Source organism: Fringilla coelebs, assembly GCF_963513975.1.
Source record: "Fringilla coelebs genome assembly, chromosome: 4".
Taxonomy (NCBI): Eukaryota; Metazoa; Chordata; class Aves; order Passeriformes; family Fringillidae; genus Fringilla; species Fringilla coelebs.
The window spans coordinates 72,679,862-72,821,719 of NC_140032.1; the positions used below are offsets into that span (position 1 = coordinate 72,679,862).

The 141,858-nt window shown below is 46.5% G+C and overlaps 2 protein-coding genes across 3 annotated transcripts; one reads left to right on the forward strand and one right to left on the reverse strand.

The window, feature by feature from the left end:
* The first annotated feature begins 28,498 nt into the window (after positions 1–28,498).
* BMP2K (BMP2 inducible kinase) lies at positions 28,499–78,254 on the forward strand. Of its 2 annotated transcripts, XM_084204851.1 has the most exons (16): positions 28,499–28,952; positions 47,403–47,521; positions 47,861–47,966; positions 49,616–49,758; positions 50,041–50,162; positions 51,152–51,233; positions 51,870–52,002; positions 54,157–54,260; positions 55,676–55,755; positions 56,536–56,696; positions 57,980–58,140; positions 58,760–58,855; positions 59,552–59,733; positions 60,519–60,676; positions 63,677–63,790; positions 73,150–78,254. In XM_084204851.1, exons 1-16 carry the CDS (start codon positions 28,805–28,807, stop codon positions 74,580–74,582), a joined length of 3,342 nt encoding a protein of 1,113 aa, XP_084060977.1. In that variant the 5' UTR covers positions 28,499–28,804; the 3' UTR covers positions 74,583–78,254. The 2 variants fall into 2 exon arrangements, with proteins under 2 accessions (XP_084060977.1, XP_084060978.1); XM_084204852.1 differs by lacking the exons at positions 63,677–63,790; positions 73,150–78,254 and having other exon boundaries at positions 28,517–28,952; positions 60,519–61,213.
* Positions 78,255–78,859: 605 nt separating this feature from the next.
* PAQR3 (progestin and adipoQ receptor family member 3) lies at positions 78,860–85,447 on the reverse strand. The gene is made up of 7 exons (XM_084204719.1): positions 85,190–85,447; positions 84,945–85,107; positions 83,894–84,049; positions 83,000–83,197; positions 81,514–81,604; positions 81,060–81,208; positions 78,860–80,648 (listed from the first exon to the last, which is right to left on the reverse strand). Exons 1-6 carry the CDS (start codon positions 85,372–85,374, stop codon positions 81,066–81,068), a joined length of 936 nt encoding a protein of 311 aa, XP_084060845.1. The 5' UTR covers positions 85,375–85,447; the 3' UTR covers positions 78,860–80,648; positions 81,060–81,065.
* Between the last annotated feature and the right edge of the window lie 56,411 nt (positions 85,448–141,858).

Below are 141,858 nucleotides of genomic sequence, written 5' to 3' on the forward strand. Positions count from 1 at the left end.
TCATGAAGTCTTCCAAACTTGCCCACTTTCTCCCCACCCCTTGGCATGATTTTATATCTCTGGGATTAGGAGTCAGTTGTTGGTGACCTTATGACCTTCTACAAAATACCAGACCAGGCGCAGACCAGAGGAGTACTTGCTTTCTCATCTCCCAGTTGCCAAATCTGGTCAGGATTTCCTGAAGGCACTCAGCACACCTACATAAATTCATACCCCGTGTGCTTCCTTGCCACCCAGCCATGGGCCCACTGCTAAGAGAAACTCGAGTCCTTGATGCCTGATTTTCCCTGTCTCAGCTTTAGTGCACTACCAGCACAGGCTCTCAGCAGGCGCCTGTATCCAGGGAGAGAAGGAGGCAGCTTTGCAGGCTGGCACCAGGTGGTGTCACCTCCCCAGCAGAAACATGCTGGGAATGGAAAAAGGCACTGCATCGAACTGGGACAAACAGCTGTCTGCCAAGCTCCACAATACTCCTAGATCCAGGCTCCAGTTTCTCTCCCGGGAGAGCTGCTGCCATGAACATGTGCCCACCCTTGACCATAGAAGCCAGTTACAGAGCTCATGCCTATCGCACCAGATAAGGAAAGGGATCAGCACTGCTCTAACTCCTAAATCAATGCCAAACCAAAGCACTTACCTAGAAACACAGGCAGGAGAAGCTTGTCTAGCCATTTTCTCAGCCAAAGACTGCTTATGGGAACTTCCATCATCTTGCCAGCTCCACCTAGGCAGCACAGTTTTCCTGGTTCCGGTGGTTTTCCAGCAGAGCTGGGGTACTTAGGGTTACACAGATGTTACTCGGGTTACTCTGATGTGTCCCCAGAGTGCTGCTGGCAGGTTCTGTAAGCTCCTCTTGAACATAAAGAGCAGCAAGGTGCCAGCCATGACATTTTGGACACGTGGAGCCCTTACAAGGGCAGGCCTGCCAGCAGGCACACAGCTGGGAAGCCCCTCACAGCATTTCAGGAACTATTCCCAGCAGGAGCCGGGAAAGACTTGCTGGGACAGGTACCCATTTGGGCTAGAAAACTGCTGTCACAGGATGACACATTCATGGCCATGCTGGCCAGTGCAGGGCTCAATCCACACCCTCCTGTTTCAGCATGTGCCTTGCTCCATGGGGCGGCCTTTCAATTAAATCATGGCATCCTTCCAGATGCTTTTTATTAAAAGCCATCTCCACTAAGTTCCCTACAGACCAGGTCTGTAAAACTATTACCTTCCCTGGTACCAAGGGCTCCTGTATTTAACTCTGCACAAGATTTAATGAAACAAAATAAGCCTCTTCAAAAATCAGTGCATGGTCTAGCTTCCACCTTGACAAAAATCCTTCCATACAGGGAATAGATTAACAGTAACCACTGGGTAGAAATTGGCTGAAATCTATAGACAACAGGTGGGAAGACAGATTAACACACTGCCTGAATTTTCCTGAGGCAACTTGTTGGTTGTAGTGCAACAGAGATATCCTTTCCATGACTTGAGTTTTATTTGGATTTCTCCCTACGTGCATTCCCTATTGGGGCAATAGCTTTGGCTACCGGTATTGTCAATTAACCTCATCTTGCAGAACTCAAGATAACAATGCTCATAAAAGAGCCATGAAAGGCAGTATGCACTGAGCTGCACAGAAACCAAGAGGCCTACAGCAAGTCTCAGACTATTTAAAAAACCTTCCTCTCCTGCTGCTTCATTGCCTATCCCCATAAATGTTCACCAACAGCTGTCTTTTTAGCAGTGTTCTTCCAGCAACACAGGTCTAGATACTTCCATATTTTCTATAGCAAGCCCCACTTACCACCAGTTGCAATGCAACATCAAAGAAGCAGTTACCTGGATTATCAAGGCACCAGGATGTAGCTCCCAGTTTCACTCCTGAACAGACTTAGTGTTACAACTTTTACAACTGCGTAAACATCAGCAGAATGTGCTCATGGAATGAGCCAGAGCAAAAGCCAAGTGCTGTAGAAAGCTTACAGATGCAGACTCATGCTAGCTAGCCCACTCTGGGGTAAAAAGGAGTTTCCTTAACAATTAGATATTCTCCAAGCAAATAAATTCTCCAATATTCTCCAAGCAAATAAATCCCAAATCTTCCCCCCATCCCTTAAGCACTTGACTGCTGACAGTCTCTTACAGCAAATCACTCCAGCTTTTGTGTCCTGCTTAGTGAATACAACAGATCCCAAGAAACTTTGGCCTATGAGGTAAAATGATTCCAAATTCCCGCTTTCCCACACCACGAATACTTGGCAAAAACAAAGCCTGATGCCATTACTGGGTGCCTGTCAGCAACTTGTATAAGTAAGCCCTTTAATAAGATGCAGAGTTTCCTGCTACTGTTCAGCATAGCGTGTTCCATTCTCACAAGGTGAGGGGAATCTAGTGAATTTATCACAGAAAAAAAGGGGAATTATTCTGCTTCGTAAATACTTTTGCTCCCTGTAGTCCAACATCTGGATTGTATTATCACTGAAGCCAAACCACTTCACAGATTCGGCCTAGAAAAACATAAGGGAGCTACCAGATGAATGTGTTTTGCAATCCTCTGCTATGGTGTCAGCTTCAGAATTTGTGCAAATCATGTTTTCTGAATGTCACAGACAACCTTTCTGTAGATAATATCCATCATTTCCCACAAATTTTCTTTCCATAAGTCAGCTGCTGTTTATAGCTCATGCTAAGGGAAATACAGCCTATCAATAAACAGAACAACTCACCAGCTATTGCTCTGATTCTCAGCACGTTTCTCAATCATGACTCATCAAGTTCATGTGTACAGCTTTTAATGAAAAAAGGGACTAAGTGAAAAAAAATTATTGTACCAGATAGAATTGTGAACTAAAAAGCTTTCAATATGTAAGCAGCAATAGGATAGCTAGGTCCTCTGCAGCGATTACAGACTCACCTGGGATATACCAGTCACCAAAGTGTGATGACAATTTACAGAGCAATCCAAACCTCAGCCGGAGCTGCACCTAAGCATGCAGCACACTGGTACATCCAGCGGTACCGGGCACTTGGTGCCCAGGACACGCTGGTTCTCGGGGTTTTACTGAAGCCCTCTGCTGGCAGCCCTTGCAGGGAGGGTGGCAGGTCAGCACTCAGCACACCTGCCCAAAGGAGCAGCGGCAGCAGCCGAGCTGGGATGTCCAGCGCCCCATCCGCAGGCACGGCCGTGCCCAGGCACGGGGCACAGCCCACACGCTGCCAGAGAGCAGGCCCAGGGCACAGCAGGCTCACGAAGGCAGCTGCGGCAGCCAAACTGCGCCAGGCCATTCTGCAGCAGCGAGACAAACCCTGAGGTACAGTGTAACAGCAGGGCACAGACCAGTAACACTGAACCAACTACACAGCACCTACAGAGGAAGCCAACGCCTGGGCCAAAGTAGCACTGCTGGGCCAATGGGCAAAGGGTGGTTAGGGCAACCACGGGCACCTGGTGCCCTCAGTGCTCTGACAGCTTTCATGTCAGTGTTCCAATGCCGATTCTTATTTTACTCATGAATAGGAATGGAAGTACAGAGATGTGAACTTGAATCAAACCACCTGACCCAGATGAACACTTCCTGTACCCTAACAGTGTGCTGCAGAGCTCTGATGCGCCATTCTCCATGTTTCCCGTAGAAAGGCAGCCCCAAAGTACAGCAGATATACTGCCCTAGCCCTACAATTTAGCCATGCTTCAGGAAAGAAACAACAGGGCTACTAACTGAGCTGCAGTCCAGAAGAATGGAGTAATATTTGCCTCTGTGGAATTTGTGATGTTCTTTAATGCCTCTCAAGTTTTCACTGTGTGGAAGTAGCCCTTGATTTTTCAGTAAAAAGAGATGAAAATGTCTTGATGTATCTTTATATCATCATTATGCTACTACATTTAGCAAGAGATTTTCCCAAAGCACCTCAGAGAATTGGGAGATGCAGTTTAATTGAGTAGTCAAATCCCCAGCCACCTTTGAAAATTATGTCTTTAAAGCTCCGATCATGCATAGGTGACTCAGCTAAGGAAATGGTAACACTTTCTGAACTTGGGAAAAGGAATTACTCTATTCAAACCTCACTGGCAATCCCCTGGGATGAGAAAGGAAGCACAACCTTGTCTAAGTATGAAAAAATAAAAGGTCTATGTAAAGAATACCAAAAAGCTACAAGTGGCAGAGCACAGCAATCATAGATTTCTCTTTAAAATCCACAATTGTAATCCATTTCCATACAGCTCAGACTTCATTCATGAAACTCCTCTTCAGATTCTGTCTCTAAAACAGCAAAACCATTTATGGAGCTTCTCTTTTATATTCTTAGACACACAGTGGGTGTTCTCACTTTTTCACCAGGGAAAGGAAGGTTTGCCTAATATCCCAAATAAGAAAGTGATAATAACATCAACAATTAAATAAAACAGACACACTATATTCTGTTCCAAGATTTACAGAATGAAAAAGAATGAAAAGAAGGTGTCCTTTCCTGTTCTGTCTTAAAAGCAAAATGAAAGTAACAGGGATGAGATTTCCCTGTGAATGAGACCAGGCACCAGAAAGACAAATAAGTGAAGTCTGGAATCATCTGACTTTTCAGGCCCCGAGATCTCTCCCCTCAGAAGTAGCCAGCATAGCACGGATAGGTGTCCATTTAGCTCCTGCATTTATCTGACTAGAACATGCCATGACCTCAAGCTAATCACATTCTCAGTAGGAAGGAACACAAATATCTCCTTGAGCATGGGAACACCTTCCAGGTGGCTCCAGAACTGCCTAGGGGGCCACCCAAGGGTGAGTGGGGTTCTGTGCACCACACTGGCTGGGGACACCTCCCTTTTGGGCTCAGGCAGCAGCCATAACCAAGCTCTACCTTTTGCTGGGGAAAGTAATCTCTCTTACACACAAGCTGGGCACACTCAGGTAGTTCTGTTCCTTGGTGAAAGTTAGTGTGCACAGACTTCCTCTAGGCCTTGCTGACATGCAGGCCCTGGACAGAAGCTAAGAGCTATCTGAAGTTTAAGTGCCCAGCATGCCAGCGCTGCGTTCTCAGGTCTCACTGGCTCCCCAGAGGCTCCTTCAGATCTGTTCTTACACTGGGGAAGTTTTCTGTGACTCACATCATGTTCTTTTGTTTCCTTTTTTCAAAAGGAAATCCTTACTGTCAGTATTTAAGCAGTTTGATAGCACCCTACTTCACTCAGGAGGGCTGACAACTTTACAACAAAGCATTTCTTAACTGGAAGTCACAGATTAATGGAAGGAAAATTTTGTGCAGGAGGGTTTCTGTGATGAGAAGGATTTGTTCATCACCAGAAGAACACGTTTCCATCTTGTATTTGGGAACCTGCACTTTCTTTGATCACAAATGAGAGGGTATTAAAAAAGCAGAGCATGATCAGGATATTTCAGTGTTGATAAAACATGGAGGTTTAGTAGTCTTCAAAGTGCTTTCTGCCCCCTGTCCTAATCCAGCTGCTAAAGGAGCCAGCTGTGCACTGCCTGCTCTGCTCCCTTGGCTGTCTACCCTTGCACAGTGTGAATGCCCTTTCCTCACTGTCTCCCAGACAGCTTGGTTCTGTTTGGCCTGGGTGTCTTACTGGGTGCCTTTAGTGCCATTCTGTAGCTAACTTTGGCAGGGGTTCTCTTCTCCAATACCAACTTGCTGCCTCATAGCTCTGGGAAATAAATAACTGGGTTTAGGGGATGTGAGTTTTCCAGCACTGGCAGATAGTTCAGCCTTCCTAAAGACTCAGAAGTCACCAGCAGTGTAGCACATGGGAAGAACTCTTTTGCAGTGGATCCTGTTCTGCCAGTGCAGAGTCACTTGTCAAGGACAATAGCTCTTGGCTGAGCATTAGTATGACAGAGTTGGGCGTGCTGCCAAGGAAAACACTGCTTTGTGGTCTACGCAATGTTTCGCTGGCCTGTCATTTTGAGATCACCACTGACAGCGAACTGAAAACTGTCTTTCACCATTATTAGAAAGAAAAAGAAGACTACGCAGCAAAATGGATAACAGGCTTTGCTGAAGCCCCAGAGCAACAAAAGCAGTTTGGGTAAATGACGTGTGTGTGTGTGTACGTGTGTGTCTGGGCATGTGTGAGCCTTGCAGCAGCTGCCCTCTGTGCTGGAGGAGCCCTGCACAGGAGGCAAGAAAGCTTTACCCTCTAGAGAACGGAGGCTGGAGGGAGCCTCTTTACACTGGCTTCTGAGAAAACTCAGAGATGATGCTGGGTGCACAGCACAAAGAGTCTTTCAGCTTCAGAGATGTTGACTACAGGGCTATCTTTGTACTCGGAAATTCTGCCTGTTTGTTGTGCCATGGATCATGGGATTATCTAAATTGGCTTTAAGAGGCTGACTTGCTTTTGCACAAGAGGCGTCCTGGCATTTAACAAACTAAGTGGGAAGTTACAACTGAGATCCATGAGGTTTCAATTATTTCTTGAGATATCAGAATTAGGAGCAACAGTGCTCATTGATTCTCATCCTGTCATTCATTCATGGGGAGTACCCTCAAATGCTCAGAGAAAGGCTGTCTGAAGGCATAAACATTATAACTCACAGAAGGAAGGAGCTGTGTGGCTGCCACCACGCAGGGCATTAGCGATATCTATGACTTACCTGACATCACAACCTGATACACAAGCATTGTTTTGTCTCTAGACACTCGCCACTTCTGGCCTTTTCTTACTGCCCTCTTTTCATCTCCTAGCCCTTAAAAAGCAGTCTGGTTCCTCTCTAGTTACACAGGTGCTAAAATGAAGTAAAGCAGATGAGCAGTAAATTACTTCTAATTGGGACTGTTCAGAGAGGTTCATGTGATCCCATTGATCTCTTTAAACCTATACATTAGAAGACTTTCTGAGAGTTCTGGGGAAAGTAACCTGCTGACGAAGCAAAGTGTTGCTGAGGCTTTTGAAGCTGTTGCTGAACCACATTCCCCTGTGTGGGATCCTGACAGCCAAAAACAGACTGGGAATGCTGCTGCATGATATAGCTGTCTGGTCACTGGACAAGCTGCTTCTAAAGCAGAAGAGCATGCGCTACAGAAGGATTACGAGTGTGCCTCATCTACTTCACGAAACCACCTGAAAAGACACAAGCAGGCTGCACACACGAAACGGAAGTGTCTGTGTTCAGGCTGCTTCCTCTCTCCAGCTGCTCGTCCAGGGGCAGCACAAGCAGCAGTCCTCCCTCTTCAGGGACAGGGACAACAGCCCATGCGTGGCAGCGCGTGAGCTTCAGACTGCTGAATCTGCAGAAAGCTGCTTTTCTTTCACCTCTCTACAGCTGCATGGAGGTTCATAGCAAAATGTTTTTAAGATAGCATTGAAGCATTTCCTCTTCAGCAGGAACATCCTGTTTTGCCTACGTGGTCTGTCTCCGTGCTTCTCACTGCCCCCTCCTTTCCCTTCCCTGTCTGGAATGGATCTTGCTTTTTGCACCTCTGGTGCCCATGTGCTCAGCTCATGAAGGGAAATGCAACTTCCCCTCTGTCATTCCCAAAAAAACCCCTCTCTCAAACTGAATTCTCTGCATGGTTAAATATCAAGGTGGTTTCAAAGGATGAAAATAAAAATTTTCTGTTGCTTCCAGCAGGTTTTAAGATTATGCTGTCAAGCCATTTTTTTCCAGATATTTCATTAGATATGGGAAATGTATCATTATGAAGAGGACTTACTGAGACAAGCAGGTGTTTGTGTCTCTCGGTGCACGTGTACAGGGAGACTTTGAGTTCAGAAAGCATGAAACATCCTTCACCCATGCTTAACTGGGAGACTTTGCTTTCAGAGTAAGTTAAAACCCCACTGGATGAGACCTAACATGCTAACCTGTGTGACAGGAGACTGCCAGTGTGCTAGACACTTTAGCCATGTTCTGTCCAGAAAACCTATCACGACCTTAAAAGGGAAGATTGTATCACAGTCACAAAGAAAGCTTTGCTGCTCCAATCCCCTCTATGGCTCCAGAAAGGTGGCTCCCTATGGGATGGAACTCCAGTTCTAGGCAGGAATCCCTTAACTTTGGCTACAGCTGCCTGTTCTTTAGCCCTAGCACCCTGCACCCAGTTACCTGTACACAACAGCTCTTGGGACATGCAACAAACTGTTATGAAGGGATGAAAGATAACGACTTTATACTGAGAGCCGAGAGCTCCAGGAATGAGAGCAGCTGGAATGACCAGTTATACAGGTGTGCTGCACTAGGGGGCTCAGTGATGTGATTAAGTTCAGATCTGTTCTAAATAATTTAGAAGAATGCTATTCTGCAGAGAAGAACTCAGTTGGGGGAGCACTGCACCTTGAGACTAGTGAGGTGACAACCCCAGCCATGGGCTGGACGACCTGTACTTCCCAGCAGGGTGGCTGTTCATGCTTAGAAGAGATTATGACACCCTGTTCCCTCCACGCTCCAGGCGGGGCTTTGCTGCAACTTTTCTCTGGCAGAGGGACAGCCAGACTGCACCTAACACACGAGGCAGAGATTTCCCTGAAGGACTTGTGTAAGTGGGGAGCAAATGACTCGCACTTCAAAGTAACAATGCTTCAGGGACAAAGCTAAAGGAGCTCAGAGAGGCAATTGGAGAGTTAATCACACCTTTGATGTATCCTTATCTTATCAGGATATCCAGATATAAGGCCTCTGAGAGGCTGGCCAAGAGGTAAATTTTTGGTTGTGTAAACACTGAGTCGATGGGCCTTGGTTCCTTAAGGTGAGCAAGTCCCGGAGGACTTTAATCCTAGAGCAATAAAAAATTAAAATGGCGTTGCAAACTATGAACTGTAACTCGCCCATAAAGCAGCAGACACAAGCAGAGGGGATCAAGGCTTGGGATACACACATGTTGCATCCTTGAGGATATTTCAAGTCCTCCCAGCTTCTGAGGTTCAATATCACTATTTCCAAACTCAGATGGCTGCTCTTTGTAAACAAGATCCTGATCCACTTGCTCCTGTTCCCATGGGAGAGCCAGCTCTGGGGCTGCCTGCCTGCTTCATACTATGCTGGAGTTCAGCAAAGCACTTTTTCAGGACAGGGAGGCTTGTCTTGGGGTTTCAGGAGGCATGAGCCCTTGCATCTGTTTGCTTGTTTCAGCCCTCCCCAGAAGAAGTGTTTAATGGGGAGATAACCATTGAAGGCTTGACTCTTTTTTTTCATTCCCTCTAAATTATCTGCTTAGCAGCTGAAATGAGGAGGTACTGTCTACCTTTGTAGTTTGGAGATGTTGCCACTTAGTGAGCCTAGAGATGGGCAATGTGAGCTTTACTGCCACAGAAACCATCTGTCAAAAGTATAATTTTAACAATTATTGAGGGTTTGGCAGCCTGATGTGGAAGGTGCTATCACTTCCTCTCAGACTTCCTCCTTGAGCAAAAGAAAGGATGACTGAGCAGAGCACATGTGAAAAGAGAATGTCCTGGTTGTCTGCGTTCTTTCAGATCAGCTTAATCTTCCAACTGCCCTCCAAAGATAGCCCGAGTGACTCTTAGGAGCGATCAAGTCCTGAGCATACAGTGCTTTCTCCAGCTGCCTTGATCCTTGGCAGCTGAACTGGACCAGCAGCTATCAGTTCTCCTGGACACTCTGTTCTTGGCAAATCACTAAGCCCAACCAGTTATGGTTATATGGGGAGCTGAGAGCAGAGGGAAAGGCTTGAATCCTGTTTCAGTGCAAGGTACAGAGTCCCTGCCTCACAGCCTCTAATTTCAAGATTTCTATTTCTGTCAGCTCAGGCTACCAATGAGCTTCACTAATTAAATTTCCCCCCTTTAAATGATAAGGGAAAAGGCCTCTCCTTCCAGTTTGCTGGAACGGTACAGGCTGAATGGCTGGAATGGCACACGGGTGGTTAACTGTCCATTCCTCTAAAGCTACTGCTGTGTGCAACAGGCTGCTGTCCTTCCTGACTCTGCATCCAGCAGCAACTTCCTCCCTTCAGATAAAGTGAAGTTTATCTACAGAATTCTTAGCAACTGAAGGAACAAGCGAGAGGGGCAATCATGAGATCTGCTGATAGGAAGCTGAGCATGCCTTCCCTCACGCGGCCCACAAGAGCAATTTCCTCTTCTGAATGGCAAATCAGTGTTCTCAAACACATGGCCGGCATGCAAAGGAGCTTAAAGCAGCCCATTAAATGCAATACAGCAGAAATGTTAACAGGGCACTCAGCCTTGCTTGGTGTACTGATGGTGGGATAATCAAATAAAGAACTTTGGGGCTTATGTTCTGTTTATTACATTTGAATTTTGTGCCACACTGTTTAGTACTTGAACTGCATTACTTTAACTACATATACAAACTGCATACACATGAACCGCGCACTCAGTATCCAGGCCTACTCTTCGGTCAGGAGTCAAAGATCAGGTTCTGGATGATGGGACAAATTTAGCTTTAAATTATGCTCTCAAAGACTTTCCTCTGTGTGTGTGTCTATTCAGAGGCATTTCAGCACTAGGTAAAGAACACTGGCCTTTTTCCCTTCCCTCAGAAAGGAAAAAACTGAAATGGAAACCAGTTTTGAAATGCTACATAAGTAGGATAAATTGGAAAATGGAACAGAGATTTTCTGAATGCACCCTTCTGACTGAACGGTGAAGCTAGCAAGCACCTGTTCATGTGGAGTTCACAGGACACTGATGTCTTCAGGAGTAAGACTTTAGGCCTCACTAAGCCAGGAATTTCAGTTTGGCTTTGTAATTCTAGAACCACTGTGTTCTCTTTGCAGATCTTTAACACATCTTGTGTCGTTAAGCACCAAACTGATTCTGCCAACCCTTCTCTGTGAAGACTTGAGATGAGAGTCCCTGAGACAGCTGTTTCTTTAGCTGTGCTAGAGACTCTATGTCCTTCTAAAGTAGTAGTCTAAGTTGTCTTGAAAAAGGTAACATAATTTACTTGATGGAAAGATGTAAATCCAGCAATTAGTGGTACTCTGGCCTTACTTTGTTTGTCTAACAGAAAATAAGTGGCTTTGTTCTGACAACAGAGTGCTCTGATTTTCTGAGACTGGGATCAAGACTTGTACATGACATTTGATGTTGTGCAGTGGACAATCAGTCTCTGCTGCATCAGGTGCTATACAAGGCAAAAAAGTAATTAATAGTAAATAGCTCTGAGATTCCTGTGGCTGTGCTCCAACACTATCAAGTGTCCACTGTTCTCTCAGCGCCTGAGAGCACTTGGTGGGGACTATGAAAGGGTCACACTTCAGGGCTCCTAATGGTAACACAAGCGCAGGACCCTAAGGTCTTTGGGCCACCTGCAGGGGCGAGTTCACCTTTTGAGCCATGTTTCATAAGGACCTTACCTCCCCTGGCAGTCAGAGGAGGGACCCTGAGGAGGTCAGTGTCAATTCAAAGTGGGAAGGAATCTAACAAGTAGCTTAGCACTTGTTCTTTCTGTCCCTAGGTAAGATGGATTTGTGAGTTATAGGAAAGGGAGGGGGAGGAGGTAAGACATGCAAGCAGCTCTAACCAGCTGGAACTAGATCTCTCCTAGCTGGACAGTTACAATTTGTCAAACAGAAACAATGTCCAACTGTTCGCCCTGCGAGTAAACAGGACTGGAACAAAGCCTCAGCTGTATGTGCGTGCGCTTGTGAACCTCCTTGCACTTACTTTGCTGGCTGTCCACGTGCTGATCAGCGTGTGGCTTGTACCTTTAATCAAGGACAAAAGGAGAGGGATGGGCAGGCAGTGACAGGCAAACATAACCCTTCCACACACCGGGGGACCTGCAGTTTGTCTGTGCCAGGCCTATGGTCTGCCTCTGGTGTATGTGAAAGATTTCAGTATGTAGTTCCACATGTTCAAAAAAGCAGAGTTGGAAACAAAGTTCACATGAACCAGGACAAGTTACAACTACCTCATGGAGCTCTACAAACAAAACAGCTATAAGTGAGGCTTACAAGCACAGCTAATTTGGTTTACTAACATGGTCATTAGGACTGCATGGTGAGAGAGGGGGAAATGAGCAGCCTGGTGCTCCCTACACAGCTTAAGTGCAACACTGGTTAGCTGCACTGTATCACCTGGCACCCTGGAGAGTCACCCTGCTGCCCCAGTAGTCTGAAATTCCCCTCCCGTTTTGTACAAGGGAACATCTCAACTATTTATCTTCAGCTAGTAAGGCATGGAGCTGGGATCACTGATAAGCAATCCACTCCTGTGCTCTCGGATCACAAGACAGCTCCTCTGTACAGATTGTGAAAGCTGTAAAGAGTGAGGTTGATGCTTTATTTTCCACTGTCCTTTTCAACTCTGGAGTCTCAGAAGAGCAACAAGATGTAACTCATTTGTCACTGCTCCTAGCGATGGGAAGGAAGAATGAGGGGAATGTGTCCCATGGTGCCAGAGTGAATTGGAAACGAACAGTGAAATTCTAGTGAAATTAAATACATTAGTCTAATTAGCCTGACCACTTAATTTTTTTTTTTTGTGTCAGTTTGTCTTTGTTAAATGATATGGAGGGGGAGAGCTGATGTGTGTCTGTTTAAAAGTATCTGGAAATCTCTGACATTAGGGAGGGAAAAGAGGTGGGATGGTGAAGTATCAGACAGAGAAAAGAAATGCTGAAAACAAAAAAAGCATTGATAGAGATTGGACGTTCAGTTTCATTTACTTGCAGACAGCAAAGGATTTCTCATCCAGGTAGAGACAGGATGATGCTTCAGTCTGGACGCAGCACTGAGAATAACAGGCAAAGGAATTGCCCTCCCCACAGGCGTGGGGACAGGCTGTGTCATTAAGTCCCTCTAAAGAGCACATTAAAATCCCTGCTCATTTTCTGCCTGCTTTCCAAGGTCCTCGAGGAAGCTGAAGTACTGTGTTCTCTAGTTATGCCCTGGCCACACTGTTGTGCTGGAGCCTTTCAGCGCCGAGGTCTCTGTCACAACAGCAGTCTCCTCCTCAGCTGACACCTTTCAGTTTGTTCTGACCATGGAAGATGATGCCAAATAGCAGCATAAAGTGATCCTTGGCTCACAGTATTTGGCAAACCAGCCCTGGAACTGATTAACCTTTAACTTCACTTATCTGCTTAGCAGCCCAGCTCCCTGGAGCAAGAGATTGGCACTGGCAGCAGCAGACTTGGGAAGGCGACGCTGTACTGGCCCATACCGAGACTATATCAAAAGATTTCCTTAGGGATGTAAGGGAAGTGCCTCAGGAAGGCTGAAGAATGAATGGCTTCTTTTCTGATGTGCATGGAACTAAGCTTGCCAATACCCAAAGGCAAGAGAGGTTTCTGAGGCCCTATATGATCAAAAACAGTCTGGGAACATTTAGATAGCCAAGGGCATGCTTTAATGGACTACAGAAAGTTCCCAGCACAAGCGAGACTAAATGGAACTTGTGTACCCTAACCAGGTGGCCGAACTTAATACCTTGGACTTCAGGAGACGCAACCAAGGTGCTCATGCAGCAAACGAGTGGTCTTCACCATCTAAATCCCCTTTAGATCAGCCCTACCCTCTAAGGCACTCGTGTCCCTTTTCCAGCCTGTGTATCGCAAGCCTGGAGCTGTGCAGACTGGGGATTTTGCTCAGTTAATCACTGCAGAGAAACCAAAAAGCTTTTGAAAACTTTCAAATTAAAATAAGTTATTGTGTCAGAACTGAGAAACAGAGCACTGCCAGGCTTCTGTTATTGGAGAGAGCAAGAGCAGGACAGGGGAGGAGGGGGACATGGAGAGACAGCACAATGGCAGCCAGTGGCGAGTCCTCCTGTGGAGCAAGACCGTCTCCTGGCAACGCGTGGCAATTGGTGGACGGAGCAAAAGGAGCCTGAATGAGGCGCCAGGGTCCATTTCAAGTGTTTTGGAGAAATCTGCTATTCACTTATTGCAGACCTGCCTAGCTTATTAATAATGCCTTCTTCTGCTGTAACCCTGGCTGCTACAGAAGTACTGACAAGATGGGTATGCAGGGCACAGATCTGCCTGTGGAAGAGCTGGGCAGTGCTTTTTGCTTGCCCCTCTTCTGGACCCATTCCTTGGCCTTTTGTTGCCAAGCATTTGGTTGCCATGCCAACTTTTTAGCATTAAATCATAATCTAAGCACAGCAGGAGGCCAAAAACCTTCTCAGGTCTAGCTCCTGTCTGCTCCCCTGTGACTGTACAACTGGTTGTGTGACCAGGATTGGCTAAATGCTTTGATGGCTTGTCAGCAACAGCCCGGATGAAAACTTACCGACAGGGAAATGACAGTTCCCTTTGGAAATGGGTACAGAGGTTACTGGGAGCTATGCCGGGAAGATTTCTGCCTTCCCAGCTCTGCCACCTGTCTGAAACCAAGCCCTGTGTGTCACTCAGCTTGCAGTGCTCCGCTGGCACAAGGTGCTGGCGAGCTGGAACAGGCTTTCGTGTTTCAGGCTTGCTTTGCGCTGCCTCATTCCCCTCACAGCAGGACTGTTTCTGGGCTATTAAAGACATACTTCAGACTGTCGAGATCGAGGTATTAAAACAAGAAATATGCTGTTGATAACAATGTGTATTAGCTCATTAAAGTGGTAAAATATGTTGAGTGCACAGATCATGTGTATTATCCTCCCTTAATAGGTCAAAACCAAAGCATATACGAATGCTGAAATGGCTCAAAATAAAAATATGAGAAGTAAGGCTGTGTTCTGCAGAGAAGAGATGAAGCCTGAGTTCTCCCTCCCAACTGCTTAAAGTGTTTTTCAGGAGAAAGAGAAAGCTTTTTGCTTGTCCCTTCAGTGAAGCTGAATATCTACAGCTTGCAAATTATAATTACATGAGAACACAGGTCAGAAAAATGGAAACAGAGTTTTGGACCAGTTTTGTCAGGGGAAGCAATTTGACTGATCCTGCCCAAGCCTTAGGATTCCCATCTGGGGTGTCAAACATCACTGGGGAGCAGCACTGCAAAGCCTGCTCCCCAAAGTCTATATTCTTTAAACACTTCAAATCTCACCCTTAATGTTGGTGGAGGTTTTTCATAATTTCAAAAATAAACGGAAAACTGCTCTTCGCCTCCCTCTGGCACTGCAACACTGGTGTGAAGAGCATCCCAACAATACAATTACATTAATTTTGCTGGAGAGGTTCCTGGTAGTCAAATACCGCTTGGGCTGCTTCACCTGCAGCGTGGGGTGCTTGCTGCTTTCCTGTTTGCTGCAATGCAGTTCAGCCACAATCAACATGATCCCCATGTCACTCTGCTGTAGAATTTACCTGATTTATCACTTCAATTACTTTGCTAAAAGTGTACTTGGATCCAAAGACACTACTAGGCACTGCCTGGGCAAGAAAAAGCAAGAGTTAGTTTTTCTGGCATTCAAGGAATTTTCTTGTTGGTTGCAAGGGAGATGAGCTCTTAGGTAATGAGATGAGCTCTTGTGTAGTGAGGGAGCCTGCTAATGCTGCTGAACAACTTAAGGCTGTGTCCCTTTCTGTGAATGGCTGAGGGAAAACTGTCTCCTACAGCTCAGGTGCCCTGAGAAAGTTTCTGTGTACTTACTGAGTTTTTGGCATTCAGAGGGCGCACGTACGTGATGCAGCCCAGCTGATGGCATTTGTTTAGGTTACAGATTATGAGCCATACACCTGACCTCCCACCTCATCTCCTGCTGTACTTTTAGCTTGCTCAAAGAGGGGTCACAAAGCACTTGGGCTGCTCTGTGCTCCTCTTGAGCCGCAGTGAAGACAACTGTCTTTCCCTGGCCCAGTGGAAAGCAATGGAAAATCTGGCCCTTGTGCTGCAGAGAATAATGATCTTTTCTTCTGCTCTCTTGTTAGAAATGTCACCTTAGCTGTAAATTGAGAACAAGAGAAGGAAAAGGACTGATGAATATGTAGGACAGAAGGGTTAAGTGAGTGCATGTTACCACTCTGATCTGGATAAATCTTCTCGTCTCTGTGCGCTGGTATAAATGACTGTACAAAGAATAAGATACACTTGTAGGGGACAAACCTGTTAAACAGACATACTTGTGGAAGCCCAATATTTAAGGTCAAACGTAAACTGATAACTTTTGGATCTGGTCTGCTGCTCTTGGTCACTGAATACATGCCACGCTTACAATTAACACTGGACTAGCTCCCACATTCCAATTCTGTTCAAGAATACTCCAGCAACTGCTTCATAGAAACATGGAGCTGTGTTGCAGATCCCAAAGGGAAGGCACCCAGCAAAGGGTCTTTTCTAAATGGCACCTTTTATGAAAAGTACTGATAATGCAAGGGTTCCATCTGCCCCTAAAAAGGACATAAACCAGAGCTGTGTAAAATGCAGGATCCTCTGCATAATAATTCCCACAGCATGACAGTGCAGGAGTTGGTTTTCTTTAAAAGACAAACACCATGTCAGTTTACAGGAGCTCTGGTTATCAACCAAGACCTGCTCTACTGGCCGCTACACTAACACAGAATACAGACAATGCTTTGAGTGTCCAAATTCTGTTTGGTTTTGATTCTAAAAATACCTAATCCAAGGTTCCAAAGATGCTCCCACTTTAAAACACATGTCCTCAAAGAAAGTACTAATTTTGTGGTGGATGTTAACTGTAAAGGCACATGTCAGGAAGCTCTGATTTCATGCTTTATGGATAAGTTCACTTCAGCAGCTTGGACACAGCTTGCTCTTTTCAGAAACAGAAGCAGTCCAGTGAAGCATAAACAGCAAAAGGATTTGGTAGTTTGATCATAATTGGAAGCAAAAGCTTGCACGCTAGTTGTACCTATATTTTTATCTCCCTCAGCTTTTATCAGATGTACAGAGGGTCTCAAGTAGAACAGTAATTTCTGTTTCTGCATTCCACCTGTACTTTTATACTGTTAATTCTGACATATGGGCAACATTCCTGAATTTTTATTAATGTTGTCTGACCAATGTCTTCAATGATAGTCTTCTGAAAAGTACATTAATGTACTGGCAGTACATGAATACCAGTGCCTGGAAGAGACCGCCTGGAGTTTTGCCACAGCTTCTGGCATCGCCAAGTCAGCTCTCGGCAATGGGTGACTCCTCAGGACCAGGTTTCGTACCTGACTTCATTAATTACTTTTCAGTTGTTTTGCAGTACAATATGGTACTGGAAATGTAGTGAGAAATCAAGGAAATATCTGTAACACGGGTAATTGTTGCAATACAAAGGTAGAGACTGTAGAGAAGGAGGTGTGGGGCTTTTCTTACTGTACAGAAATAGAAGTCACCAAGCAAAAATTCCATCAGAGGAAAAAAGCAAGTGAGAGAGATCACCTTTACGCAACATCTCTGTTCCTCTGTTTTGCAGAGATGTTGGCATGATTGCACAAGTGTAAGGAGGATCAAAGAGGCAGTCTCGCAGATGACAGCAGCTCTTGCCAAATACTACTTCTTTATAGCCTCTGCTTCAGGGAATTCTGACAGCCATGCTAAAGCTCTCTACTTATCAGGTGGTAGGTTAAAGGAAAACTTGTCTTGCAGGCTTCACATGGTAAATGCAGGTGCTTTCGTTGCACAGGGAGTATGCTGTCTGCCTTGAAGATTATACACTATTGTACACCTGATTACAGGGACAACTTAAATAGATTTTCCTAGAGGATTAAGAGCTCCTGGTACATGGGACCTTCAGGAAAAACAAATGCCAAGTGAGAGTCTAGAGGGAGCAGAACAACCCTGTGGGACTGGGATATTTGAATGGTCAGTCACTGATAATCCATCACCAACATTAGCTTCAAGAAAAACTTCCAAATCTTCTGGGGCAGAGCCAGGCAGACCTGGCATGAGCTTTAGCTATAAATTATCATAATCCTCTGTGTGTGAATGGAAGCATGAACACAAATGCCACGTCAGTAAGGAATCATGGCTAACCTGGCTCTCCCTACCTTAGTGAGTGGACATGACTGCAACTGGTCAGCTTCTCTCCCCTCCTGGAATGGGTCAGAAGGCTTTGGTCAGAGGCCCCAGGAGCTGAGCAGCAGTGCTACACCTTGCATTACTAAGGGGGCTCTGTTACCAGTTGGAGGGATGGGAGTCTGGCTGCAACATCAGCTGTTATGAAACAGTTGGACTACGTGGAGAGGGGATGATTTTTGTTTTTCAATGTGGCTGAAAAAAGACTGTGTCTAGCTGGGTGCAAAGTGCTTTCTGTGCATTAAGCTCCAGAAGGCTTTTTGGATAGCAGCTGTTGGAACATGCAACCATTTTTTTCTTTCGTGCTTCCCACTGCGTTTGGTAGCAGCTGTCAGTAAAGCCGTCATCAGGCACTGGACACAGCCGGACCACAGAACACTAAAAAGGGGCAGCTTCCAGGGCAGGAAACAGACACAGTGAAAACCACCATCAGACTGTCAGCAATACTCACTTAGCAAAGAGGAAGCTGTCTTTGGGCAAGGCTGTGTACTCAGGCTCTGGCTGCCGAGCCAGGATTCTAGTTGGGTTTTCAGCCCTTGAAAAATGCCGTGTGCACTTGTCCTGATCAATTCAGGCAGGAGCGGGAGGACAGCGCCAATGTTGCTGGTCCGGGTTCTAGGCGAGCCACGTGATGTAGAGCAGGCTGCACCTTTATGAGGTGAACTACTATCAGTGGACAGGTAATATTTCAATGGTAAGGCACACAAGGTTGTGTTCCAGTCCTACACAGAAGCAGTATATTCCAAACCCAAGCAAGTTGCCCAGAATTGCACGGGATATGTCACCTGTCAGGCCCTCTGAAGGTAGCTAGCATAGGTGGGGTGCTGACAAAGTAGTTAAATCCACAGGGAATCATTGGAAGAGTCCTGGGAAAAGAGACTGCCTGGAGAATAACTAAAAACTAATATGCTTGCTCTTGAGCACCTTTTGTCTAGGCTGTTCCTCATTGTGCTGGAAACACCACCATCTCCCCTGGCCACTCATTCAGTGCTTAATTGTCCTTGCAGCTACACAACTTGTCCATGATGTTTAACCTAAATTTCATTTGGTATGATTCAGGTACCCTTATCTCTGCCCTGGTTAAAGGGAAGGTAACTGTGCAGACTGATCACTTCCTATTTGCTATTTTTTGTCAATAACAGGCTGAATCTTTTCTGGGACAAACAACTCCTCCCACTTCATGCTCACTCACAGGCTGTGCAGTTTCCGAACAACTGATGGTTCTCACTAACACCACCTCATTTTGAAGGGCAGTGTGCCCCTCAAACACAGCACTCCTTTGGATATGGAATGGAAGGGTTACCTCACATCTCTTAGATCCTCTATTTGTGTTCTCAAGCCACACTTAAACCCAGTTCTGTTATTCTGCAGTACAAGCAGGCCTTCTGGCCAGCGTCAGGTGTCAGAAGCATGACCTCTAATTTTCTTTTTCCCCAGGAAGCTGTGACTTTAGCCACACAGTTGTTAAATCAAGCGCATTATAATGTGGTAGACATTTTCTGGTAGACAGAGGTGCCTTCTGTAGCAAGCCTACATTAAAATAATCTAGGCTCTGTATTCTTCCATGTCTTAAAGCATTTTAGGTGCAAAGCAGAGTTCACAAATGCAAGCAGAATCTTTTCAGAAGCAGTTAAGGCTGGCAGAAGCCCAGCAAGAGATTTTGGTACCTTATCTGTGGAATTATGTATTCCCAGCTGAATACACATTACAAAAACAGATATTTAATCACAGATGCTAATGTCAGAAGGACCTCTTGCTGATGGAAACAACCAGGAGGAAATGTAGGAAGGTCCCGCTGTCTTAGATCACGGCCAGTGTTTTTCATTTCCAGATAACTCCAGAGTTACTAACTGCAAAGTGTCTGGCTTCATTATCTCAGTGAGGCTTGAAAACGCTTTTGGAAATGACACTTACTGAATCAACAAATTCAAACTAAATGAAGCACAACTGAGACATTTTTTCTGGTTTCCCAAACTGTATCAAACATGAGAAAGCTAAGAAAAAAACATTATTTCCCTCAACAGAAGACAACAGGTTTTGTTTTTAAATAAATGGATGGGTTTTTTTGAAAAAATGTTTACATCTTAGTACTGCTTAAAAATTCTAGCACACACAGATATGTGTTCTGCAGACAGATGAGCTCTTAGGTAAACCACGGGATTTACATAACAATATCAGAATATACTGCCATGTGAAGTATCATTTGGTAACTGACACTGACTCATCCTTTGAACGTGCATCACACCAGATGCCAAAAAATAAAAAGTACACAGCAGATATCAAAATAATAAGTACACCTTTTCCATCACCTGGAATGAAGCACTAAAGTTAATACTGCACTTTAATGACTGAATAATTAATCAACCTGCTTGAGGTAATTGTGAGTCTTCTTATTATCAAAGCAGATGTTTCCTTTGCATCTACCTGAGCTATTAAGCTCCATGACCTTAGCGGCAAAGGGTTCTACAGGTTAGTCCAGTATTACATACATAGATAAAACTGTTCCTATGTATATTTATGTCTATCTGCTGTTGTATAATTATATCTTTGTCCTAGAGGCAGTTCAAATTGTCTTCTGGGTTTAATTAGCCATCTTTTTTTGGAATACAAATATAGAGCAGACTAAATAAATAATTTTATCTTATTCGTGTTTTACATGTCAATATCAGGGTCATGGCCTTATCAAAATTGTCCAGTCCAATCTTTATCAGATCTCCTCCTCTAGCCTTTTACTGGGATTTTATATAGCAATGGGAACAGACAGTAGCTAACAGATAAGGCTGCCTTAGATCTGTAAGTGGGACTTGGCTGATTTATTTTCTAAACGGTCGAGTCTGATACAGGGCAGGATAGCAACAAATAAACATGAATGCCCTGCTACACTCCAGGGATACCCAGGGCACACAGGCAGCAGGGAGAAATGATCTCTTTGATCACAGATGAAGCACTTGAGCAATAGTTTGAATAAAGACTCTGCCCTGATGGATTTAATTACATCAGTTTAGAAACTGCCTGAGCGGTGTGCGCACGGCAGTGATTTAATTAAGCCACGTCTGAACCGGTCCTGCTACGCTGGAGTGAACGTGAGCCCCCAGAGTTTAATCACTACAGGCAGTGGCGCATGTCTGAGGTATCAGCTGATGCGTACCGCGTTCTCACCTCTGCCGGATCTCGCTGCCAAACCTGGACTTGGCACGGTGCACAGCTGGGCTGTCCCTCACACCGTGCCCTTGCTTCCACAGGATAATCAGCTCTACCAAACCTCCACTGACTCTCTCCTTACCTTCTGTCTGTGCTGAGGTCCCTCTGGTGGTGCACATGGATTGGGAGGTCTGTAGGAATCGCTCATGAATGATGAATCCCTCACCCTGGACAGCCAGGCCTACTGGGTGCAGCATCAAGTGCTCCTTCCTCCCAGCAGCAACCACGTTTACAGGGGCAGTGCCCAGGTTTTGTTCAAGGCTCACTGGATTGCTTTTACTCATCTCCTCCCAAGGACACTGCAAGTCTGAATTTGTAAAGATTATAAGCATTACTATTATTTGTGACAGCTCTGTTTAACCAGTAGTGACTAGGTGTAGGCATTGCGTACAGACTAATCAAAGGCTAGAAGGAAGTGATAAGCCAGAGTCCTGCAGGGAAATTGCTATTGCAATTGCACACTGAGAAAAAAAACAGGAAAAAATGCAGAAAGGATAATTTTTAAATGATTACATAATTTTATAGGCAAAATCAATACAATTGGAAAACCAATGCATACTCTGAAAAAAAATGTATGTCTTGAAGGCTTGTCAGATTGCTTCAAACATCTTTCAACTTCCTAGTCAACTTAAAATGTGAACCTGGAAAACATTTTACAGTCTTGCTGGGTTTAGCTCACAGTCCCTTTTCCCAAATATATCCTGTCACACATGCAGAATAACGGCCCTACGCAGGTCCTTCTGCCACACAAGTAGTTTTTTCTTTTACTGTTAAATCTAGTTTTCATACGCTTTGTAAGCTAACCTATACCACTTTATTGACTTTGCAACAAAACTGGAAATAATGTCCACAGTAAATTCCACATTGTAGCAGCCTGAAGGCCAATTCCAATCAAGCACGGACAAACAGGAGAGTAAAAGAAAGCAGCCAGCACATTGTGGGCTCGAACCCTTAAGTCTAAAGCTCCTAACATCTCTGTTACAGGTCACATCAGGTTCCACTGAGTGACAGCATTCCCTGGTTATGAATGCATATGTATAAACAGAGCTCAGATAAACCTACTCAGCTCCACTGTGTGTACCTACAATTCAACTTCCACCTTCTCTGAACAAATACTTATCTATTAAGCCTTTAAAGAGAATCAATAGAACACTGAAAAATTTAAAGCTTTCACCACCTTTTTGATGGGGATACTGCATTTAATGAGTTTTTTCTATTGACTCCTTACACTCTAATTACAGGAAAGGTTTTCTCATCACCTAGTTTAAATTTTCTCTCCTCTAGATTAATTATTCCTGTCTTCCTAACAGTAAACATTGACCAACACAATTTCTCCTATGTAACAGCCCTTACATCAAAGGAAATGAACAGACATCCAACATAGTTCTTCCCCTAAGAACCATCTTTCCTATCCAGAACAGAAAGTTACTTCCATCTTGTGCCCAAGACTCACTTAGTCACCTGTGCCATTTAACATGCATTTGGGCCAAGTATTTAAAACTGTGTTTATAACTGGGTTTTTAAAGGTAGGAGTCAGCCAGCAGTGACATCTGTAGTCAGTGTGGTTTCACATGCAGCAGCACACAGGGTTCTCTTGTGACCCAAAAGCCATTCTTTCTTCCCAGGCTCTCTGTTCCAGGGAGCTTTTTCCCCTCTCTGAAAGTTTGTACAACTATATCAAGAACTAAGAATATTTAGCACAAAGACTAATGACCAGAGATATACTGCAGTTCTCCAAGACTCAAAAAACACATGGGAAGGAGGGGAAAAGGCCATTGCTCATTTTATAGAACAATTCTCAACAGTGAAATCTACCTCTGCAAACAGTAAAAGAAAAGGATTTGAAATAAAATTATTTCTTGAACCTCAATGCCTGCGGCTCTTCCAAGACTTTTCACTGCTACAAGTAATTCCGGGATGTATCAATGCCTCTGGGGGTTTTCAGTGACACTTGTATACTTTTTATGAAGTAATGCATTTAGTTCTCAAAAGTACTTCAACAAAGGATGCTACAGTGAAATTTGTACGCTGCTGGAAGTAGGATACCATTCAGGCTAATCACTTGTGCTTGACCTTCACCTTTTGTCCTTTTAATCTCAAAAGCAGTTGTAGAAGCAACAAAGCAGTATTAGTGTTGGAATTTGGGCATTTTAGTTTTCTTGTAACAAAGTTTAGCTTTCAGGAAGGGAACACTCTGCCCCCCCCACCCAGATCTCTGAGTACTGTCAGCAGGCCTGTTGTGAAGCCTGTACCACGATTAGGAACTGCTGAGAACGGCCACGTGTTTTAGTCACGTGAGTAACTTTTTCAAGGAAGAGAACAACTTTGTAAGACTCATTAAATAAGCTGGGGTGGCAGCCTTCCTTAAAAAGGCTGCACAGGGCACACTGCATTTCTATAAAATAAATTCCTTAGACAATTTTAGGACTGCAAAAGTAAGTAGTTACAGCAAGGGAAAATCAGGCCTTGCTTCTAAGAAAGAATGAAAGTAACTAGACTGATGGTGAGCTGGGAATGACCAGGAACCTGGACAACGGAAGGCAAAGAGCTCAACTGCAAGAGGCCAAATACAGGGATCTCAGACGGCTCTTACACAGCTAGCAGGAACATGTTACCCTAGCAAATGAAGCCAGGGGCCCGGCCATCAGCACAAACACAGGAGACTGCTCTGTTCCAGAAAGGGAACGGACTATTATTAATGTAAAGCCATTTACCAGGTCAGATGCAAACAATTCTGAGCCCCCCACAAGCTCTTTGCAACTCCTTCCCCTCAGATTTCTACCAAGGACTCTTACCAGCACATTTGCCTTTGTTTTCCCCACTTTGCCTCGGTGAACAGGCCAGGGGTTGTCATCTCAACAAGAAACTTATATTTTGTTTGGTACCAATGCTGGCTGCAGTACAGATGACTGAATCTCGTGCTGCAGTAAAAGACTCTTGACCTCAGTGTCAATGAGAGCTGTGCTGGGTGTCACCACAGCTGATGTCAGCTCTTTGCACCTTAAATATTTTCACCAGCTGGCTCCTCAGTTTGTTTCCATTTTAAAGCTGGAAATCAGCAGCTTAGTTTTTTCCACAGCTCCGTTTGTTTCTGTCCTGATTAGAAGAGATGATAGAAACTGAAAGGAATGAAAATTTGTCTCTCTTCACAAGGTCACCACAAAGCCTCCAGGGCTGCTCAGACCTTCTGAACCAAAGCAGCCTTCAGAGGATGCACTTGCTTTCTGACTGATTTGTGCCACCCCTCTGCTCCAAGTGATTCCACTCCTTTTCTTTGCTCTTTATTCCCCCCCACACCCATATTTTCCATGCCAAGATATTTCACAACATGCCAAATTCTTTCTGCAATTTTGTATATATAATTTTATATTTATAATAAAGCAAAGCAAAAGAGCCTTTCATTACTACTCCTGCCTTTAAGATGTGGAGCTGGGATATGACTTCATCCTAGAAAAAATGCAAACCCAAACCCAAACCAGTTGTCTCCTGGGGTTTTCTTAGCTTTTAGCTCATCATAAACATTTCGTGTGGTTTCGGTAACCGTGCCTAAACCAGACTGCATAAGGGTCAGCAGTACAAAACTAAGACACAGGATTTACTGAGATGGAAAGTTTGCACAGCTACTTAAATGTGTAAAATGATGTTTCTCACGGCTGTCAGGGGACCAGAAGCAAAACAGCAAAACAATGAAGCAGTAAGAGGGGAAAATGAATTAGAAGCGCTTATTGGGCAAACCCACTCTCTGACAGTGTTTTGTTCGCACTGACTACATTATTACAAAATAAAAAATCACCCTCACACCCTCACATATCCACATAAGACAAAAAACAAATTTGCTGCAGTAATTGCTGAGCACTTGAGATCCTCTATTAGCAATTTCTTCCAAAGTTTAAATATATAAAGGACATATTCCTATAAAATCAGAACTTTTTTCCTTCTGCTTCTGACACTCAGTTTGGGTAATTAGAATGAAAAGAGTTTATCCAGAAGCAGCAAGAGACATTTCCAAAACAACACCCACACAAAGGAAGTTTTCTACTTCTCTTTTGCCTTAATAAATACTTTCCGTAATGGATTTTCAATATTTTTGCAGGAAGTTGTTTTATCCTCCTGGGATTGATTTAAAACAAATTTATGTATTGTACAGAGGAAAGAGTTCTGAGTAGGGAGAGATGTGAGGAAAGAGACGCTCGATAAACAGTAATCAAGGTGCCGGCATTTGAACTATTCAGTTTAAAGAGGATTAAACCATCACGTTTCACACTCCAAGCGCACGTGAAATATCTGGCCTTTCATGTTCACCCAGCGTCCTCAGCTAGAGCTTGGCTCCACAAATCCTTCAAGGTTTTACAGCGGTCTAGCCAAACGCTGCACTGTTTTATAGACAGCAAAGTTCTTCCCACATGGAGGTGAGTCACTCTGCTCCGAGCCGCCTCTCTGCGCTCCCAGGGACAGGACAGCTGTCCGAGCTCTGAGGCGAGGCAGGTGCCCAAGGCTGCAGAACCGACATTTCCAGGGCTGGGAAATTAAGTTATGGACACGCTCTCTGACACAAGCAGTGCCTCTCGCAGTCTGCACATGGAGAGCACAGTTACTGCTGTACTAAAAACCCCTCTAGACCTGCTCCTCTGACACTAAGTGGGACAGAACCTTCAGGATGTGTGCTATGTGCCAAACAGGGCCAGGAAGTGGATCATTTATATGCCATATAGATCTGTCACTACACAACTATTTAAAGTGGAGGAATGCATCTACATTTGAGACCCCAAGCAGTAAAAGGAATAAAGAAGCAAAATGTTCCACTATTGTGATGGAGACATACACAGCAGGTGAGCAGGACTTTGTTTTCCTGCAAAGTTCAGTATTGGCTCCACTGTCACATTATTCTTTTTTTAAAAATGAAATTTGAGTACCTGCTATGATTTCATGATTCATCCAGTTGACAGTTTAAGAAAAAAATATTACATAGGCCATCATCCCCCTCCCCCAGTGATATCTCCTAAATTCACTATTTGTATTTCTGATTTTGTTCTTTATCACCAGATTTTTCTTCAGACCATCTACCATTTTACACCAACCAGAAAATATTTGCTTGTGAGTACTTTCAAGGTATTAAAACTTGTTTTGTTTTTTTAAGGAGTGCAAACACCTTTCTGATCTGTTTGTAACATTGCCAAACACGTGTTGCATTAAATAGGTGGGGTTTGCTGCACACTTGGCATATGCAGGAGACCAAAGCATCCCTGCTGTGACTGAACCAAAGGAGAGGTTTCACCTCAGTAAAGGGGCAGTAAAGTTTACTTCGGGTTTCATACCTTCAGTGAAAGACAACTCACAAATGCTCCTTTCTGGACATTAATACAGCTTCTAGAAATGTCACAATGTTGTTCTGCTCAGGTAAGGACTTAAATAAAAGAGAGGGGGCCTATTCACATATGTAAAATTATTACTCAATTACCTGCTTGGAGGGTCAGGCCTGTGTCTTTAAGTGAGTTGTCAAAATCCTCCCTATTATTGAACTTCCTTGATCTATACTTAAATAAAAGGTACTCTTTAACATGAAGACATGCTGGCATCACAGGAAAAACCCATTTGGTGCTAAACCTGAGGCGAAAGGTGCTGTGGAACACTGCGAGGCAGTGGAGATTCCTGCCAGGAGACCAGCCAGCCCTGCAGCCACTACAGGCTCAGCAGTGCAGCTCAGTGTGCACTGCTGACACACTCATTTGCCAGCTATGCCCAGGAGGGGACCTCTGTGCTCTCCAGGATGCCAAGACAGAGATTAGCAGCCTTAATCCCAGTGTAACAAGAGGGCTCATTTTTCTCCAGCCCATAAATAACTCCAGCCTCTTACTTTTAAAAGAACAAGAACACACAGGTGGGGATGGCGACACCAAAGCCAAATAAAACCTGACCAGGTAACCTAAAAGCAAGCCGTACTCTCAAAGTCACAGTGGCTTTTAGCAAATACATTATTTTTACTGAGCACCACCAAAATCATAGCGGTCAGTGGCACCAAACGTGCATGCTCATAACCTAGCTGCATTTTTTCTCAAAGAGATCGTTAAATGTCTAAGAGGCATAGGCATATCCCACTGTAGGAATGCCCTCATGAACACAACACTCCTGCTTATGTCACCCCACTTACAGAACTCTGCTCCTTTCATCTGCACTGAAAATTCCTTTCTCTCCCAAGGAAAGCTGCAAATCAATCTCTGCATGCTGTTGAAAAACTGATCTGCTGTTACTGAGAGGACAGCAGCGACCTCAGGAAGGGGACTGCCCATGCAAACAGCTTATCAGTGCTTTCCCTACGTGACAGGTTGTCCCTTCAGTACAGACACATCATCATTTTCTAACCCACTAAGTGTGTGGCAACACGGTTAAGTTGAAACTAATTTGGTTACCCAAACATCATCCTGAAAATCTGCATTTTGGACCTCTCTGAAGTTTTTACTGAACCAGTAGCTATAAGTGATATCCATCCAAAACTTACCTGTTCAGTGGGAAAGGTTGTTTTGTTAAATTACCACCATCCATGCCAAAAATACAGCTCCATTCATTTCTATGAGAGACTGACAGAGTGTCCTTTACCAGTTTTGGTCTTACTGTATGTTTTCATTTGGTAAGGAGGAAAAAAACCACACAAGCACCACATTTTTATTTGCGGGGGGAGGCGGGGGGGACGGGACAACAGGAATGACGGGACACTCCCATGTGAAATCAGCCTGTGACTCAATGGTGGTAAATTCCCTGGTTTGTTTTGTCAATGTCAGTACACTTCAACAGATGGGAAACAATTTAAATTTCATTGCTGATGGCTACCTGTCCAGACTCATCATTTCACCCCATTTTTTAAACACCTTCAAACCTCTGCACAGAGCATATGTGGAAACACACAACTAGAATTCACACCTGTCATCAACGCTTTTCACACGTATTTCCCAGATAAACAGATTTTTAGGTTAGGTTTGTGAGGAACCTCTGGAGATCAACCAGCCAAACTCCCCTGCCAGGGCCGGCTTACCTCGAGCAGGTGACACAGGAAGCAGCCAGGTAAGACTGGAATGTCTGGAGAGAAGGGGACTCCACCACCCACTGAGGTTTCCCTTCGAAGCACTCCACAGACCCAAGAAGGTCCACAGGCCTGGGCGTGCGCAGCCATTTTTACCACAGCGCTCATTACCACACCGTCTCCACACCGCTTTGCTCACCGCAGGCTCCTTCCCGAGGGCATGTCCCGGTGCGAGCTGGGTCGGTGGAGCACGACGGACGCCGTGAGGGCGGCGAGGGGCCAGCCTGAGGGTGGGTTTTGCGCCGAGCGCGTCCCCTCCGTGCGCGTCCCCCTCAGCGCCTGCCGCCATTTCCCCTGAGGGGGCGCGAGGCGGGGGAGGCCGCGAGGGAGGGGCGGGCTCGCGCCTCGCTCCCGCAGCACGTGCAGCGCCGGCCGCACTTCCGGCCGGGCGGGTCCTTTCGTGAGGGGCAGGGCCGCGCCTGCGCCGTCAGGCCGCGCGCCGGCGGGGCGGCCGCTCCCGGCACAGCGCGCGGCGTCCCCTCAGCCGCCCCGGCCGCCCGGAGCTGTGGCTGCTCCTTCCTCCTTCCCCCCCCCCCCTCCTCCTCCTCCTTCTTCCTCCTCCTCCTCTTCCCCTTCAGGAGCCGGCGGCCGGCGAGGAGAAGCGAGTGCTGCGGCCGGCATGTGAAGCGGGGCACCCCCTGGCCGCCGCTTGCCTCCGGTTCCTGCCCGGTTCTTCCTGGGGCTCCGCTCGCCATGAAGAAGTTTTCTCGCATGCCCAAGTCTGAGGGGAGCGGCGGCGGCGGCGGGACGGCGTGCGGTGGCTCCGGGAGCGGCGTGGCCCTGGGCAGGGCGCTGGCGGTGGGGCGGTACCAGGTGACCCCCGAGGAGCCGCTCGCCGAAGGTAAGAACGGGCTGGGGGCGGCGAGGACGGGCCGGAGCTGGGCCCTCCCGGCCCCGCGGAGTCGCTCCCCCGCGGGGAGTGGCTTGCGGGGCTTTGGGCTCAGCTGCTTCGGCCGCTCCCTGGGCCGGGGGCTCGCTCGGAGTTCCCCGGCTCGGCGCTTTGGGTGAGTGAGGCGGGGCGAGGTGTCACCGGCGCCTCCGTTAGCCTGCGTGTTTTGCTTTTGCTCCCTACGGTGAGGGGAAAACACCCAAACAAGCCCGATAAAATTCAATTCCTGGTCTTCCTTGGTGTAAGGCAGCAGATTGGTGTCACGGTCACGGGTGGAAGTGCAGTGCTGGCAGGTTGTGCTGCAGAGTCTCTCCCGTCGCTGCAGGGTGCTCGGCTTGTGCTTCGTGTGGTGAACTTGCACTTGGTGTCGTCGGACTTCCACCGGGACCGAAGGAAGAGTTGTGTGGATTTTTGTAGCCATGGGGTTGGCCGGGCTTTCTCAGCTGTACTGCTTCATTAGGTGCTGGCATGAGGAGCTGGCATGGGACACCCATCAAAAGAGCCATTTTTCAGTTTTGCGCTGTGTGTGGGAAACAGAGCTGGTAATTGATGTGATGTGTAAAGTGTAATTCGCTTCCCAGGTCACTGAGCTTAGTGCTAGTTCTGTGTATTTCACGGTTACTGCATGTTTACAGCACACTACTTGGGATGTTGTGGGTGAAATAATACATTTATTGTCGATTTCGTCGGTGTGTCGCTTAAACTATGCATAAGTATATTTATGTGTTAGTGTACTAGCTAACTTTCACTGATTACGTGCATTTCTTGGTGGAGATGTAAAATGCGGTTTTAACAAGTGCATGCAGATAATATCGCTAATTGGAATGGGAGCACAGAAGTGGTACTTAGCTTTTCATTGCTGTCTAGGAATGATTCTCATAGAAAAGTACACAATAATTAAAATGCAGTATTTTGTCTTTGGGGTATGAAGATGGTGTCAGGAATTAGCCAACTGTCTACCGGGTTGCCTATGGTGTGAGTGGTCCTTGCTGGGAACTGCTTCCAAGTCATTGGAAGAAAGTCTGACAGAAGGTCGTGTCTTGGCTGGGCTGATGGCAAGATAGAGACTTTTAAAAAAAAAAGACAGTAGGTTCTTGAACAAGTTGAGGTGGTGTCACAGAAAACATATACAGTGGAGAGGAGAGAAATTTTATAGTGCTTTGTTTAGTGTAGCACAGCATTAAAAGTTTTTTCATAATGTTCTGTATTTAGAGTCACTACAGATTATGGTGTTTTTTTCCTTTCTGGAGCTAGCAGAAACAAATTGACAGCCCTTGGGGCCAGGGGAAGTCCGAATTTTAACATGTGAGTTAACTTCCTACTTTCATGTCTGAAAGATGTTTTCTACCACTTTTTTTTTTTTTTTTTTTTTTTTTTTCCCCTTCAGGTTTTATGTGGCCTCTTGAGTGAGGATGCTTAGGATGAGAATTGATAAGGGTCGGGGCAGTGCAAATTTGCTGCATCCTGGGAAAAGTCTCCAAGCTATCCCTGGAGCGGGTCAGTAGGGAGGAGCCGAAGGGGCCCCGAGGATAAGGAAGGAACAGGTGGCACAAGTGCAGGCTTGGGAAATAGGAGGGGCCGTGCTCTCCCAGCTCCTCTGCCTGCCGGGGAGCAGCTGGGCTGTGGCAGGGTGTGTGTGCGCCGCAGGTGTGCCGGGGAAGGGCTCTGTGATTGAGTGTCCAGGTGGCACTGCGTGCTCCTAACTGACACCAGGCTTTATGGGTCGGGAGATAGCTTTTTATCCGGGAATGACTCGTTGACAATCAATGCCTTGCCTCAGTAGCAATTAATAGTAAGAAATATGTGTTACTGCTGTTAGATTAGTCATACTGCTACCTGTAACTAATGCTGAACACTTTACAAAGCCCCTGGTTAATAATGTTTCTCTTGGGAGGGCAGAGGAGAATATTTTTTTCCTGTCCTCTTTACACAAGGCATTTTTTTCTTTCAGTTTCTGAAACTGAGTTTAACTGAAGCTCGTGAACTTGTCAGGTAGTTCCTATTAATCATGCTGATGAAATAGCATTTAGGATGCTAATAGCCATCCTAGTTAGAGCTTGTGTTATGAGACATTAATGATAGATCCAGTTAATGAATCTAAAGATCTTAACAAATCTATTTAAGAGGAGATACGCTGTTCTGTTAGCAGAGGTGTGGTGTATTGTGTTTTTATTAGCTATTAGAATTAATAGCATGATATATCTGTTTTATGCAGACATATCCCCACCCTCTTTCCAGCTTTTGCTCTGAGTAGTCTTAGGAAGGCAGCTCCTGGTGTTGCGGAGGATTGAGGCTCTGGGGAACTGGAGGACTGGCAGTAGTGATGCTGAAGAGCTGGGCTTGTAATGACCTTCCTGGGCTGCAGGGCTGGACCTTTGGGTAAATTTCCCATGTTGATGCAGGTGTTGTCCTCCAGATGCTTTTCTGCAGTCTTTGACAAAATGGTTTTATTGCAGTGTTCTCAAGGCAGAAGTGTGGAGCATTATAATCCCGTTGTTCTGAATAAAGTATAATGCTATCTAAAGGAAGTGCATCTTTTTCACTAAAGAGGGTGTGAAGTTGAAGAGCTGTAGTTGTTAGGCTGTTAGATGGTTTCTTTTGTTCTAAACACACCTATTCTGTGATGATTTCTTGGCTTCTATGACCTAGTGGTTAGTATGCTGTTTGATGGAGGTATGTGTTTTACTTTTTATTTCTCAGAGGTGGCAGAAAAAAGCAGGTGATTTGGCTTAAGATTTGATGTAGAAAATTAATTCCTGTCCCTTTTGACAGCAAGGGAGAAATATGTGGAATAAATTATACAGAGTGAAGGCCTTGTCTGTCTTTTTGTTTAAGCGGAGTATTTGCAGTGCAGCTCAAGTTAGGAAAGTGAAATCTAATAAAAACATGGGGAGTTCTCTGTTGAAAGTTCCAGGTGGTGTTTGGGGAACTGCAGTTTTGGGAACTCCAGTATTGAAAGAGACTTTATACCTCAGAAATTGCAGCAAACTGAAAGTGGCCAGGTATGAAACATGCTTTAAAATTCATCACAAATGTCAATGCAGAACAGCTCATGTTGTGAAGAGTGAAAATGAAACTTAAAATTTGCAAGTTGTCAAAATATTTTTGTCTTACATGGGGAGGAGATGGAAAGTTGTGGCTTGACGTAGTGTTACTACTTAGTTGTTTGTCTTGACTTGGACTTCACTAAGTCTTTTGTTGCTTAATAACTGCAGTAAAAATGATTTTTCTGCCTGCTATAAAGGTAGGCATTGCAAGATGCTCATTTGTCTTACTGCCTTGATTGCTTGGCAGGGCTTGAGATGCTGAAACGGATTAAATATCAAGGCTTTGCCAGGCTCTGAGTTGTCTTTGTACCGGGAGCAGACCAAAGACGTTATGGGGAGGCTTGTCATTGAGTATATGGGTATGTTTTTAACAAGTGCAGATGAAGCAAGAAAGAGGCACTTTGAACTTTAAAAAAAAAGCCAGCAGACTCTCCAGCTTCCCTCACAAACTTGACTGGCTTGGTTTGGAAGCTGATTTGTGGGTGGGGAAAGATGGTCATCATCTGCTTTTTGTTTTCATTCATTGTCGGTTAATGGCGTCGTGGAGCATGTGCTGTTGCACCGTACCGAAATAAAGCAGTGCTGTGTAGTGTTCGCCCCAGCAGTTCACGCTCTTGCCAGCCAGTGGAGCGCTGAGGAGCGAGGAGGTGAGATGCCAGGCTCCTTGAAGGAGACCGGGGTAGTTGTGTGCGCCCCTTGCTCTGAGGTACCCAGAGGGGGATGCAAAGCAGCTCTTCGGCTCTGGACAGCAAAGAGTGAACATGACACTTGACTGGGCTTGTGCCGTCACTTTGCTTTGCCCTGGTGTGTGTGGAAAGAAGTTGTGTGGTAGTGGGCACAGTGGTTTATTTTTATTGTCCAGGCCAATAAAGCGTTGAGTCCGGAGCTGTGTGCTGCTGACCCTCGCTGCTATGGCTTAGGAGGCCTTTGCTTTTTGAAGTGACCTTGTGTCTAGGACTAGAGAGGCAGGGGAAAGGCCACTCAAGTGGTGTAAAGTTCATCTGTTAGGTACTTCATTAAGTGCTTACAAGTTCATTAGTTCATGTTTGTATAATAGAATGTTTGCTTTGTTCAGTAAATATGGTGGTTAAAGCACAGTTTTCTGTGAAAAGGGGCCTCTCAATAGGGAAGGTAACTTGATTCTTTCTAGGTGGTTTGCAGAGAAACAACCCAATTCCCAGAAGGTTCAGTAACAAACTGGTCATCAACCCACAGAGGGCCAGTGGCTGTCTCCTCAACTACCCACTCTGGGGGTCAGCTTGGCTTTCTCCCAGACAAAACTTTTCAACAGGACTGGGTTACTGCTGGCTGTGGCACCGCCATTTTGGGTAAGGCCGTGGGTCAGTTGCCGCCATTTTGGGTAAGGCCAAGGGTGAGGACCTTATTGCTCTCTACAACTTCCTGAAGGGAGGTTGTAGACAGGTGGGGGTTGGTCTCTTCCACGGGACAGCAACTGACAGACCAAAAGGACACAGGCTACATCAGGGAAGGTATAGGTTGGGTATTAGGAAAAAGTTTTTCACCAAAAGAATAGTAAAGTACTGGAATGCTCTTCCCAGGGAGGTGATAGAATCACTGTCTCTGGATGTGTTTAAAAGAAGACTGGACATGGCACTTGGTGCTATAGTCTAGTTAAGTGTTAGGGCATAGGTTGGACTCGATGATCTTAGAGGTCTCTTCCAACCTCATTATTCTGTGATTCTGGGTCAGTCACCGCCATTTTGGGGCAGGGAGGCAGTCAGTGCCATTATAGTGTGGGGCAGGGGAGGAGCACTGGCTGTCTCACTTATACTGAGCTCACTCTGCTAGCCCACACAGTTCCCACCTGGTTATTTTGAGCCAGTCAACCGTTCCTCCACTCTCTTATAGCTGTGAAGGAATGAGCTACTTGTGAGTTCTACTTGGTGTGTAGTCTTTGCAAGTACTTGATAACTCTTATGATTTGGTTTGCCTCTCACATTGGTGCTGTGCTGGTTGAGGCCTAAGAAAAAGGTAGCCTTGATTGAGAGGAGTCCAGGTCCTGTTTTGTGACCTCTTGTGCTGTGCATTTGTAGGTAGTTATGCTGTTCTTCCAAACTGCTTTTGAAGTTGGGGTAGTCTTAAATGTTCTGGGTTTTTTTTTTCTGCCTTATATCTCAGCAATAGCTGTTCAGTTTGTAATCCAAATAAGCATTTGTGTTGTGTGTAAGATTATCTTGGCCATTGTTTACCCCCTCCTCAGTTAACCTCCTATACCATAGTTTTTGGTCCCCAGAGCAAGGTAACGTGAGGAATTGCAGCTCCAGCAGCTTCTGTAAATTTGGAACTGGCTGCTGTATAGCTGACACTGCTTCATCTCCTCTCAAGGTGGGGCTTGTTTGTTCTTTTTTCTGGAGAGGTAAATAGAGAGAGATGCTATTGTAATGGATCTTTAGTGAACTTTAGTACTTCCAAGTGTTTCCATGAGGTGTGGCCCCAGTTTTTAACTCCAGGAGGGCTTATTTCTGTGGCAGGTGTTATGAAGGTAGTATACCTAGTGCAGGGTTACTTCTGCTGGGGTGTGCTAGTGTTCTCCTAGGAGCCAAGGTGACATGTACTGTCACCTTGGTCTTGCTTAGTTTGGTTATTGCATGTGACTTGCTGCTCTGTGGAAGCTGCTCATTTATTTTCAGTTGTAATGTAGTTCAGTTGTTTAGGTGGAATATGAGCTGGAAGGCTGTCTGGAAAGCTGACTTGTGGCATTTGAGTTGGTTTGGTCATGTCGATTTTTTTTCCAGAGTGAAACATTTCTGAATCTGTTTGCACATGACTGTAAAGGTCAAGCCTGTTATTCTGTCTCAAACAGTTTTGCTTTGCTAATAATGGAGTAGCAGATATGGTTTGTTCCAGTTCAGGATACAAGGGAGAAAAAGCAGAGTGAGTACTTGAAACTGACTTTTGTTTTGGCTGGAAGCATAATACAATACATGTGAAGCTCTTCTACACTTCCCAAAATAGTCACGGCTGCCTTACATCAAGTGTATCTGCAGACTGGCAGGTGCTGAGATCCTGGCTCAGGTTTTGATTTCTGGGTGGTGAAAGATGGGGAGCCTGTGTTGTGTGTGGGGGGATTTTCTTGGAGCATCCCGAGCCTCATGAAGGCAGCTCACATGGTGAAAAAAGAGCGTTGTTTGGCTAGCACAACATGGAGCTGTGCTCTGTGTAATGAGCAGGCCAACCAAAAGCAGTCTGGGGATGTGATCCTTGTCTTGCAGCCATATACAGGTAAATGTCTATTTTCGTATAACGTAGTGTACAGAATGAAGCTCCAGCTCAGTCAGTCACACATCTGGTGTGCTGGCCGCTGTGGTGGCACTTGGGCAGAGCAGTTGCTCTGGCTGTGCCCCTCAGACCTGCTGTGTGCCTCTGGGACACAGGTGGAGCAAGGACCAGGTTGGGAAACATCTGTAGGGTGACAAAGGTATCTATTGTACAACCAGGGCCACGTTCAGCTCTTAGGACACGTGGTCTAATGCTCTTTGATTATCCAGTTCTTAGTCCTTGCATGCCCTGCGGACACCCCTTCCTGCATTGTGTGTATATGGACAGGTGGTGTTACACCTCTGTTAAGTGGATGCAGTTATGGTCTTTTTGGAGGCTGTTATCCCTTTTATTTTTGTGTGGCCAGTAGTAGTGAAGTGAAGAGGAAGTACTTGGGAATCTAGTGATTCTGAGCTAAGTTTTCAGGCTAGTGGCTGAGAGTCCGATGGTTGCATGAGAAGGAACTTGATTTGTAGCAGTGTCGTGTTAATATCACACAAATTCTCAAGCCATCTTTCCTTTGCCAAGTTTTGAGGAAAAGCGGGTGTGCCAATGTGTGTGCCATCCACTTGCCTGTTTTCCTTGCAGATGCATTTTGATGAAGAATGCTAATGTTACAGTATTCCTAAGGGGAGGGTATGTGTGCAGATGTGCTGCAGGAGAAAGCTCTTGGACACCCTCACAGGAAAAGGCAGCATGGGAGAATGGGGGTTATCTTAGCTGTGTCTGAGAAGGACATGGCAAAGCTTGTAAAGAAGCTGTGCAGGATCTTAAAGTTTTTTTGGTGTGTTTTACTGGTTGAGCTGATTTTTTTTTTTTTTTTAATTACATCTCAGTGTCTGGCATGTCATCATGGTAAAGAGAAATGGTTGGAAAAAAGCAGTAGAACTCCTTCTCAGACATAGGTTAACTAGGAGCCAGTAATTGTGGGAAGAGGGTATGTGTTTCTCTGGGCTGTTGCCGGTGTGTTAGCAGAGCTGTCAGTCAGTAACCCTTATGTTACCCATGGGGAAGGGTTCCTGCAGTGGTTCTGTGCATGGACAACAGAAGTGAACACCAGGAATGAGGTTCAGTGTCTAGGGAGCAGCACAGTCACTGGGACACTTGGCTTTGGCGGCAGGGAAGAATGAGCATGTCGTATTGCATAAGCATGTTAACCGAGTGAGCTCAGCTGGCTTTCCAGTGGTAGTTGGGTGGCTCTGTGAATGTGCACATATGCTCTTTGGATGTCACCTCTGGTTCAGAGGGGAGATGTTGGAGCTGCTCAGTTAGCTTGTGCCACTTGTCTCTGGCATTGCTTTGGTTTACAGTGTTTTGTTTGTCTTCATTCTCCTAATTCCTTAACCTTGTGCTATATTTTACTTGCTGTAGCTATTTTTTGCCTCTGTAATGTTCTAGCTAAGCAGGCTGCCACAGTTGAAGGAATTGGTGTTTGTAAGCTGAGCTGTGTTAACTGACACTATGAATGCTCTGTGCCTGCCAAAGGGCAGTGTGAGAGTTGGGTGGCGGCTTGGGGACTCACCCACAACACAGGCAGGGTCAATCACTGGCCTGATTGTAACTTGATTGCGTCAGATGCTGTCCTTTTCCTAAGAACCCGTTAGATTTGCAAGCATCTGTTACGAAATGCAAGCTTTTCCTCATTTGTGTTCATGGGCTTAGTTTAAAAACTGTTAATGTGCTGGATGAACAGCTGCTTCCTGATATGTTTGGGCTATTTGCCTATTAGTGATGCCTGGAGCTGGCAGTCTGAGGGTGGTGTGCAGGTCCCAGTGGTGCCAAGCAGCAGTGCCCCCGTGCAGGTCGTGTCATCTCCGCTCAGTTGTTGCTCTGCGGCAGAGATGGCTTGTCCTGCCTTTTCTCCTCCAGCGGATGGAGATGTGCAGCGATCCTGAATCCCCTGCTCTCCTCCAAGGGAGAGCCTGTGTTTCTCTGCGTCACTGTCTAGCTGCTGATGAGAAAGGAGCATGAATTCCTCTGCTCCTGCTTCTCTGGTTGTCTTGGGAGTGGATTTCAGTCTCCTTCAGTGTTTGTCTCCTGGTTAAGGAGGTAGGAACCTTTCCCTCCCTCTCCACATTCGCATGTTCCTTGCTCACGCTTGTCTGGGTTGATTACTTTTTTCTGGTTCCAGTGGGATGTCTTGGATATGGGTGGGTTCATCTGTGAAACTGGGTCTCTGAGCAGAGGCAGGGTGGAGGAAGGTAGCAAAGTGAAGATTGCCAACTGGAAATAAAAAGAACCCAGCTTTGATCCTAGGTGACTGTCATGATGAAATAAGAAATGCTTATTTTGGTTTGATAGCAGAAAACATGCTGCTTTGTCCTTGAGCATCACGTGTTAAAGCACTCTTGTCTAGTGGAACTGAAAATTGGCAGATTTGGGAGTGTTCTCCCTGTAAAGGTAGAAGAGTCTTCCTTAGTCTTGCTGATCATTAGGTCTGCTTTGCTTCTGAGGCTAGTGGTGAAAGTAGTGAAGAAATTATTATAGAGAGTCAGATGAGGGTGAACATCTCTGAGCTGTGTTGATCTTGCTCTTCAAGAGATATCAAAGCTGGTATTGCTGCAAAGAGCATCACATGGCTCTTGGAGAGCTCCACAGATGGAGAAACAAAGATGAAGGGATTTGCCCCGAGTCATATGAGTCTGTACAAGAGATACAGGTAGAGTTTGGAACGTCCTGGCTCTGTGATGGCTTCTTCCTCATCCCTTCTGTAACATGCTGTGCCTTAATTGCCACATGCAAAACTAAGACAGGAATTCCAATGTTACAGGTCTTGAGGAGATTTTATTCGGAGTCATGGGTATGTTTGGCTTCCTTCCAAACTTGCATGTTATCTAAATGGGTGGATTTGTTCCTGTGGTGCCTAGAAACTTCAATAGGCAAGTCTCTACCAATCGTGTGCCAAAACATAGGGATGGTCCAGTTCGTGGTTTGTTTCAGTTCTGTTAAACTGACTCATTTTAAAAAATTTGTGACTCTGGCTGTGATTTTTATCTGTGCATCTTGTCTTTCAGTAGCAGTTGTAATGAGTAATTGTTGCAGCGTTTTGCTTCTTATGAAACAAAAAATAGCTTTGGAAGTGAGTGATTAATATGACATTTTCTTATGTTCTTTTGCAATTCCTGCAGGTTGAAAAACTGAATGTGCTTTTATTTAGAGAAATGGTTGCTGAACAAGTTTTTTCTTGTTCTGGATGATTAATTTGCATATAACTATGAGAGTGGTACAGAGTAAATAGATCATTAAGAAATGTAAGGCACTAAATTCTACTCTGCTGACATGTCTAAGAACCTGACCTGAATACCATGTGTGTTCATGAGACTAGAATAGGAAGAGTGAATGAAATTTAGTGTGTCAGCATTAGACTTGGAATCAGGTCTGGTTTGTGTGATGTGCAGGAAAATTAATGGCTTTCTTTGGGCCTTGCTGTTGTGTCTCTGTAGCACTCAGTAGCACAGTCTACATCTGTAGAGTTGAGACCTTCAACTTGCTGCGAATTTAGGTGAGTTGTCACTTGGCTTTTACGTCATGAGAACTTTTGTAGGCAACGGGAGGAGTATTTGATCCCAGAAAGAGCTATCCAGACTCGTCTTAGGCAATCTGAAGACAGAAAAGCAAGTTTATGTTGCTTTTGCAGCTCCAAGGAGGTAGTTTGCTGCATTTTATTTGGCCTAGTCTTGTAGTCTTCAAGTTCCATCCATGTTGGTGTGACTTTACAGTGTTATCCTCCCCGCTTTGTGCGTTTCTTCAAATATTTGGTTTCTCCATTAAACATTTTATGCTTTTCTTATGACTTGCTGTTTTGTTAAACTGGTACCAAATTGTATGGCTGCTTTTTTAAGAGGAGGCTTTTGCTCAAGGACATGTTTGAATTTAGATGGTAGTTGGGTCCTAACACTTTTATTTTCTGAGACTGCCCCAAACCCACGAGTTTCCACATCAGCCCATGCAGGTGCCAAGGAAGTATAATTGCCTAAAATGGCTTATGATTCTATTCATTGGCATAAGCAGGTTGGATCTCCGATGCTGTGCTGTTACAGTTTACTGGTCCCCCGTTGTTCCTAGACCGGCTAAGTCTGTATCTCAGCTTACGCCTTTGGTATGCCGGAGTTTAAACACGCACCCGTGTTTGCCGGCAGCTAAAGACTATGAGGTAAGATAATGAAAATCCTTCTTAATTATTCATATTGGGTGTTTTAGTGCTAATTCCAGGCAGTCAGTCTAATTCTAGTCGTGCTCCTGGAAGAAATGGTCAGTGAATTATGCTCAGATGTGAGGGTGAGTGAGGCTGTAGGCTCTTGCTGGCAGGGAAGAGATGGGCTTCATCTTGCTCATTTGCATGTGTAAGATGCCTTGGAAAAGGAGGAAACCAGAGACTCTTGCAGTGACATCTGCCTCAGTCTGAAGTGCTGCTGGCGTTACAAACGGCTTGGTTTGTGTCTGCGTGGCCTGGTGGCTCTTGTCTTTGTGTGGCAGCCAGAGGTGGCACTGCTCCAGGACGCCGCGAACCAGCCGCTGGGCCGGAGCCGGGCTCTGTGTGCCGAGCTTTGTTCCCGTGCCACGGCGGCTCGGGGGCATTCAGCGCGCACTTAGTCATGGGGGAGGTTAGAGAGCCCTGCTTGGCTTTGTGTTCCTGGCCCTCCACATGGAAATCGCAATTCCAGCAGTGATTGCAAGGAAAATGACAGGCCAGCTAGAGAGCAAGTAAGAGTTTGGTAGAGATGAGGTGTTTGTTTTCTTAACTGGTTGGTAGCTATGTGGTATGATAATTAAGTTCAGTTCCAAAAAAGCCATGCATATTGGTTATATATTATCTACCTGCTGATTTAACTAATTTGTAACTATATTTGATTTTTTCATTTTACTGGACCTAAAATCAAGCTTTATAAAAAAAGTAGCGAATGACATTTGAAATTCATCTTGAAAATGATTTGAGTTCATGCTCTTAACCTCACCATTGTAGAATGGTGAACTCTGTGTTTGTCAAGCCTGTACGCACACATCACGTCCTTGTTGTGGTTTTTCAGCTCACTCTGTTTTCAGGTCAGGCCAAACTACAGCTGGAGCTGAGTTCACTGAACAAAGACATGAGATGGGGAAGACATGTAAAAAGAGGAAACTGCTGTTCAAAGTTTACAAGTTTTGGGATTTTTTTCATAAACTGTGCTAGTGGATGCTCATTGTAGGTGTCTTATCAATGTCTTGAGTAAGTTGAAAAGCTTTCTCGTGAAAAGCACAGGTGAGTAAGTAGATGTTAACAATACATTTCATAGTAAATAAATTGAAGTGTTGGTGATCTGCTGGCAGCCTTCTGTGGTCCTTTCCTTGTAGACAGGAAGGAAAATTACTTGACTTACATACAAGCTTCTGTTAAATATAGTTGTAGAGTTAAATGCATTAGACTTTTTTTGTCCCAGTGAACAGAAGGAGGTGAAAGTAGTGCAGTGGTTGTGACTAACTCTCAAGCAGCTTGATTGAAGATGGAAATAGGGGGAGATTTTTGGTCTTTTTCCAGCCAGGGTATGAGAAGGCATCAGCTTTACCCTAAGAACTAAAATATTTTGTCTTGAGTGCATAAGATGCATTCCCTGCATGGTGTAGCAGATGTTGGGGTTTTTGGTTTTGTCTGTTTATTTTTTATAAGCATGCATTAAGTGAGCTTTTCAGTTATTCTGCTTTCATCTTCCTTAAACTTAGGTTACTGCAGGAATTGCAAGTGTGTTAGGGAATTTAGCTGCTTTTGGAAAGGGGTGTTTTTTGTTTCTTGAGCAGTCAAGTAGCCAAGGCTGTCAGGCAAAAGGTGCCATGGAAGCACGAGTCCAACATGGCTAGCAAGTCACCTGGGTGTGGGGAAGCAGGTGGGGTGATGATGGGCTGTACTGCAGGACACAGAGCTCTCTTCCTTTAGCTGTTCGCTATGCCGAATCTTAAGCATCTCAGGGTTGGCCCTTGGGCCCTGGTGCATGGGTGTAAATAAATACAGAAACTTCACAGAGGTCTATAGCAGGCCTTAACTCAGCTTTCCCATCTTGCTCAGTAACTTTAAGTATCTTGGGTCCCCCAGGCAGTCTCTGGTGCTTCTGTCAGAGACTTTTTTGTGAGGTTGGCCTACAGCTGATGCTGGGAGAAGTGGAATCCAGACATGCAAGCCTGTGGCAGGGTAGCAGTGCCATCAGCAGAGGTGTGCGTGGCAGACCTGGCTTCCTTGGCTGCAAAGTGTTGTCCTGCTGGGATGTGATTCACAGCTGCTGTTTTCCCAGTGCTGCCGGAGGAGCGGATGCAGATTTGAGAAAAACAGTGCTACTTGTCTAAACTAGTCCTGATGGCCAGCTTGTTACATGGTGGGAATTTGTGTGGGCAGTGGGAAAGGGAGCAGTGGTATGGCCCTTGGAATGCATTGTCTGCATGCTTAAAATAAAGTGGAGAAATACTGAAACTCTGAAATGTGTGTGTAGAAATGAAGTGTTTTAGAAGTAGGGAGCTATTTCTGTTCTTGGTTTGGCAAATGCTGAGCTCCTGAGCTTGAGAGCAACATCTGTCAAATCTTCTTTGGGGTGGAGCTGTGTCTCAGAGCCTTGTGTTCGTGACTGAGGCTCCTGGGGTAAGCTTCACGTAGAATATCCACGTCTATGTGCATGCTTAGAAGAGCACAGATGTGCATGTGGGAAAGGTGGATGTGTGTATGTGATTGGTTTTAGTTAACACTGCCTTTATTCAGCTGCTTTCCAGGCAGGGAGCACACACCCAGGTGTTACAGCTTGGCTTGGCTTGGCAGGCGCACAGCGGGGCTGGGGGGCAGGTCACCTAAGGCACCTTCCCAGGGTCTGGAATGCTCAGGGCCAGCAGGCACTGGGGCAGCGGTGTTGGAGCGAGCAGTGTGGCCGGTTCTGGCATGGGGAACACCGCGTGCTCCTCAGCCCACAGTCTGGAAGCTGGCATGTGGCATGAGGCACGCACCAGCTGCCGCAGGGGTTTGTGTTGCACTGCTGGAAAAGAGGCCTTTAGTACTAGGACATCCCCTTGTCTTCTCGTGCAGAGGTGCTTCAGGAATGGGCAGACAGAACTGTGGCCTCCTTCTGTGGTGAAACTTGTGACAAAACCTAAACATTTAATGAGAAATTTTTCATTAGGCTTGAAAAAGGCATTTTAAGTTTCTGGTAAAGGTTACTCCCTCAACAATCACATGGTGTTTGGAATCTGATGAGAAATTCCAATTCTGTGCATTTTTAAAGGTTTTGCTGTCAAAAACAGATGGAACGCCACACAGCTCGAAGAATTAAATTAATATTTTGTATGCAAAACTCAGATTTTTTTGTGTACGTTTTTAGTCTGCATTCCTCAAAGTGCCTGCAATACAGCATCTGTGCTGACTGACAGAAGGCAGTGCCTCTGGGGGGGGAAGGACTGCCATCCTTGTGAGGAGGAGGGAGGTTCTGGGGATTTGTGCAAGTGAATGTATCCCAGTAGGATGCCAGTGGACATGGAGTGTTATGGATGCTGTGGCAGCACACCACCAGGGAAATGGAGCGGCAGCATGGAAGAGAGGGTCTGTGGCACCGGAGCGCAGTGTGCGGGGCGTGGAAGGACACTGGAGAGCCAGAGTACCAGTGTGTGTTTGACACACCATGAAGGTGGGAATCACAACTCACCAACAGCTCTTGGCATGGGTTTGCTGGCAACTCTGGCAGAAAGGAGTGGACTCCAAATTCCTGGTGGAATAGCACGTGGGTATATTGTTTCATGCAAGTTGGGAAAGGGCCTTTTTCACTCCTCCATGCAAAAGTGGATGGGCTATGAAGAGCTGTTTTTCTTGAGGTTTTGTTTTTTTTTTTTTGTGGAGAAAGACTGGTTATTTTTGGAGTTTGTTCTTAATGTCCTTTGATTTTGGACACTGGTTTCTTTTGTGTTGGAGTACCACAAAAGCTATAGAGGTTAAAGTTGGGGGGGAAAGGGGGGATGTTTGGGGCTATTTTTTTGTTTGGTTGGTGGGTTTTTTGGTTGTTTTTTTAAGATTTGTTTGGGTTTTTTTGTTTTGTTTTTGGTGGGGGTTTTTGTGGTTTTTGTTTTAGTTTTGTGGGTTTTTTTCTCTTGCGGAAGAAAGATGCTTTAAACATTCAATAAGGTCATACTGCTCTCTGTCATTATGGACTTGCAGTAAGGTTTTATTTGTTTGTGTTGCTGGGAGCCTGTTTCAAGGCATTTGTGCTTGAACTGGTCTTATTCTGTGTTTTGAGTGACACCTAGTCCATAAAATGGTTCTCTCCAGTGCGTTGGGCTCGCAGCTACAGTGCTTGGAAGGCTGTGCGGTCCTGGGAGGTGGGTCACTTCTGGGCTGGGTTGGCTCTGGCTGCAGGTCTGATCTTGAAGATCTGTCTCTGGAACTATCAGGGAGCAGACATGCGCCAGTGGCCCAGGCATCAGGTGTTTCTCCCAGTCGGGTAGCAGCAAAAGTGTTGTCGAGTGAAGGAATTTATTCAGGACACAGATAAATGTACTGGAATAATCATTGGATGGGGGAGTATCTGGAATGCCAACAAGACAGACCTGGTATTTTAAAGGTAATTAGCGTGTGGATGGGTAGCTGTCTTCTTGTAAAATTGGGGTAGAAGAGGGTATATGTAGGTGGATGGGTCACAGGGAGATGATTGTATCTGAACGTGTTTCTCTGGCTTTGTGGAGAGGGACACAAGGCCATCTCCCTGACCAAGGTCATGTGAGGCTGGGGGCTTGTCTTGGCAGCGGGTTTCAAATTAGAAATAACCTATCCTTTTGGGCTTTGTTGTTGGGCTTTGTTAGCAACAGCTTTATGCTGGACTTTAAGAACAGCTTTCCACCGGGACTGTAAAGCCAGTGTGGAACTGTGCTGTGATGGAGGCAGTCGGGTTGGCCTTGGAACCCCTCTTAGGGCTCACAGCTCCAAGGCTTTGTGTCTTCAAAAACCGTCCCCCTGACCCCAAGATCATACTGAGTTGTTGAGGAAGTTCCTATATACCTGTCTGCATTGCTTAGGCACATAAGAAGGACTAGGATCTGTTGGTGTACATATCTATTTCTTTGTGAGTTTCACGTTTTGAAACGTACAGAAAAAACACGTGTGAATACTGTAACTGAAAATATATTTTGTATACTCATTAGCTTTATCAAAACCTATTTTTGAGGATTTACTTGTCTGAATGGAAATGGATGCTAAAAACGCAGTCACCTCTCCAAAACAGATAAGTTTTAATGGATTTGTAAGGAACCATTTACGGTGTAGTAGCTGCCATTCCTGCTTCTGCTTTTACATATGTGATTAGTGATTGCTGTGTGTTACTGTAGAGGTAAAATCCTTCTATGCCATAAGTTCTGTACTGTTTGTCTGACATTTGAATACATAGTCAAGGGATTCACTACTTGGAGAAACAACATTTGGTGCTTTTCTATGTTTCAACAAAATCTGTATGATGTAAAAAAAGGCGTTGTCTATATATACACATAATATGTGTAACAGTCTGAAAGATGGTTACGTCGCTGGAAGATTTTTCAGCCTTATTTTGTTCTACCTGAGTAAGCAAATAGGGTGCTTAGAATTCTGACAGCTCCACTGTTTCCTGGTTCGAGTTTCAGGAATGTAACATGATAAAGTGTAAATGGCATGTTGGGGCCTGTGAAATTACTCAAGGTTGACCTTAAATATACATAGGAAAAAACCAAACCCATGTGGCTGTTGTAGAATTTCATTAAAAACAAGCAAACTAATTGGCCCAGAAAAAAATCCGAAATCATTGCTGGTTAGCTGATAAGATGATCCCAAAAGTGTATAGTTAGGATGGCAGAAAGACAGTTCAAGTAAAGAAAGGTCAGAAAGATGTGTGAGCTTTTTAAGGAGTTGAATTGTGCTAAGTGTCTATTGACTTAGCTAACTATAGTTTCTATAGAAAGGCTTTTTACTAAGCATTCTAGGAAAAAGCGCCATGTGACTGTCCTTGGGAGGATTTAAACTTCGAATGACTTTGGTGGAAATCAAAGAATGAAGGAGATGAAGCTCCTTGTTGTGTTGAACACCGGAGAGCAGCTGAGCCTCACACCACCTGATGGGAATGGTGAGAGAATGGCAAGGGAAGCAGTGAGAAAACCTGTGAGCTGGTGGCGGGACAGGTCAGCTAGTCTTGCTCAAGGTTGTCTCCCTTGGCTCTTGCAGGAAAGGATTTTTATAGCGGTGCTGTTTTACTGATGGGAAACCATTCAAGGTCAGGGATCTGCTTCTTGCCGAAACAGGACCAAGTCTGCGTTTTCAGTCCCTAGGATTCCGCTGCTGGCTGATATCGCCACCTGATGGCCAGAGCAGCGTTTGGCTCAACATTTGGGGTTTTGCTGCTCTCCGCTGATGGTTTCTACCTAGGCCTGTCTGCTTCAGCTACATCAGAACAGTTGTCAGGGAGACTTGAAATCTGGAGTTCTCTTTTGTCCTTCTGCTAGGCAGAGAGACTTTTAAGGCTGTAAAACGGGCTTAAAAAGTCAAGAAGTGATTATTACCTTCCAGTCATGAGTCTTTTGCTTTACCTGACTACTGCTTTATGTTTTTGGTCAGATACTGGTCCTTAAAAACCAGGTAGCTTTATTGTGAGGATCGTACAAAAACTCTTCTGCTAATGAAGGTCTTGCACATCACTCTGGCAGAGCTCCAGGCTGGAGCCCTCTAGGATCATTTCAGTGCCAGCTGGAGTTGAGTGTTAAGAACTTGAACCGTTAAGAGTGGGTGTCCTGTGAATTTTTTAGGAAGGCCCTGTGTGAACTAGGATGAGGCTGTTGAATTAATCTTGCAGTAATTCTGCTTTGACAGCCTAGCATGTCATTTGGTTAAATGAGAATTAAGTTACAAAAAAAGAACTTCTCTTGAAGATTAAGTATTTATTAAATATAACTTTGCCTTCTTGAGTGGCAGTGATTATGTGCTTGTTTGCTCAAGCACATGAGACTTGCATACAATGAAGTGCGCTATATTTAATCAACACGACTTGCAGGTGCTGCTGGGTACCATGAAATGTGTGCATTTCAATTGGCTGCCTGATTTTTGGAGTAGTTACTTGTTTTAATTTACTTATTTGTGTCCCGATGGTGTACCTGAGCTCTTGCCCTTGTACAGAGTTCCTGTGGTGCTGGTTGGCTTGGGATCAGATAGCAGTTCAGGAAAGCAGGGATTGACATGGGCTCTGCTGTGAGGTGGATTTCCCAAGTGTGGGAAAGCTGTGCATGTGAGCCTTGAGGTGATGGCAGTATGGCCTCCTTGGGCAGCAGGCAGGACTAACAGGAGGCAGCTAAAACAGCCCTGCTGGGTTTCACTTTGGTGTCCTGAGCATTGGCAAGCCCTTCCTGTGTCGGTTTTTTCACTTGTGTATGTATTTCCTGCTTCCTTGATTCTTCTCTACCAGTAAAGAGAGAAAAAACCCTCTAACAATCCTGGTGGGGAGTGAGCTCGACTGTGTGGTTCCCAGTTCATGCCACTGTCCGATAAGAATGTTTCTGGTGGGAGTGGTTGTAAGAAAATGCTTAATTCCAGTGGGCACATTGAGTGTAGTTTAAATAAAAACACCTCTCTAGGGTTGGCTGCTTGCACTGTCTGGGGCTCCAGGGAAGCCATTGAGGCTAACATGAAAAGTCACATCACTTGCTTAGTGTGTCTCAAGACTTTTGCTAAATACTTTATTTTTTATATATTAGAATGTGGGTTTAAGGGAACTAATGTACTTTGACTTGATTCGAGTTCTTGGATGACTCTAAGTACTTCAGGGTTGATGTGTCAATGCATAGTTGTTCTGTGCTTTATGAATTCATTGGAATGTGAACATGCTTTTTTAATGCTTTCATGTAATGTTGTAAGAAAATAGTAAGACTTGAATGGTTTAGTTTTGTCCTGAATACTTGATTTAAAAGAAATGGATTGAGGTAACAAATATTTTTCTTCGGAAGTGTTTGTTACTAGTCACTCAATGACCGACATTATCTTTGTTGCTCATCCTGGGGATGTAGTGATGCTGACTAGGGGAGTGCCAAGAAGCTCAGGCACCTTCTTCTTTTTTGCACTTGTGTTCTCCAGGTGGCTTCTCCACGGTGTTCCTGGTGCGCACGCCCAGCGGCACGCGCTGCGCGCTGAAGAGGATGTGTGTCAATAATGTGCCAGACCTCAACATCTGCAAGAGAGAAATCACCATTATGGTAAGAAGGCCGTTACTTGGAACTGGAGAATGTGTCAGTTTGTAATGTACACCCAGCAAATGCCTCTCCAGTGTTTCTAGGCACCTCTTGCTTTTGAGGCTGTGCTCCTGATTTTCCATACTTACAGAAACTAATGCTGGCTTTACGGTTGGTGCACGATTAATTTCTCAAGGGATTATTCAAGTATGTCTTTGATACCTCACATGAAATGTGTACATTCCATTTCGTCAGTATGTCTGGTTCCCAAGCAAAAGGACTTTGTTCCAGCGCTGCAGTGGCAACTGAAAATCGCTCTTATTTTTCTCAGTACTGAAGTGTAGCGTCCATTTTCTGTTTCAGAAAGAGTTATCTGGGCACAAGAACATAGTGAGTTATTTGGACTGTGCTGTCAACTCGCTAAGCGATAACGTGTGGGAGGTGCTCATCCTCATGGAGTACTGTCGAGGTAAGAGTCATCGCCTAGGTATACAGAGGAAAAGGTTTGTACTAGTACCTGTGGTTTTGCTTAAAACCGTTCCCTTGATATAGGAGGTTAACATGTATGTGTCTCAGCTGGAATTCAGGTAGTTAGTTTCACTTTTTTGGCTGGCATTGCTACCTAGGCACTGGGCAAAATGTGCAAGTTTCACTAAGTGTTGTAATTAAGTATGGTTGCAAACAAGGAAATAAGTTTTCTTTGTATGAAGTGCAGTTGTGCTGTTCTGCTGGTGGTGCTAAGCCACAGGTACCTGGAATGTAACTCGATAGCCAAGACGAGCAAATTATCACCACTCTTCTCCCTTACCGATTTGTGTTGTAGAAGGTTCATCGGACAGGTCATTTCCTACATATGAGTGTAGTGAAGTTCAGAGTGATAGTGCTGTCCAGAAAGATGTTAGCCGTGTGTTCCTGTTTGACAATGTAACTTTGTTTGAAACAATACCTAAGTCAGGGACTGTCTGTTTTGCTGTTCTGTTCCCGTCATTTCACATATGTAGGGGATAAACTTGCCAATGAGTTTAACTTAGCATTTGTCTAAAATCTAGGAAGACTGGCCTCCTAGTATGAGATGGTGATTAACCCAAGTAATTGGTGATACTCTGCAACAAGTGCTGCAGCACAAAGTAAATACTCTAGAAAGAAGCCTCCCATGGTCTGTACTGCTTGACCAATACTTTGAGCTGAGGCATCTGAGGGTTATATTTGCAGTATAAGTATTGAGCCTTACAGTTTGTGCTATCTGTACCATAAGGAGCCAAAGGCAATGTAGATTCAGGTAGGTTTTGGGGGATGCCTTAAGGAGAAATTGAAAACTAATGGCCACATTTTTGGCGCTTTACCCTGCTTGTATGGATGAACTTCTGTACCGTTCTGGGAGCTCAGTTTTGACTCACTGTTGGTAGTATTGTTTCCCTAATGGCCCTGGTAAGTGGCCCCGTGGATGTCAGCTGTCAGACAGCTTGACAGTGGTAGGCTTCCTGTGTTGTAAGCATCCTTGTTTGACAGAATGCCCACCAAGACCCTTCTGTGTCTCTTCAAGAATCCTTCTTCATCTCTGTGTGCAGTGAGTGTTGTGGTGGGGAGAGCTTAGTGGTGTCTGGTACAGTTGCTGCAAGGAACAGGCAAGTATTGATTGCCAGTCTTCAAAGAAACTTATGAAAAGGGAAAGGGAGGTCTTCTTCCTTGGAGGATGAGTTCAGGGCTTTGTTTCCTGCCTTCCCTGCCTCCCCTTTGTTCCTCCTTTGTCTCCCCGGAAGACAGAGAGGATGTTTAGAGAATGAATTCGTGAACTCAGTTGATGGAGTTTGGGTTATGGATCCTAATGCAAGAGACAGTTTTCAGGTGACATATTGGTGTGATGGGTTCTTTATTTGTGTTTGCAGCAGTTGGTTTCAAACACATTTCAGCCTCAGGGACTGGACTGTCTTCATTTGAGCCAATATTTTTTCTCTTTAGGCTGATACAAGAATGTGCAGTTGGAAAACCAGGTTTGTTTTGTTCAAATACAGTAACTGTGGAAAACTTTCTTGCATCATAGACTTAATGCATATAACTGAGTCTTTACTTCTGTGCCTGGTAGGAATTACTTGAAAGAGATTTCTTCTGTTTCTTTAGCTGGGCAAGTTGTGAACCAGATGAACCAGCGTCTGCAGACAGGCTTCACAGAGCCAGAAGTAATGAGGATATTTTGTGATACCTGTGAAGCTGTTGCCAGGTTGCATCAGTGCAAAACACCTATAGTTCACCGGGATCTCAAGGTATGACCTGTCAGGAAATCCAGGCTGAAATCAGGGATCTGCTTGAAAAGGATTGAGGGTATGGGAGAGATTTCTGTAAGACAGGTTTAGAGTTGAGAGCTTGCTGTTGGTGGAGCTATAAACAGATGTTAGCTATAGAACATCATTTATTGCTAAAACCAAGGTGAGCAGTTGATTTTTGGGAAAACTTCCTGTTTGTGTGTGAGAACATCGAGTAACGCTTAACCTGGAAAATCATGCTTTTAAGTTAACGTACTTTTTGTGTGTTGGTTTTCTTTGAAGGTGGAGAATCTGTTGTTAAATGATAACGGGAACTACGTTCTCTGTGATTTTGGCAGTGCCACTAACAAATACCTGAACCCTCAAAAAGATGGTGTTAATATGGTTGAAGAAGAAATTAAAAAGTAAGTTACTTTTAGGTCATCTGTCATAGTAAACAACTGGGCTGCCAGGAAACTCCATGTTTTATAGTGTGATGTGCATGTATCAGTAATGAATTGAAATTAATGGCTGATTATGAATTAATTTTGGCATAAATATAGTAATAGACTGGAAGTATTTGATAAGATGAGCTCAGTTTGTTCACAGATTGTTTTTTAAAACAGCAATTCTTAATAAAAAAAAAGCTGTTGGCAAAAAGCATGCTGTTGTGGAAGTAAATTGTTCAAAAATACATGTCTGGCTCCTGGCCACTTTAGGAGTTGAATATTTTTCATTTGTTCCTTTTTTAATAGTGGTAAGCAAATACTTGCTAAGATACCAGGAACTCATATAAAGAAGTACTACAATGGATTTATGTAGTCTCATTTGTAGAGTATGGTCTGTCCATTCTCCTGAGACTGATCAGAAAAGTATTTCAGCTTTTCTTAGACACACTCTTGAAAACATCTATTATTGTTGTTTTGCCTTTCTGGACTAACAACTGCAGAGGGGTAAATACAGTTTTCAAGTCATGAAGTGAGACAGGCTTTTTCCATCTCTGAAGTGTTTGAACTACCAGTTGAGCACTTGTTTTGGGGTGTTAGTGTTTTGAAGTCTGCCTTCTGCATGTTTCAGTGTGGGATAGGGAGAGCCCTTGTGGGACTCAGCAGTCGCCCCGCCTCTGCATATGCATATGCACAGTCCCTCTGGCAAAAGTCTACTTTCGGGCAACAACACTACAGGACAATTTCATGTGACTTAATGCTTATTCTTGTGTCTGTTAGTTCATACTGCTGCTCATACTACAGATATTTGTGGTGCTGCAAATGCACTAATAACGTGGATCTGCAAGACAATTCCAGGCACATGTCTGAAACTTGTGTGGTTTGTGTGTGCATGGTGCATCAGGAAAACGATCTCTCAGTTGTGATGCTATATTTATACCTCTGTCCTCTCTATTTTATGTTTCTAGGTACACTACACTGTCGTACAGAGCTCCTGAGATGATCAATCTATATGGAGGAAAGCCAATAACTACCAAGGCAGATATCTGGGTAAGCAAAAAATCGGATAGTATGGTCTATGGGACTGGTTAAGGAAGGGGGAATTAAAACCAGCATTGACTGACTGAAAAAGTAATTATTGGAAAATGAAATAGATTGGGCAGCTGTAGTATACAGAACAGTAGAAGTATCTTGGGTAGTGTCATTTGTGTAAAGAAAACGAATCCCATATTTGGATTTGTGTGTTTAGTTTTTTTTTTTTAAAGGAAGGGGGATGTGATTTAGAACATCTCTTCTTATGTTGGCTCTGATTTCTCCTTGATAGCCCCCAGCAATTTCTTATGGGAACCTATTGGCATTATGATCAAGAAAGGCATTTTTTTTTTTAGTAGTTGCTGTTCAGATAAGGAGAAAAATAAGGAATTTAGTGCAAAGAGTCGTGATATCTGTGGGTGATATGACACTGAGTATGCAGGTCTTGCTGTGCTCTGGTTTGTACTAGGTGTGCTACAGGAATCAGTGGATGAGCAAGCGGTGTTAGAGCAGCTTTGATCAGCTGTGTTCCCAAGTGCAGCTCCTTCACAGCATGTCAACATCGCTGTGGCCGGGGAGCAGCGTCGTTAGTGCTGCCCTGCGGTAGCAAGGGCTTGCTCTCATCTCCTCACAGGGCTTGTGTTTCTTTTACAGGCACTGGGCTGCTTGCTGTATAAGCTGTGCTTCTTTTCCCTTCCCTTTGGGGAAAGTCAGGTGGCCATTTGCGACGGGAGCTTTACCATCCCCGATGGCTCGCGGTACTCCCACAGCGTGCACTGCTTGATCAGTAAGTACACAGGCCCTCCAGCTCCCTCAGCCAGCAGAGCACCCCAGCTGCTGCTCAGCACCTCTGCTGTCAAACCCTGCTGCATTGACCTGTGCCTCTCAACTCCCCAAGAGCCTTCTGGAAGCTCAGGGGAGCCTTTTGTTTTCTCTGGGACTCAGGGATGTTTTTTTTTTTCTTTAGGTGTTGATAAATCCCAAAGTAGTGGGGAAATTTATTCTGTTTATTGTTTAGCTCTCTTTATTCATATTTTTTGCCTTAAGTGTGTGTTTTCTTTGGAATGTTAGACTTTCCTGTCCAAGTTGGACAGTTGTGCCTAGCTAAATTTGAAATGCAGCTTTAGCATAGCACCCTCAGTGTTCTGAGATTCATTGCCCTGGGGACAATTTTAATAGTAGTTGCATGGTTTTTACCAGAACAAAAATATGGAAAGGTTTGTGCAACCCCAAGTGTCAGACCTGAGCTCTGGCAACAGTTTGGAAATGCTAAGTGTGAAAGAAAATTTTGCATGTGAAGCAGTTCTGAGGCTTGTGATTCAACCATTACCCAGACACAGAGATGTGGGAGCTAATATTTATAGTAATCATCAGTATTGTCCTTGTTTTCAGCTTAGGGTAGGCTGCCTTGAAAGAGTGAGATGGACAGCATGTGAAAAATTGAAAAGCTTTCAATAAGACCTCTTCTAACTCAAAGCTATGGATGTGTTGACTACCTAGTTTATGCTTTTATATAATAAGCCATACCAAATCCAAACCACTTTTTTGAGTGCACATTCATAATTGAGGAACAGCAGTTAGGATAGTAAGCCCTTGCCTTCTGCCAGTACTGACAAAATGAGATGGGTTTTTGAAGGACTTAAGTACTTTTCTGTCACAGTGTTACTTTTTTTTTTTTTTTTTAGAAAAGTATGGGTTTTAATCCTTTCTCCTAGGTATGAATGCAGATTTTTTAAATTCAATGAATGGTTGTGCCAAGATGAGCAGTACTGACATGGAATATATCTGGGTGAGGCAGAATGCCCTTATGTAAACTTCCCTTCTTTCCATTTGGAGTGGAAGTCATAAAAAACTGCCCTTGGTCATAAACGTTATTTCAGGGACTCTGGCTCCATCTCAGCTCTTTTACAAGGCAGTGACTGGGGAAGAACAAGCTGAACGTGCCCCACCCCATGAGCTTAACATTTCAGAATCATGTGGCAGGAGTCACTTCAGTGAGTGTTCTGCTTCCATGTCATGGGGCTGCCACTGAATGCTGGAATCTGTTATTTTGGTAAATCTCTTAAATTAAACTTGCGGTGAACTGTACAGGACATGAAATAATGACTTTGGGTAGAATTCTGGGGTCCGTCTGATTATTTTTTTTTTTTTCAACCTATGGAGGATTTTTGTAAAATGATGTGTTAGGTTGACCGTTCTGCTGAGCATTTGTGCAAGTGTACTTCACTTTGCTCATCAAAAGTGAGAAGTTAAATTTTCATGGTGTTCATTTACTTCATGGCAGAATGTCTTTTTAGAGGCGTAGGTTTTTTAGGAAGTGTATTTTACTGTTTTAGTTATGTTCTCTGGTTATCTAGGTGAGATTGCTGGATTGTGTGTACTGTGTTATATTTGATTTCATGGGAAAACAACAAACCTTTTAATTCGACAAGCAAACGTTTGAGAGGGAACATAAGGAATTTTGTTTTGTCAGGAAAGGTCCTTTTATTAATGAAACTGTATTTTTTATATGCAGAATTTTTCATAGTCAATGAAACCTACAGCGAAAAGCCCTTAGCATGATGAAGTAAGATGTGTCAATCTTGTTTTAGCTGCATTGAATTTTGTGTTAATCCTGGAATATGTTAGTGCAGTGAGTTGATTTTTGTGTTGTTTCTCTCTGCAATTACTAATTCCTACCTCACTTAAGTTCCCTTTTGCGCAGCTGCTTGTCAACATATCAAGCAGCATACATGTTCTCCAATTGTTTTTTGACCCTATAAACTATTTGACTTGACAAAAAGTACTAAAACAAGTCCCCCACACCCAAGATAACAGTGCAAAGACTTCTATGGTGGTAAGCTGATTTGGTGCAACTGCTGGATTTTTTCCTTGCTGGTAGCGTACTGTCTCAACAGGCTTTTTGTGATCTAGCAGTGATAAGTCTTATCAATTTTTGCAGGATATATGCTTGAACCAGATCAAGAGAAGAGACCTGATATCTTTCAAGTGTCTTACTTTGCCTTTAAAATTGCCAAAAAGGAGTGTCCAGTGTCTAATATAAATGTAAGTGCTCTCGGCTTCCTTGTGTATTTTCAGTGTGTTACGTAGTTAGTATTGAGAAGTCAGTGAGGGAGCTGAGAGGTCATGTCAGGTCTGTCACATGCCTGGTCCCTGAATGTATCACAGAGCCGAGAACATGGCAGGCTGATGTTGTGTGCGCGCAGTATGAGCTCTCTGTAAATAAAATATGTTCCTAATTGTGGGAGCATAGCTCCGTGGACTATATTGTTTCCATCCCAATACCCAGCCTGGGATTTTAGCCATTAGTGATCTCTTAATGCAATCAATATTAAATATACAGATGTTAACCTTGTTGACAGTAGAAGGCTGAATGTTGTAAATGGAGTGTCAAGAGCATGTATGTTTGCTCTTGGGTAAACCCTTTGCTTAGGCATCCTTAGCAATTGTGGTAGCCCATTGGAAGGACTCCAGTGAGTTGGAAAGCAAACAGAGCAGTACTTGAGTCAGCCTGCCTTCTTGCCCTTGTTTTCTGTGGGGGTCTGAGCTTGGTCTGCAAGATCACTTGATTCATAGATATAGTTACATCTGTAGTACAACGGAAGCCGTGGACTTTCAGCGATTATTGAGTATTACTAAGTGGCTCTCAAGACAAGCATCCGGAAAAATCCATCTCAAAATTGAGTTTAACAGATATTGGTTGTAGCAATCTCTGTCCTCAGAGGCAGACCAGTGAATTTTCTGAAATCCCTTTGAATTCCTTTTTTCCTTTAGCATTGTAGAAGGATGTCCTCAGTAAATTTGAGTGTTGCCTTTTGGAAACACAGATTAAAATAAACCAGGAAGTCTTGCAGTACTTGATAATTAACTGTCTCTATTTGTGGCCAGATTTAGATTTGCATTTGCTGTGTGCATGTGTCATGAGAGATGATTGATTTCCTCCTGTGCCCCCGACTGCCATATTCCTTATAAAACACAGTCTAGGTGATGTGGCATTCATCCAGCAATGTGGTGGAGGTGGGGGTAAGGTAAAAAGCCCATCAAAGCTTCGGCACTGCTTGGTTTCCTGGAATTTGTGTTGTGGTGGAAGAGCAGAGTGTGCTAAAAACAGTTTCCTCCAAAGACTGGTCTCTGCTTTAGAGAGTGAGGCTGAAGTGAGTCTCTGTGCGTCACACCAAGTGCTTAGAGACCGTGTTGCACCTCACTGTTGATAGCTGGCAGTGTACCTGAGTGAAGCGGCTCACAAGAGTGTCAGACAGTCAGGTCCCGCTTTACTTCTGCCACACACTGAGAGCATGTAGAGATACTGAAAGGTAAACCTATTATCAGCTACAGCTGAGTTCTGCATGCGGCCTTGGCACATGGAGCTCTTGAATCCAAGTATTCTTCTTCAATACGTAACAAATTTTTTTGTTTCAGGATTTTGGTTTTTTAATTTATCCAAATTTTTTTTTCCCAAGAATTCTCCTGTCCCCTCAAGTCTTCCTGAACCCATGACAGCTAGTGAGGCAGCTGCTAGAAAAAGCCAAATAAAAGCAAGGTGAGCAGAGGATGTGACTTTTCTCCTAATGTTGTTTAGCTACATGTTTGTTTAAAATCTCTTTTCATACGCTTGGGAGTAAATGAGGTGTTACCTCAGTAGAAGTCATTAGATAAACTGCATTTCTAAGAGCTTCAAGTCTGTTTGGATTCCCCTCCTTTGCTTTTTTCATTGTATTAAGAATCCATGGAGGGAAACAAATATTTTGTAGGTAAATGGGTTTTATTTGGTTTTGAGAAATTTAAATTTTTATGGAAAAATATTTACTTTTTTGGTCCTTGTTAATAAAAACAAACCCAAACCGTTGGCGTTCCTCTCCATGCTTCTGATTTCTGCTGTGATCTGGTGTGTATGCACCTAAGGCTGATGCTGGGTAAATGCTTTACCCTTTATTTCCTTGTTAATGGGAGTTATTTGGGCTTGAATCTGCCAGCATGTGTGACTCGGGTGCTTTTACATTTAGCTGTAAATATCAGCTCCGTTTGCAAGAAAAGGAATGAAAACATAAGAAATTGGTAGAGGTAGAAATAATTTGACCTAATGCATAATGTTTTCTTATTTCTTGTACATATGAACACTAGTCGTGTTCCTAATTGTAGGGTTGTGGACTCAAACACAGGACTGGAGTTTTAGGTAACTAATTTTAAGATACTTAGAAGCAGTGCTGAAGTAGAGTAGCACATGATTAAGACATAACTCAGCTGTTGAGATGTACTGTGTCAACTAGAAATATTTGTCTTTTCATCAAGTATCTTACTTGGGCAAAAATTGTCCTTTCAGAATAACAGATGCTGTTGGACCAACAGAAACCTCAATTGCACCACGACAAAGACCAAAGGCCAATTCGAGCACTGCCCCTTCCAGTGTGCTGGCAATCCAGAGCTCAGCAACTCCTGTCAAAGTACAAGTTCCTGGGGAATTTGCCAATCGTGGGCAAAAAGGTAACTTGAAGTCTGAGGGTGGACCAAAATAAAGAAGCAATTGTGCCTCTCTTCCTCTTCTTGCTCTACCAGAGATAACATTTAAAACTCTGTTTTATCAGTCTTATTTTTTTATATACCAAAAACCAAATCTTGATTTCTGAAAGATTCTGACTGTGTGAGCTGTAAATTTGGGGTGCCGCAAAAACTAAATTGAGACTGAGAAGTGCAAGTGTTTTTTCCTTGTGCTTAACACTGGTTTTTGAATGAGCTTGCCCACTGCAGACAGAAGTTCACGCTTGTTTTGGCTTGTGAATAATTCACAAAAAGTACAGAGCCCTTCTGTATAAAACTGGGTTTTTTATAGTAGGAAAAATATTCTCCTGTGCCTCAAGAAGTCATGAGATAGCACCAATAGGTTGGTGGTATTTGTGGAGTGGAAACACGTCACTTCTCTCATGACTGACAGATTGATTCCATGTGGCACTGTGGGTGCAGGAGGAATTAGGGGAGACTCATTCGAGTGAAATGGGTTTTTGAAAAATCCTTGCTCTTTCTCATTCAGAAAGAGTTATGGCGCTGATAAATATTCCCTGAAATAGGTGACCTTTATACCTAGGACACTTTCTAATTGCGTTTTATGCTGTTATGTGCCTGCTGTAGAAGAGGAAAGAGTAGTTTGAGGGATGGTGTTGGAAGAGTCTCAAGGCCACTGGGAATGTTTGTGTCCCAGGTATAAATGCTTTTTACTGGGTGGATCCATGTAACATCCAGCATGAAAAGCTTTGTCTGTTATGACAAGGAACAGATCATTCATGAGCACTCGAGAATGTAAAACACATTGTGGTAGAGGGAAATTTATGGTAGTACCTGTCTCTTAAAAGGTGAAAAAGCAATTGAGTGGCAAAATTCATGAGGTGTTCTGTTTAAGGGAGTTTGATGGATGAGCTAATAGTTTTCCTTAGGGGGGAAAAAAACCCCTCTGTGCTGAATGCATACAAAGCTGCATTTTGAGATAAGGGTTTGAGGTCCTGCAGTGTGGAACTTAAATGCTGGTAAAGCAGAAGTCTGGAACCCAGCTTGCTGTCCTGAGACCAGGGGAAGCTTCCAGTATCTTGCACATAGAAATGGTTCATTTGCAGGCCTGGAATTACTTGTAAAGAAGTCAAGTTGGTATCTACTGGGTGTCCTGGTTGTCACACTGGGAAGAGATGTTGGCAGTGTCAGCTTGAGGTGAAAAGCGGCCAGGGAGAGCTCTGGGTGAAGCTGGGAGGTCTGGATGTCAGTAGTGTTGTCTGTCACAGGAACCGCTCGACCAGGGAATGGACAAGACATCTCACAGTCCCAAGGGACCACCCCACAGCAGCACAGGGTCCTCCAGCAGCTGCAGCAGGGAGACTGGAGACTGCAGCAGCTGCACCACTTGCAGCACCAGCCTGCCATGCAGGATGCTTATATCCAGCAGGTACAGTCAGAGCTGTTAGAGAGGTGTTGGAGACTCATTGCGTGTGTTTGTAACCCTTGGAATCATTCAACACTTCCGCTGTTGCTGCCTGTACTTTTCCAGCTAAAACAACTCCTGTCCCTTCTTGCTTTTGCTTTGCTCCTTCATTGGCCCTGTAATGTCTGTCTTAGGAAGTTGCTTGCCTTGTGCTGTGTTCGTGCAGTTTGACCCTGAATTCCGTCTTGCTTGGCATCACCACTGTGTGACTTCAAGGCTTTAGCCATGTGTAAAGGAGCTTGGGATAAATAGGAGTGATAGGAGTGATTATGGGTGATAATTTTGTGCTTGCAGTAGATGGCTGTACATGCACCAGTGCTGAATATGTTGTCTGATTTTTTTTTCTGTTTTTTTGGGGTTTTTTATTAAGAATTGGCTGGGGAGTAGAGGAAGGAAAAGGCTTCCAAACCGAGTGATTCAAGTGCAGTGACTGAATTGCAAGCTGGTTCTTGATTATATGATATCTTAATTAAAAAATGCTGTGGAGTCATAGATGTGATAGTCAGAAGAAGCATTAATTAAAATACCTGCTTACTTCTGAGGGGGCATCATTATCTTCTAAAGCTATTTTTTGTCTTTCCAGTATCACCACGCAGTGCACCAGCAGATGGTCCAGCAGCAGCTGTTGCTGCAGTCTGTGTACCAGCAGCAGCCTGCCCAGTCACAGTATCCTGCTATGGTAAGTCACAGAGATAGTGCAGTCTTAGAATATGGCACATGCTTGTAAATCTACTCTTATGTAGATGCAGTAAGAGAAGTACAAGTGCCTGGCTAGTTGCACTGAGCTGTGGACATGGTAAATAGAATGCAGTTTGGCGTCTAAAATAATATTTAGTTGGTGGGAAGTTAATGCAAACCAGCTTGTCTGGAGTTGCACTTGTGTATTAATGATAGAATGGGATCTATCCTGAGTTTGATAAGGTCTGTCTGTACATCTCATTTGAAATGTACTTGATTCATGTTTGCAGTACTAGCCACAGTAGTAAATACATGTTACACAACAGAGTGACTGAAGATGGTGATATCCAGTTGTTAATTGAAAAGCAGGAGAGCTAACTGCCGTAGCCTGTTTTGTAAAGGTGAGGAGAAATTGTCCTGGCATCTTGTATTAAGATTTAAGACTAGAGTATGATGAACACACAGTCAGCCGTGTTGCAGTGGCCTACATTTGGGTTGCAGTAATTACAGGAATGTAAGTGGTAATAGGCTGGAACAGAGGAGCAGTCGCTGACCTGTTGGAGCTGTTGCTCTGTGCCCCTGTGTTCCAAAGGGTGGTGGAGGTGGCCGTGTGTGGCTGCAAGAGCAGCGCTGATAGTTGGCAGAAGAGTTTCAGCCAGCCCATGAATGTTCTGGTAACACAGCCCTGATCTCCCAGGTGCAGCAGTACCAGCAGGCTCTCCTGCAGCAGCAGATGCTGGCTCAGCAGCGGGCACAGCAGGTGCAGTCCCCTGAGTATATCACTTCTCCACAAGACTTTGCACCAGCCTTAATCTCCTACCCCAGGTCGCTCCCAGTGCATGGTGGAACAGTGGCAGATCCTCCCTACCCTACAAACAGGTGAGATTTGTGGCTCAGCTGAGCCTGGGGGTTACTCCTGGCTTACATTGCTAGTTGTGGTAAGCACTGCCAAATCCTTTTCTTAGAACTTACTTGCTTTGGTAGTAAGAGATTACTTAGAGCAGTTGGACAGTGGGTGTTCGGTGGTAAAGGATATTTTGGGAGCTAAGTGAGACGGTTTGTTAACAGATGAGCCTGGTACAATTTCTTAAAGTATTTCTTGCAGTATTTCTTGTTCATGGGTTTACTCCAGCAACTGACTGCTAACCACTTTGCTTGGGGTGGTCAGCAGTCTATGTTGAATGGGGTTATGTGTATCTGAAAGGAGTTTCAAACACCCTGTTGAGAGCAGCTCTGTAGTTGGCCTTGATGTGCTAGGGCTGCCAACTCCTGTGCTCAGAGGTGTGACCTGAGTATGTAACATGAAGTACACCTCAGAAGAGATACATACAGTCCCTGAGAAGTGGCCCTCAGACCTGCCTTTGCATAATAAATGGTAATAAATGATGACTATTGAATTAATTCTTGTGAACAAATCCCCTTCCTTTCTGACTTAGAAATAAAAGAACCTAGAGATTTGTCTGGTTTCACTGATGTTAGAAACCAGGTTATAGATTTATCTACGTTCCGATTAGGCTTCTTTTAAATGAGCCTTCAGCTTTTTTGGGATGAGCTCTTAATTGCTTGTGTGTAGGACTTGGCATTGTGAAGCATCTCTGATTTTGACCCTGATAACCAATCCTGTTGTGTTTCTCTTTATTTGCTTCCTTGAACTGACTCTACAGGTCAGGCATTCCTGATGCTGAAGCAATTGCCGGTTACCCCAAGCAGAACATCAGTAACCCACCTGATATGTCAGGGTGGAACCCATTTGGCGAGGACAATTTTTCCAAGTTGACAGAGGAGGAGCTGCTGGACAGAGAGTTTGACCTGCTAAGATCAAGTAAGGGACGCTTGAAGGCTTACTTTGCTTCCCAGTAAATGAGGGCTCTGTGGTTGCTCAGCAGTTCCAACACCTGCTTGTCCAAGGACCGTGCAGGCTATGTACAGAACATTCTTTCTGAGCATTTGAGGGCACGGTTGGGCCTGTCTTCCTTTCCTTTTCCTTGTTGAAAACACGTGCAATAGGAACTCACCGTCTGAAACTGGTAGTTACTGGCTCAATTACTGCAAAAATGGTAGTATCCTAGCTCTTCTGCACTGCTTGTGTCACCTTCATTGCCAAGAGGCTCTCAGCAGCAGAGGTATGTTGTCAGATGGAAGAGAATTTTGGCTGCTTGCTTTATTCCTTTGCAGCTTTTTTCTTGCACACCAGAGCAGAAGATTGTGTGGGTCTGCTATGTCCTTTGAAAATGCCTGAAAGAAAATTGATCTATTACATTATGTTAATGTTTTGTACTGTCCTTTTTGAGTGGCTACATGTAAGGGCTGGTTTATTGTACTGATATGGCAATAGTTGAATAAACTTTTTCCTCGTGAAGTCAGTTATCTCCATGGTTTTTACTTGGCATTACCTTCTGTTCTTAATTGCTGAACACATGCTTGTTAGTTGCTCTTCCTATACTGGTTTCATTCAGATCAGATTTATTAGTGGGACTTGGAAGATGTGACAATGTTAAAAAACAGATTGTATATGCTTGGCTGTCTATCAGCAAGTTTCTGGCAATTAAAAGTACAGTAAAGTTGATTTTTGAGTAACTGGAAAAAATACCTTTGCCTTCAGTTGAGTGTTTTTCCTATTGGATATGCACTTTACCTGCTAATCCTTTAGGAAAGTGACTGGGTGGGTTTGTTTGTGAAACTCTGCTTGTTAGTTTTCCCTTGTATCCTGTGTGGATGGAATCAGATTCCTGTTTTTGAGTTGGGAATGTAGCCTGCACACATTTTACAGTCAAATGTCTCTCTGGTAGCTGGGAAAAATGGCTTATGTACTAGTTGAAATTTAGCATTCCTTCCAAGTCCAAGTGAAGGATCGGGTTCGGTAGTAGATTTGAATATCTGTTAAGCACGCTCCTTCCAAATGTGGCCCTTAGTATTTGGCAATAACGCACTCATGAATCTGGAGCAGATCACTTTGTACCAAAGGTCAGCACAAGGCCACCCACTTTCAGAATCTGTGTTCTCAATTCAGGACTGCTGGCACTGCTTATACAAGTTGGATGAGGTTGATTTGGTTAAGCCGCAAGTTTTGAACAAATACAAGGACCAAGGAAGGTGATAACCAAGGTACATTTTGGGCTCAGCTCTTCAAGGTAGTCCAGTGCACAGGAGAGCTGGGTGTGATAACACACTTGACATGCTGTATTTGAAACGTAAACCAAACCCAAGGGCACAGCTCTGCTCAGTAGTGACCAGCATTAGGGATTTTAGTCACTCACAGGGAGAAAATGCAGAAATGAGCCCGAGTCGCTCCCTTACCAGCAGCACACTAGATGGCAGCGTTGTCTGCACGGATGGGCTGCCTTACAGCTGCTCTGAGCTCCTGGGGCTTGCTGTCCCTCGGGAGGGGGAGCGCTGCTGGTTTGTGTCTGGGTGTGCGTGTAGGTACACACGTCACAGCCTTCAGGGACCTTTTCACCTGGCTTTTTGATGCCGAGGGTGTTGTGCCAAAGATCACGTGAGCATACTTAGCAGTGTTAATGCCTTTGCTGCAGCCAAAGCAGAAGTAATTATACTTCATGTTGTCTACTGGTACTTTCTCAGGCTTGGCTGGAATCGTGGGAGATCAGGAGATTTATTGTAAAATTAGGTCTTGTAACTATAAAATTGTCTTTTGCCATGTGAGACTTAGTGCAAGTTCCTTAGATATGCATTAAGGTTGAAGGCTGAGTTTGCTTTAGGTGTAGGCTATCTGCTCTGAGGGAATAAGGTTGTTGAGTACTAAGTAAATTGTTTGCCATCCAGAGAAAAGAGAATTGCAGGTACAGATTTGATCAGTGGTTCTGTTTTTCTTCTACTAAAGCCAACTGCTGTTCTGTACTATATAACTCACATGCAGTGATGTGTAAGTTGGTGGTCCTCACTAGTGTTCGAAACACAAATCCTTTCTTTCTCTTCTCAGAAGCCTAGTTTGTATTGTTGAGCTGATGCTTCTTACATAAATTAAAGATGTTTCTAAATCTGGAAAATATTTTTAAACCTTACGTGTTTATGATACTAACACCTATGTAAATATGCAAAGCCTTTGTTAGAGGATGAAGGTGTTGCCACAATTGGTCAGGCTGGCATTACCATCAGATTTCGTGTGTTGAGGGGCTTAATGTCAGTGTGTGCAGTGATGGGTGCTGCTGGGGTGATGAACCACTTCTCCCATAAAAGGGGATCCAGATCCCAGGACAGAACGTATTGCTTATACTTGGTGAGGCTTTTCTTAGTACAGTGGTGCTGGTTGCAGTGAAAGATGATGTGCAATTGGATGGATTTCTGAACCGAGCACCTTTGTGGAGAGCTGTGACACAGAGTGACAGCTTGGAGCTCCTGCCTCTTGTTGTTTTTCTGTTGTTGGTGTTGCTGTGATCATCAGTTAGTGATGGGCCAGAAGCGACATCTGATGCTGCGTTTCTGACAGCACTGTGAGGAAGTAGATTTCTTAAACAGCTCCTGTAACCGCTTAATCATCTGTGCAGAATTGGGAGCCAAGAAAGCGAGTCTGCTTCCTCGCTGGGAAAGAACCCCCAGCCCAGCTTCCGTAGCATTGCGCAGAGGCTCGGGCTCACCCTGGTGCTCCTGCAGGACAGATGTGGGTGCAGAGCCTCCCAGGTACTCTGCCTGTCTCCTTGCAGTAGGAAGGAGCTGCCCAGACCAGCTGTGCAGGCGAGAGCTGTGCTTCTTACAAGCATACGAGATACTCCTCCCTCAGCCTGTACAGTGCATAGCTTTGCGTAGGTGTCTTTTTATTTCATTTTACTTTATTTTTTGTTCTGTTCCATTTTGTTTCTTACAGACAGGCTGGTGGACAGGAGAGCATCTTCAGATAAGAATGTGGAGCCACATGCTGCTCCACAGACAAGTCCTGCTGAAGATCCCTTTGGTTCTGTTCCTTTCATTTCTCAGCAAGGCAAGTTCCATCTGTGACATGATTACCTCGTAGCTGTATAGCTGTATGCATACATACCTGTAGGTGTATGTATTTGCTGAAGTATGCACAGCAGTTCAGTGACCAAAGAATGGCCAAAGGCTCTGCTGCCTCCTAACAGCCCTTGGGTTGAAGGGATGTGTTGGTGTGTTCATTACCTCCAATTAAAACCACCTGTGCATCTGGCTGCTGGTGCCTGTGGAGCCTTGGGACCGACTTGGTAGGGTGTGGTTCTGCTGAGCTAGTGCAGTGGGCATCACCTGGGCAGAACCACAAGGGCTTTTGCTTAAGGGAAATGGCTTGCTAAGGCTAAATTTTGCTATTTCTCTGTAGTCTGCTTCTGACTCACACTGTTTCTCTAGTTCAGTTGTCCAGCCGAGTGAAGACAGTGAGCTTCTATGCATTTAATGCACAGTTTTTGTACAAGTTGAGTCAAATGCAAATATTTTACATTGTGTCTACATGGGAAGGGTGGGCATTCATTATTGCTTTTCAGTTCAGCTTTGACTATGTTTACCTTGAATGGAAGTAAAAATAACATGTTGAGTGGGCATTTTGAGTGGGAAACTGCATCACCCTGCAACTTAAGCAACAGTTTTAACATTTGGTTGATCAGCACTTTAGTATTTATTTTGGTACCTTTGACAAAGCAAAGCCTGTGTGGTGGTTGAATGGTAAAAAGGAGGATCAGTCGCTTCTGGAGCCACTTGGGTTTTGTTTCGAGTTCTTGTGTGATAAAGGTGCCTTAGTATGACATGTACAGACTGTTCTTATGGAACTTCAAAAGCTCAGGACACATGCCTTAAAATAAATCAGCTGGGGTCAACCTAAGGCAGTATCTGTGTTTTCTTTCACTTGGGTCCTGCATTCTTGGAGACGCTCTGGTGGGGCTGCAAGTGCTCACACGGGCTCCGGTGCTCCCCACGGTGAAGGGTGGGCAGGGTAATGCTCTTGGCTTCTGCAGAGCCTTCGGTGAGAATCCCTGTGCCCGTGGCTGCTCCTGTCCCTACACCTGCGTTCATTCCGCTTGCTGTGGGACCGTGTTCTTAGCTTGTGCTGGTGTTTTGCTCTCTCAGGACAAGTTTGCTTTCTGTCACCTTGTTCATGGCCAGTAGTTCAGAGCCGTGTGAAAGACATTTAAGTGAAGAAGGGTTTGCTCTGCAGGTGCTATTGGGAAAGGTTTCCCTGGCATCTTCATTCCAGAGGTTGCATTGACTTACAGGTAAGCCTGAATTCACGTGCAAAACAAACGAATATAGCTTACACCCCATATAAGATGGGGACTATCAGGTGTTCTGTCTCCTGCCAAGTATTCATACCCTTGTGTCCAGAGGTTATTGTATTGCTTTCCTCACATGTGATCTTGGAAGTGCATTTGACTGTTGCTGGTTTTTTTAGATGGTTATAATATAGCTTTAGATGGTAACAAATGTCTTCACTGTGTTTTATCATGTGCTTTATTTTTGTTGCTTGGAATCGAAGCTCTAATTCTGGACACACTAAGAAAAAAAAAAAAAGAGAGTTACCTCTTTTAAGGGGAGGAAAAATCCCCTGAAATTCAGTCATGACTGAAAAAACAGGCTGTTTGAGACACGCTGAGCTGGTTGTATAATGATAGCTGTGGCACTGGGAAAAAATTGTGCACTTTTCTATAGCCTTGTTTCCTGGGGACTTTTAACTGGCATTTAAACAAGAATAAATATTGTCTTGGTTTCAAGAAAGGTATTGTTAATTATGTGTTAACTGTGAGTCGCACTTAGTAAACAAATCAGGTAGAAAAAAAATTTAAATGGTAATATTGATCTTCTCAAAGCTGGGTTGTGTTCCCCACTGAACTGTTCTTGGTAATTTCTTGAAAAGAGGAGTTGCAAGACAGCTAAGAAAAGAAGAAAGCTGTTGACTTGGATATATTTAATTTCTAGCTGAGGTCTTTCTGGGGCCAACTTGACAAATGTCGCTCCCTGATATTTTGATTTCTGCTTATACTTAACACTGTTGTGTGACCTGTTCTTTCTGGTTTGTTCCTTGTGATTGTGAAACGTGTAACTGAGCAGTAAACCACCTGTGTCCCTTTCCCAGGGCATCCAAGGACAGGTGGTTGCTGGGCAAGTGGAACAGAGGTTTGATACCTTGAGTGCAATTCCAGTGTTTGCAAGAGAGACTCTGGGATCTCGTTCAAGCACAAGTTTCATTTCCTTATTGTAACGTGTTTTGGGCCACACGGGGAGTGTGCTAGCACTGTTTGCCCAGGGCTCTGGCCACTGGGTTCTGACTTGTTGAATTACAATGACATGAAATGGTGACCTTATTAACATGGGAGCTCTAAAGTAACTGCAACTGACTTTCTTGACAAGTGACAGTTCTTACTGAAGTTGTGTTCTACTGTGTTGACTAGAGTTGCAACTCAAAGGTTGGGTTTTTTCTGCTTGGTGTTCCTTGCTCTGGCATAGATCTGATGTGTAAGTCGTGTGTGTGGGTTGTGGCTGAGTAGAGTCACCCAGAGGATTGGTCCTGTTTTGGAGGCCTAAGGGTTCTCTGCTGAAAGCAGCTCTTCACTCAGTAATGAACTGACTCGGGTCACCTCCTGGGAGAGAGCATCAGGATGGTGCAGGTCATGTGTCATCTTTGGACCCACCAACATCAACTGCTGGTTATCTGGCTAAGCAGGTGTCACCAGGTATGTTAACCTCTGTCTGGGAAGGTGAGGCAAGGGAGCAGCAGAGCCTGGAACTGGAAGCCTTCAGTCATCGCTGGGAAAGTCTGTGGACTGCTGTGACTGGGGATGTTTCCTGTGGAGCTGAGAGTGCATTTCAGTCTGGCACTGATCCAAGGGTCACCAGGAGGAGAAACCTGTAATTGGATGGACTATAGCTGCTTGTCTGTTAGACCTTCTGTGCTTATTTTTGTCCGGTGGGAATGGAGAGCCAGCAGCAACACTTGTGTCCCTTGGTGTCCACAGAGGGAAAGGGGTGTGAAATGCGCTAACAGGTGGTCTGTTCCTCTCAGTTTGGGGCCTAGGGAACCACTGTGGAAGCTCTTGGTGTCTCTCACCCTTGGTGTATATCCTACTAAAAGCGTTCTCACGAGTAAACTTGCTACACACACTGCTTTATGCCTGAATTGTTGTAGAAATAGTAATGCTCCAAAACCTGACATGACCAGAAAAGAAACTTTGCCTGGGAAAGAATTCCAGTGCTTGATCTGATAGAAACAAACCCTAGATTGCAAACTTCTTAATGAAAGGGAATTAAATAGCCAGCACTGGGGCACTTAAGCACTTCACCTGTGGAAAACAGGTCCTGGTTCTGGAATGCCTGAACTGGATGGTGCCAGTGGAGAAGACATCTCCTGTCAACAGCATTTTAGAATGGAAGTGTTTGGTTCAAGTGTGTGTTAACCAGCTTGTGCTTTGTTATTATCAAGTGTTTCAGAAGCTCGGGAGAACGACACTTTGTGATGCTCTCCAATGTAAGAAGGCAATGTCATCAATACAGTGCAGTTGGCTGGTGAGCTGTACTCGGTGCCTTTGGCCATCTTGCATTTATTCACACTAATGATTGGTGGGATGAAGCCGGGCTAGGATGGCCTTTTGCTTCCCTCAGCTTAGTACTGCAATTCCCAGAAGGAATACAAGAATTGAGGTAACACTCCAAGTTACATGGATGGGCTGTGTGAGAAGTGGCGATGTTGGGCAGTGTTGCCTGAAGCTGTTCCAGGCATTTGGCTCCTGTGGCAGAATCTCCGTGAGCTGTGGCCTGGGATCTCGGGATGGGGTTCTGGTTCAGGTCATCTCGTTAAGAGTTCTGCTGAATGTTGTACAGACGATGCGTGCTGTAGATGTGATCAAGTCACTTTGTTTTTGTAGCTTCCATGGTAACTGCTTCCAAGCCGCTGCAGACCTCTTCTCTGTGCAGAGAGTGAAACAAAGCGAGTCCAGGTCTATAGCAGCTTTCTTCTGACTTCCAGACTTCCCACACTCAGCAACCCAGTGGTGTCTTCAAATGGTGGCTGCAGGTGGCTGCCTTGGGATAAGAGGGGCTTTGTGGTGTGGCCTGTGTTGTCCCAGCTGTGTCGATCTTGCAGCAAACCAGCCGGCTGTGTGCCAGACGCAGTGCCATGGGAGTCATCCGGAGCCTTGGACACATCCCTGGATGCCCCGCTGCAGTAGGTGCTGCTGGATGTGCACGGCGTCGCGGCGGAGATGTGTGATCTCCTGGCAGGAGCAGATGTGGGGGATGATGATCCATTCAGTGTTTTTTTGTGTACTGCTTCCAACAGGGTTTCAAACCTCTGCAAGTTTTATACCACGGCTGTGGAGCCCTGGGGCCCCTGTGCAGTCTGGGTCTTTAAGTGATACACAGAACTTAAGAAATTGCTAGTATCAGACCAGAAGAAACAAAAAAGACTTGAGCTGCTTTTAGAACTTGGAAGATTCTCCTTCCAGTACACGTTTCTTTCCAGTACGCAACAGTACACGTTTCTTTGGCAGCTGCTGTTAATTGTTTAAAGGGGCCCAGACCTGTGTGCAGTCATCTGGGTGTTGTAAAGTGTTTCAGGTTTAGGTAACTTGGCAGAGTAAGTTCTTGTCAATATCTGTCCTCATTGAAAGCTTCCCTGATGTTACTCTGTACCTTCTTTGCTGTGGTTTCAGTTATAGTCCTTGCTAAATGCAGGTTCTGGATATTTCCCTGTATCAAGATCATCTAAAACTTCAGCTATTCTAGATACCCCTTCCTAAGTAACCTAAAATTGTTCACCCATCATAGGTATAAAGGGTATGTCTGGGTTCTGCCAAGGGTCTGCTTTTTCTCTCCAAAATTATTTACTGGTTTTTTTTTCAAGTTTTTTCAAATCTTGCGGCAGTAATGGGCAAGTTGCACTAATTTTTTATATTGCTCTTTAATCTCTAGAGTAATTATTTAAAAAAATGTTAGCAATAGTGCCAGGCACAAGCATGTATTCTTCCATTTTCGTTGCTCTTGAAAATAGAGGTGATGAGATGTGTAAATCCATTACAGTGTTGAGCAGCTGCTGCCCTGGCTGTTGTCAGAGAACTGGTGCAGATTTAGTTGCAGCCCGCCGCTAATCCTTGGGCTGACATGTGGCAAATTGTTATGAAGTGATGGTGGCAGTATGTTCCCAATTCCAAGGGAGCTTAAAGCTCTTATGCCCCACTCTTGGGCTACCCCCACGATACCCTAAAATGAAGAACCAGCAGAAGGCATGTAATTACTGCAGTTGTTAGAGGGAATTCATCCTCTTATAATCCTGTGTCTCGAAAAAGAACATCGGAACAGAATTTCCTTGAAGATTGGGATCTTCTTATATGATTAAAGATGTTCCACCTGGCTCGCATTTGAGCCAAGAACAATTGTTCCCTACAAGCTGCAAACCTGATTAGAAGTGTGGTAATCTGAGCAGCACATTGCAAACAGATGTTGCCCCCAGTGTGCAGCAGTGCTGTATAAATGTGTATCTGAATGTCTCTGCAGCGGTGTAGCCTGACAAGATTGCATGAAATCAACGTGACACAATGCTGGAGTCTGGAAATCTGTTTGGCCAGAGCATCTAATTGTCATTTAGCAGGGGCTTCTCCCTCTTGGGGGATTGCTTGTGCGTAGCTCTCTTTCAATTGTTAACTTCATTAGCAGTGAAACGGGGCAACTGGAGTGTAGAAGACCAAACCGTTCCTATCTTAGTTTAAAATATGATAGTTCTAGGGAGGGTGTTTTTGTTTCTTTGGATTGGTTTTGATTCTTGTCTAATGCAGTTTTATCCCTGTTCCTGGGGCTAACATGAAGCTACTGCAGCTGCAAAGGTGAGTGCAGAGATGGTTTCTTCCCTCAGGGTTGGCCAGGTAGGGCTAAAATTGTTCAAGACGAGTATCTTAGCGTTTCCGCTTGAGGCAGGTGGCTCTGCTTGTTTTTATCCTCAACACACACAGCAGGATAAAGGAAGATAGTTGTTCTCTCCTGACACACTCCAGTGTGGGAGCAGTGATGCCACTGTTCTGGAAATCCTCCTTGGAGTACAGGAGTTCTCTTCCAACCCACATATTGGGAGCGGTTGCTGTTCCCAGCATCATCTGCTGCGTGCCACCTGCTTTCCAGGTGACACGGTCCGTGTAGGGTCATACATGCTGGCTCTGCAGCTCTGCTAGTAGTGAGCTCCTAGTGGAGGCTTTGCGTTTCTAGTCACTGTTGGATAATTCCCAGTCTGTACCAAATACCTAGACACTGGTTTTGTGCTGCAATGACCAAGTCACATTGTTAACTCCAGCAAGGAGCCTGGAGAAGAAGCAATCTCAGCAGAAGAGCTAGAGATGTGGAAACCTTCTTCAGAAACCACTGCTGAGCTGAGATGCAGTTATTGACTGCGCTGTGGTGCTGTTAGAACGGGAAAAAGTCTTCTTGCTGTGTCTTTGAGTAGCCTCAAAATTAAGATATTTTGCACCATGTTTTCTCATGTGCAGGGACAGATGTTTACAAACCTGCACCTTAAGCTTCCCTTTCCTGTGGATGGCCTCATTCCTGCCAGCACAAAGGCCGTGGTGTGCTATGTCCAACGTGCCATGGCATGGCCCTCAGTGGAGCAAGAGCTCACAGAGGTGACCAGGGCCAGGACACGCTGCTGTGGGCAAAGTAAAAATCAACGTGTACATCAAACTTCGGGTGTTCTCATTGCTGTTCAAGCTCTTCCCCTGTGTCTGCCTCTGTCAGCCAGGAAGGTGCTCAGAATTTCCATGAAGAGAGGTTCAGAGCTCCAGGTACAGGGGGAAGCACCTGGCCTCTGTGTTGCTGTGGATGCATGTCTCCAGCAAGAGGGATTGCTCGGTCAGTTGTTCCTGGCTTCATCCGAGTTCCTCTGGGAAACCTTAGGGTGGAAAGGCTGGGTTGTCTTGATGCCCGATTCCCAAGATGATTTGCTGTGTGTTGCCAGCAAGAATCGCAGTTGTTGAGCAGCAGGTGGGTGTGTTGGGATGCTGGAGCGGCTGGGGTGCCCGTGCATGGGGTGTGCTGTGGGAAAGGTGCTCTTTGCTGTGCCGTCTGTCTGGAGAGCTCTGGGGCTGAGAGCTGCACCTCGTGTGCCTCACGCAGCCCCTTGGGCAACTCGGCTGCTCGGGGGAGAGGTTGTGTTCTGTCTCGTCAGTGCCTGTTTCAGTCTGTTTTCTAGGGACTCTCGACTGTGGCAGCACTTAACCAATAATACTTAAACCTTCTGAGAAGTCAGATGTATTAGGTAACACTGTGATTCAGTCCTTCGTTGAAAAAAAAAATTGCTCTATTAGTTGTTTACTGCATATTGAGATGAAGTGCAAAGGTCTAACCGTTCTGTGGGACTGTAAACTCTTGTGGATATGGACACAGAGAAGAGGTTTGGGCCTTTTGTTGTGCAAGTGGTGTTAACATCTAACCTAGAAGTAGTCCCTTTTTTTTTTTTAAAATCTATTTGCATTTATGCTAACATTAGTGTTCCAGTAAATATTGAAAACAGCAGGATTTGGAGGCTAGGGGGGTTGTTTAGTGCAATGTGAAGGCTGTACCTTTGGGAAATCTAAAGTAAGCAGCAGAATAATCCAGATTCTAATTTAGTGGGTAAAGCAAATATGTAGCGTTTAAAATTACAGTAGATAAGAAGCAATCTGACACCAGAAGGCAAGAAGAAACAGCTCAAAGCCCTAATCACCTGATGGTTTTAGTCATTCTGGTCATCTTGTTTTTAAATCCTTACATAAATTGTATTGCTGCTGAATTTTGATTATTTCAAGTGGAGCTGAAAAGGAGTGAGGAAGCTGATGGATGAGGAAATCGTTCTTAATTCCCTTAAAAAATTGAAGAAATGGCTCTTGTAAAACTGGAGCATAGAAGGTGAAGATTCTGACCTGCCCTAGAAGTTGTACACGGTTTCTCTGTGAAAGAAGGCATTAGCTGAGACAAGATTTGGTATATTGCAAGAACAAGAGTTATGAGATGGATTCTGGCTGAAGACTTTTTTGGAGAAGTAGCGGATGCCTGTAGCCATCCCTGGCTTTTTCTGTCCTTGGAACACATGGAGTGGGTTAAACGTCAGTGTTGGTGTAACAGAGCCCTAAGTGGAAGACATCAGTTTTGGTTGGGGGAGGTCAGGGGTGCGGTGCAGTGCTGTGGGTAGAGCTCTCTAAGAACTGCTTCCACAGGAGCAGCCCTGGCCCCAGCTGGTGTCAGGTGCTGGAGACGTGAGAGGCTTGTCCCCAGTGCCAGGGTGCCTGACAGCCTCTCTAGGCAGAGTGGCACACAGCCTCTGGGCACACAGGTTGTGGGTAGTGGCTCTGGGCCTGCCAGGAGGGGAATAGGGGAATTCTTGCTGCTGTTGCTGGTGTTACGTCTGACATTATGCACCCTGTCTGTGGCCAAGAGGATATTCCAAGGGCAAGTGTGCTTCACCTAGTACAGACTTGAGTGTTTTGATTTTCTTCCTGTTCTTTCCCTTCCTGAAGAAGTCACAGTCAGTTACACTCGTGGAAACACCTCCCCACATCATGGGGCTCTGACACAGGGAGAAACTGGGTGCGCTTAGTGACGAGAGCAGTGCCAGTGCCACTGTGCAGCCTCCCATGCTCTGCCTGCTCTTGCCATCTCTTTTTTGTACTGCTGCAAAATTTTTACTGCTTCCAGTGTTCCCAAGGCAACTGCACCACAAAAGACTCATCAGTGAATTGTTCCTTCAGTTGTAGTTGTCAGTGAATAGTAGGGAGAAAGTTGGCAGAGGGAAACAAGTAGATACATTTATTTGCCATAGAGAAGCTGAGCTGACAAGTTTGATTCAGACACAAAGCAGAAAGCAGTGTTCTCAAATTTGAGGAAAAGCAAGAGCTTTTGTGCCTCAGTTTCTGCAGAAGATAGGAGCCCCTCTCCTGACTTGAGCATTGTTTGTCAGAGCAGGCTATTAAAGCAGGAGCACGTCAAAAATAGCTTGTCTGCTTAAAAAAAAAAAATACAGGAAACTAGTGTTGAAATTCTGCTGCCTCCCATTTCCCCTGAGGAGAGTGGCTGTGTAATGACTGAGTTTGCAAAGCTGTCTCTAGAGATCAGCTGTGTCCATTGACTCCTTCTGTATGCTCCCCAAATACTGGTGCTGTATGTCCAGGCACCTTGTGCTTTTGAAGTAAAGCTGGCAGCTCTGTCTGTTGATTTTATGTGTGTTGTTTGAAATGTCAGATGTGATTTTTAGCTTGTTTCCCTCCCTAAGTACAGGGTATATGTTTGCATCAGCTCCTGGAGTGTGTGGCTGTGGAGTGTGTGGAGAAAGTTGTGCCTTTCTATGTTTTAAGTTTTCATTTGCTTTTTTCTTTGGACCTGCAGGTTCCCCTGGAAAACAAGTGGATAACTCAGCCAGCAGTCAAGGAAATAACTTAGGGACCCCAACAAAGGCTGGAAAATTGAGCCATGCATTTAGAGATCCCCGGGCAGGGAGGAGAAGTGCAGAGGGACACGTGACCAAAGGTGGTGAGGAGTCAGAGAGTGATTTTGAATCAGATCCACCTTCTCCCAAGAGCAGTGAGGAAGAAGAAGAACAGGAGGATGAAGAAGTCTTGCATGGAGAGAATGGGGACTTCAATGATGACAATGATACAGAACCGGAGAATTTAGGCCACCGACCTCTCCTCATGGATTCTGAGGAAGAGGTGGAAGAAGAGGAGGAAGAAAAGCAGAGCTCTGATTCTGATTGTGACCGAACCAAGCAAAAATGTGTGGAAGGGCTCCTGGGCAGTCAGTTGAGAGATGGTGTGAGCAGCAGCGAAATCACAGAGCCCAGTTCAGTGCCTATGTCCCCCCCTGAGGTGCCAAGCACTCTGATCAACTCTGGCCAAGAATTTGACGTGTTTGGAGCTGTGCCCTTTTTCACTCTGCAGCCTCAAGCAAGAGAGAAAGTGGACAAAGATGTTTCTTCTCAGGTGGCTTTCCCCAGCCTAAGCCAAGAGCAGGATGACTTCGATGTTTTCATAAAAGCTCCTTTCAGCAAAAAGGTGCCGCAGCGAGATGGGCAGGGGTCAGGGATGGAGACTCTGCTCTCCCCCACCTCTCCGCGGAGCGTGGATATCTTTGGTTGCACCCCGTTTCAGCCATCCCTTGTCCCCAAGTCTGCTGGGAGCAGACAGGACCTGTTTGGGCTGGTTCCGTTTGAGGAGATCACAGGCAGCCAGCAGCAGCAGCAGAAGGTGAAGCAGCAGCGGAACCTGCAGAAGCTGTCTTCCCGCCAGAGGCGCATGAAGCAGGAGGTGCCCAAGAACAACGGGAAGCGCCACCACGGCACCCCCACCAGCGCCAAGAAGGGGCTGAAACCCAGCTACCGCACCCCGGAGCGCGCTCGCCGGCACAGGAAGGCCGGCCGCAGGGACTCGCAGAGCAGCAACGAGTTCCTGACCATCTCGGACTCCAAGGAGAACATCAGCGTGGCCCTGACTGACAGCAAGGATCGAGCCAACCCTCTGCAGCCAGATGAGGCGCTGCTGGATCCTTTCGGGGCCAAGCCCTTCCACCCGCCGGAGCTGATGCGCCACGCCCAGCACCAGGGCTTTGGGGACGGCCGCGGGGACCACGGCGCGGTCGTGGTGGCGGGCAGGCCCAGGCAGAGCTCCTTGCACGGGGCCGTTCACGGCGGGGACGGGCTGAAAACAGATGACTTTGGTGCCGTGCCCTTCACAGAGCTGGTGGTGCAGAGCACGCAGAGCCAACCGCAGCAGGCACTGGAGTTAGATCCCTTTGGAGCAGCTCCATTCCCTTCTAAACAGTAGAGGCTTCTAATGGGTTACCCCCACTACACCTCTCCAAGTCCCTTAGTAAAGGTGTAGTGGAGTAATTTATGTGGTTGAAATGCCAGGGGCCTGGGTTGTACAGCTTGTTCAGGGTGAGGAGGCAGTGGCCTGCCTGTGTGGTGAATTGCAAATAATGGCTAATTCTGCTTTGGATCTTTTTGAGAAAAAGAGAAAAAAAAATCAGAACTCTTCTTTCCTTATGGCAGATGGCTCCCAGAATGAAATGAGGAATTGGATACGAATCCTTGTCACTGACTTGGGGCCCTGGGACATACTGTTGTTTGTGCACTTTGGTCTTGCCTTTCCATCCCTGTGCCGTGTGCCCCGGTGGAGCAGAAGAGGTGGGGAAGTGCTTCCCGCATGTACAGGAGGCTGATGAACTGCGGTGCTTCTTCTTGTCTCTGCAGACCTAAGAACCAAGACATACTGATATCCAGCTTATGTGCTGGAAGTAGCCAAGTCTTTGCTTCCTAGGTGAAACTACCTTTATTAATCATAAAAATAAAACAGCCACATCCTCAGGGGACTGTGGCCCAGAATTCCAGAGCACAGCTATGGCTTGGGACCTTGCAGACATCTATGCAGCTGCAGAGATGAAAGGCACTTTTTTTTTTTGTTTGTTTGTTTTGTTTTGTGTGCCTAAATGGTCAATTTTGAATTATTTTTTTAATAGTAAGTGCCATTAATGTAAAGTAGCAAACTGGAAATGTAGAGTCAAAACTAAAGAAGCAGGTGATTGACTGATCTGTGAGGATGTGTGGGGGAGTGAGCCAGCAGGCACATGGCCGGGATTGCAGCACTTTGGGGGACTCCTCAGCACACTGGAAGAGGGGCTGTCCTTGGGCACATGGAGCGCTTCAGATGACTTGCGGAGTTGACTGTGAGGTACAACCATTAGATTGGTTTGATTACAACTTGGATTTGTGTCTGTTTTCCTCTTGGATTTTGATTGAAAAGAACATGTGTCCTCTCTGTTGTTTTTTTACCACAATAGTTTTATGAATTGACTGTAATCTGATGCTCTTTAAGGGTCGCTAAATGCACTGAGCTTTGGAGACGATTCCTGCCCCGGCCGTGTTCCAGCAGGAGCTGGTGCTGCCGGACCACCGAGCTGCGTTTCACCCCACAGAGCCTTTCGGGAAGGACCCCTGTCCTGCTGCCCAGGACCGCCTCGGGTGACGGCAGGAGGAGTGAACACTGCCGAGCAAAGCGTTTGCTTCCTGTGGTGCAGCAGCTGCTGGTGTGCGCAGAGACAGTGCCCCTCGGCACAGCCCCGCCTGGGTTCCATGGCCATCCTCACCGGGACACGGAAGGAGGTGGCTCCTCATCCTGTCCCGCCGTTCAGTCCTGCTCCACTGGAGGCTGAGGAGTGGGTAGCTGGGTGTTTGCACATGGGGGACATCCCTGTTTGTGGCTGGGTGTCCTCACGTGCCCCCCGTCACAGGCAAAGTGAAATATTCAGGGTTGTGAGCTTTTTTCCCCCACCGCCTCCTGCTGGATATTCAGGAGATGATGGGGGCGTTTGGTCCCTTTCAATATTCACAGAAAACACATTGAAAACAAATCACGTGACTCCTTTGGGATCAGTTTGATAAAATGCCCCCTAGGATGTATGTGAGATTGCTTCCCTTAGCTCTGGAATCTGAACGTCGCTCATAGAGATGGTGTACAGATGGCTACCTTCATCTTCCTCAGTTTCACTTCTCACAGGGTGTAAGTGGGATATTCCAGCTGTGCCTGCTTCAGTGTGCCTTTTCCAGGCTTAGGAGTTAAGCCCTTAGGAGATTGAGTAGAAATGTTTCAACACAGGACTTTGCAGGCTTTATTACTGCTCTTCTCACCTGTTTGGTGCCAAAGGCTGCAAGAAGCACATGCCAGTTTTTGTAGCATTTCTGACACTCAGGTTAACAGTCTTTTTCCCTTTTTTCCTAATCTCTGTGCATGCTTATGAGCTGCCCTTCTCAATGTCTTTGAGAGCTGTTATCTGCCTGAAGAGCCCTTGGAACATGGCAAGATGACGAATGTGGCAGTGAAGTGGACACCAAGTGAGATGAAAACTGTGGTCCTAACTGTGGCTGGTCCTCACCAAAGCCAGGCTGTTGCTGTCTTCCCAGTGGGAGAGCAAGCGGAAGGGTTAACAATGCACATGGCCCTGGGGCTTGGCTCCAGGGCCCAGGAGGAGAGGTGGGGGCTGTGGACATGCAGGGAGGAGGCTGGGCACCAGCAGACCCAGTGCGGGCAGAAGCCGTCAGGTAAATGACAGATGGGAAATGTGTTCAGTGCTGTTGGTTTACCCCAGGGCTCCAGGCTGAGGAGGGCTGCGGGGGGCTTGGGCAGAGGGTCTCTATGCACTTAGATTGCAGCACAGCCAAGCTGAAGGGAGACAAGGCAAAGGCAAGCTGCGGACCCCAGTGACTCTAGAGCTGGCACGAGTTACGGCCCATGATATTTCCTTCCTAATGGCTTTAACAAACCTGGTTCTTCATACTCGAGACACCAATCAGGTTTTTACTTAAATTTAACTTTTTTTTTCTTTAGAGTTACTTATTTTATGCTTTTTCATGGTCAATGTGAGATTGGTGCACCCTGCTAGGCTGACTTTTCATGGTGTATGTAGTTTATGCACACCTGAACCCAAGTTTGGGCTTGTTTTCAGCCACTATGCACTACTCAAAGGAGGTCAAATGTGTGACTGTCAGGGAATGGGGTATCCTTTGCCTTTTTTCAGGGTGTGTGGAATGCAACGTGACCTTAGTAGAAATCAGGAAGGCCCTTGCTGCAATAGACATATATGTGCTGCCTGTGGTAGCAAGAGGGCAAGGTAAGGGGTAGACACTTGCCTTCCAGACAGAAATCCCAATGGGTTTTTACGGCTTCTCCTTCAGCATGCTGAGGGACTGAAGCACAGGCCTTCTAGGATCAGCTGCTGGAGAGAGCGTCTGTCCCCAAGTGCTAAGGAGCACAACCACTGTTGAGTGGTTGTGATGATGGAAGGGAAAACCAGGTAGCTGTGTTTGCCTGCGGACTCCAAGGGCCCTTAGGTGTGTAATTAATGCAATTAATGCTGTGGTGGGGGGCTCTGTGAGCACCGGTGTCGGAGCAAAAATCTTATAATCATTCTGGGTGCCCCAGTTAGTAAAACCAAGTACTGTGAAAATAAGTTGATATATTTGCTACTGTGAGAAAAAGAGTTTATCTGGAGTTTTTTATACTATTTGGTGTATTTTTATATATCTAAGAAGTATATATAAAATATACACATGCTCGCACACATCACGTACCCCTTGGAGTTGCTGTGGTGTTGGTAACCCAGCAGCCACAATCATGTTAGTGATGTGAGTGAATAGGAGTTAAGCACCAAGGGTGGCTGCTGTGTTACTGTTCCACAGAGCTTATTTTGAAAGGTAATCAAGGAGATGGTGTGTATGGTTAAGTTGTGACTGAGGCATCACCTACTATTAAAGAGCATAAAAGCTATTTTAAAATTGCTGGCATTCAGCTTTTAAGTGCACTTGCCTGAACTACACTTCCATTTCTTGTTAGACTTGGAGTTTCTAAAGCTTTTTTGTGTACTACTAAAGCCAGAACTTTTAACTTCTTTTGTGAAGCTGATGTATATCATAAAACCCTTGGAGTTGTTAAATAAAGGAACCTGGTAACAGTGCCTTTGTAGGTGTCTTCAACACTGCACGCTGAAGGATTGGTGTGTAGGCTTTCATTTACTCATTATAGGCAGTGCTGCTCCTGCTGAATCATTTTGTAGCTGTCATGTAAGTACCTGTGACTCTCTTAAAACTGTTTTAAGTAATTGTATTTGCTGCCCAATCATCCTGCCGTGTCCAAGTGGCTAAAAATCCTTCAGTTCGGTGTTACTCCTTAAAGCCTTTCTCCAGAAAGGTCGTGTACGGGTCCCAATGCCATGGGACTGAGATCTGCACTTGTGGACAGAGCTATAATGTGGTGTGAGCCCCTTCCTGCAGTTGTTTACTGGAGCAGGTTGTTTGGATGCTCCTTGTATTGATTTTACTCTTGGGTGAGCTGAAGTAAGAATGGAAATGGTCAAGAACAGATCAAGCAGCAGCAGGACTCCTTTAATACAGAGTACTGGTAGCAGGCTGAAAAGCTGAGTTCATCAGCAAATTCAGCTAGGGAGTCTCCCCCAAAAATTCCTGTCTGTGGCACAAGTTCCATGGCTGAGCCATTGTCATGGGTTTTTTTGCTGAATGAGATGCAGGAATGATGTTACTCCAAGGAAAAAGCCAACAAACTGGAATTTATTTTAACTTCAGTATGTACATCCAAGATCATCATGCAGCTTGGTAAATTGTCTCAGGTAAAAATGCACAGCTTGGTGATCAGTGTCCTTATCTGGTGAAAACTGCTGGAGAAGTTAAGAGTTTGCATTATAAAAATACATTGGCAAATTAGCTCAAGTCAGTAATGTTACAGACACATTATTAGGGTATTACTGTACACATAACAGTGGAAACAGACTTTACACTTGCGAGTTCCTTGTCAGGCTTCAGTAGTAGTAATTAGTGCACTTAAAATTTGCTTGGCTGCCAAGTTAAAAAAAAAATCATAAAAAAAAAATCAGTGTTTACACTGAAAGGCTGAAAGCTCTGGGAGCTGAGTCAGTAATGCAGAGTCAGTTTTGCCAATACTTGTTTCTGGAGTTAAAAAAAACGAAGAGAAAATCACCAAAACCACCCTCTGGCCTAAACAGATGGCGTCCCTGTCCAGCACATCAGGAGCAGTTGCCATCCTGCCTTCTCCTGGAGTGTGGGTGCCTGTTTGTAAGCTTCCACCTCCATTCCACATCTCCTTGGCACACCCTGACCAGAAAACAAGTCCTGCTCCTCTGCCTTAGCCCAGAGGGAGGCAGCTTTGGGCAACCTACAGAGCCTGCCTGCACTGGGGCAGTCACTGCACAGAGCCAGCCTCTCCCAGTGGAGTGGGGAAAGCCCTCTCCACAAGGACATGGCGACTTGGCATTTGTCCCAACAGCATCCTTGCCTCTAACCCAGAAGTCCAAAGCATTTCAATGCTGTTGGGAAGACTGGCACCCCTGGAGCTTAATGGTGTGGGCAGCAGCTGTGCAATAACCAGTCTATTCCGTGGCTCCCTGGTGTTCATTTCATAAGGGATAGTTCCACAACACATCCGGAAACTCCAAGCAGCCTTGGCACTGTGGCAGGATTGTGAAAGCAAGTCATTCTATACAGCAGCGTCTGCAAGTGCAGTATCATCCCGCATACAGGGAAAGGCCAAAAGTCAGCAATCTGCCTCCCCAGCAGGTTCCCTGATTGCACGCAGACTTAGTGCTACTCCTGGAATATTTTGGAATACTGATTCCAGATTACTGAAGGGATCTAGAGAAATTTCTTCAAGCAATGGCACAATCACGACCCCCCCTTGGGGGAAGCTATTTTTAAGATCTGCAATGACGATCTAGATGTGCAGGACCTCGTGATCTTATCTCCCAGGAAATGACAAAGAGCTGATCCAGACCAGGACAGAAATCCACTGAATCCAGTTCATGCGTTCCTGTGCCAATGTTGAAGCATAAGCACGTCTTCCAGGTCAAGGCTGAAGGATGCACTGCCCACAGGGCTGTGGTTTGGATCCAGGACCAGTTCCCACAGTTCCCACAATTTTACAGGCACACTGCCAGGAGTGTTCTCCAACTGTGCACAGCAGCTGAAAACCTGGTGTCCAGGCCTGAGTACCCTTGGCTGAGCCACTCATGTCTGCCAAGCAACAAAACACCCTGCTGGGATCTGTGTGCCAAGTGAGCTCAGCCTCCTGCTGTCCTGCTCCAGGAAGAGCTGTTTGGTGCCCGACTGCAGGGCAGGAACTGTCTGAGAAGGAAACGCCCCTCCAACGCAGGCAGTGCTGCTGTGTTTATCAAAGCTGGCAGTAACGCTCTGTCCCAGCAAGGGGATAACAGCCCGGAGTCAGCAAATGAACTGCCTCAGTCCTTGACAGCACAGCTCTTCACATGAGGCCCAGGCCCCCAGAGTCACCAATCCTCTCGTGCTGCCTCTGAAATAGAGCAGGGAAACGAGGTAAATCACTTTGCGTATGTAATTGGCAACTCATCTAATTTCCACGATCAATGCTAAGGAGACTGAAAACCTGACAAAAGCCTGAGGAAAAGGCTACTTAAGGACAAGTACTGATGATGGTTTGGGACTCCTCAGATTGTGACACAGAGCTGGAAGGGATCTGGCAGGGCTAAGTCCAGCCTGCTCTAAAACTGCTCAAGGGCTCAGCAGCTCCACAGAGCCTCATCCAATGCAGCAGCACAGGTGAGCAGAGTGCCTGGCATCACACCCCTGCTTTTTATTTGCACCAGTCAGGACCCACTCTGGGGCAGCGACCTGAGGTTCAGGCCAGCGTTCCCGAAGCCTGTGGTTAGAGTATCCTGTTCCCCGAGGATGGCGACAGCCGTACCTTGGCTCACAAGTCCGCGCTGTACTCGGGGCAGGGCTTGCTGTGTCGGTACTGCATGATGTACACTGTGGACTGGTGCCACCAGTACAGCATCACCACTGCCAGGATGTGCCACACTTGGTGGCTCGAGCCGAGGTAGTTCAGCTGTCCTGTGGGGGAGAACAGCGGCACGGAGTTCAGCTGTTAAATTCCACCACAATTGCACATTGTGCAGTGCAATCAGTCTCCTGCAGAGCTCCGCCACACCCTGCCCTTGAGGGGTGACAGGGAAAGTTCTTTAACGAACTTGAAGGAATTCCTGCCTCTTCCCACTCTTTTACTCTGTAGGGGAACACTGCATGGGGAACATGGTCAGCCTGGTCTCTCCCAGCAAATTCAGGACCCACAGCAAGGACTGTGACACTGTAGGAAGCTTGACTGCAGAAAAGAAAACAGCCAGAAGAGAATTTCCTACCTGGGAAGTATCTTTCTGGAACTTTGGAAATATAGAAGAGAAAAGCTACAGCAGCGATGAAGTACATGACAAATACCCGCGGAGCAAACTCCTGCAAAAGAAAAGGAAGCTCTCCTATTCTGTTAGAAGGCAAAACTAGAAAAAAATGTCCCTAAAGATAAAAAAGGAAAAGCCATGACAGTGCTGAATCTTCCTTCCTGTGTTAGCTATGCACAAATCCAATGGGGATGCACATGCCAAACTCGGGAGGAACCCTGAGAGGGAAGACAAGTCTTTTATTCCAGCCCCTTGCTTGTACACGCAAGCTACTCCATTGAGCTGACAGCAGACACAGCGTGTGTCTGTGCAAGGTCACCTGCCACTCCACTGAGCCTGCACAGAACAGCCAGGGTGAGGGACACTGCGCTGCACATCCCACTTAGGCTGGGATCACAGCACCTGCACACAGGACTGCTCGCACTGGGGGATCAACAACCAGCAACGTAGCCACCAGGCAGATCTTGTTAGCAGAATGTTTTGTTACCAAAAGTGGGCCCTTTTCCTGAAGTATGGAAACAAAACGTTACTACGGACACCCCTCTTGCTATCCCAGGGGAGGCCAGATGGGGAAGTGTGGGGCCACAACTGCTGCTGATGACTTTTAGAGGGTCAGTGTGAAATGTCCTGTATAAAGGCCACATCTCTTTCCAAGTGGTGCTCTGCCATATTGCACAGCAGCTCTGGACCTGGCTGAACCCTCACCCAGGGGGACAGCCATCCATCCAGGCCAGCCCAGGCTCGTGCAGTTTGTGCTCACTATGAAAAGGAAGTGTTTCTTTCAGCACCATGAGGTGTTGCTGGGCCGCTGCAGTGATTTCAGAGTGGTTCACACTGGGGCACACCAGACTGCCTTTGGCTGTACTGGGCTGCTGCTGTCACAGCAAAATTCCCATGAGGGAAACAAACAGGAAAAGAGTAACATCCAAGAGCTGTTAGAGGAGGATTGTGTGGGAGACAGAGGGCTGAGCAGATAAATGCTGATTTCTGCTGCCATCCTAGGGAACAGTGGAGGAGACAAGTCATCATCCCAGTGTCTCCTGGTTGCCCTCTGGAGCTGTGGAGGTGGCCAGCCCTGAGCACTCCTGCAGCCTGACAGGCTCCTTCCTGCTCCACAGGCACCTCAACCCCTGGCCTCCAGCCCTGGCGAGGGTGCGGTCTGCCCACACAGGCTGCTCCGTGCCCAGGCACAGACACAGCTGGATCCTGCTCTCCTTCCCACCATGCAGCTTTAGGGCAGCACAACACAATGGAGCTTCCCAAGCTGCCTATCCCCTCTTAACACAGTTCTCAGTGTTCCCATTTGGATTGTACTGACCAAAAGAATTCTGTCCTTAGAGGGATTTTAACTCCTCCTCCTTCCCCACTGTTTCCCCAAGTGCAAGAGAACTCATGGAAGATGGCAAGTGAAAAGGAAAAAGGAATCTTATTTCTTTTTTTTTTTTTTTACCTGTACAATGGATGCCCCAATGCCGCCATTGAGCCAAACCCAGTGGATGGTGGGAATGATCCCGTAGCCAGACACGGAGCAGAAGATGATGGAGCGCAGCCTGTGCCACTGCTGTGTGAGGTAACTGGGGTGGATCTGAGCAAAAAACACTGCCAGGATCATGGCCAGCACAGTGATCAAATACACCTGGCGCCAGTACTGAGGGCACAAAGAAACAAAGGCAAGTTTGTGGAGTGCAGAAGTCAGCTGTGGGCAGAAGGTTTCAGTGAGGGAGCACAGCAGTGCCTCACACTGTCCCTGCTGGAGCACCAGCTTGGGTCTGAGTGCAGGGCCCTGTACTTGTCAGCTGGCACTGAGGGATGGGGAATCTTCCTGGGGGCACCTGGCACCACATCCTTCATTCCAAGCACTTCCTTCTCCAAATGTTTCCAATGCACCTGTGCCTTGCCTGTCCAGTTCAGCTCCCAGGCAGCCATGTCCAGGGCAGGCCTTGAGAGGGAACTTGTTTACTCATCCTCTATTAGAAGGAGGGAAAACAAGGCTGTTTCTGCCTGACGGCAGCTACCTCATGAGCAATGCTGCTATGGGACACATCCCGTGACCAGCCTCAGGCACTGGATACAGGTAGGACCTGTAAAGTTTCCCTGCCTTGAGAGAAATTTAAATATTTTCCTGAGGCTTGTGCAATTAACAGCTGGAAAGGAAAACCTGCATTTGCCTGTCTCTTCAGCCAGCACAGTTCAGCTGAGGTCAGAGGGACGTGTTCCAGTTCCCATCCCTGCCTCCCCGCTCCTGTTCTCTTTGGACACCTGCACGGAACCCCCTTCCTGCAGCACAGAAGCTGCAGTGAGAGCACACGAACCAAGCCCTGCAAGGACACTGCTCCCCACTCACGTTACTGCAGTAGAAGGCGTAGAATACGCCTGACACGTAGCAGCCCAGGATCCCGATGGAAATGCCTGCGTAATCCAGCGCCATCCAGCGCCGGCTGGTCTTCTCGGAGCGGTGGCAGCAGAACAGGTGGTATCCTACTGAGCAAAGCATACACACCTACACAGAGGGGCAGAAGAGGAGGGTTAATTCCTTACAAAGCAGTAGGGAGCACAGCCAGCCCCGGCCCTGCAGCAGTACACCCCAGTTCAGGCACTTGTGATCCCTGCCAGCTGGCCATGGAGCTTCCCTGGCACGGGGGAGGAGGAGCAGGACACTGCAAACCATGGTAACCAGTTGTACAAGTAACAAAAGTGGGGCTCCTGCGGCACAGAGAGCTGACAGTGCTCCAGCAAGACACGCACCAATACAGGGAGAGGATGAATTCCACTGGGCCAAAGTGCCCCAGGCAAAGCCCAAATCCCAAATCTGCCCTGGCTGCCCAGCACCGGCTGTGTGCCTTGACTGAGGGAACACACAGGAATTTAACTCTTACGCACATGCTGCTTGTTTGCTCCTAGGCTGCCTTAAAATCTTTACCCTGAGAAGTGCTTGGTTCTCTGTGGCCTTGTGCAGGGGCAGGGAGGAGCACTAGAGCCACTTGTGCTGTACAAAGCTATCCTGTACCCTGCAGAGAACACCAAGGGTGCCTTTAGCTCTCTGTGCTCTCACAAGGTGCAGAGGCCCACCGGAGACACGCCTCAAGTCTGCTGTACAAACACACTCCTCTGACAAATAACAAGTGAGGCCACCAGCCCTCCTGCCCTTCCCGACCGTCGGGCCACGGCGGATCCCCGTGCTCGGGTGCTTGGCCCTGTCCTGCAGCACCTGGAGCCGCGTCAGGCCCCCTCAACCTGCGGCAGCTCCGGCACACGGCCCGGACACACGCCCTCGTTTACCGCGGGCTCTCTCTCTCCCCTGCCAGCCGCGTTGGGTTTCTACCCCGCGGAGCGCTGCCCGCGCAGTGCCCGCGGAGCCGCGGGAGGGCTCAGCGCCGCCGGCAGCCGGCGCCCACCTGGAAGCAGAAGAGGCAGACGGAGCAGATGACGAAGTCCTCGCGGGAGGCGCCGGCGGCCGGCAGCACGGCCGTCAGGTCGTAGATGCCCAGCGTGAAGAAGAGCAGGAAGCCGAGCAGGTGGCTCCAGATGTTGACGGTCTCGTTGGAGAGGATGAAGAGGCTGAGGGAGAGGGGACACAAGGCGGGGCGGGGGTGAGCGGCGGCGGGGCCGGGGGGCGCCCGGGGCCGCGAGGCACGCTCACCTCTTGATGCAGAGGCGGGAGGGCAGGTAGGCGCGGTATCCATCGGTGATGTAGGGGTTGTCCTTCAGGAACACCGGGATCTGCTCGTAGGTGTAGAGCCGGATGCCGCGGGGCACCAGCACCGGCCAGTACTGGTAGCTGCCCAGCTCGATGTAGTGCGCGCTGCGCAGCAGCTTCTGGTGCATCCTGCCCGCCGCTGCATCGGACCGCCCCAAGCCGCCCTCGCGGGCCGGGGCCGGGATCGGGATCGGGAGCGGCGCCGGGAACGACCGTGATGACGTCACCGCGCGGCGCCCGCCGATGGTGTCACTGCGCGGCCCCGCCCCGTCCTGCGCCGGCAGTGACCGCCAGGGGGCGCCCGAGACCCGCCCCAGCTCCCTCAGCGCTCCGGAGCCCTCAGAGTGAGCCGGGCTTCTCCGAGCTCCAGGACGCCTCACAGCACTGAGACCTCTGGGACCGTCTGTAACCCCTCTGAGCCATCCGAATCCCGCGACCCCTCAGAGCTCTCAAACCCCCGGGACCCCCGCAGGGACCCCTCCGGGATCCTCCGAGGCGCCTTGGAGTCCCAGGTTCCCCGCGGTGCCTCAGAGCCCTCACACCCCTGGGGGCCCTCAAGCCCCCCGGAACCCTTCAGGCCCCTGCGACCTCTCAGAGCCCTCAGGCCTCCGGGACCTCCCGGGGCACCTTGGACTCCTCAGACCCTTGAGGTGTCTTAAGAGCCCTCAGACCCACGGGACCCCCTCAGGCGCCTCAGACTCCCGGGACCCCTCAGAGCCCTCAGACCTGCTGGAACCCCCCAGGGCCCCTCAAACCCCTCAGACCCCGAGATGCCTCAGACTCCTCAGACTTCCTGGTGTCTTCAGAGGCTCTCAGACCTTCAGAACCCCTCCAGGGCCCCTCAGAGCTCTCAGACCTGCCAGGACCCCCCAGGGCATCTCAGACTCCTGGGGTCCCTCAGAGTTTTCAGACCCTCACAGTGCTCTGAGACACCCTGGGGTGCCTCAGTCCCTCTGGGACCCCTCAGATTTCAAGGATCCCCTGAGATACCTTAGACTCCTCAAAGCCCTGGGGTGCCTCAGACTCCTCAGACCTTCCCAAACTCCTCAGAACCTCTGAACCCACGGGGACCCCCTGGGCCCCCCCTGGACCCTTCAGCCCTCCGAAACAACAGAGACGTGCCTTTGGGCCAGACAGGCATTCCTCTCAGGTAGGCCGGAGGCTGCAAACCTCGGTGAGGGAGGCCAGGAACACACATGTTAGCTCAAACAACCCTAAGGGCTGTCATTCCCCATGGGTATTGCATTGTGCAAGAGCAATGTCTGGTTAATGAGATCATGGTTACTAGAATTTTGGGGGCTTCCCTGTGTACTCTGGAAAGTAACAAAAATGTCTTAGTAGCGAGAAAGACTCTTCCAAAAGTTTGCATGGCCTCAGTAAGAAAAGTTGTATGGTGTTTGCCAGTTGCTTTTCATGCTGCTTTTTGCTAATTAAAAAAAAAAAAAAGAGAGAGAGAGAAAAGAAAGAAAAAAGAAAGAAAAGAAAGAAAGAAAAAAAAAGTAGTGGGGGTAAAGCAGTGATTCGCCAGGTACAATAATAGGACTTCTGGTTTCAAAGGTGCAGACAAGTGTGCCCCTCTGGTCCCCCCTGCCAGTCCTGTGCCGGGAAGGCCCCTGCAAAGGTCTTTGGTCTCATTAAACCAAACGGTGTGAGGGGTGCGCGGGGCTGTCCCATGGCAGAGATGTATCATGTCAAGTAAAAAGATGGGAATGACGGGAGGTTAAAATCCACCCTGACAGTCAAGGCCAGGTGTTCAGCAGAACCAGATTTGTGTCTTGCCATTTGGTTCCCCAAATTAAGTTGGACTTGGTCGGCAGAAGCTCTTGAATATTTGTACTGATCAATCATTCACTGAGCTTTCTTTCTGTTAGTATCCTTAGAGCGCTGTTGCTCCTGCCCCTGCAGACCTGCCTCCTCCCTCCTGCTCAGCTGCTCTGTGTGCTGGGTACCTTTTCCCTTCATGTAAACCCAGGAGTTTCTCAGAGGAATCCTGTCCACAATAATAATTGAGCAGGCTTAGCTGTAAGATACTGGCTTGTGTTTCAACTTCCCGGGATGTATTTGGAGCCTGACTCGGAATGGTTCATTCCTGTTTTACTTAGTTTCTGTTTCCTGTTCTGTACTGCTGCTCTGGTTCAGGATTTCCCATTCACCCAAGCTTTCTCTAATGAGGTTAGTAAGCCTAATTTAGGAGAGAAGCACAGAGAGAAGGCATTCTGTGGGGGGACCCTCAGCCATAGCTGAGCCCGGGATCTCAGTGAGCCAGGCAAAACTGTGTGCGCTCCTGCCAGCTCCCGCTGACACACCCAGGGATTTCTTGTTTGCTCCAGCGCCAGACGGCTTTCATCGGGCCAAAGGGTGATCAGAAAGTTGATACCGAGTTAAAAACCTTAATTAATCCTAATTGTCCATTGTCTCATTAGCTTACTGGGAGCAGTATGACTGCAAAAAGCACTTGGGTTCTAAGCCCAGTGCAATTTAAATGAACTCCCAAGTGCTTCAAGGGGCTCAGTCAGAAGAAATCGGCACTGACAGCACTTTTTTTTCTTCCTAAAGAAGCTTTAATTGGCTCTTAAGTTAGAGCTTTGAAGCTTTGATTGGAGGAGTGTTATAGGTTAAATTAATAGGGGAAATTGAGAAACAATTAGGGCAGCTTTAAATTAATTACTTACACTATTTATTTCGAGTTTATTGAACAATTGTGTTGTATGTGTAAGGGATTGAAATTAGCCATCTGTGTGTGGTAGCTTTGACCTAAATTGACCTTCCCGGGTAAGTAAGTAGCTTGCTCTAATTCCTGCACTGGATCTCGAATCTTACTGGCGGATAAGATTAATTGGGAGGAAAGATGAAAGCGCTTGAGAGGCTCCATACTTTTCTGTTGGGACTGGAGTCAACTATGCAGACAGAGGTAGGGAAGGCTTTCAGAGAGGTGGCTGAGGAGGTCACCCAGGAGCCGAACTGCCTGCTGAGGAGCACATTGAGAGCAGGGGGCTCAGGGGCTCAGTGTCCAGAACAGCGGAATGGACAGCACCCGCAGCAAGGAGCCGTGACCTGGCCCCGGACCTGGCCAAGGGCTCGGGGCTCTGCGGCTCCGGACGGGTGACCCGGCACTCCCTGGCAGCAGGAGCCGATGGCTCAGCAGGGAGCTCCCAGACTCGGGGCGCTCAGCCGGGGAGCTCACAAACGCCCGAGGGGGAAATCCTTTGCTTCCCGAGGAGCTTCCCGAGGCACCAGCCCAAGCTGCTACTGTGTGTCTGCACCACATTTAAATTATTTAGGGAACAAGCGGTGTGGGGCTCTGCCGCTGGAAAACTGGAGCCGATCTAGTAAGGAAGCCTGGTCGGACTGTGTGGGATCCCAGGATCTCTTTGTGCCCTGCTCCATTTATGTTCTGGTTTTCCAGGGAGCAACCGGGGGAAGAACAGAGATCCCAACCAAATATCTCAAATGTCGACTGCAGAATGTGAGCAAACCCCCAAGTAGTTCAATTTTAAAACTGAAAGAGTGGAAATATTTTCGGTGCTGATTTTTGAGGCATTGAAACTGTTTTTTCCGCCCTGCTCATGCCCAGTTCTCCCTGCAGGTGTCAGCCTTGCTCCACGTACCGCCCGTCCTGCCGCTGCACCTGGGCCTGCCTCCCACTGGCTGCCTCGTCATCCTCACCCTCATTCCATAGAGTTCGGGGCTTTCCCCGGCGGGGCCGGGCCTCGCAGATCCCTAGCAGTGCGCATCGGGGTGGTGCTAAATGTTCCTAAAGTTGCCGCGGCTCCCAGTTTGGCCCTCTTCTGAAGTGCCCGGCAAAATGCCTCCTCCCGAGTTTTGTTCGGGGGCTTTCCACGTTACAGCTAAGGAAATGGGAGCTGCTCTGGGACTCCTTTCCCCACTGCTGGAATCCACTGCTCTGGGAGAATTCAGTTTGCTCAGAGTTTTCCAGAAAAGACAGATTAGTGCCCAGGAATTAAACCTTGTATCAGGCTGCCTTAGTTAGGAAAACGCACCTGGGAGTGTTGACAGAAGGCGCTGCCTGTCTTCCTTCGCGTTGTGCTTACAGCAGTGTTGGTGGGTAGCTCAGGGTTTCTTTGCCTGTGATAAACACAATTGTGTTTTCCCTGGGGACAGGAAGCAGGAGGGATATTTTGGCATGCTGTGTGCAGCAATTTGGCAAAACTTGTGGATGAAGTACAGGCTCTGCTCTGTGGCCACAGAGACCATGTTCGCGTGCACGGAGTGTCTGTGTGCACCGGGCCATGTGTGACATGGGCAGGGGAGGTATTAGAGCCCCTTGTCATGTACAACACAGGAATCCTGCCTCCAGTTCTTGGGAGCTGCCACAGCAGCTGTGCAGGGGATTCCTGACTGTGGAGTCACATATAAGAAACTAAGACTTGTAGCCTCAAAGGAGTCAAAGAGGCTGTCACAGAGAAAGTGTGTGTGTGTGTGTGTGTGTGTGTGTGTGTGTGTGTGTGTGTGTGTGTGTGCAAGAATAGAAATCCCAGGACAGCCCTGATCCACCAATTCCCTTCATGAGACAGCACAAGGAATGCAAGTATCTTGTGTTTGATAATGACTTTAATACCAAGAAAGCTTGATTTCAAGGTCCTCTTCCCTGAAAGTCTCCTCTGCTCCCACTGTCCCCACCAGGATTTTTGTAGCCCAGTTCTCTGTGGTTTCCTGCAGCTCTTTGGTTTAGCACTGAGCAGATTCCAGGAGTGCTGCAGACAGACCCGCAGATGTCTGTGTGGGGGCTCGGCTCTCTCTTTCCTCTCCCCATGGAAGATGCCATGCGATGTGTGCACTGAAGTGACTTGGTTTGGTAGGGCTCTTCCTATTTTTTCAGGTTTTTTTTTTTTTCAAGGGATGTTTTTGTTTTTTTGTTTTTTGAATCAATCCCTTTGGCTTTCAGCTCCAGCTTCTGAATCTCAGCATCTGTCAGTGGTGCGATAAATTCTCTTTGGTGATAAGAGAACAGCTGCCAATAGCAAGAGCAGGGATGGCATTTGGGGTTTTTTCTGCTGCGTGAGCCCTTGCAGTCAGCAGAACCGCCCTGTGCACACAATGGAGAAGGCACCTCTCCTGCCCAGCCCACTGTTCTGCTGCCAATTTAGCAACATCTTTTCCCTCCACGTTAGGCAGATGCACACGAACAATTGTGCAGCATAATAGAGTCCTGAACTGAAAGAACTGGAAGTAATTCACAAATGGCTTTTTTTCTGGATACGTTCTGAAGGTGGAAGTGATATGGGGACAATAAAGAAATTTTGTTTTGGAACTTAGGGGATTTTCAGGGAAAGAGAGAGGCTGCTTTGGAAAGATTCTTAATAATATGGGTGGTGTTTCCTAGCACAACAGTCTGCTTCCAGTGAAATGGATAGAGGAAAAAAAAATTGGTAGAGGAAAAAAAGTCCTCCACTTCTGTGGAGTCCTGAATTTTGGGTGCATCAGATTTGGGTTTTTTGTTTTTCATATTTAAAGGTCTCTTTAACTCCAGTGTGCCTATAAAATTTTATCACAGCTGGAATTCATGCCACAACAGAAGGCATTTCTAGACCAATTATTTTGACTGAGATGTTTTGCTTCTCTAATTGGGGTACATTTAGTTGATGTATTTATAGTGAGAGTGAAACTCCAGGAATTGTGGACAACTTTGTTCCATAAGGTAATTTTGGAGAAGTACGTGGGTTTGGGACTTTGCTAAAGAAAGAACCAGACCGTTCCCTGTGGAAGTCTGAGGCTCCTCTCACCTGGTTGGAGTTTGGCAGCAAATTTACCAAATAGAAATGTTTCTAAGGCACTTAAAAGTCAAACCAGCCTTTCCTTAAAATCATCCTGTGGGTTTGCTGTAAAGCCTCACTGGTACTGACGGATATCTGCAGGTATTTGAATGTTGCTGTAAGCAGGACCACAGACACATGTTCTCATTTGGTTCTGATGAGGATTTCTATGCTGAAATCAACTGGGCCTTTTCCAGAAGTCCTTCCAAACTTTTAGTGGTCTTTTTAATCTGATCCATGAAGCACTGCTTTAATCCCGAACAAGGCCTGGGTATTGACATTTGGGATGATCTCACTGCACTTCCATTTGCCTTGTTTTTTCGTCATCTGCCAAGATGAACACATGCGCATGATGTTTTTTTCCTGTGTTGCTAAATGCCACAATCTCTGCTAAGCAGCAGTGGTGTAGTTTGAGAATTGGTGATATCAAAATGAAGATTTGCCTTGCATCCAAAAATGTTCTGGAAAGATCCAGGAAATGGGGAGGAAATTATTGTCTTGTTTGGCTCACTGCACCATGGATATTGCCACCTGCCTGCCAAATTGGGGTTTTGCCCTTGCTACTTACTTTGTCTTCAGATAGGTTTTCCTCAGTTGTTTTGATTACTAAAATTGGAATTCCATTATCTTCTGAAGATAGACAGGTCATTTTCCCTCTCTTATCCTCATCCTCTGTATAGCTTCATTAAACCAGGGAGACTTTAAGTGCTGAGGAGGAGGCCATGTGTTAGGAAGTGCTGGAAGTTGGTGAAGAGCCACGTACAGTATAACAAGCCCTGCAATTGCTTTTAATCCCTTATTTTGTAAGGTCTTGTGTTTGTCCACTTTTCATGCTAGTAGATGCCCCAGTCCGATCTCTGTGTGGGCCTGGGAGACCTGGAATGCTCCTTTTCAGCTATTACTTGGACTGAAAACTCTGCAGAGAAGAGAGGGAAGGGAATCGGTAACCTCCTTTCCTACCTATTTTTTCCCTTTTGTCATCAAATTATTTGACCATTTCATTTATTACTTTCACATATTTAAGCTAATGTGTTGATTTTTTTAAGTTGTCAAACATTAAGCAAGGTCCACAGAAGATTGTTTCTCAGCCTTAAGAAACATCTGTTGGAATTTTCCTCTGTTCTCCAGTTGCACCCTCCTTGCCATTTCCTCTCACAAATCATACTGCATACTGTGTCTCATCAGTCATACAAAACTCACCAGCATGTCCCACAAGTGGCTGCAGAGCACTTGGATTTGGCCAGTCTTGAGAATTCTGTTCTGCCTCTGCTCCTCCTTTCTCTGTGACCTCAGAATGACAGTAACCCCTTGTTCTGGGAGAAACGAGGCAGTGATTGAACTCCCTGTCTGTGCTGTGCACACTGAGCCGTGAGGAGCTAGAATTCTGCTACTCTTGCCCAGAGCCCATCTTGACTCTGTTTCCTGTTTTCCTACAGCCTGCTAAGCTGATGGATTCCTTCTGACGGTGTTCTGCCGTCGGAGTGACTGCTGGAATGAGAGCTTTGTGCTCCGCGGAAGGCGCAGTGCTGGAGCCGCACTTGTGTCAGCCTGTGCTGTGTCACTGGGAAGTGATTTTACCAACATGTGAAGTGTGCTCTTCCCCCGCTGAAATCTGATTCCCGCCGACGTGCTGAGTGGCAGGAGTGACTCCTGAAAGCCTGCAGATGATCCATGCTGCCGGGGAGGGGTTTGGAGTGGGAATCCGAGAGCGGCGTGGGGATGTTCTCAGCTTCCTTGCCTGTGCTAGGGCCACGTGTCACGGAGAGCCATCGGGCTGGGCTGCTCTTGGTATTCTTGGCAAGCTGGGACTTTGTTCAGCAGCCTTGCAAGGAGCTGAATGGCCGCAGATGCTTCCTCCTGACTGGAGCTGGGAGTTTGAAGGGCAGCTGAATTTGCTAATGTTGGTGCTTTGATGCAGAGTGTGAGAAATGGTGATGAGGCATGAGGCAGAACAGCTTGCTCGATTGCTGCTGGAGTGACTCCGCAGTGCTGACAGTAGTTAAAAACATGGCTTTGGTGCATAGGCTTAGTTAATATATAGAACTTGGAAGGCTGCTCGGAACAGCTACGGGCTCTCTCTGTCTGTCTCTTTTTAATAGAGTCGCTTCCCTGCCCAGAACTGCACTTTAATTTTCAGTCTCTTTAGGGTCGTTAGAGAAGACTGACATTTTGGGAACAGTTGTACAGTACAAGTATGAATAACAGTAGCCATGCTTTTTCCTGCAAGGGGATGTGCAATGCAGTCAGGGTTATTTTCCTGGTTGTAAGCAGTGGTGGCGTACTTGAAAGTACAAAACACAGTGTTCTTTTTGCTGGAGAGTTAGTCCAAAGCAAAGACTCAGCTGGGACTAGAACCAGGACATACTGGACAGGCTGCGCTTCCTTGGGACCACAGGACATGACTGGGTTAACTTCCCAGAATAATCTCTCCTGCTGTTGCAAAGTGACTTTGACAGCTTGGCCCTCTTTTCTGCACATCGAGTAGGAAGAGCAGGTAACTCTGCCACCTGTGAGGAGCCTGGCTGGGCCTGACGGGACAAAGACCACACTGAGCATGACTGACACCTCACATCCAAGGTGTGATCCTTCTTGTGCTGAGGCAGCCCGGTCTGTCCTCATCCTCCTTGGCTATCCAGAAGCTGTGTCAGTGGTTTGGGAAGAGAGACCTCTTAGTTCCTGCCTTGCCTTGTTGGTCCTGCAAAATCCCAAAGGAAGCATGTCTTGCAGGCTGCTGGGAAGGGCTGTGGCCCCTCAGGTCACGGTGAGACCTACTGCAGCCAGCCGCAGTGAGAGGGAGCTGCAGGATGGGCAGCGAGAAGCCGGGAGAACAGATGACCTTGACTGCACATCCATCTCTCCATATCTGAGTCCTTTCCACTTTGTCAGAGCTTTTCAGATAATTTTCTCAATTAACGATTGAAGTGCCAGCAGTTTTAGAGGTTGGGTTCAGAAGGGGAACTCGGTCACTCATGTTGGTGATCGGTCCCTCTGTGGGTGATCCCGCTGACTCCAGTGGGAGTACTCACTGGGGAGGGAGATTCACCCTGGACGAGGGGGATCCTCTCTGTGCAGTGCCAGCAGCTCTCCTTACAGAGAGAGTACGGGTGGGGAAATGCTCAAAGAGACAGCAATCTTGGGTTTTTGTTTAGCCTCCAGGTATTCATCCTTGTGTTCTCCAGGTTAAGACATGCATCAGCTCATGGAAGTGGATGCCAAATGCCCCTGGAGTTGCTGGAAGAATATTTATCAATGTTCCTCTCTTCACCACATTTCATAAAAAAACCCAAAAACTAAACCAAAAAGCTGCAACAAAACCCAGCTAAAACCTGCAGCCTCATTATTATTTCAGTGTAACTTGTGCCATGAGGAGATCAAGCAAGCATGTCAGTGTGTGACTGTCAGCGTGAAGAGACCAACTGTGGCTCTGTGTGTGAGCGAGTTCTGGGCATGCTACTTCAGGGGCAGTGGTGAGTTTCTTTCAGGCTGCTGGAATGCTTTTTTCAGGGCTTTTTGTTTGCGGGGTTTTTTTGTTTGTTTCTTTGGGGTTTTTTTGATGGACTAGTTAGTTATTAGGATGTGGTCTTGTCAAACAGGCTTGCCAGGTTTTCAGCAGTCATCCCAAGTGGACTGCCTAAAAAGGGGCTGGCACTGCATCACATGGAATGACCGATGATATGTCATATATTTTTAATGGGCAAAATGTTTTAATAAACATTCTCCCTCCTAAAATACTGGATTTTAAAATAGGTTTTAGCCTTGAGCCATGTAGCTACCCAGCTGTGAATTTTATAAGGCAACAATCTCCACACCATTAGATGTTATGACTGATATGCCAGTGATGGCAATAGCAAGTATTTCCACACATTAAAAAAGTTTCCACTAGCAGTTAAAGGAAGTATTGCTCTACTTGGAAGATTTTCTCAGCTCAAAATTAAAGCAATTTAATAAAATTATGAAGTCAGCCATGTACTGTCTTCTAGTGAGCTGCAAGTTCTGTGTATTGAAGACATGCTGATTGCTGCACCTGACAGCTTTAATCACATCACCTGACACTTCTGAACATCAACATTATTTTCTTTTTGTGTGATTTCTACCGCCTTAGCTACTCAAAATTCAGCTGAAAGGCTGCACAATGGGGCAGATGAGACCCCAACGTGATCTACCACAGTTGTCTTGGTTCGTAGGAAATCCTGCTTGGGTTGTTGGGGTTTTTTCTGGGTTGCAGCAGTTACTTTGCTTTGGTTGGAAGTGTTTGGGACCACGTCTCAGGTTGAAAGGTGATCCAGTGATCTCTCTTTGGGGAACCCAAGTCCCTCCTGTACAGTGACTTTAGTGCAGTGATCATTGAATCATGCAGCTTGTTGGAGATCTCTTCAGCCTAAACCTACCAGCAAGTCAAACACTGTCCCTCTTGAAAATGTCTCATCTCTTACCCACCACAGAGAGTGAAATCTGAGTGTTTGTGTGTGTCTGAGAGATGATAGTTGTGAGCTCCTGCTCTTTGTTGCTCTTTCTTGCCTCCCCTGTCAGCTGTAGTGATAGTTTACTTACACAGGGGATAGAAGAGTTTATAAAGTTGAAAACAAGTGTTGTCATTTGTGGGCTCCTTGCTGTCTGGGGTGCGATAAAGCAGGTGAGGTTTTTGTGATTAATTTTAATTTAAGTTCGGCACTGGAGCATTTATTTACTTTACAGAAAATCCCCTTTTTTCAAACGAAAGGTATTGGTTAAAATTCCAGTAGTCATTCAGAAATTCTGCACAAAGTAATTATTTTAATAGTTTAGAATTAGTTTCAAGCTGTGGAAGGTGACAGCAGGCTTTCTGTCATGCTCCTGTAGGACAGAAATAGAAGCACAAACATGGCTTGAAAAATCTGATGAGAACTGAGAGCGGGGTGGTGTTAATCCTTTGCAGCCTGCACAGCTCCATCCAGCATTGGTGCTGCCAGCTCTCTGGTGAGCTGATAGAGCTGTAGCAAACAGTCCAATGGCTCAGCTGTGTCCTGTCAGGGTTTTTTCCTCTGGTGTCACTAAAAGGTACTCACATGTCTAGCAATGTAGGAAGGAACTTCTCATTGATGCTCGTGCAGAGATTTGTTTCACCTGTAAATAGGAATTCCATATAATTAGACTTTTCAGATTTGGTATGCCTCTGGGTTTGCTGGCTGAACCAGAAGACCTTTGAAGAGAAGTTTATAAAGCGCTTGTGCAGTTTCACATCTTTTTTTGCATTTAGATACACGGTGGCCTTCCTTGCACAGAGGAATGAGTTGCTGTTACTCCACCCTTCTGTCACTGTCTAGTGGTGATGGCCATGGAGAAGAGAACCCAGAGGTCCTGGGTGCTAGCTGCTGTAAGGGTAAATGACACCAAGCAGCCTCTGTCCCACTGTTTTTTTTGGTCCAGAAGATCCATCACAACAAAGAAATTAAAGTACCTCAGACAAAGTCACTGAACCAGGTCCCCGCTTGGGAAGACTGTTGGGTTCACCTGGTGGTCTTGTGGTGCTCTTAGCAAAGGGATGAAAGTAACTTTGCCTGATGCTCTGGTATAGGATAAGGCTTTGGAAAGGCACGTCCACATGCACCTTTTGGTGTCCATTGCTCTTGCAGGTAATTCCTGTTTCTCATTCTTCAGAGCAAGTGGCAGCATATCCCCAGCTCTGAAGTTCCTGTGGTGCCTATAACTCTCCCAGGGATTTGTGCAGCCTTATCACCTGCACTCCTGAGCAGGCTTAGGGATCTGCAGGACAGGATTTGGCAGCAGGCAGGTTAAAACCTTCCTGCAGGTTATCTCTTGTGAGGGGGCCTTGTTTCCTGACACTAGCCACGTGTCACTCATGCCCATACCACTCCTCTCCCTATTCCTCCCGTGATGTCTGTAAGGAGCAGTTAGTTAAATGGCAAATAAATCTGATTCCTCTTGGATGAAAAATCGATTCAGGTAAGTTGCTGCTTGTTTTGCTTTGACTGCTGTGTCCATTAGGCAGTGATTTCTGGCACTTTCTCCTTGCTGCTGTCACCCCTCATAAACTGCATTCCCAGGGGCCTGACAAAGTTGTGTGGCACTGGAGAGCGGCACGGCCTCCCTGCCGAGGGAGGTGTGCCTGCGCCAGCTGCCCGGCTTCCCCCTGGAGCTTGGGGCAGGGAGGAGAGCTGCAGAGCTGGGTGCTCTGCTCTGGCATCGCAGGGAAGGCCACAGCAGGTGCTGGGGAGCAGGAGGCTGTGGTGGGGAGGAGAGGCTGGGGCTCTGCCTCTACCCCGTTCGTTAGTGCCCAGCCGGGGGTGGAGGTGAAGCAGGAGGAGGCAGCACAGTGACCTCACTCCATGTTTCTCTGTGTGCCAGGTGTCCCTGCGGGCTGGGAAGAGCCCTTTGGTCCTGAGGGCAGGGGCAGAGGAACCCGTGTGTGTGGTAAGTGTCATCAACCACCGTCTCCTCCTCCCCAGCAGGCTGAGAAGGGGCATGTAATTCTCTTCCTTCCCGGGGGAAGAGGAGCTGTGGGAGCCCGTCCGTTCCGTGTGACAGCGCGCGGACCCCAGTGTCCAGGTGCCCCCGGGAAGCGCCGCTGCGGTAGCGGGAGGGCAGCGCCGCACGGGCAGCCCAGCGCTGGCACGGCCTGCGCGGGATCTGGTTAAGTCTTGAAAGACTTTGTGGGTTATGACATTCCCCTAAATGTGCTGAGCTTTCTTTAACCTTTCATAAAACATTGTGATCTTTATGGACTGTATCATATTGTGCAGTAATGTGCTTTATTGTCCACAGAATAAGCTTTTCTTAAAGATAATTGGAAAGCTGGAAATGGCTGCTATCGGCTGATTTTTTTTTTTAACACATTATTTCTGAAATGGGCCTGGTGTAATAATGACCCTATCTGTTCAAGATTTAAGATTTGTCTTGGCAGAGAAAATTGATCCATTTCACCTTTGTCTAATGGAAATTTTTATCTGGGATTATCTGTTTATGTAAATGAATGTTCCTCTGAAAAGAGAACTTGAGGGGGCTGTAAATCTCAGTGACACTTTAGTTTCATGGGGGGAAAATTGGAAAGGATTCTAGTATTTATCTGGCTGAAATTAGTTATAAAAACAGAATTATCTTCGTGTACCTGCTGCATCTGATGTTTCCTGGAATTTCATTACCTTTTTGAATAATGCAACATCACACTGTATACAGGATTCACTGTGATTAGCCCCGAAATTGTTGGGGGGGTGTTTGCCAGCGCTGTAATTACCAGGAAAAGGCAGCGTGTTTGGGGCAGTGGGATTCTGATTCCTGCCCTAATGGGTACCAATTAGCACAGTCACATTATTCAGAGGCTCAGAGGAGAGCAGGGGATATATACCACATGACTGTTTTTCCTTACAAGTTATGTGGGGCTTTTTTAAACTGAGGAGTGAACCTAATTACAGAGGAAAATGTCTTCGGGTAATCAGCTTTTGTTTACAGTTTGCAGAACAGGACTGTGAATGTAGCATTTAAACTAATATTTTAAACATCATCTTTAAAAGCAGTTTTGCCGTTAAAGAGACAGCCTAGGTTTTTTTTGCCAAGTTTCTTCTTGAGCTCTAGATGACACATCCTGGCTGGGCTAGATCATGGCTGGGATTGCCATACCAAACACAACGTTTGGCTTGTGTCTGCTAACCATTCAAATGTTTGTCTAAGATTGCTGCTGGAAGCACTGCCTCTTCTCTGGCACTCCGTGGCACTGACCAGGAATGGAGAGTGGGGGTGTTGGACTTATTACTCTGTTTTAAGAGCTGCTATGCAAGAGGATGCAACTTTTAGGATTATTTTTAAATTAACCGAGATGAGAACCCCAAGTGTTTTCACATGAAGCAAGGCTACTTTGTACACTTAGCTACTCTGTGATCTTTGCCCTCTGTGGCAAACCAAAAAGGATTTTTTTTCATAGGTATAACGACATAATGGTGTCCTCTGTCTGTGCCCAGATGGAGCATACGCACACAGAAGAATACTCATCAGACATAAACGTGCATTTAACAGGTGAAACTTTTGGTTGCTATTGCTTAGCATGAAATTCCTGCTCATCTGGAGCAGAGGAAGAGTGGTTTGCATCTAGGAGCCATCAAAGGATGCAGTTCAAGGTTCAGAACAATGCCTCATATTTGTACATCTGATTAAGTGGCCTAATTTTCAAGCATCTTTCAAAGCTCCTGGTCGCTCAGAGCTTTCTGAAGTCACCCCTGGCCTAGCTGCCCGAGTGGAGGATAGGAGCCTGTTCTGGGAGGTGGATCATCTGAGTCTTCCTGGGCTGATTGCAAGGAGGATTTCCCCTCCGCAGTTAAAAATCACAGCTCCAGCTGATGCTGGGCAGAGCTGTACCAAGGCTTCTTCAGCCTAACACAACAGTAAGCACTAAAAATATTTTTTAAGAACTATTGAAAACAGAAAATCAGCACTTAACCATGGCTTTCACTCTGTTATAGTTCCAGGTCTTAATGTTGTTCAATTTATTTCCATAAAACTTCAGACAGCAGCATTCCCTGCCCAAGTTCTTTACTTTTGTGACTTTCTGCTCCACATTTCAGGCAGTCATTTCAGTTGGAAATATACATTATTACCAGCTCATTAAATCCAAAATAAATGAAGTGGAAAATTACAGAACTCCATGGATTACAGTGCACCCAACTCAAAATAGAAGTGTGTGATTAAAAACAAAATGGTCTGCATTTTAAAAATGGATTAATAGTTTTGGGCCCAGCTGGCAAAGTATCACATGAAATGTGTTTTCAGACCAGGAGTAATGTAAAATAAATGTCAGTAACATTGCTCAAGGTGGGCCTGTTACAAGCACAGGACTTTGCAATAAACAGGCTCAAAAAAAAAGGGAAAAAAAGGAATAGATATATTTGTAATGTAAAGGACTGAAGTACAGGAAAGGCACTTGAACAATGTAGGGAGGAGGACAAGGCTTTGCTTTGCTTCAGCTGAAGTGTAACAGCACTTGTAATTCGTGCAGAACTGGAGCATGGTTAGGCTCTGCAGCCTTGCTGGTTTGCTTTGAAGGTAACAGTGGTGATAACCATGAAAAATAACCAGTTACGCTCCTAGGCAAAAGAACCACCACAAATACATTCCTAGACAAAAGCCCTAGGGCTTGAGAACAGCTTGGTTGGCAGCATCAACAGCCCAGCATTAGGTAGCCTTGTACAGGTAAATTACCTTCTCCTTGCAGCACAGGTGATTTGAAAGAGGTGAGTCTAAGTAGGAACAGTTGTGTCTTTACTCTCTGCTGTTTATCTCATTTCCCTTGTTTCACTAGAGGCTAAGAGAAATGAGACTAAATGAGTGGTGAAACAGCTCCTTTTTACCTCCTGTCGCTGTTCAGTAGTGAAGTAGAAATTGAAGAGTTAGGAATGAGGCAATGTGAGAAAAGACAGGCAGGTATTTTGCAACAGAAATAAAAGTGGATTTCCTCGTAGCATTTTTCCAGACTTTGGAACTATTCCCAGGTTGGGGTAAGTCTTACTGTTCTTCATAAGGTGCAGAAGAAAGCACTTTGCCAAGTCTGGCATAAAGGGTATTAAACACTAAAGGAAGATTCAAGTTTGCACAGTTAAAAACTCAGCAGGATTTTTTCCTGGTTTGTCCTACAACAGTGTTTAACTGCTGCGCTTGGGCTGTGCTTTGTGTGTGAGCCAGACCTGGAGAAAGGGACTTTTGGCTGCACAGTTTGCAGGTTCAGATTTGGGGTTTCCTTGCTTGTGTTGAATTTAATGTCTGTCTGGCTTGTGTGGCAGAGCACAGCAATTCTGCATCCCTGCCTCTGCTCTGCAGCCTCCAAGAGCTGTTCTACACAATGGAGAAGGGAGGAAGGGGGAAAAAAAAGGGCCATCTGTAGCTGCAGATGGGGATTTGTGGATGGGGTACAAGTTGCAGTCACTGAGTAAGCAGAGATGCCCAAAATATGTCACCTAAATTGACCAATCAGGCTGGGAAAGGGAGCATTAGCCTGTTTGGATGCGTGGTCGGACAGACCCACCCCAGCAACTGTGCAGCACACGCAGGCAGCCAGGCACTCCATCAGCTTCCCGCTGCGCTCCACAGCCGGAGAGATGAGCTGCTTTTACCTGGCAGCTTGGCTCAGACCTCCTCCCACTAGCAGGTGTCATTGGGCTTGTTCAGAACATGTTGCAAGAAATCTTTTCCTTTTAATGGGCAGGGTTTTTAAAGGGATGATGTGAGATCTTTTATACTGTTTGTGAACTCTGAGATGCAATTTGGTGACCAAGTATTGTGATGCTGCAGTTGATGAATGGATTGTGTTTTGTTTGACCAGGTGACAAGTAGGCTTGCTCCAATTACCTAGATTTTTTTTCTTTTGGTTCTAGGAGATGACGAATCCCCTACAGTGCTGCATTTATTGGGAAGATTAATTCTAAGGAGAAAAGCCCCTCTGTCCTGTTCTTAGAGAAAGATTTCCTTAGGGCTGAAGCCATATGCATTCCTGTACACCATATCTGCTCAATATTATTGCAAGCTGGTGAACCTTTTCTTTGCATTCCCTTCCAAAAGAGCTCATCAGACCCAGCCTGCTGTCCATAGAAAGTTTTTTTTTTTAATTTCTGTTGAGTGCTCCAGGTTACTTTTGTCCTGCTTTGGGAGTGGGTTGTGCTGCAAGGCTGGGAGGTGGTGGTTTAGCAGAGCTTTCTCTCAAAGCAGGCTGGCCAGTGCTGAAGGGACAGGTGGGTTCCTTGCACACTGATGGACTGGTCTGGATAGGCAGATGGAAGTTAGGTGAAAAGAGGACTTAACTGTGGCGCTATAAGTTCTCTGTATGAGGAAAACCTCAGTAAGGGTGATGAGCTCATGGAGCGGTCTCTGAGGTGGAAATTTTGCAGCCGGGATCTTTTATAGCCAGGGAACTTCCCATGAGGATCAGACATTTATCCCGTAGCACGTCTTTCATGCTGATATGCTTGCCATAGCTTATGCTCGTGTCAAAAAAGCCAAGCTGCCTCAGAACATTCCCTTAGAGAATGTTCTGAGGCCATTGAGTCTTGCCAGACTGGAGGTGGGACAAAGCTTGTAGCTGTCTAGGGTTGTTGGTTGGTCACTGCATCAAAGTGTCAGTCAGCTGGTTGTGTCTAGCCAAGCCTGATGGCAGCCCCGTCAGTTCTGCAGTGAGGGATCTGCATCTACTGAAATGGAGTAGCTCGAGACCTCCAGGAGCACAGCTGAGGTTGCAGGTGCTCTTGGCAGGCCATAAAACACAGTAACTTGTCCAGCCAGACCAATGCACTGCTCGCTGCTCCTCCCCAGGAGGATTTGAGGGTGTCAGTGTATGCTACCTTTCCTAGTGACCTCTTGAGATCACTGTAAGAATTGGTGTGGAGTGGAGAGGGGGAGAGCAGTGCAACTGCTTTGGCTCCCTTTCCATGGAAGCAGTGGCAGACAGGTGCCCGATGCAGCTGTAAAGCAGGAGCAAGGGGAGGTTCAGCCACAGGCTTGGGGTCTCTCAGAGCAGCTTTCCTTCAGCTGGGGGCTGAGATTCAAACTGCCATGACTGCTGCTGAAGGCACATTTGGGGTTCCAGACCTCAGCCGACAGGCTGCACTTGGCACACTGCGTTTGTTAGCCAAGGACCCGGAGCCAGGTTTGAATTCAGAGAGGGCAGTTGTGACCCTGGCGGTTCAGCCTCGCCAGCGTTTTCTTCGTCTGTATTTCATGACACTTGTTCTTTGATATGGACCTGGTGGTTTGTGAGCTGTGAAGTGTGGTGAGCCTGCTTATGCAGGACCACAGAGCAACAAGCCTCCTTGTAATGCCTTTCAGGATGGCTCCATTATTAACGGTGTCACTGAAAATACTCCCTTTTACTTAGGGTCGAGTATAGTCTGCTTCACAAATCATCCACATAAAAGCTGTATGGACAGGGGGAAGCATTTTTTTCAAGGTGTGCTACCTTTCTCCATTACCTTTACAATTAACACCTACCCGCTCTTCCCTGTTTGGGGAGCTGGCACAGGAGACTGATATGGGTTCCTGGCTGCTCCCATGTTTGGCAGCAGAAGTATCTGTGTTTCTGTGGTTAGGACTGAAACTGTGTGACCTGGAGTCATTAAAACTTTATCCCTCAGTAATGTAGGAGCAGTGGAAAGAGAAACTCAGGTATCAGTGTTCTTGACGAAACAGGTCAGGGTGACAGTACCTTCAGTCGTGTTGGTGTTGCTGTCTGAACACTGAGAATGAGGGCCTGAACTGAAATGCACGTCAGGGTTGTCAGGTAGCTCTTGCCTTTCCTTTCCTGGAGGCTTTTCTGTTTTCACAGGACCTGTCATTCCTGAGAGCTGGCACACAGCTGCCACCAAACTGTATGCCTGCCCCAGCTACGTTCGGCCCTGCTGTCCATTCTTCACACACTGACTGGAAGTGGAGGTTCTTCCTCCCAGCCCTGCTCTGACTCTGGTTCCCTGCAGTCACTACGTGTCTTTGCCTCTCTGCAACCTTTGGCTGTGGGCCCTGTTCTACATCAGCCAAAGGCTGCATCAGCTTCTGGGTGTTGCTGTCCCCTCCCACTCTTTCCTTTTCCTGTACTCCTCCTCCAAGTTCCCCACACCTCCTCCAAAGTCCCCCTCCACTTTCTCCCCCCCTTCCCCTCTGTCACCCAACAAAGTCTTAGGTTCTTCCCGCTTGTAATTTGTCGCTAATCAGCTGTCAGTGTCGGAGCAATGATGAGAGGTTCATCTCTTGCTGAGGGTAATGGCCTTAAAAGTCACAGAGTCAATGTCAATGGGATCGCTCCAATTCAATCAGAGCCCTGGATGAGGAATGGCCCCCGCTGACATTAGCACTCATTTTGAGCCCAAGCATCTGGGCCCTAGTAAATAACCATCAGTGGGTGGGTCCGGGGGACAGGTCATTAGCCCCACGAAAAATAAATATCGTTTCCCTTGATGGCTGCGAGTAATTTAGCTCAGACGAGGAAATTTCACCCTAGATTAAGTATGATGAGCCAATATCAGTCAGAGGAGGCCAAACAGTGAGAGCTTGATGAGATAGAGGGAAATTTATATGCAGCTGGCTGAATGCAAGATGAGTTTAAAGAAATGATCTTCTCTTCCGCTCCTTGTCCATGGGCAATGCCAGGTACTGTGTTCCCACGGCTGACACCTCCCCACACCCCTGGGGTCCCCCAATGCACAGGCACAGGTCTGTGGGCTGCCAGGCCCACCCACCCAGTGCCGTCCCTGCCCTCCCCAGCAGCAGCAGCCCCTGCTCTCGAGGCTCTGGTGCCGATGGCTCTTGCAAGCGCTGCCTCGGAGCCGGAGGGGCAGCGGCTCCTGGGGAAGCTGTGCCGTGGCTGTGGGCTGCCCTGCCTGTTCCAAGACACTGAGGGGCTCCATGGTACCGGAGGCCCTCCAGGCCAGTCCCTGCTCCTTCCCTCCTGCCTCCCCCTGCGTGTTTGCTCTGTGTGCTTTTTGTGTTTGTTACTTATTTAACCCATCAATCCTGCACACGATATGCTCGGCAGCTATTAATTCCACCCCTCCAGCCCCTCTTTATTGGGAGCGCACACTGGGAGTTGTGTTTTATGTCTGCTGGAAACAGTAAGCATGCAGCGTCTCTCCCTCATTGGCCCAGCTCTGTATCCTGGAGCTGTGGCTGGAGGCTGGCTGGGGTCTGTCCCCCAGCTGTGGCTCAGAATACAGATCAGGCGTGCTGCAGTAACCCATGCAGCTCTTCCTCTTTGCCAGGGGGGACTGGGACACGAGTGCAAGATGACCCCCATGAGCTGGAATGCCAGAGGAAAACCAAAGCGGAACAAGAGCAGACGGACAACAACAGAAGGGACATGGAGAAGCAGGTCATTTTGCAGAGGCATGAAGGAGGGAATTAGGAGTGGAAGGAAGCAAGAGGCCTTCTACAGCTAGTGCAGGATTTGGCTGTCTTTTGGGGGCCAGGTTCCTTGTGTTAGAGCTCATTAACTGCGCTAAGAACAGAATTCAGATTAATGATGTGATACAGTTTGGTATCTTTTTCCTTGATTTTCACCTACCTGGTGCATTTCCTTGTGCCTGAATAGTCATCTGGCTTCACTTACATTTTCTGCTGGCCTGGTGAAATATGTTAGTCAGGAAAGACCAAGTATTTAGCCCGTCTGAGAGAGAAAAAACTTTTTGATATAGATTGGAACTAAGTATTTAATTCTGGAAAATGTTCTGAGATCTAAGTTTTTTATCCCAAACCAATGGAAAAAGCTGTTCATCTCTCTGTTGATTTTTCTACCTGAATGTTAATATATTCATTTTTAAATACTGGAAATTCCTGAGGCATGAAAAATCAGATTTTTTTTTCCTGGTAATATGATACTGTTAGCTGAAGAGTGGGGCTGCTCTTGTGGAGGGAGTGCAGATGACTTCTTTTCATGGAGGTGAAGCACTAGAGCCAATAAAAGTACCTGCAGTGACTTACCTGGCATCTGTTTTCAAAGGTCTGAAAATCTTTATGTCCTTCTACCAGAACACAGAGGACATGGTTTTGGCATACAGTGGTTCTTGGTGATGGAGTGAAGATGAGCCTCTCTCCTCTCTAAGGAAAGAGGCTTATCTCCAGTTCTTGGTGTAGCAGAGTTGCAGGTTCTCTTCCTATCATAGTAAAAAATATAAGTAAGAAAATGAGGTGTAGTTTATATTCAATGTTTTTTTCCCAGCCTTGTCCCTGTCTTGAAAAAAAGTTGGTTGACAGGACCAATCAGTCTGGGCCTGAGCGCAGATCCCTTTGGAGGGTGAGGGTCCATGTTTGGAATGACTGACATCAGCTCTGTCTGTCCCTGGAGTGGGTCTGGCTGTGCCTGGGGTGGGTGGTGGCTCTGTGGCCTCTCCTGCATGCAGGAGCAGTGCACTGCAGGTAGAGGCGTGGCTGTCAGCTCTCAAAGGGGCCAAAATTATACCTTCTCTGCAGCAGAATATGTGTAGCAGAATTTGGAGTTCTTTGCTGCATTTTCCTACAACAAATGGACTTTTGCTTACTACTGGCTCTTGCTGGGGTGTTTCAATCTTAAATGTTTTCTTTGTGCATTAAGTTCTAGCAAACCCCAGTGGGCTAAATTCTGACCTGCATGAGCAGGTGCAAAGTTAGCAGAGTTACAGCCCTTGGGCTAACCCGGCCTTTGGCCCTCGGCCTACCCTGCTGCCTTGCCAAAGCAGAAATTGCTAGTCTTGGGGGTTTTTTTCCCATTTTTAAAATGCTTTTTTCTTGCTGTGTGATCATTCTCTCTGACACAGTATTGGTCTCCTGATCTCATGTGTTGGTGCATGAGCAAATTGATGAGCAAACCATTGACAAAGTCCTGATGGTGGAGGGGCTGATGATGAATTGGGGGCCATTACAGAAGGTATTGTGCACGTACTACCAGCTGACACCGAACTTCCCTCCTTCCTTCTGTCTGGGAAATGGGTTGGATGCCGGCTTCTTCCAATTAAAGCCAGTGAGGTCGTATACATCCTAATTACAGGCTAGCCTTTTGTGTCTAAATGTGACAGACATGTGCTTGGGAAATTGCTTTTAATGCCTAAATAAACACGAGCAACTCCATGGCAGATTTGAATCGCAATTGGAAGTGCTCAGCTTCTGGAGTGCTGGGCTGACGAGGGGACAGCCACTTGTACTGCTGACCCCTGCTTGGGATCTTTGTTCCTGACACAGCACTGCCACTTTGTGTGGGGGCCCCCACTCGCCCTTCCCCTTGTTCTGGACGGGACTGTTTCACAAGCATATGCTGCAGGATTGCTCAAGAGAGTGATACAGCTCTCCTGTTAGAGGAGGAGAGGACTGGGACAGAGACAAATTGAGTTTACACCAACAGCAGGGGTGGATGACCAAGCAGATCTAAGACAAATCCACAGTAAAGCACAGGATGCTTACATACAGACTTGGAGTACTCTTGAGAAATCACAAGTGACTGCCATCACCATCCAGGCTGGGGGTGTCTCCACATGGGCAAATTCTGCTCCCAGGTACTTAGGGAGAAATCTGGACCGTTTCCAGACAAGCAAAACCAGTCACTCCTTATTCAGACTACAGGCATAATATTGCCCTCCTGCATGAAAGCTTTGAACAAGGGGATAAGATCTATGTAGATATTCAGGAAGAATCTTTTGGGGGTATATGCATGTTAAATAATACACTTAACGCTGGACCAAAGGCAATGTAAGTGTTGTGCTTTATTTGACACTGGAGGCAGAGTGCTCTGTTTCTGGGCAGCTTGCTCCTGCTTGCATATGTATTAGTTTCTATTGGTAGTATTCCCTGCAGGATTGTTTAAACTGGCTGAAACCTTGCTTGCTGTTTTCCTGTATTTTATAATGGTTGGCAATACTCAGTGCTCACCAGCAGTCACACCTACCCGCTGTGCCTGGCTCTTCTCATTTGTTCCCTAGGGCAAAGCTTGAGTCTGAGGGTTGGAGCCTGAGTAAGGAAACTGTGGTTATCTGTGAAAATCAGTGACCCTGTTTGCGGTATCCAGAATAGCGGTGCTGTTGCAGAATGAGTATGGAGGAGTGGTGACCATAGGCACACTTTTTCCTTGAGCTCTCCTGATTCCCGGTCATGATTCAGCCAGGCACTTAGGTGTGTTCCAGGCTGTGGTGTGACAGGACATGTGCTTGGGGCTCGGCCTGTGAGGATGTGCCTTGCTATTGTACCACCTGAACTCCCTGAACCAGGTTAGACTGACATCCCACAAAGCCCTGAAGCCTTACCTCAAAGAAGCTCAGTCTCACTGGTTCCCTTCAAACCCAGCGATCCCAAAGTGCTTCACAGGTCCCAGGCACAGGCAAATGCCCTGCCCGTGTGTGTGCCGGATGGGGACCTGAGCACACACTAGTCTCCCACCCTGATTTTCCAGCAACATGTCTTGCTCAGTGTGTGCATGCCATCAATGGTGTCACCAGAATCACACAGGTACCTTGAGTTAAACCTCAACAAAAAGATTTTTGTCACAGCACAGTGAGGTCTTGGGGTTTTAATGTGTGAGGAACATCCAAAAGTCAAGGGTTTCTGTCAGGTCAGAGCCCATAAAAAGTCTTTAAGGACAAAGACCTTTATTTAAGGAATGACTTATGTTTATCTTGCCTTCTAAGCCATGCTTAGATCAGGAAAGGCTTAGCTCAGGAATGTGGGTGGCCCGATGAGGGCTTGTATCCCAAATTTTTCGTGTCCAGTTGCCACATGAGCCTTCAGGACTGTACCCTGTTTGACAAGTTCCATATGTTTGCTGGTTTTCAATAACAGTCTAACCAAGACTTGTGTTGATCAGAAGTAAGCAGCCTTCCCTCAGGATGGGGGAGAAGGTTTTAAAATCGGTGCAGTTGGTAGTGGGCAATGGACATGGTGGCATTTGTGGTGCAGGGCAGACTGGGCCCCAGGCTGGCTCGGGTAAGGAATGCCATTTGGGCTGCTTGAAGGGCTGTGATGAGGCAGGGGCTGGCAGAGCCTGGTTTAGCCTGCCCTCGTGGATGAACACAGCCTAAGTATGTGCATAATTTGAAATTGCAAGCAGCTCTTTTCAAGTGGGTGCTTGAGGTTACGTGCTGGCATGGGCACCCAGCTGGACTGAGACTCATCCTGACAGATACTTTCCCATGGAACAGATCAGCATATCTGCCTGTGTGTCATGGCCCAAATCCTTTAATGCTGCCTGAGCAGAGAGTGCTGTCTGCCTGCTCTGTGGTGGGGCGAGTGCCCTGATGCAGGGCCGGAACGGTTCTCTCGGCAAGCTGTATTTCCTCCTTTGAACTGACGGGTGTCAAACCCACAGTGGTGTCAAGACAGATGTGAAGTGCTCAGGGCTCATGGTAATGTATCATGCCCTGTTGTTTTATGTTGATAGCACACTGGCACAATTTACGTCAGCTATTCTCCCTTACCTTGAACTGTAAGGCACAGCAGCTGTTGAGTTTATATTTACAGCACTCTAAGTGTTTAGGCCATGCTTCTGACAAAGCACACACATATTTCATGATGCTCTGCAGCCTCATGGGCTCTGACAGACCCTTCACGTGGACGGATGGCGAAGCACTGAGTGAGGGATCTGCTCTGAAGATGGGCTGTAAATTGCTGCTGAAGTAAGATGTTAGTTCTCTCCAACAAGCAACCTATTTTCATGGTCCTTGCAGGAACTGAACTGTCTTATAATGTGTTAGTGCTCTCTCAGGTTTGGTTGCAGCAGACTGGGCTGCACAAAAGTTACCAGCGAAGCGGGAAGTACAGAGTACAGAGTCTGAATGGGTTTTATCTTCCTTTTCCCTTTAAGCCTTCCTTTCCTTTTCCTTCCCTTTGAACCCTGCTTTTCAACAGCATTAAGAGTTAAAAAGGTGACTAAATCTGAGAGCATTCATAGCAAGACTAGGTGGGAGCTGTTGTGGAGTCAGAGCTGTGCCTGGATAGGTTGCTGAATCCCAGCCTCAGCCCAGGTGATCTGAAGCATGAAATGAAGCCTTTATTACCCCGGGATGTATGCTATGTCCTGGCACAAGAGAGGGCTGTTGGATGCAGCTCTGCAGAGGTTTTCTGTGCTCTGCAAATGATGTCACATCAACGCTGTTTATTTGGCACATTTGGGGATATTAGAGGAATAAAGAGGTCTTGCCAGTAAGAGCTTCATTCCTAGGGTGATATGTAATAGCATTAGCCAATCCATTTTGAATGACCTGGCTCCTGCAGGCATGGGGCTTTCTGGAAGATGAGGAGTGCTCAGGCAGCCAGAATAACAGCTCTGAGCTGTCTCTAACTTCTTGGGAGGCTGCAGGAATGCCCTGCAGGTGCAGGCTGCTCCTGTCTGTGTTGGGTGCATTTGTCTTAGCAGGAATGAGAGTAACATTTCCCAGAGGACATGAGAGATAAGTCTGCCCTGCTGCAGGCTCCTGGGGTGAGCTTGAGGTGGGTCAAAATCCTCGGATGTGTTTGCACATTGACTCCCAAGTGATATGCTGAGGTTGAAGTATCTCAGACAGTCTGGGTCAGGTCCTGCTCTCTTTGGCTTCACAGATACTTTGTCCTGTCACATTCAAGATCTATGCAGGCAAACCTGTTCCATCTGCAAAGACTGTTTTTCCCTCCCTCGTCATGTTGTTGTGAGGATAAACACAGCAGAAACTGCCACGTGCTTATTGATAATAGGAGCCATATAGCTACCTGACATGGACATGCTGCTCTTTTGTTCATGTGCCTGGTAAGAAAAGTATTGTTTATCCCTGCAGCATCCTCTGAGAATCAAGAGCTCCCTCCGGGCTGCACCTGATTCCTTCAGGCTCATCATTGCTGTCCCTGCCATCATCCTCTGCCTTATTCCCACACCCTGTGACTCACCCATTAGCTCTTTTCTTCACTAGAATTCCTTTACAGTGGGCACCACCTCTGCCTTGTGCTTAGGACCCTTCCCTCTCCCTCTGCAGAGCCTGATTGCACAAAAGCAAGTTCCTGGTAGGAATTTGCTGTTCCTTTTCTGTCCAGATGGCCCTTCTGAGCCCCACTCGACCTCTCACGAACAGGCTGTGGACTCAGAAGCAGGAATTAGCCAGCTTCATACCCTACCTCACCACAAACTGTGAAGAGCTTGGGCAGGAGGTTGGCTTCAGGGGGAGGCAGTGTATTGGAACACATTGGAGAAGCCACTTCATGCGAGACAATGTGGGGAAACAAATGAGTGATTGCTGTCGTGCCTGGAGCTGAGACTCACTTTCTAGCAGGGCTGGGGGGGGCCCAGAGACCCCCATGAAACAGAGAACTCCCTCAGGTGTCTGGTGTAAATGTTCATTCCCAGGGGTCCCTTCCTCCTGGAGGGGGCAAGGGGACACTCAGTGCTGCTCTGGCTGCCCCTTTGGAGTCTGTCCCCAAGAGCTGCTTCCCTGGGCTGGGTGGCACTGTGGATGTCCCTTGTCACTGTGGCTGTTTTGTCCGTGCCAGCAGTGGCTGCTGGTGGTGGCCATGGCGGGGACAGAACCCTGAAGGGGAGGGTGGTGCTGGCACCTCCAGGCTAAGTGACAAATACACACAGTTGAAGTTTTAGCAACAGAGGCCAAACCTGGCCTGTAACAACATGGGCAGGTTTGGTTGTAATAACAACCTCATGTGCAGGGGTTGAGCGGTCTGTAAGCTCTTCCAGCCTGGTAAGAGTTTGAGACTGGATTCCTTGGAGCATCCCTAAATGGTGGCAGAGAAAAGTCATTACTGGCGCTGCCAGCAGTGTGTGGGTGCTGGAGTAGTGATCACCTAAAAGTAATTCTAACAAATTAGTGTAATGCTACATTATGGTTGGGTGCTCATCTGTTTTGTTTTTCTATTTTATCCTGTAATAAGTCTTTCAATTCTGGAAAACTAAGACAAAATCAAAAAATGTGAGAAGTCACACAGTAGCCTAAAATGCATGGCCACTTGATAGTCTTTTGTGCTTCTTGTTCCCTTTGACTTTTTTTTTTTGTCTCAGTGACAAAGAAAATATTTAAATGTTTTAAATATTAGAAAAATATTATCTGGCTATTTCTATAAATATAGTATTTTTGCTCACAGTTACATTATTTCAGCCCTGGTTCTGTGCTGCTGGAGGCAGCTGGGAGGCAGTTTCTATTTGCTCATTTCTCTCATCCTAGTACAGTTGGATCCTGCCGTATCTACTTTTTCTCCTCTTGCTTGATGACTGTTCACCTCAACAAATCTTCATCAGTGCAAAGTTTTGCAATTAACACTTCAGAGCCTACTATTTCTTTTAGGGCATCCAGTTCCAGTGACATCTCTGTGGAATGCTTATCACTGTAAACAGCAAGGTTTCCAGTAGGTGTGGGTGTAAATCCCAAATCTGACCAGTTTCCCCCTAAATCTCTGGGCTGGAGTCAGGTACAAACTGTTTACGAAAGCTGTGCCTGCCATGGTTCTCAGGCCTCAGTTTTACCTGAACAGGTGCTGCTAAACTCTGAGGGTTTCAGCCCTTGGCCCTACACTGGTAGCACTCTCAAAGTGCAGGTTATCCAGCAGAAGGCAAAACCTTCAGAGCAGACATCCTTGGATTTCCAGCGTCGCTCTCAGCCAGGCAGGATGGCAGCGCTGCCTGTGTATCAGCTGTAGGAGGAGTGTGCCTGTCCCTGAGTCGCCGTCCAACGGAACAGCGAGATCATCCTGTTTGTGAAATGATGGCATTTTAATTCACTGGAAAAAGCAGCTTGAGCTGGCCAAGTTCATCTTCTTTCTCCCCCTTTTTTCCTCCCATTTCCAGCTCTCATTCACTGCAGCTAAACTGTGGCCAGAAGGACTTCGCAGAGTGCGGTTTCAGCAGTATTCTCTCCAGAACCGAGACATCCTCTGCTTTTTACTTCTGCCAGCATCAAATTTCGAGGAGTGATTTATAAAGTTCAAGGCCTGGGGGCTTTGTAATGGAGACATTGACAGACCCTTAACTGGAGCATTGTGGAATGCAATACAAGAATACATCAAATAATATTCGTGAATCTGCCATAATGCTGGATATTACCACTCATTGTCATTGTAAGAAAGGGGTGATTAAACTAATAGTTACTGAGAGACATTTCTGGTGACAGGAGGCAATGATGAGAATGAACTGACCTCAGTATACATTTAGAAATGGGAATAATGGGAAGTGGCAGGAAGCCAATAAGTGAACATGGCCCACAGCTCGGATCAATGAATTACTTTTTTTCTGCTTTACAGCAGTACATGGTGTTTAATGAAAAATCAATAGCCCCCTGTAACTCAGAGCTGTAATCAATCGTTTGACCTGAAGCTTTCCCTTTTTTCTTTTTCCCTTTCCTCTCTCCCCTCCCAGGGAAAGTGTCCTGGGCTGATGACACAATTCAGTTGCGAGGGGCAGTACTTCACTTGGCTCACAGAGGGAACCTGACAAAGCCCTGCTGCAATTGATACCAGCAGCAACGTAGATATTTATATGGAAAATCTGGGAATGGACTTGGCCAGCTGTTGCTGCTGCCTTTTGCAGAGAAGTCAGAGCCATCCTTATGGCAGGTAGGTCATGTCACCAGGCCTTAGGCCCCTGGTGCCTGCCAAGGATGTCCAAGGGAGTTGCTTGAACATCAGGGAAGGGAGAACATCAGTGTTGGAAGTTGTGGGAAATCCACCTCAGCCAGCAGTGCCTGTTGACTTAAAAAGGATCCATAATGCTGGATCTTGGGGTGTAGTCTGTGATGTATTCCAGGAAGAAGTTGCTGTATGAATTTTGCAGTGAAGGTGAGGAGATGCTGCTGGTAATGGTGCAGGGAGTCTGCAGGGTCTTACTGGGCTGCATGGACAACAGGTGTGATATGGGGCTCCTGATTTGCATCAGTGAGGACAGGAAGAAAAATCAGTAATAAACCCCTGCTCTCAGCAAGTCCCAGTAAAGGTCTGATTTTGAAAGCTAAGGCTTTAAGAGCTACTTGATTGGAGGGTTGGTTGGTTGGTTGGTTGGTTGGTTGGCTGAGTTTTTTGGGTTGTTTGGTTTTGGATTTTCAATGTCTTTCATCTCCCTTGCTGGTTCCTTGCTCTAGTCTTGTCATCAACTGCCAGAACCGAAGGAGGTTTCCAAGGGAAGGAAGTGAAGTGTTGACAATGATGAGGACCTGTTTGCTGCAGAATTGTTCCCAACAGCCTGTTCCTGATGGTTTTACTCAGCCTCCTTCCCAATGCCTCAGGGACAAAAGGGAACCTTTTGCCATGGCAAGGCAGCTCTTAAGTGGGAAGGTTTTTGCTCATAACCTGAGCTCTAAGGCACCATCTCAGTCTGTTGGTTTGGGTCTCTCTTTAAGCATTGACTAAGCAGTTTTCTTCTTTGATGCATTGGAAAGAGAAATGGATTAAGCTAACATTTCCAGCGTCTCGCTGCCTCCTCACTTGCCCAGCCCCCTGTTCCTGTTGTAGCACGGGAGGAGCGGAGAACAAGCGTGTCTCTGGGGTCTGACGGCTCCCTTCTGCTCCTCCGTGTCCGTGCTGCTGCTGTGCCTGCTGCCTGCATGGCTGATTTCCTGGCACCGTCACAGCGCGGGCCCTTGGCGAGAAGCGCAGCTCGCGCAGCATTGCCAAGCTACTCTTTCCAGGGATTGTGTGTGCCACGACTCTCGCTCGGTGTCACGTGCTGCAGCCTTCTGAGTTCTCTTTCCATGTGGCTAAACTGTGGGAGTCGGGGAGTATGATGGGGCCTGGCTGGGCTGGGGGAAATGCTGGGGTGGAGACAGCAGGTTTCCCGAGAGGCACGGAGTTAGTCATGAGTGTTTTGGTCTGTTTCGGAGCTTTGGGTGGAAACTGGATGGGAAGAGAATGTTCCATGTGAGAGCTGCACATATGCCTATATCCTCCTCTCCTGAGAGGGTGGATGGCTTCCCTGTCCGTTGACAGGCTGGGACAGTGTCTGTCAGTGCTTCTCCAACCCTCGGCTGGACAGGCCTTGGTGGCCCCGAGGCAGGCTGACCTCAGGGGAAGCCATGTGCCCTGAGCAGATCTCCACAGCAACGATGGGCATTCCCACTCCTTCTCCTTCATTCTCTCAGCAGTGCTTTGCCTTCAGTGACTGGTCTTCCCTGTGTGGCGTCCTGCTGACCTCTTGGCTTGGAAAACACAGTTTTGGATTGAGGACAAGCTCCTTGTACTTCTTGACTGTTCCTGAGAGGTGCTGAGGGAGGAAAAGGCCTTACTGTACTGTGTAGGCATGTGTGTGGGTCTTGGAATTCTCTGTTCCAAAAGGATTTACAAGATGATTCCTTGCCCTGTCCTGCAGCTATTGAGATTTGGAAAAAAGGGAGAAAGAACGTGTTCTGGGGTAGCTGAGCAGTGGTAGTTTTGGGGTTGCTCCAAAACTGTTCACGAATTGGGAGAGAGAACTGGACACAGCACTCAGAATATCTACACTGGTTTTGTATGTCATGTTTGGCTCTGAAGACACATTTATTGCTTTTATTCCCCTGTGATTTCAGTTGTGACACTGTTGTGCTGCTGTGGGTGCAAGCCAAGCAACCTTCACCGTACTAATTTTCTGTCCCGTACCTCCCAGACCTTCACCTGGTCTGAAAGAGAACTGTCTGGGGCTTTGGGAATTGGCTTCAGGAGAAATGATCCCTTAAATGCAAGGAGAATGGAAAGTGAAACTTTGCTGGAGATCTTGCTTGTTCCCCACTGCCACATCTGTGGCTCTGAACTGCCTCCCTGGTTGTTGGCATACTGGGTGCAACGGGAAGCAAAAATGCTGCTGGTAACAGTGCTGGGAGTCAGAGGGCCCATGAAACTCTCCCTCTGGCTGATGCAAACCTCCTCCTGCCAGCAGAGCGAGTGAATCCACAATAACCCTGGATTGCTGCAATGGCAGCTTGGCAGGTGGCTGCGGAGCAACGAGGAGCTCTCAAGCTGTGGTAAAACACTGCATGGCAATGATGTAACAGCCACATCCCACCCGAGCCCGTGTGCCGAACAAAAAGGACCAGCTTCTCCACGGGTGTAAATCTGGGGAGCAGCACCGACCGGGGTGGCTGAGGCCTCAGCCCTGGGGCTGCTCACCCAAGTCTCGCCATCAATCTCTGCAGTGCCATTTGGAGATGAACCTGTATTTTTACCTTCTGCTGCTTGTCTTAATTGATTTCTATTTTTTCAAAAATACTGTTTGTTAATTCACGTTGTGTCTTTGGCCGAGCAATTATATGCATGGCCATATTGTGTGACTGCAGCAGTCTGGTGCGGCGCAAGGAGTGCCACATCATGTGAGACGTTTCATCTCCACCAGTAACCTCGGCACCGTGGCAAATGAATACACAGATACAGCACAGCCAGGAGAGATGAATCGCATTGACCGCTGCCCCTGCTCACCACACAAATGTCATTCTTTTGGAATTTTTTTTCCCCCCTTTCTTGTTTTCCCGACACATTTTGGTCCCCTCTTCGCTTCTCCCCTTTTCCCTTAAGTAGAGATGACACAGATCAATACCTTTGATGGAAAGTAATAATCAGGCCTATTAAGTGACAAAGGTTTACTCTGTAACAGCTGTGCTGGCGGGAGAGGAGAGCTTGTCTGACTAATGAATCATGAAACAATCAGGCAGTAGCCATTTGTGTTTAGATCTGTAAATATGGTGTGGTTCAAGTGCCAGACCATCTCCAGCACTCCAGCTGGGGGCACAGATGGTCCACATTCAGCACAGTACAAGTGTAAAGAAAAGCCTCCCTCCTTCCCCCTCTCCTGCCTGTCCCACAGTGCCCCTCCCAAAGGAGAGAGCAGCCAGCTTGGGGATCCACTTGGGCTGTGGGCAGGAATTCTGAAGTTGCCCTTCCACACTTACTAGCTCCTAGCAAAATGTCTGCTCCCTTGCTTGTCCAAGACACAGAAAAAAAACAGGAAACCCCTCAAAACCTATGTGCTGTATAAGGACTCTTGTATTTTGGACTAAAACATTGGAGTTTATTCCTTCCTTTCTATCCCTTGGATTTCTTCCTTATGCTCTGCTGATGCCTTTCCTTCCGCAAGGCGTCTTGATGTCCACTTGTTAGTCCTGAAAGGCAAGTGAGTGACACAGCAGGAATTCACAACTAAAACACAGGAGCAGAGCCTGGCGAGACAGGGAAGGAAATAAAGTTGTCAGGGATTTCAGGCTTTTTCCACTCACTTTACTGGAGCTGGGAGTGCTATTCCCAGTACTGGGGGTTGAGGCAGCCCTGTCCTCAGCCTATGAGAGACTGGCTGTCCAAGGCACAGGAGTGCCAAAGGCAGGAAGTGCTGGGTGTGCAGATAACCCATTGCCTGGGGGTTGGTGCTTTTGGGGCAGTGAGGCTGTGCTGCTGAGACATATTTTGTTTGCAATTTATATATATATATTTCTGTCTTTACTCTGCTAGAATTATAGGGTGTACTTGAAAGCATTTAATAAATGCTTTCTTGTCTTTTAGTCTCCTGATAGGGAGGTGGTTTTGGGACGCCATTGTCTGGATTGGTCCATGGGAGGAAATGATGGATTATTAGCACTGTGATCTGCTTTCCAGACCCCTCCAAAGAAAGCAGTACTGCCAGAAGCAAGGGAAGGACTTGCCATTCTTATTTTGGTATTTCTGTCTCTTAGGCATATCCAGTTAGCTACCATCTCTGCTCCTTGTTGTTGATTTATTTTAGAGATTGTTATTTCCTCAGTAGCCTCCCACCTTCAAGAAATGTTCTTTCCAGTGGTTCTGGCCTGAGGCTCCAGCTCAGTCCTGTGGGGTTTTGTTCTGTGCTGGTCCCTGCTCACACAGTAATGCACTGCAAATGAGAGTCAGGGAGCTCATTTCACCGCTTGGTAATTTATGCTCGTGTCACTCGTGCTGTATAAAAAACTCTACAGGACACCAGCCAGTCAAGAGACACATCCCTAGTTTATGGGAAGCACAGGTAGGTTTCTGTGCCTCCACTCCCTGCTTCTGACTCCTGCAAGGGCCCAGAAACATAAACCCTGCTCAGGACAAGTGATGTAAAATATTGTGGGATCCCCCCCACCACCTGCCTTTTGGGTTGTGACTTGCACTCTGTGAGTTGAGTTATGCTAAAGTACTATATAGAGACATGTTAGAATTTCAGAGGTGTCAGTGAGAGAGAGTGAGGGCTGGCTTTTCTTGTGCTGGTTTTAACTCTGATTCTTTCTCTCTCCCTCTCTCTGTGAAAAGGGCTTTGGGACTGAGGTTACAGACCAGCACAGCTCAGTGCAGTGCATTGACCAAAAGTTCCTGAATCTAGAAGCAAATACCTAGTTTCTATGTCTCAATGTATTTGGAGAGATGTGTAAAGCACTGGAGAAACTACTTGAATTCAGATGTCTTTCAAAAGAAATCTATTTAAATTGTAGAATGAGGCCAAGGTGAGCAAAGAGCACAGAAGAGGCAGGTGAAGACTGCCTGACTGCCATAGCTCAGCCCTTCAGTGGCTGTGGGCTGCCTGCAGTGCAGGAGAGGATGAGCTTCCAGTGTCCTGAGGGCTCAGTGCATGGCATTCACCTTGCTGGGCTTTTCACTGGAGTTCTGAAGCTCTCAGCCTGGGTAACTCAGGATGACGCAGTGTGAAACAGGGAGAAAGGACAGAGTGGAGGGAGGAGACTTTTTCATTCTCCTTTCATTTGTTAAGCCATTATTTGTGCGGACAAAGGAGTAAGTTTGCCAAAACCCTAAGAAATACGGAGTTTTCGGACTTCAGCAATAGTACCATTCTTGCCAAAAATCACATTATGTCCCACCTCATTTGAGCTGTGGCATGGTTATGTCATGCAAAAAGGTGGATGAAGGAGAAAAGTTCCCAGACTCTTCCAGTTCAATCAGAGCAATCGGTAAACCTCACAAGAGTAATTATTCTCTGATTTAAGGCCTGCTTCTATGTTTGCAGTGTTAATTGCTTGCAGTGACCAAAATGCCTTTGAGGACTTTGAAAAATTTAAACTCATGTAATAATGTCTTCACCCCTCTCTTGTACAATAACTTCCTTTCCTTTTTTTTTTTTTACTTCTGGGAGTAGAATAGTTTTTTTTTTCTCAGAAGCTAGGCTGAATTTTGCTTTTTGAAGGCGTCCTCTTAGAAAAAGCAACTGGGGCTGTGCACAGCTGGCTCTTGAATATGGAGTTTCTACTGAAACTTCCCTGCTATTATCTTGACAATGTTATTATTATCAAAGCCTGTCAGTATTAGGTATGACAGTGAGTGCTCACGGCAGGGAGGAGCACAGCCTGGTCTGCAGAGGAAGGGGGCCACTCACAGTTGTGCACCCTGTTGGAAAAGCCATAATAATTTAATCTTCTCATACTGGGATCTGCATTTCCTCTGGCCTGTGTAGAGCTGCTGAGTGCCTGGTTTGCTTTGGCCAAATCACAAGCGCCATTCCTTGAGCATTTGCAAGGATTCAAATAGAAGATCATGCTGGTAATGACTTCAGGGCAGGATTGGGGGTTATGTTTTTAATTTTTTTGTCCTGGAAATAAATTATTTAACTACTAAAATGAGACCTACTAAAATGAGACAGGCTTCTGGCTTTTGATTGTAATTTAGTTCAAGGTTGTGTTGCATACGTTGGTAGATAAACCACTCTCCCTTGCCAACCTGCTTAGCAGAAACCAGGGAAGGCAGATCAGCTCAGTGTTGACTCGGTGGATATGAATATCACATACTGTAGTCATTAACTACCAGCTGCATTATCTGGGTATGGATTTTACTTTTAGCACTGTGTTTGTTCTCCAAGCCATCAGCATATAGCAGGATATGGTTGTTACATGTCTCACTGTAAAGACAAATAACTTGGCAAATTGGTCCATGAGGTGTTCCAATTTCTTTGCACAAATCTGCTTGGTCGTAGGGAAGTCAGGACTGCCATCTTCCTGGGAGAGTGTCCCTTCCAAACCAGTTGTTACATAACCCCCTCTGAGTCCAGCTGGGATGTGCAGAGGAGGAGCTGTACAAGGTGAGCTGGTCAGAGTTGGCTGCTGAGCATGAATTCTCTGGAGCATGTGAGTTGCTCCCAGCCAACAGAAAGCACTTTACTGTGTCTAGGCAGAACACAGAGCCCTAGGCCTAAGCTGCTGTCTTCACCAAGGCACAGATTTACCTGCTTGAAGTATGAAAAGGCTCAGTAGCAAATTTTGGTTTACCAGCTAAACTAAAGCTATACATGAAAAATCACAGGCAGTGGCTGCTCATCCAAAAGCTGTTCTGAGGCATTCTGTCTTCCTCTCTTTGTGCTCATGTGTCTGTATCCAGAGTGAGAATATCATGCAAGAGCGGTGTACACCTGGAAGTGTTAGAGGCAGCTTTGGCCAAGCTCACCAACAAACAGTGTTAATTTTAAACGCAGTCTGGAGATTCCCATGACCACAGGGGTCCTGCCCCTTGTTTAGCAGCCTGGTGGTCTGAGGCATCGGGGTCAGAGTGCATCTCTGGGGCTGTGTGTCTATTGTCTGTCCTTCCAGCTTGGGCTGGAGAGAAGGACAATGGAGTCTGAGCAGTCCCTGCTGCCGAGCCCTTGCCACTGGCTGTGCCTGGTCATGAATTATCACAGGGAGCTGTGACATTGGGTGGCCACCCAGGAGCAAGGAAGAGGGGCCTCTCCCTTGGAACCTGGGGACTGGGAACAAGGTTTGGGTTGATCCAGCTGGGGTGGCAGGGTTAAGACCCTTGATATTCCTTTGGAATATCAAGTTGGAAGTTGTGGTATTTTTGGCAAGAGGAAAGCCAGGGATGGGAAGTCCTGCATTTCCCTGGGGCTGACCAGGGTCCTGGCAGCAGGGACACCAGCCCCGTGTATACAAGGTTGGCAGTCATTTTTATCAGGAAGGTAGGAGATTTTCTGCTGCCTCAGGTACATATCACACGGACAGTGGGGAGCACAGACTGGCAGGACAAAGGGAGATGGAGAGCATGGGGAGAAGCAGTCAGAGAGATTTGTCTCTTTGATATGCCTGTTGTCGTGGAGACCGGGAAAATATTTAGCTGTTGTTCTTGTCATTGCTGCAGTCATCCATTCCTGTTTTCCTCTGGAAGTTAGTGAAGCTACAGCTGGGTAGAGCTGGAGAAGAGAACAGAACAGCATGGGCTGTTGCAGCCAAATAAGGGGCTGCTTGAGGAAATTGAAAAGCCATATACTGCTTAAAGAAAGAGATGATATGCTCTTTTCTACCACTGATCTCAAGCCCTTGCTACAGTATAAAAACAGGGCTGCAGGCAGAAGGCAGTTTTTAGCTACAGATGTGTAAGGTAGCTCCAGTGCAGTCTCTGTGGCTGTGTATCCCCATATTGCCCTGTTCCACCCCCAGCAGAGTGGTGTCTTGGGGTTTGTAGCTGTGTGTAAGCTGTTCAGAATTCAGTGCAGGCTCCTTCTGAGGACAGGTTTCTCTTGCCAGCCCTCACAAGGGGTACCTCTACCTTGTGAACCCGTTGTTTCTGACTGCTGTTGCTCGGCAGGACAGCAGGCGAAGGGGGCCACTGCTCACTACATGGAACAGCAGGTTAAACGCACAGGGAACTTCCTCCAGAGGCTGGCAGACTTGGCATTGACCATGTGCCTTGCCCAGATACATAAGAGGTAGCTGCATTCCTGTTGCTGCCTTTGCAAATCCCAGTTCTGGGAAGGCTCAGCAGGGTCTTCATACTCTCTGGTATTTCCTGTGGCTTTATGCTGAGCCACTGCTTTCTGAGCAGCTGCCTAACATGCTGCTGGCATGGTGGGGGTTAACGGGGACATCACCTCCTGATCCCACTAATTGTGCTCATTTGCTGTGCTGTGGCTTCCAGCACCATTTCAGACACTGGAGGATGTGAAAAAGATGGAGCGAAACCAATGCAAAGTGGGCTTGAAGTGGCTGCTCTCCTAAATGTCAGCTGCCCAACTAAATATAACCCCGAGAGTAGAATTTATGCTTTGCACTCCTTCGCTTTTTATTGTGGGGAGAAAAAAGCCTGGAGCTCAACGGGCTGTAACTTTAATAGGTCATTCCAGCCAGTGCTTACCTTTACAAAATCCTGCTAACGCTGGGAAGACAATACAGTGATCAAAAGCAGTGATGAGATTTTTTAGCAGCATTAACCGTCATGACCTAGCAAAATGAAAGAAAATGGTTTAACAGAACTGTCAGATCCAATATAGCTAATAAAGGCATGGATAAATGTTTATTACATACCGGAGACAGATCATTTCTGTACAGAAATTGAGGATGACCTTTACTGATAACTCTTATCTGCCTGATATCCTGAATAAGAAGAAGAGAGGGGAGAGAGAGCTGTGCTATTGCTGATGTTTATGAAAGGCGGAGAAAAATTACCATTTGCAGATGATGGTTTTTAGACAAGGCCTCCCAGTAAAATAAAGATATGGAACTGTTCATTCTGTGCAAGGGACTCCAGGCTCTGACCTGGCTGCATCAAATTTAATGGGTGTGTCCAACTGGGGCACTTTATGGAGACTTGATTTTCATACATTTTATGTATGTGCATACACACATTCTTGTATGTTTGTGTATGAGTCCGTGTTTAGGCTGCCCTGAGCCGCCTTCCCTCCGGCTGGGTTTCTGTGCTGAGCACCAGTAGCTGAAAGCAGATTTCCAAGGGAGGCCAGTTCCCAAAAACTCCTGCTCAAACTCAGCAGCCAGACCTCTGGAAGAAATTAGAAATAGACACCATTTATTTTGAACTGTAGATGGCATGTAAGCTTCTTGAGGCAATCTGCCTTCTCTGTTCCCATTCCATACAAAGCAGCACGTGAGGATTTGAAACACAGGTAATTGCCAGTGCTGAACCTGTCAAGTGAGGCTGCAGCAGGTAACTCCCAGTTTCCTGACAGCCAGGTACACATGGGAGTAAAGGAGCAGACAGGTCAGCAGGCTGCCTGAAGCACCAGGAGTGGGCTAACAGAGTTCTGCTGTCAGGCAATCAAAGAACAAGTTAAATGCAGACTTTTTCCCCTTCAGCCTAGAGTTCAAGCCCCAAACCCCTTGTTTTCCTGGTGTTCTCAGTGTGATGTAGGATTGATATGCTGAAAACACAGTTGTAGCCATGAGGGTGAGCCTCTTCCAGAAGGGAAACATCACCAGCTACCTGTCAAACAACTGCCTGGAATGAGATGTGAGTGAAATCGGAATCAGGCCTACTACATGCAGTTAATCATAAATAATGCTGTCTCGGTAATGGCTGCAATTAGTTATGAACTTCAATCATTGCTACCGTTTCCATGTTGGCCAATTATGCTGCAGGAATTACCAAGTAACCCATAGCACATTAGCTCTCTGTACTGCCATTGTGGGGAGGGCTCAGGTCACCGGCTCCTCGCAGGATGAATTAGCACAGCTCTCCCTGCACAATGGTGCTAGGCTGATTTACAGGGCTGGAGGCTGCCCCTTTGTCTGCTGGGGGTGTATCAGCAGCGCGCTGGAATTACAGCTTTGCAGGGGAGACCTACCCAGCCTTACAGGAACAATTGGAAGTGCCTTCTCCCTGGCTGTGCATGTGACTTACTAGATACTGCCAGTAATTCTTAGTTCTGGGGGTGGTTCAGCAATAAGCTGGAATCAGACTTTAAATGGTGCAATTTGAAGCTGGGAAGAGAAACACAAATAATGGGCTCACCTGACTCTAAAGTGTAAAAGATTAGCAATTTCTTAAACTAGTGCTGATGAGAGGTTTAAAAGTTCCATAGGCACCTGCCCTACAGCTGATGGAATGCCTTTTGTTTTGGTTTGCAGAGATGTGTAGGACTGCTGTCCTCTGAGGGCAGGAGTGCTTGTATTGCTGTGGGGCATCACCTGGCTGTAAGCCTTGGCCAAACAAGGCAGGACAGCTTGTTCCTGTTCATACGGTCCATGCCTTGATGCTCTTGATGCTCTGTCACTTGATTTCTCAAGAGAACAACTGACTTGGCTCTTATGAGAACTTTTGTTCAGCAAGTTATATGGAAAATACTATCCTTGACTGCTGAAAGGCATTTCTGTGTTGGTAACCATAAATCCATGGTAGCTGAAGTGTTTGAGTGCTTGAAAGCTTCCAGACCAGGCCCACAGCCACACTGTATTGTTTTGGGCGAGAACAGCACTCTAAAGGCTTTTCTTGATGAGCTCTCCAGGTCCAAGTTCTGTTACTCTCATAGATGCAAAGCCTGAAGATCTCATACCTGGGGTGCTCTGGGGTTTCAGTAGGAATTACTTTAAAGCAGAAAATCTTGGGGAAATTAGTTGCAGTTTTAAAACAGAATATTTTGTCAAAATCAAATTTATTTCAACAAGGAACAATCACTCTAATGGCTGAGAAGAATGCAAAGCTTCAATGAGGTATGAATAGCTGTAAGATGGTACAATTACCACCTCAGAAACAATATATTTGTAAAGTTAATTCCTCTTGAACATGAACAATCTCCTTACACTTGACCCCTCTCTATTGCCTCTTCCATGCTTGAACTCTCCTTGAACTTTGTAGATCCATCTTGAGAGTATGATATGGCCATCTCTTTTGCATCTGGTTATTTTAGCTCCAATTTGCAGCCCTAAAATGGCAATTATGGTGATATATTGCTCAAGTCACCCGACATGGATGAGTATCGGGATCAGTGCGTTTATGCACAGGAGTAGTGAATGGAGACTACAGCTATGATTTTAAATTACTTGATTAATTCTGAAACAACACTTCAGAGTCCATTACATCCAGCAGGTGTTGGGGTTCAGGCTGCACTCCCGCTGCATATTCAGGCTGCCTTCCCTCAAACAGCACAAGCATGTCATCTTTATTGCCCCCTCTTTTTTTGTGTGTCCAGCATTCCTTTCCTCCCCCTTGCTCCTCCTTTCAAATCTTCCCTGACTTTTACAGCAGGACAGAAGGGGCAGGTTTGGGCTAGAAGTGTCCCTGCTGAGGCTGCTGGCCTCTGTCAGTCTGTCCCTTATCCCGTGGGCAGTACTGCCAGGAAGGAGAAAACAAGAGCAAAGCACAGAAATCATCTCAGCTTCAGGGCTGACTGGATCCGGATAAAGCGGGGAGCACCGGACTGAAAACTCTTGCCATACATCACTCTGTAAGGACAGCCTTTTGTAAGGATCACTTGTCAGGGGGCTTTATTATGTGCTTGTTGCCTTTATTGGAGTCTTTGTGGCCTGATCCTGATGTGCTCTGTGTCTTGTTTCAGCCAGAATAATTGCTGCAGTTTGGGGAGTTCAGCCCAGCAGAGCTGCAGGCTCCGACAGAGCAACAAGACCCTATTCAGGGAGAGCACTGGAACGACTGCTCTGTGGCCAGGGTGCTCCTTCCCATGAATAAGGGGACAAAAGTCTGGGGCTAATGAGAAGCGCGACGTTGGAGTGTTTGTTTTGAAGACAGTGCCTCATTCTGCAGGCTGCACTCTGGAGGCAAGGGAAATTCTGTCTGGGGTCAGGAGTCTCCCAAAGGAAGGGGCTTCTGTTTGCCCTGAATGTGTAGCTCTTCCCAGCAGAGGTGACAGCGCATGAACCTGCTCTGGAGTCCATGGAAATCACTGGGAGCCTGTCTGCATCATGGAATGTGCCCTAATAGGACAAGCACAACGCTTGGCTGAGCTGTGTGGGAGGATCTACTCCGAGACATTCATGGGGGATGCAAGGGGTGCAGGGCTTGCCCCAAGGCTCTGCTGGAAAGCATTCCCAGCTCAGACCCACTGAGGGAGTGGAGGGATGGTCTCTACAGAGCTCCGTAGAAAGCTCCTCAGGGATCAGATGAGAATAGTCCTGGACATCCTGGGGGGCAGATAAAAAGTAGTTCTGCAGTTCTTTACCCTAATTAGGGTTCAAACCTCTGAACCCCAGAGCCTGTCAGGGTAATATCTGACATGGCCTAGAAATGCAAAGGATTGGGTTGGGGGAGTTGTGGGGTTTGGGTTCCATTGCTTTGGGAAAATACCTAGTTTTTTCTATCTTTTTGTCCCCCTGGTGCTTCATCAGACTTCACTTTCATTTTTAGGGTAGATAGAAAATAGTGTGCCAGCCAGCAGCAGAGGTGACTGTCTGTCCAGAGCCTGCTCTGCGCAGGGAAAACCATTCCTTGGGAAGCTGTTCCTGACCCGGGGTTGGTTCTGTGCAGTCGCCCCGCTCCGCACAGCCACCTCTCCTCCCACCCATGCCAGCGAGGAGGCTCCTGCACGGGGGCTCAGGCAACTGCCAGCATTCGCTGCAACACCCAAGCCAGGGGTTATTTATATTCCAAATCCCATTTTTCAGCACTGTCAATTTTTCCCTTATGGGCAAGCGCAAAGACAGTTAAAGGGACTTTTGGTGACATCCCCCCTGTTTAATGAAGCTTGGAGTTATGGGCAAGTGACTCGAAGTGCCGTTATTATCTGCATGAGCGGGCGAGGCCGAGGGTCCAGCGGTGTGCACAGAGCTCCCACAAATGTGCACATTGATCATGGCTAATCAGAGCGCCCGGGTCAGGGGGGCTGCAGGGATGGAGAGTGCTGGAAAAGCTGACAAATGAAGCAGCAGAGCTTTGGGTTAATGCGATATTCAAACAGAATGAGCTATTCAGTTTCTTAGGAGCTTGTCACTTTTCTTTTCCTCTGACATTTTGCTGGACACTCCAATAGGGAGACAGGGGGACAGTGAGAGTGCATGAGAGAGGAGTGTCCTAACTGGAAGGGGCAAGAAGAAGTCCTTCAAGTGGTTCTAAAGAGCAGAAGGGAAAGGCATGAGGGAGTTCTATTCTCCTGTGTCCTCCTCACTTTGCCAGTGCTTTGGACTCTAATTTTAGAGTAGAACACTTTTTAGTTGGTTTTTCCAAAAGGTGATTTTACTTTGGAACCTTTGTAATTTCTGCAGCCATCTGTTACTGTTCAGGCTGGAGTGTAGCTAAAGAAGAGATGTTTGGGGTGCTTCTCAGGCCTGAGCTGTGCTCTCCCCAGGGCTAAGCTCAGCACTGTGAGAGGTGAGGAGCTGTGTGCGATGCTGATATGGTTGATTGGTTGGTTATTTTTTCAGAACCACTGCACTGAAGGCTGCAGACAAAACGTGTGTGTCAGACACAGCATTGTTGCCTTACTTGGGTTTCTCATGACTTTCTGGTTTCTTAATAATAAATGTCTCACCTGAGGGCTTCTAAGTATCTGTTAAAAATTTCCTGCATTAGCTTTGCATGCTGGAAGCCCAGCTAGCAAGGCACAACAATTGTACTTTAAGTGGCATAAATGGTATCTGCCACATCCTGTGTGGAACTGTACAGAACAGACCATAGGTTTTGGGGTTTACTACTGTCACCCCTGCAGGGCAACAGGGGGGCTGGAGGTCCCTGCTGTCAGCTCAAGGCTCTCACCAGAGGAGGGGTCAGGTTATAGTACAGTTGAGGCTGGTGTAGTCTAAAGTAGCACCTCATACTTCAAGGAACTCTTAGCAAGAGCCTGCCTGGAATTAACAGCTGGAGAGATTTATTTGGTGCTCCCTTGGTTAGAGGGACAGAATGCTCTTAAGAGTGAGAGAGGTTTGAAGAATGCAGGGTCAGAGCTCCTGGAAGACCTTTGCCGATTCAGTAATCCTGTGGGCACGCAGTGCTGAGCTCAGCTCCTGGGAGGGGACTGGCCCGCTAGAGCAGGAGATCCTGGGAAGTGCCATAAAGCTTCCCAGGGAAAGTGCAGCACTTGACACTTGGGTCATCCCGTCTCTGTGCAGCTGTTGGTCAGGAAATCATCCTTGAAAAATTAATTAGATTTTGCTTTTTAGCGGAGTTTCATGTCTCTCAGACAACTTTGATTTCTCATGTTTTACTTTGGTTCTCCCTTCTGTTTCCTAAGCATTATCTTCTTCTTGGAAAATCTGGAAGTTAATTTTTTCCTATGTCTCAGTTACTTAAGCATTTACAGGGGGCTCTGAAATGGTTTTGCTGTTCCAGATGCAAATAACTTGTGAGTGCCCCAGCAGGACATTGCAGGGCTTGACCAGGAGAGTGTGTGAGGTTGTCAAGAAGAAAACCGTGTCACACCTGCATTGCAGGGAACAAGGAACTTTTCAGACTGCTCCCTGGAACAGTGTCACAATGAAGTTGGAAGGAAAAAGGCAGAGTGAGAGGAAGAGAGGAAACACATGGCTGTTTGCCTGGTACTTTTGGAGTGCACGACAGCTCCAGTTCAGCAATGGTGAGAGCAGCCCAGTAGTGTCACCGGGCTGGAGGCTGCAGCCTCTAAAGCTTGGGACAGCACAGCTCACATGGAGCTGACAGGAATGTGTGAGAGCAACAATGCATAACATAGCAAAGCCCTGGATTTCTTTTTCCCCACATACTGTAAAAAGCACAACAGATGGAAGGAACACCTTGGGGAAACAGTCACGGAGCTGGGGCTCAGGACATGGGAATTCAGCCGCTGAGGTGATACAAGACCAGGGATAAGCAGATGATCTCCCTCTCCTTTGTTTTGCAGATCATTTCAAGATGTTTTTCTTTCTCCCCGTTTGTTTTTACTCTCAGTTCTTCAGGGCTGGCACAGTTTCGTATTATCTCCCTTTTAGAGAGGGGCTTTCTTCCAGCACGAACCTGTCCTGAAGTACAAAAGAACAATACTGACTATTTGTTCATGCCAACAGCAGAATTATTTAATCTTCCCCGCTCTAACCAGTCCTGCAGTCTGCTGCTGCCTGCCGTGTGAGGTACCTGGCAACATTCTTCTACAACAAGCTCTCTCTCCTCATCAAGCTTCTGTCTCAGAGATGCATGTGAAGCATTTCAGTTTTTTCACCCTTTAATCAGATGCCTGACCTGCTCTGAACAGTTCTCAGCTTATGACCTCTTCCCAATAAACAAGTTTCAAACAAGCTGCCACATCAGATTTTGTGCAGGAACAATTGTGAGACAGCAAGGAAAGCTGCTCATGCCAAATAGCGCTCTTTGGGCCAGACCTTGCTCTCCTTCCCTGCAGGAATTAATTTACATTTTTGGAAAGGCACGACCATCTCACTGAAAAGAAATTATATAATTTCCCCAGCACCGAGAGATCTCCTGTTCTGTGGACAATGGAGTGTATTTAATTATGCAAAATATTTCTAGTGAGTTGTCCTGGAATGAACAGGGCACTTGTCCTGAATGTGCAGGGCACTCGGTTCTGCTGGAGTTAGGTGTGATTTCAAATGTGAAGGAAACACCACAGCCACCTGGACCACAGGTCCTTTGGTCAAGAAGAGTGTCAGAAACTTCCTGACACTCTGCCAGCGCTGTAATGCTGGAGTCTCAGAATGAGGCAGTGTGCAAGTCTTGCTGGGGAGCTCAGTAGCTCAGAGCTGGGTCTTGGTGTTGAAAGGTCTTGGTGTTGAAATTATTTTGGTGCAGGTTTATTTTTCGTCTCCTTTGTTCCTTTAATCATAATAATCAGTGGAACTGAGAGAGTGAAGAAAATGGTGATTTTCTTTTTGTGAACTCAGTTATTCTGACCAAAACTGTTACCATCTTTGGGACACTTGCTGGCAGCTTCAGCAAAGGATGCTGAAGTGAATGATTGGATGAGTGAATGATTGGCTGACACTCACTGTTTGGGCAATGGTTGAAAATACAGGTACACAGACAGGATCCTGTGCCCAGTGCTCCCTCCTCAGCCTCCTATCTCTGTTTCTAATAGCTCCTTTCACTGCTGCTGAATGCACATTGCCCCATTTTCCCTGGCAAACGGGGAAGGCATCCTGAGGCTTTGCAGTGCTGTTCTTTGCAAGGGTGGTGTGTCCGAACAAGGCACCTGGGTGCCAGCTTGGGGCAAGATGTAAATATTGTCCACCAGAATCCCAGTTCCCAGGTGTTTGAACACAGGGCGCTTGCCTGGAATGTTCTCCGCTTGCTGAGCTGGCCACTGTGCGAGTACCCGCGTTGCCTTGGCCTGGGAAGGGCAGGAACACTGGAAGGATATGGGATTATCTCCAGGTGTGTCACGGCTGGGTGTTGGCACCACCGTGCAGGTGAGCTCTGTGCACACTGCAGGGACCTGTGACAAACCATGACAAGGCTTTATCCCTCAGCTCCATAACCCAGTCTCCAGGACACCACTGTTTGCTGATCAATGTGGTTTTTCAAACTTCCTTTCCTATGGCTCCATTCCCTCATGTTTTTGAGAGATGCCAAAACTGGTTTAGCCCTGAGGTGCCATGACAAATGTTGTCAAGCAAGTGATGTAATTGTTCTTGTGCAGCCCTGGCCACGATGGCATGTGCACCTTGTCCACTGGTGACAGTCAATGCCAATAAACTTTGCTTTCCTTCTAGCCCCTTTAGATTGGAAAACCTTCCAAGATGATTGTTAATAGCTGACCTTGGACTGTTCCTCTGGTTCCTTCCTTGAGAAAGTCAGAAGAGTGAAAATGTGATTTTTCAGTGAGTACATTTGGTCCTGGTTTGTCCTGAGTGGAGGCGGCTGTGGAAGTTGGAGTGCATCCTGTGACTTCTGGGCAGTACCTTGTAGGACAGCCAGCAAACAGGAGTTCTGTATTGTGTGAAGGTGGGAGAGGACCAGCCTGGGCAAATTCTCCCTGCAGCAGCATTCCTATTTTGGCAAGTTTCTCTGGAGGAGGGAGTCTGCAATGATAATGCTCAGCTCACTCAGGCTCTCCAGATAGTCCATGGTCACGATAAAATTCTAAACACAACTTGATTTTTTAAATTATCCATGAGTACTTGGTGGGTGAGTCTTGAACATCTTCGGCTGTGCTTGCTGTTGGTAAGAGCAGAAGAGGAGAAAACAATCCTTTCAGACTTTGCAGGGTTTAAGAAAACTTGGTCTGTAGTATACCTTGACTGGACTTGTGAGCTTAAAAGGGGGAAAATGCTTCCAACCATCTTCCCCCTGATTCATAAATATTTTTCCCATCACTTCAGTGTTATAATCTCTGGTTATTTCTCTCAAGAGAAATAATATTCAGCAGTGAAAGCCAGGGCTAAGCCCTTTGCTGAGAGGTCAGGGACTATAAGAGCAGCATCCTTTGAAACAGGATCTGAGGCAGGAGACCACGATACAGCCGTGTTTGCTTGTTTGCTCAGTTTTTTTTTTTTTTTTTTTTTGTGTGTGAAATGGCTTGGCACCAGTTTATGCTTCATGTGAAATAGCTACTGTTGTCTTATTTACAGAAATTTTAAAAGCTTGATCAGAAATATGATCTCTCTAGTTTGTATGCATACTTTCCAGTAACTCAATTAAACCCCAGCTGCTGTGCAGGAGAGAGTGAGGGTGAGTCAGATCCTTTTTCTGAGGACTGTTTTTTATAGATTGCTCTTGTGCCCTCTTTGAGTGGTGAGAATTTAATTACATGGAAGGAAAAAAAAAAATCTAATACTTTGCCTGGGAATGGAAAAATCTAAGAATTCTTATGGTTTCCCAAAAATGTTTAGGACCCAATGCTGCTCTCAGCTGATGGAACAGCAGTTTTGGTGTGCAGTTCAGTGGGGCACCAGGCTCTACCCCTCTTCCTCCCCTTTTCTCAGATAACGATGGAAGTCAGCTGGAGACTTGATTCTCAGCTGGGCAAAGGAAGTCAACTCCTCCACGCCTTTTGATTGTACAGCTTGTGACTGTTCAAATCCCTGGACTTCAAGACTCTAATGAATTTTCCAAAGCTATTTTGAATAACTATTTAATTCTAGCCTTAAAGAACAAAATTATTGGTCAAATGAAATATTAGTTCATGTGAGATTGACATGTTCATTTGATTTTTTTTTATTTTGATTTTTAAAATATTTGGACAGGATTAGGCAGTGGGCATTGGAATGTCAGGAATGCACAGTTGAAACTATATCATATGGCATTAGTGCTCAAATCTCAATCCTAATTCTGATGATTTTAATAAAGGGAATTCACGCTGTCACTTCTGTCCTTTTAGGAAAATCCTGGATAATTTTTAAGGTGAAAAAATAATCGGATACAATTTAAGGTTGCTTCATTGCAATGAACCCAAAGCAAACTTGATCTGTGTAACTAGGATAAAATGCCAGCTATGTAAATTCAGCCTCTGTGGTCAGCCTGCAGGACGGGATAAGGCTCAGAGAAATGCCTCGCCAGAGGGGCTTGCTGTGCTTTGAGACTAGGGGGTTCTTGGACAGCCTTGGATTGATATTCCCATGCTGCTCTTTTCCCCCAGATAATCTGCAGGGAGTCACTTGGGCTTTTTAAAGAGAAAGCGCTTGGGAGAATCAAAAAGCCAAGATGACAAACAGTGTGTTAGACGTAATGGACGTAAATTAGAAAGCTGAAACCAGAGGTGAACATTCACATTAGGGGTTCAGAGGTGAAGTATCTGGTGGAGCTGATGACATTGCTCACATGAACCTCCTGTCCGTCCCTTCCCTTGCCTCCCTTGGTCTCAGCATGCCTGCTGCTGTCTGCATTTCCATCAGCCCTGGCACCCTGCTGCTGCAGAGCGCCAGCCTGGCTCGGGTGCCCTGCAGTCAGTCCCACAGCTTGGCACGGCCAGGCCCGCCCTGACCCCCGTCATCTGCTCCTCTCACAGGTTTTGGATCTGCGCTGGCTCCTCGGAGTGTTCTGCTCCAGAGCCCCAGTGCCGATCCAGAGCTCCAGGCACGCAAGGTGCGATGTGGCTCAGTGCTTTAGGAGTTACAGTGGCAGCAGTGCTGCGTTGGTGGTTGGACTTGGTGGGCTTAAAGGTCCCTTCCAACCTTGGTGCTTCTGGGGTTCTATGACTGTATCTCTTGCTCAGTCCGTTTCCTGAACCCTTTTGGGAGGGTTTTCCTGGCTGAGGGCAGTGCAGAACCTTGCAGGGCAAGTGGCTCCGGCAGCGTGGATAGCCCAAGGCAGCAGTGCCGTGCCCTGGCGGGGGGAGCGTGTCCAACCTAGCCTGTCACCAGCAGCTTGTCCTCAAGCACTGGCCAGAGCCTGGCTCAGCTCCTGGAGTTTAAGCCTGTCCTGGATCCCGAATATTTGGTTTACAGCACTGTCAGGTTCACTTTACAAATGCTTTGTGAACTTTTTAAAATAAAGTAGTGTGTGGAGGTACATTTCAATCACTTGAAATGCTGTTTGTGAGAACAAAAATGCCCCTTTCCCATGGCTGTGCTTTCTTTTATTAGTGAAATTTTAAGACTGGCAAGTATTGAGAAATTCCTCAATTTTGAAATTCATCATCTGAAGCCAGAAGACTATTGAATAAATATGTAGTAGTTTCTTGCCTTCTACTTGATGCATAATGTCTTGCTATTTAATTCCATTTGTGAATCGAGGCCTTAGAGCTTCAAGGCAGTCTTAGGCTTCCCTCGTGTCAGTTTCTGTACTGCCTTCAGTTGGTTTATTGATCTGAATCACTACGTGGTGCGCCAGTTCGTTTGTAGTCTCACATATTAAGGTGAGGAGAACGCTGGGCATTCTATCCCGGCATTTCCTGGCCCGGCACTCGGCGCCCTTCGCGCCGGGAGTGACCAGCAGGGGGCGCTGTCCTTGGCTCATCAGTTGGGGCCCTCGGGCACGCCTCACGTGGCTCTCGCGCCCCCCTCACGGGGCCCTCGGGCACTCCTCACGTGGGCCTCGCGCGCCCCCCCCCCCCCCCCCACGGGGCCCTCGCGCCCCCATCACGTGGCCCTCGCGCACGCCTCACGTGGCCCTCGCGCCGCCTCCGAGCCGCGGCGCGTGCGGCTCCCCTCACGACGCGGCGGGAACGCGCTCCCCTCAGGCGCGAGCGGCTCCTCTCACGGCACGGCGGGAAAGTGCTCCCCTCAGGAGGTGAGCGGCGCCCCTCAGGAGGCGCTGGTCCCGCACGTCCCTTCATCCCTGCGACTCCGGCTAAATTCTTTCGGTAAGAAGACTTTACTTTCTCGGGCGGGGATTGTTCCCCGGCATTTTGGGCTGCCGAGTGGCGCCTGGCCAGGGCTGCGGGTGCCCTCGGGATGGAAGTGTGGGTCTCAGTTCTTTAAAGCCCAAGTGATGGTCCTGCTGCTTCCAGTCTCACAGGCTGGGTTTGAGGAAAACGGGTTTTGGCTGTTTTGGGAAACAGGTGGGTTTGTGTCCAAAGGGCAGCAGCCGGGCTGCAGGCTGTGTCCCAGGCTGGAGGCCTGTTTCACTGTCTAGCTGGGAAAAAAAGGGGATTTCTGTCCTGTGGAGTGATTTTCAACGCAGGTGTATTTTGCCCTGTATTGTGCTTAGAGGTTTAAGACTCAGTGGGGTAGTGTGGGTTTTTTTTGTGTTTGTCTCTTGCGCTTTGTGTTCATGAACATTTCCTCTAATGTGCTCTTCAGATATTTCTGTGTTTTTAACTAGGTTTTTCTTTTATTATTTGTTCTGTTTATCAATATTATGTGTGTAAGAGTGCTGGGGAGGGGTTTTCTACTGTGTGTTCTGTTCCACTGTTACTATTAAGACAATGGTGACTAATTTGGGGCAAGTGTGTGTAGTAATATATTAATGCTACATTGAGTCCACCAGGTTTGCAAGTATCTACACGAGTTGTGTTGTGTTATCTGAAGAAAGTAGTAGTTAGTGCGTTTTTTGTTGGTGGATATACAAATTGTTGAGGCTCTTGGGTTCTTTCCGTTTTGGGGGGGGTTTGTGTTTTGTTTTTTTTTTTTAACCTTTTGTTTTTGATTGTGTTTTTGGAGGGTGCTTGAGATTTTTGTTTGTTTGGTTGATTTTTTATTATGTGCCTTTGTGGTTATTCATCTGGCAGATGGATTAATGCATTTAGTGGAGGTCGGGTGGCAGAGTGTGTGTGGAGTGCAAGCAGTGATCTGCGTTTAGCATTTCTTTCCTGTTTGTGTGGTGGTGCACAACAGAAAAAATAAATTGAAGCCCTGGGAGCTTTTGGGTGATCCTGAGTAGAAGGAGTCGTTGCAGGTTGTAAACTTTGTAACAAGCTCTTGTGCTAAAGATTGGGAAACAGTTGCACCTGTTCCTCAAAGGCAGGCCTTCAGCTGCGAGGGTTCCTTTACTGTCCCCGTATCTCCACATAAGGAATGTTTGGGATCGGGTAAGAGTTCTTACCGGAATATTTGGTTTACAGCACTGTCAGGTTCACTTTACAAATAGTTTGTGACCTTTTTCTAATAAGCAGTGTGTGGAGGTACATTTCAATCACTTGAAATGCTGTTTGTGAGAATAAAAATGCCCCTTTTCTATGGGCTCCCCTCAGGAGGGCGAGGCGGGAAAGTGCTCCCCTCAGGGCGAGGCGGGAAAGTGCTCCCCTCAGGAGGGGGCGAGCGGCTCCCCTCAGGGCGAGGCGGGAAAGTGCTCCCCTCAGGAGGGGGCGAGCGGCTCCCCTCAGGGCACGGCGGGAAAGTGCTCCCCTCAGGTGGGAGCGAGCGGCTCCCATCAGGGCACGGCGGGAGGCGCTGGTCCCTCACATCCCTTCATCCCTGCGACTCCGGCTAAATTCTTTCGGTAAAAAGACTTTACTTTCTCGGGCGGGGATTGTTCCCCGGCATTTTGGGCTGCCGAGTGGCGCCTGGCCAGGGCTGCGGGTGCCCTCGGGATGGAAGTGTGGGTCTCAGTTCTTTAAAGCCCAAGTGATGGTCCTGCTGCTTCCAGTCTCACAGGCTGGGTTTGAGGAAAACGGGTTTTGGCTGTTTTGGGAAACAGGTGGGTTTGTGTCCAAAGGGCAGCAGCCGGGCTGCAGGCTGTGTCCCAGGCTGGAGGCCTGTTTCACTGTCTAGCTGGGAAAAAAAGGGGATTTCTGTCCTGTGGAGTGATTTTCAACGCAGGTGTATTTTGCCCTGTATTGTGCTTAGAGGTTCAAGTCTCCGATTGTGGAGTAGTATGGGGTTTTTTTTGTATTTGTCTCTTGCGCTTTCGGTGATGTTTGTGTTCGGGAACATTTCCTCTAATGTGCTCTTCAGATATTTCTGCGTTTTTAACTAGGTTTTTCTTTTATTATTTGTTCTGTTTATCAATATTATGTGTGTAAGAGTGCTGGGGAGGGGTTTTCTACTGTGTGTTCTGTTCCACTGTTACTATTAAGACAATGGTGACTAATTTGGGGCAAGTGTGTGTAGTAATATATTAATGCTACATTGAGTCCACCGGGTTTGCAAGTATCTACACGAGTTGTGCTGTGCTATCTGAAGAAAAGTATCACTTCACGCATTTTTTGTTGGTGGATACACAAATTGTTGAGGCTCTTCGGTTTTTTTCTGTTTAGGCTTATTTGTTTTTTAACTTTTGGTTTTGGTTGTATTTTTGGAGGGCCTTAAGATTTTTGTTTGGTTGGTTGGTTTTTTATTATGTGCCTTTGTGGTCACTCATCTGGCAGATGGTTTAATGCATTAAGTGGAGGTCGGGTGGCAGAGTGTGTGTGGAGCGCAAGCCGTGATCTGTGTTCAGCGTTACCCTCAGCTGTGCCCCAGTCGCTGCCTTTGGCGTCTATGCTGGAGGTGGGCACAGCAGTGCTGCAGGGGCTGCGAGCTCCCCCAGCTGCCCTGAGCCCGTGCTATGGCATTACGTGAAGGGATGCACCTGTGAGAGCCATCGATCCCAGGCCATTTAGAGATGTCCCTGCTTGTTATAGTATGTGTAATGTACTCTAACCAGCTCTTAACTGCTAATGCCATGTATCTTCCCTGTGCCACAACTTCGTTTCAACATGTGAGCTTTAAACATGTGAGGGTTTACTAAACAATAAAAAAAACCAAACAAACAAAAACAACAAAACCGTGCAACAGAAAAACATCCTACCTCCAAAAACCCCCAACAAACAACAGAACCTAACTTTACTCTGAAAGTACAACGTCTGGTTCTAGGTGTTTGTAGTGTCCAAGAGTGATGCTTTGGGCTTTCTCAGGTCTTTAAAAAGAATTGGTTTTTGGCTGACACTTAAGGGAGCAAATGTTGGGGGTTTGTTGGTTTCGTTTTGACTTGTTAGTTTCTGGATTCTTTCTTGCTTGTGTGGTGGGGCACAAGAGGAAAAATAAATTTAAGCCCTGGGAGTGCAGGGCTTTTGGGTGATCTTGAGTAGAAGGAGTCTTTACAGGCTGTAAACTTTGTAACAAGCTCTTGTGCTAAAGATTGGGAAACAGTTGCACCTGTTCCTCAAAGGCAGGCCTTCAGCTGCGAGGGTTCCTTTACTGTCCCCATATCTCCACATAAGGAATGTTTGGGGTCCGGTAAGAGTCATGTTATTGGGAAGGGGTTGCAGCACTGGTTCTTTACTGGCGGGGAAGCAGAGGCCCGGGGAGACAGACAGCAGCATGTTTTGATACTGAGCTTTGGAGCAAGGAAATAATTATGACTTTATCAGTTAAGTGTCAGTCATTCTGTCTCTTGCTGTTTTGACATGTTCCATTCTAGTGACTGGTGGTAAAAGAGATGAGAGTGTTAGGGGGGTTTGAAGGGAAAATTTTAATGGAGGGAAGCAAGGGGAGAAAAAAACCTGTCGAAGACAATTTCTGGCAGGCGGTTGGGTTCCTGGTGCAGACAGATTGGCTGATGTTGATTGTTGACAGCTTCTGCAGCTTGCTAATTACAACTGTAAAAAATTCAGGTGAATGACAGGAACTTGAAATGTTAATTCTGCTTTTATTATTTTGCAGCTGCAACTGTTAGTTGGCTCTTGCTGTAATTGATGGACACTGCCAGTTGCTTAGACAGATGGGAATTAATACCGGTGTTCCCATTAGAACTCACCATCGCAGTCACACTGGCTTTGAACTGGGTTGATGTGTGCAAGAGAGTGTGTGTGGAAGGAGGAAGCGTGGCTCCTGCCTGCAGAACTTGCCTTCCAGGGTGTTGAAGCCATCCATCCAACACAGAACAGATGAGCTGCTTGCCAGGTTAGTACGTGCAAGAACAGGCCCTCTGTTTGCTCTGAACTTCTGGAAAAGGTTACATGTTGATAAATGCTGCCATAATAACATGGGTGTCTTAAGACTTGTGTTAAGTTGTTCTGATTGTTCCTCATCAGAAATGCAGCTGTCATCTTGGCTGGTGTCTCCTGCTGGTGGTCACCTGCTCACCATGTGAATTGGGAACTATAATGCTGGTTGAAAGCAAAATGCTAGAGGTAGGGTAAGTCAAGCAGTTAAAAATGTCAAGTAGTAGAGCAAAGGAGCAATGGGTCAGGGTTTTTCCAAAGCCGAGGTGTAATCTTCTAGGTGGAAGAAACGATTAAGAGAGTTGTAGTTGTTTGACTGATCTGCCCCTGAGCCTGCTTTCCATATGGGTAATTTCCTGGTCTCTGAGTATGGATTTGCTTCAGCCTTGCAGGGTTGGGTTGCTGAGGGAAGAAGTGGCTCAGTTTGTCTCTCTGAGGACCTATTCCTTTCCAGAGGTTCAGTCTGTGGGAGTGAAGCAAGTCAGCATGTGCAAAGAGCTCTTCGTATGGGGAGGGAGCTGCAGAAGTGTCGGTCCAGGTTGCTGAAACCTTGACTGGTTTTTGACCAGCGAGATGAGTCCTTCAATTCCAAGTCCTCAGATGCTTGGCTTTGTTTTTTTTTTTAGCAGTTTGCAGAACACATGGCTTTGAGGTGGTGTGGAAAATGCTTCTTTCCTGGATGCTGAGAGTTTGCGGTGAGTGGGACTCTCATCCCTGGAGGCGTTTGTGAGCTCTATTACAGGTAGGCTGACAGAACACACAGCACTCAGCTGGAGCTGCCAGTGTCCCTACATGCTGGTTTGTTGGTTCCATGCAGGGCAGGTCATGCACACACGGTGCCCTCTCCTCCTCCCACATCTCCTGCCATCAAATCCATGCCTGATGCTCAGACCCAGTAGGTCTGGCTGCTCACTCAGCCGAGGGGCTGAGGTGTGAGCAGTGCATGGGAGCCCCTCCCTGAATCCAGCCGCAGAGCTGTGGTGTGCGTGGCCGTGCGCTCGCACGCAGCACAGGAGATGTTTGACGCTCAAGGTAGGAGCGTGTTACCCACTGCTATGCCAATTACTGGATATTAATGGCAGGATAGCATGCATATGCCTAAACTGGGAAGCAGAAGGTTAATAGACGAACAGCACCAGAAGATCCCATTTATCAGTTTCTATTTATCTCTCCTTGGGAGGTGGCAGGTTTACAGTAAATACCTTCTGTCCTCCTAATTTCCTAATGATGGGGATAATGATGGAGAATGGTGAAGTCATTAACTGGGACAGCCTCTGTGCATCACTCTGTCAACCACATCTCTCCAAGACCTGCAATGAAAAGTGATAGGCCCCAGCTGTTCACCAGATTCTGTTCCCTTCCCCCTTCCCCATGCTCAACCCCAGTTGCAGGCTTAGCAATTAAAAAACAAGGGGAAAAAAATGAGACCCAAGACCTGAAAGACACAAGCCAGTCCTTTTTTATGCTATGCTAGGCATTGATAGCCTACTGCCCTGTACTTGGGTGTGAGTTGGCCCCCATTCCAATGCTCCCAGTGAAATGCAGTGCTGTCCCCAAACTGGGTGGTGTCATTTGGGCCAGGTGTGCAGTTCTGGAGGGAGGAATATGGGCTGGTGTGAGTGGAAGCCGGAAGAAGATTGTGCTTCTGGAGCACGGGCACTGGGTTTCCTTGGTCCTGCTTCCCATTTTTGCCTTCTCTGGAAGAACCTGTTCAATGCCTGTAAAAACGGCACCAGTTCTCTGTGTCTGATTCTTGTGTCCTGGGGTACTGATGGATTTTGGGGCTTACCAATGTCACGTAGAACTGTGGGCAGCACAGGGGATGGGCTCTGTTTCTAGATCCCACTGCTTGAAGTTCACAGGACAGAGAAGTGTTCCTGGAAGATGAACCGAAGTTCAAATGAAGATGCATGTAAGTAAATTATTGCTTTGAAAAGATTGTCCTTTTTTTCCCATTATGACGTTTCTATGTAAGTGACTGTTGAAGTTTTTTATATTTGTTTCACTTTTGGACAGTGGCTGGGGGTTGATAACTGTTTTCAGGGAGTTAAGAGTGATTTGCCATTTATAGCAGCCATGTGTTCATCCGATGAGGGCCTGTGATTATGGCCAGCCCTATTTTGAGCAGGCTGTGGCCTGGAGCACCACATGGCAGAGCCACCCAGTCATCCTGCGGGTGGTGCCTTTTGGTCGTGACTGCCACATGCTGTGCCTGAGAGTCTGACCTTCTGCCTGGGTGCGCTCTGCAAAGAGAGGTCTGCCTCAAGTGAGGTTTTCCTGTGCATTCACAGTGTGCTGGGCTCATAAAAGAACTCCGGAGCTGTGGGAGCTTTGTGTTAGAAGGGTTCATTAACTTTCAAATGTTTCAATTGAGAAATTTCAGAGCTCAGCATAGACCAGGGTGGCTGGCTTAGCCAAGAGTGTCCCCTGACAGTCAGGTACAGATGTGATTGCTAGTCAGAGCACCGTAAGAAACCTAATAGTCTCCCAGCAAATGTCATACTTGAGCTGGAAAGGATTAAAGCAGATAGCCCGGAGAGGCTGTAAATAATTTTTATTGGGCTTTAAGAACTAGGGAGACAAGAGGAGCCTTTACCTTGTAGCTTGCTAGGAATTGTGCCTGCAGGCTTGCAGAGTGTATGCAGTGGTGAAAGAAAGGGTTCTGGGACTGGTCTTAATCTGAGCAGGTGCTTTAACTGTGTTCTGAAGTGCATTGTGCTGGGGTAGATCATGGTGGTACAAAGGGGTGTTTTTCTGACTGCTGTCTCTGGTGTCTGAGCCCTGAGACATGAGAAATGCAAGGCAATGGAAGACTTTGCTGTTTGGGAGATGTGATGTTAGCTAGTTAGCACATGACACAAATGGAATGTAAATGTTTCCTGTACACTTCCTTCTTTATTTGCAAATGCTAGATGCTTCTCTTTGCTGTTCAAACCTACTGAGTTTGTTTTTTGTTTTGTTTTTTAAAACTCATGCTAATCTTTTAGCTTTGTGCTGGGGAGTCTTCTCCCAAGGGAGGGGAGTTGAGTTAAACACCTCTGGTATCACTTGGTTAATAACTTTGTGCCTCCGGTCACAAATTTTGAGACTGGGGAAAGAAGAGTTTGATTTCATGTGTGATCATGCAGGTCCGTCTGTTTAACCTTGTTAGCTTGGTGCAGCTTAGGGGCTGATGTTTGACCGTAAGTCTGTCCTCCAGCTTTGTTTTAGACATGTGAGAGGTGCCGGTTCACTGGATTCCTGCCACTCCTAGGACAAGCTGCAGGGGCTCTTTGATGGTTTTTCAATGTTGTGACCCTTGCTGGGTTGTTTCTGGCCAGCTGGCCTTGCCTGGGTTCTCCTCAAGAAAGGCTAGCCCAGTGCTCTCAGTGAGGCCAAGCCTTGTGGATTGCAACCCTCTTGTGTTGCAACAGTTCCCGTAGGAGCTCCTAGCCAAAAGTTAGAATCTTGTGGGTTGTTAAAGTCTTAACTTGCTCTGGTCTGTCATTTGCAAGCTGAGTGGTCCAGGGGTGAAGTCCGTGCTTGTGTTGCTGTGGCCAGCCTGTGTGCTTTTGACAGCTCAAGCTTGATACAAACCAGGCTGCATAGAACATGTGATATTACATAGCTGTTGGCTTCTAAATAAGAAAAATCGTATTAGTACTTCGATAAGCCATCTCTATGGTAATTTCAGGAATGCATGAGGTGGCTGTTCTTCCTGGGAAGAAAGAGCTGACAGATCTTATACATAAACTAACTGTAGGGAAGACTTAAGAGCCTAGTAAGGAGGAGAGTTTTACTTCTTTGAGTAATGTTTGATGGGGAAAATAAAGGCATGACCAATCACCTACCACTGTGGAAATTTATTTGGGTAGGACAATATCTACAGCACCAAATCTTGAGGAGGATGGCTGCTGTTAGAGATATTGCTGGTCAAGTGAAAGAAATGTCACTGGAGCATTGTAATAGCTATCTGAAATAATTTTCTCAATTATGTGTAACATACAGCAGTCGATGACTTAAAAAATTATCCTATCTGACAGGACAAAGGCAGCAAAAATGTTAAATTTAAGATGATTTTTAAAGGTGCAGGATGTACATGCTAAACCTCTGGCTATTGAGGGTTGAAAGGAAACAGGAGTGGCTGTTGGCAATGAGCATTTAGCTCTTTACTACTTGCCTGACTACATCTGGTTCTGGCTGCTGCACACAGCTACAGCTTCCAGAGGGAAGCGTAGCAGTGCCTCTGCAGGACGTTATGTCTGTAGGACATTATGGATAAACCTAAGGTTTTGCATGGATTTCAGTGGACTCTCGCTTCCAGATGAATGGTGTAAAAGGAAGCTGTCAGTGGTGTTTTGCTTGAGTAACTAAATTGTTCCTGCTTCTGCTGGACGAGGTACTAAAGTTTGGATTCAGTAGGAGGCACATGCTCCAAATGGCAGTGCTTATTGGGGCTTTTCTGTACTGCTCAAATATGGGAGAACTCATGGACAGCTGTGGAGAAATGTGAAATAAAGGCAGGGAGCTGTTAAATAAGATGATGATAGCTGTTTTAAGGAGAAGGCAGCTGAGTATCCAGTGTATCCCACTGACTGCCTCAGCTCAAAAGCACTGTCCAGTGCTGCATTTGCTACGGCACT

Coding starts and splice junctions, on each gene's coding strand:
- BMP2K (XM_084204851.1), top strand. CDS start 28,805: ATGAAGAAGTTTTCTCGCATGCCCAAGTCTGAGGGGAGCGGCGGCGGC. Junction 49,759..50,040: donor TAGTTCACCGGGATCTCAAG/GTATGACCTGTC, acceptor TTTTCTTTGAAG/GTGGAGAATCTGTTGTTAAA. Junction 56,697..57,979: donor TGCCAATCGTGGGCAAAAAG/GTAACTTGAAGT, acceptor TGTCTGTCACAG/GAACCGCTCGACCAGGGAAT.
- PAQR3 (XM_084204719.1), bottom strand. CDS start 85,374: ATGCACCAGAAGCTGCTGCGCAGCGCGCACTACATCGAGCTGGGCAGC. Junction 85,108..85,189: donor TCCCGCCTCTGCATCAAGAG/GTGAGCGTGCCT, acceptor CCTCTCCCTCAG/CCTCTTCATCCTCTCCAACG. Junction 83,198..83,893: donor ACGCCTTCTACTGCAGTAAC/GTGAGTGGGGAG, acceptor TTGTGCCCTCAG/TACTGGCGCCAGGTGTATTT.